The sequence below is a fragment of the Pleurodeles waltl genome, chromosome 9, assembly GCF_031143425.1.
Source record: "Pleurodeles waltl isolate 20211129_DDA chromosome 9, aPleWal1.hap1.20221129, whole genome shotgun sequence".
Lineage (NCBI taxonomy): Eukaryota > Metazoa > Chordata > Amphibia > Caudata > Salamandridae > Pleurodeles > Pleurodeles waltl.
The window spans coordinates 4,411,833-4,549,796 of NC_090448.1; the positions used below are offsets into that span (position 1 = coordinate 4,411,833).

Here is a 137,964-nt window from a genome sequence, read left to right on the forward strand (position 1 = left end):
TATTCAGAGTTACCATTGTGAAGCTACATATAGGTTTTGACCTATATGTAGTGCACACATGTAATGGTGTTCCCGCACTCACAAAGTCTGGGGAAATGGCCCTGAACTATGTGGGGGCACCTTTGCTAGTGCCAGGGTGCCCTCACACTTAGTAACTTTGCACCTAACCTTCAGCAAGTGAAGGTTTGACATATTAGTGAGTTATAAGTTTCTTAAGTGCAGTGAAAATGGCTGTGAAATGACATGTGCTTTATTTCACGCAGGCTGCAGTGGCAGGCCTGTGTAAGAGTTTGCCTGAGCTCCCTATGGGTGGCAAAAGTAATGCTGCAGCCCATATGGATCGCCTGGAACCCCAATGCCCTGGGTACCTAAGTACCATATACTCAGGACTTATAAGGGGGTTCCAGTGTGCCAATCAGAATAGCTAAATGAAGTCATTAGCCTATAGTGACAAATTTAAAAGCAGAGAGAGCATGAGCACTGAGGTTCTGATTAGCAGAGCCTCAGTGACACAGTTACGCACTACACAGGCATACAAATTTAGGCCACAAACTATGAGCACTGGGGTCATGGCTAGCAGGATTCCAGTGAGACAGGCAAAAACATACTTACATACATGTAAAATTGGGGGTAACATGCCAAGAAATATGGTACTTTCCTACACCATTGCAGCCTGTGTGAAATGGTGCATGCAGCCTTTCAATGACATTTACACTGCACCACGTCACTTATAAGTCACCGCTATTTCAGTCCTTCCAACCCTGAACGCTGGATGCAGAGTACCTGTGTTTCAGGACATCCCTGCCCTAGCAGAGGTGCCCCCACGTCATCAGGACCATTTTCCCAGACTTCTTGAGTGCAGGGATGCCATTTTCCGTGTGCACTATACCGAGGTCACTACCTATGTACAGCTTCACAATTGTAACTTTGAATGTGGCCATGTTTGGTATCAATCATGTTGGAATTATACCCCAAGGCTTTTTCAAGCATTGGTTGTATGATTCCATGCACTCTGGGGGCTCATTAGAGGACCCACAGTGCTGCCATTACAGCCTTCTGAGGTTTTCCAGACAGCCCCAGCTGCTGCCGCCTCAGACAGGTTTCTGCCCTCCTGTTACTTGAGCAGTTCAAGCCCAGGAAGGCAGAACGAAGGATTTCCTTTGGGAGAGGGGAGTTACACCCTCTCCCTTTGGAAATAGCTGTTACAGGCATGGGAGGGGTAGACTCCCAGAGCCTCTGGAAATGCTTTGAAGGGCACTGATGGTGCCCTCCTTGCATAATCCAGTCTATACCGCTTCAGGGACCCCCAGCCCCTGCTCTGGCACAAAACTGAAGAAAGGAAAGGGGAGTGACCACTTCCCTGTCCATCACCACCCCAGGGGTGGTACCAGAGCTCCTCCAGAGTGCCTCTGTGAGCATCTGAGAGTCCAGTGCCAGCACGTGACGTCAGAGCCCTCCTCTGGTATGTGCTTACCCGTGTAGCTGACCAATTCGCCTTTCAGGGCTATTTAGGGTCTCTCTCTTGGGTGTTTCTTCAGATTCGGATTTCAAGACTCCAGCAGGAATCCTCTGCATCCTTTACTTCATCTTCTTTCCAAAGAAACTGCATCTGGACCCTCCAGGAACTCTACAACTGCAACAAAGAAGCAAAGACGACTTCTGCAACATTGTATCTTCAGCTCCTGCCACCAACTGCAACTGTTTCCCGGTCGTGCATCCTCTGAGGGCTGCCTGTCTTCAGCCTGCATCAGAAGAAGTGAAGGAATCTCCCTTGAAGTGAAGGAGTCAATTCCCTGCTTCAGCAGTGTAGGAGGCTGGCCTGGCTTATAGTGGGTACCAGCGGTACTTACACCTTGTGCCAGGTCCAGTTATAACTTATTAGTAGATTAGAGGTGTTTCTAGCAGCTTAGGCTGAACTAGGAGACATGCAAAGCTCCTACTATACCACTTATATCACATAGCACAATAACATAAGAAAACACAATACTGTGAGAAAGTGGCCTCTTTCTAGCCTTGTTACCCCCACTTTTAGCCTGTTTGTGAGTATATGTCAGGGTGTTTTCCCTATGTTTTCAGTATGTTTGTTATGTGTCACTGGGACCCTGCTAGCCAGGACCCCAGTGCTCATAAGTTTGTGGCCTATATGTATATGTTCCCTGTGTGATGCCTAACTGTCTCACTGAGGCTCTCCTAACCAGAAACTCAGTGGTTATGCTCTCTCTTCTTCACAAATTGTCACTAACAGGCTAGTGACCAATTTCACCAATTTACATTGGCATACTGGAACACCCTTATAATTCCCTAGTATATGGTACTGAGGTACCCAGGTTATTGGGGTTCCAGGAGGTCCCTATGGACTGCAGCATTTCTTTTGCCACCCATAGGGAGCTCTGACAATTCTTACACAGGCCTGCCACTGCAGCCTGAGTGAAATAATGCCCACATTATTCCACAGCCATTTTACACTGCACTTAAGTAACTCATAAGTCACCTATATGTCTAACCTTCACCTAGTGAAGGTTGGGTGCTAAGTTATTTAGGGCCTCATTCTGACCCTGGCGGACGGCGGAGGCCGTCCGCCAGGGTACCGACGCTGAATGACCGCACCGCGGTCAAAAGACCGCGGCGGCCATTCAGACATTTCCTCTGGCCCGGCGGGCGCTCTCCCAAAGAGCGCCCGCCGGCCCAGAGGAAATGCCCCTGCAACGAGGACGCCGGCTCAGAATTGAGCCGGCGGAGTTGCAGGGGTGCGACGGGTGCAGTTGCACCCGTCGCGTATTTCAGTGTCTGCTTAGCAGACACTGAAATACTTTTCGGGGCCCTCTTACGGGGGCCCCTGCCGTGCCCATGCCATTGGCATGGGCACGGCAGGGGCCCCCAGGGGCCCCGCGGCACCCCCTACCGCCATCCTGTTCCTGGCGGGCGAACCGCCAGGAACAGGATGGCGGTAGGGGGTGTCAGAATCCCCCATAGCGGCGCAGCAAGCTGCGCCGCCATGGGGGATTCTAAGGGCAGCGGTAAACCGGCGGGAGACCGCCGGTTTGCCTCTTCTGACCGCGGCCGAACCGCCGCGGTCAGAATGCCCTGCGGGGCACCGCCGGCCTGTCGGCGGTGCTCCCGCCGACCCTGGCCCCGGCGGTCTTAGACCGCCGGGGTCAGAATGACCCCCTTAGTGTGTGGGCACCCAGGCACTAGCCAAGGTGCCCCCACATCGTTCAGGGCAAATTCCCCGGACTTTGTGAGTACGGGGACACCATTTCACACGTGCACTGTACATAGGTCACTACCTATGTATAGCGTCACAATGGTAACTCTGAACATGGCCATGTAACATGTCTAAGATCATGGAATTGTCATCCCAATGCCATTCTGGCATTGGGGAGACAATTCCATGATCCCCCGAGTCTCTAGCACAGACCCGGGTACTGCCAAACTGCCTTTCCCGGGGTTTCACTGCAGCTGCTGCTGCTGCCAACCCCTCAGACAGGTTTCTGCCCTACTGGGGTCCAGCCAGGCTTGGCCCAGGAAGGCAGAACAAAGGACTTCCTCAGAGAGAGGGTGTTAAACCCTCTCCCTTTGGAAAAAGGTGTCAGGGCTGGGGAGGAGTAGCCTCCCCAGCCTCTGGAAATGCTTTGATGGGCACAGATGGTGCCCATCTCTGCATAAGTCAGTCTACACCGGTTCAGGGATCCCCCAGCCCTGCTCTGGCGCGAAACTGGACAAAGGAAAAGGGAGTGACCACTCCCCTGACCTGCACCTCCCAGGGGAGGTGCCCAGAGCTCCTCCAGTGTGCTCCAGACCTCTGCCATCTTGGAAACAGAGATGTTGCTGGCACACTGGACTGCTCTGAGTGGCCAGTGCCATCAGTTGACGTCAGAGACTCCTTCTGATAGGCTCTTACCTTTCTTACTAGCCTATCCTCCTTCCTAGGTAGCCAAACCTCCTTTTCTGGCTATTTAGGGTCTCTGCTTTGGGGAATTCTTCAGATACCGAATGCAAGAGCTCACCAGAGTTCCTCTGCATCTCCCTCTTCACCTTCTGCCAAAGGATCGACCGCTGACTGCTCAGGACGCCTGCAAAACCGCAACAAAGTAGCAAAGAGGACTACTGCAACCTTGTATCACTTCATCCTGCCGGCTTTCTTGACTGTTTCCTGGTGGTGCATGCTCTGGGGGTAGCCTGCCTCCTTCTTGCACCAGGAGCTCTGAAGAAATCTCCAGTGGGTCGAGGGAATCTTCCCCCTGCAACCGCAGGCAACAAAAGACTGCATCTCCGGTCCTCTGGGTCCCCTCTCAGCACGACAAGCGTGGTCCCTGGAACTCAGCAACTCTGTCCAAGTGACTCCCACAGTCCAGTGACTCTTCAGTCCAAGTTTGGTGGAGGTAAGTCCTTGCCTCCCCATGCTAGACTGCATTGCTGGGTACCGCATGATTTGCAGCTGCTCCGGCTCCTGTGCACTCTTCCAGGATTTCCTTCATGCACAGCCAAGCCTGGGTCCCGACACTCTAACCTGCAGTGCACAACCTTCTGAGTTGTCCTCCGGCGTCGTGGGACTCCCTTTTCTGACTTCGGGTGGACTCCAGTTCACTCCTCTTCCAAGTGCCTGTTCCAGTACTTCAGCGAGTGCTGCCTGCTTCTGTGAGGGCTCCCTGACTTGCTGGGCACCCACTCTCTCTCCTCATCCAAGTGGCGACATCCTGGTCCCTCCTGGGCCACAGCAGCATCCAAAAACCTTAACAGCAACCCTTGCAGCTAGCAAGGCTTGTTTGCGGTCTTACTGCATGGGAACACCACTGCAAGCTTCTTCACGACGTGGGACATCCATCCTCTAATGGGGAAGTTCCTAGTCCTCTTCTTTCTTGCAGAAACCAAAGCTTCTTCCATCCGGTGGCAGCTTCTTTGCACCCTCAGCTGGCATTTCCTGGGCATCTGTCCACTCTCGACATTGTCGCGACTCTTGGACTTGGTCCCCTTGTTTCACAGGTACTCAGGTCTGGAAATCCACTGTTGTTGCTTTGCTGGTGTTGGTCTTCCTTTCAGAAACCCCCTATCACGACTTCTTTGCTCTCTGGGGGTTGTAGGCGCACTTTACACCTACTTTTCAGGGTCTTGGGGTGGGCTATTTTTCTAACCCTCACTGTTTTCTTACAGTCCCAGTGACCCTCTACAAGCTCACATAGGTTTGGGGTCCATTCGTGGTTCGCATTCCACTTTTGGAGTATATGGTTTGTGTTGCCCCTATACCTATGTGCTCCTATTGCAATCTACTGTAACTTTACATTGCTTGCATTACTTCCTTTTGCTATTACTGCATATTTTTGGGTTTGTGTACATATATCTTGTGTATATTTGGCATCCTCATACTGAGGGTACTCACTGAGATACTTTTGGCATATTGTCATAAAAATAAAGTACCTTTATTTTTAGTATATCTGTGTATTTTTTTTTCTTCTGATATTGTGCATATGACACCAGTGGTATAGTAGGAGCTTTGCATATCTCCTAGTTCAGCCTAAGCTGCTCTGCTATAGCTACCTTCTATCAGCCTAAGCTGCTAGAAACACCTCTTCTACACTAATAAGGGATAACTGGACCTGGTACAGAGTGTAAGTACCCCTTGGTACCTACTACAAGCCAGGCCAGCCTCCTACAAATACTCTGAGTTACTAAAATGAAAGGTACTTTATGTTAGTGACAATATGCCAAAAGTATCTCAGAGAGTACCCTCACTTAGAAGGTAAGTAATACACACGTTATATGCACACAAACCCCAAACAGGTAAGTAACAGAAAGAAAAGTAGTGCAAACAATGTAGAATCACAATAGGTTGCAATAGGTGAACATAGGTCTAGGGGCAACACAAACCATATACTCCAAAAGTTGAATGCAAATCATGAATGGACCCCAGATCTATGGGAGCTTGTAGAGGGTCGCTGGAACTGTAAGAAAACAGTCAGGGTGTCCAAGATACCTGTAGGAAAGTACCATCTTGCCTGGCATGTTACCCCCATTTTTCACTGTATATATGTTGTTTTAGTTGTATGTGTCACTGGGACCCTGCCAGCCAGGGCCCCAGTACTCACAAGTGTGCCCTGTATGTGTTACCTGTGTTATGACTAACTGTCTCACTGAGGCTCTGCTAACCAGAACCTCAGTGGTTATGCTCTCTCATTTCTTTCCAAATTGTCACTAACAGGCTAGTGACCAATTTCACCAATTTACATTGGCATACTGGAACACCCTTATAATTCCCTAGTATATGGTACTGAGGTACCCAGGGTATTGGTGTTCCAGGTGATCCCTATGGGCTGCAGCATTTCTTGTGCCACCCATAGGGAGCTCTGACAATTCCTACACAGGCCTGCCACTGCAGACTGAGTGAAATAACGTCCACGTTATTTCACAGCCATTTACCACTGCACTTAAGTAACTTATAAGTCACCTATATGTCTAACCTTTACATGGTAAAGGTTAGGTGCAAAGTTACTTAGTGTGTGGGCACCCTGGCACTAGCCAACTTGTCCCCACATGGTTCAGGGCAAATTCCCCGGACTTTGTGAGTGCGGGGACACCATTACACGCGTGCACTACACATAGGTCACTACCTATGTGTAGCTTCGCAATGGTAACTCCGAACATGGCCATGTAACATGTCTAAGATCATGGAATTGCCCCCTCTATGCCATCCTGGCATTGTTGGCACAATCCCATGATCCCACGGCTCTCTAGCACAGACCCGGGTACTGCCAAACTGCCTTTTCAGGGGTTTCACTGCAGCTGCTGCTGCTGCCAACCCCTCAGACAGGTTTCTGCCCCCCTGGGGTCCAGCCAGGCTTGGCCCAGGATGGCAGAACAAAGGACTTCCTCTGAGAGAGGGTGTTACACCCTCTCCCTTTGGAAAAAGGTGTTAAGGCAGGGGAGGAGTAGCCTCCACCAGCCTCTGGAAATGCTTTCATGGGCATAGATGGTGCCCATTTCTGCGTATGCCAGTCTACACCGGTTCAGGGACCCCTCAGCCCTGCTCTGGCGCGAAACTGGACAAAGGAAATGGGAGTGACCACTCCCCTGACCTGCACCTCCCCTGGGAGGTGCCCAGAGCACCTCCAGTGTGCTCCAGACCTCTGCCATCTTAGAAACAGAGGTGCTGCTGGCACACTGGACTGCTCTGAGTGGCCAGGGCCAGCAGGTGATGTCAGAGACTCCTTCTGATAGGCTCCTTCAGGTGTTGCTAGCCTATCCTCTCTCCTAAGTAGCCAAACCCTCTTTTCTGGCTATTTAGGGTCTCTGCTTTGGGGAATTCCTTAGATAACGAATGCAAGAGCTTATCAGAGTTCCTCTGCATCTCTCTCTTCACCTTCTGCCAAGGAATCGACTGCTGACCGCGCTGGAAGCCTGCAAAACTGCAACAAAGTAGCAAAGACGACTACTGCAACAATGTAACACTGATCCTGCCGCCTTCTCGACTGTTTTCCTGGTGGTGCATGCTGTGGGGGTAGTCTGCCTCCTCTCTGCACTAGAAGCTCCGAAGAAATCTCCCGTGGGTCGACGGAATCGTCCCCCTGCAACCGCAGGCACCAAAGAACTGCATCACCGGTCCTCTGGGTCTCCTCTCAGCATGACGAGCGAGGTCCCTTGAATCCAGCAACTCTGTCCAAGTGACTCCGACTGTCCAGTGACTCTTCAGTCCAAGTTTGGTGGAGGTAAGTCCTTGCCTCCCCACGCCAGACTGCATTGCTGGGAACTGCGTCTTTTGCAGCTACTCCGGCTCCTGTGCACTTTTCCAGGATTTCCTTTGTGCACAGCCAAGCCTGGGTCCACAGCACTCTAACCTGCAATGCACGACCTCCTGAGTTGTCCTCCGGCGGCGTGGGACTCTCTTGTGCAACTTCGGGTGAGCACCATTTCACTGCACTTTGTAGTGCCTGTTCCGGCACTTCTCTGGGTGCTGCTTGCTTCTGAGAGGGCTCTTTGTCTTGCTGGACGCCACTTCTGTCCCCTCACACAATTGGTGACATCCTGGTCCCTCCTGGGCCACAGCAGCATCCAAAAACCCGAACTGCATGATTTGCAGCTAGCAAGACTTGTTTGCGGTCTTTCGGCAGGAAAACACTTTTGCACAACTCTTCACGATGTGGGACATCCATCCTCCAAAGGGAAAGTTTCTAGCCCTTGTCGTTCCTGCAGAATCCTCAGCTTCTACTGCCTAGTAGCAGCTTCTTTGCACCCACAGCTGGCATTTCCTGGGCATCTGCCCACTCTCGACTTGATCGTGACTTTTGGACTTGGTCGTCTTGTTCCACAGGTACTCTAGTCTGGAAATCTATCATTGTTGCATTGCTGGTGTTGGTCTTTCCTGCAGAATTCCCCTATCACGACTTCTGTGCTCTTTGGGGAACTTTAGTGCACTTTGCACTCACTTTTCAGGGTCTTGGGGTGGGCTATTTTTCTAACCCTCACTGTTTTCTTACAGTCCCAGCGACCCTCTACAAGGTCACATAGGTTTGGGGTCCATTCGTGGTTCGCATTCCACTTTTGGAGTATATGGTTTGTGTTGCCCCTATCCCTATGTGTCCCCATTGCATCCTATTGTAACTATACATTGTTTGCACTGTTTTCTAAGACTATACTACATATTTTTGGTATTGTGTACATATATCTTGTATATATTTGCTATCCTCATACTGAGGGTACTCACTGAGATACTTTGGCATATTGTCATAAAAATAAAGTACCTTTATTTTTAGTATATCTGTGTATTGTGTTTTCTTATGATATTGTGCAAGTGACACTAGTGGTACTGTAGGAGCTTCACTCATCTCCTAGTTCAGCCTAAGCTGCTCTGCTAAGCTACCATTATCTATCAGCCTAAGCTGCTAGACACCCAATACACTAATAAGGGATACCTGGGCCTGGTGCAAGGTGTAAGTACCCCTTGGTACTCACTACAAGCCAGTCCAGCCTCCCTCATTGGTTGTGCAGCGGTGGGATAAGTACTTTGCAACTACTTACCACTTTTGTCATTGTACTTTTCATAAGAGAAAAATATACAAAACAACTTCAGTGTATGTACACCTAACCAGAAAGTTTTGCTTTTCTCTTTTCACTTCTTTACTAAGTGCTGAAAAGTACCTCTAAACTTTCGAAAAAGTTCTTAAAAAGTTTTAAACGTTATTTTTTCTGTCTTTCCAAAAGTTCTGAAAAACTTTTTTCTCAATTTTTCTGTTACTTAAATACTTTATAAAATGTCTGGCACAGGCCAAACTGTTGATCTGTCCAAATTTGCTTATCATTACCTTAGCTGGAAATGAGCAAGGAGTCTCTGCATAGAAAGAGGTTTAAGTGTAGGGAAGAATCCCTGTAGAGAACTGTTAGTTAATATGCTTGTTGAACAGGATAAGGCCAGAGGTGGCACTTCTGTTGAGAAAGTAGCTGATGGTTCCCAGTCTGACCCTGGGGCACCCCTAACAAAAGATTTGGAAGGGAAACTTCCTAGCCTGCCCATTAGCAGACAACCTAGCATAGCTGGTACTGATGTAGAGTCACATCATACAGATAGTGTGGTCTCACATCACAGTAAGAGTATTCCTTCTCATCATAGTAGAAGTGCTGTTTCTGTTAGCCAAGCTGTTAGGGTGCCATCTGTTAGGAACAGGTCTCCTTCTGTTCATTCTCACCATACTTCTGTTTCTAGGCATGTCCCACCCACCCACCCTGATGACAGAGTGTTAGAAAGGGAGCTCAATAGATTGAGAGTGGAAGAATCCAGGCTGAAGCTCAAGAAGCAACAGCTGGATTTAGATAGGCAGTCCTTAGAAATAGAAAGAGAAAGACAGAAAATTGGGTTAGACACCCATGGTGGCAGCAGCAGTATTCCCCATAGTCATCCTGCAAGATAGCATGATTCAAGGAATCTGCACAAGATACTTCCCCCTTATAAGGAGGGGGATGACATTAACAAGTGGTTTGCTGCACTTGAGAGGGCCTGTGTTGTACAGGATGTCCCTCAAAGGCAGTGGGCTGCTATCCTATGGCTATCATTTAGTGGAAAGGGTAGGGATAGGCTCCTTACTGTAAAAGAAAGTGATGCCAATAATTTTGCAGTTCTTAAGAATGCATTCCTGGATGGTTATGGTTTAACCACTGAACAGTACAGGATGAAGTTCAGAGAGACCAAAAAGGAGTCTTCACAAGACTGGTTAGATTTTGTTGACCATTCAGTGAAGGCCTTGGAGGGGTGGTTACATGGCAGTAAAGTTACTGATTATGAAAGCCTGCATAACTTAATCCTGAGAGAGCATATTCTTAATAATTGTGTGTCTGATGTGTTGCACCAGTACCTGGTGGACTCTGATCAGACCTCTCCCCAAGAATTGGGAAAGAAGGCAGACAAATGGGTCAGAACAAGGGTGAACAGAAAAGTTCATACGGGGGTGACAAAGATGGCAAGAAGAAGGATGGTAAGTCTTCTGACAAGGGTGGGGACAAATCTAAAAATTAGTCTTCATCAGTGTAGGAGGCTGGACTGGCTTGTAGTGAGTACCAAGGGGTACTTGCACCTTGCACCAGGCCCAGTTATCCCTTATTAGTGTATAGGGTGTCTAGCAGCTTAGGCTGATAGATAATGGTAGCTTAGCAGAGCAGCTTAGGCTGAACTAGGAGACGTGTGAAGCTACTACAGTACCACTTAGTGTCATATGCACAATATCATAAGAAAACACAATACACAGTTATACTAAAAATAAAGGTACTTTATTTTTATGACAATATGCCAAAGTATCTTAGAGTGTACCCTCAGTGAGAGGATAGGAAATATACACAAGATATATATACACAATAGCAAAAATATGCAGTATAGTCTTAGAAAACAGTGCAAACAATGTATAGTTATATACAATAGGATGCAATGGGGAAACATAGGGATAGGGGCAACACAAACCATATACTCCAGAAGTGGAATGCGAACGACGAATGGACCCCAAACCTATGTGACCTTGTAGAGGGTCGCTGGGACTATTAGAAAATAGTGAGAGTTAGGAAAATAACCCTCCCCAAGACCCTGAAAAGTGAGTGCAAAGTGCACTAAAGTTCCCCTAAGGACAAAGTAGTCGTGTTAGAGGAATAATGCAGGAAAGACACAAACCAGCAATGCAACAACTGTGGATTTCCAATCTCGGGTACCTGTGGAACAAGGGGACCAAGTCCAAAAGTCACAAGCAAGTCGGAGATGGGCAGATGCCCAGGAAATGCCAACTGCGGGTGCAAAGAAGCTTCGACTGGACAGAAGAAGCGGAGGTTTCTGCAGGAACGAAAAGGGCTAGAGACTTCCCCTTTGGTGGACGGATCCCGCTCGCCTAGGAAAGTCGTGCAGAAGTGTTTTCCCGCCGGAAGGACGCCAACAAGCCTTGCTACACGCAAATCGTGCGTTTGGAGTTTTTGGACGCTGCTGGGGCCCAGGAGGGACCAGGAGGTCGCAAATTGGACCTGCAGAGAGAGGGGACGTCGAGCAAAACAACGAGCCCTCACTAAAGCAGGTAGCACCCGGAGAAGTGCCAGAAACAGGCACTACAAGGATGCGTGAAACTGTGCTCGCCGAAGTTGCACAAAGGAGTCCCACGTCGCCGGAGACCAACTTAGAAAGTCGTGCAATGCAGGTTAGAGTGCCGTGGAACCAGGCTTGGCTGTGCACGAAGGATTTCCGCCGGAAGTGCACAGGGGCCGGAGTAGCTTGCAAAGTCGCGGTTCCCAGCAATGCAGCCCAGCGAGGTGAGGCAAGGACTTACCTCCACCAAACTTGGGCTGAAGAGTCACTGGACTGTGGGGGTCACTTGGACAGCGTCGCTGGATTCGAGGGACCTCGCTCGTCGTGCTGAGAGGAGACCCAAGGGACCGGTAATGCAGCTTTTTGGTGCCTGCGGTTGCAGGGGGAAGATTCCGTCGACCCACGGGAGATTTCTTCGGAGCTTCTGGTGCAGAGAGGAGGCAGGCTACCCCCACAGCATGCACAAGCAGGAAAACAGTCGAGAAGGCGGCAGGATCAGCGTTACAGAGTTGCAGTAGTCGTCTTTGCTACTATGTTGCAGGTTTGCAGGCTTCCAGCGCGGTCAGCGGTCGTTTCCTTATCAGAAGGTGAAGAGAGAGATGCAGAGGAACTCGGCTGAGCTCATGCATTCGTTATCTAAAGTTTCCCCAGAGACAGAGACCCTAAATAGCCAGAAAATAGGGTTTGGCTACCTAGGAGAGAGGAAAGGCTACTAACACCTGAAGGAGCCTATCAGCAGGAGTCTCTGACGTCACCTGGTGGCACTGGCCACTCAGAGCAGTCCAGTGTGCCAGCAGCACCTCTGTTTCCAAGATGGCAGAGGTCTGGAGCACACTGGAGGAGCTCTGGACACCTCCCAGGGGAGGTGCAGGTCAGGGGAGTGATCACTCCCCTTTCCTTTGTCCAGTTTCGCGCCAGAGCAGGGGCTAAGGGGTCCCTGAACCGGTGTAGACTGGCTTATGCAGAATTGGGCACATCTGTGCCCAACAAAGCATTTCCAGAGGCTGGGGGAGGCTACTCCTCCCCTGCCTTCACACCATTTTCCAAAGGGAGAGGGTGTCACACCCTCTCTCAGAGGAAGTTCTTTGTTCTGCCATCCTGGGCCAGGCCTGGCTGGACCCCAGGAGGGCAGCTGCCTGTCTGAGGGGTTGGCAGCAGCAGCAGCTGCAGTGAAACCCCAGGAAGGGCAGTCTGGCAGTACCAGGGTCTGTGCTACAGACCACTGGGGTCATGGAATTGTACCAACAATGCCAGGATGGCATAGAGGGGGCAATTCCATGATCATAGACATGTTACATGGCCATATTCGGAGTTACCATGGCGAAGCTACATATAGGTAGTGACCTATATGTAGTGCACGCGTGTAATGGTGTCCCCGCACTCACAAAGTTCAGTGAATTGGCTCTGAACAATGTGGGGGCACCTTGGCTAGTGCCAGGGTGCCCTCACACTAAGTAACTTTGCACCTAACCTTTACCAGGTAAAGGTTAGACATATAGGTGACTTATAAGTTACTTAAGTGCAGTGTAAAATGGCTGTGAAATAACGTGGACGTTATTTCACTCAGGCTGCAGTGGCAGGCCTGTGTAAGAATTGTCAGAGCTCCCTATGGGTGGCAAAAGAAATGCTGCAGCCCATAGGAATCTCCTGGAACCCCAATACCCTGGGTACCTCAGTACCATATACTAGGGAATTATAAGGGTGTTCCAGTAAGCCAATGTAAATTGGTAAAAATGGTCACTAGCCTGTCAGTGACAATTTGGAAAGAAATGAGAGAGCATAACCACTGAGGTTCTGGTTAGCAGAGCCTCAGTGAGACAGTTAGGCACCACACAGGGAACATATACATGCACACCTATGAGCACTGGGGCCCTGTGTGACAGGGTCCCAGTGACACATACATATAGGCCACAAACCTATGAGCACTGGGGTCCTGACCAGCAGGATCCCAGTGACACATAACAAACATACTGAAAACATAGTGTTTTCACTATGAGCCCTGAGGCCTGGCTATCAGGATCCCAGTGAGACAGTGAAAACAGTGACAAACACCCTGACATACACTCACAAACAGGCCAAAAGTGGGGGTAACAAGGCTAGAAAGAGGCTACCTTCTCACACAACCCCCCCCCCAAACGAAGGACAATAAGGCTAACCTTGGCCAGTTGAGACTTTATTGTCTAAGTGGTGATAAGTAGAGAGTAGCTCTGCAATAGACTGGTTACTCCCTTTATCATCCACTATATGGTTACTTCCCTGTGGGGATGTAAACCACCCTGTTTGAAGTTTTTTAGCTAAGCAACAATGTGAAGATGTATTTTCAGAGTTTCTATCAGTAAGTTTTAGTTTAGAGCAGTGGGAATTGTCCACTGAACCTATTTGTAGTGATGGAAATGCCAGACAGGGATGCTGTCTCAGAAAAGCCATAGCTGGGCAAAAACTTTGTCCATATGGCTGGAAGAGAGAACAGGGATGCTGTTTCTCTTGAGTTGGAGCAGGGCAGGGATGCTGTCCTATGAGCTCCACACTAGGGCAGGGATGCTGTCCTAAGTGTTGTGAGGCAGTGCAGGGTTTCTGCACTAAAGTTTCTCTGGGAGGGTTGGAGGGATGCTCCATGTTAACTAAAATGGTGCTCTTTTTCTCACCAATGTTAGTTATCCCACAGAGAGGTACTTCCACCTCAGGGAGTACAGTTTTGCCAACTGATGATTCCCTTGGAACAGGTGCCACCCCAGGAGAGGTTTCTCCCACCACAGGAATGGTATCCTGAATGGTAGGGTGGTTAGGGGATACTGTGATACCCTTTTTACCTGTTGATGGAGAGGGTTCCTGAGTTTTCAGGCCTTCTCTCCTTTGCTTTTTCATTTCACTTGAAATGAGAGGGAACAATTCCTCAGGGATGCCCAGCATGGCTGCATGGGCATAAAACTCTACATCAGCCCAACCTGAGGCCTCTAGGTCATTACCTAAGAGACAGTCTACAGGTAAGCTAGGTGATACCACCACCTGCTTAGGGCCAGTAACTCCACCCCAACTAAACTGAATTATAGCTAAGGGAAGAAACTTAGTGGAGTTATGGACATCAATAATCTTATACTGTTGTCCAATGATGTGTTGTTCCGGAGGCACTAGGTTTTCAGTCACCAAAGTGAAACTGGCACCTGTGTCCCTGTAGGCCAAGGCCTCAACACCATTTATTGAAACTGTCTGCCTGTACTTATCCATTGTAAGGGGACAAGCAGCCAGTGTGGCAAGGCCAATGCCACTAGGTGTGACAGGAACTGTCTTGGGACTGATTACATCAGTTTTCACTATGGACCCATAAGTGAACCCAACTACGCCCTTTGCTTGACTGTTGCCAGCAGTCCCACCACTAGTACCACTACTGCTAGGGGCACTAGAGCTTGATGTATTAGTGGTGGTAGGCTCAGGGGGTTTACCTGGACAGGACTTATCCCCTGGCCTATGGCCTCTGTTTTTACACACAAAGCACCAAGGCTTTTTAATGTGTGCAGGTTGGGAAGAAGAGGAAGAATTTGTTTTATCCCCACCCTCTGAAGAGTGTTTAAGATTTGAAGTGGGATCTTTGGTTTTACCCTTATCCCCATGCTTATCTTGAGATTTTTCACCATCTTTCTTCTTATTGGCATCTTTGTCACCCCCTGTATGAACTTTTCTGTTCACCCTTGTTCTGACCCATTTGTCTGCCTTCTTTCCCAATTCTTGGGGAGAGGTCAGATCAGAGTCTACCAGGTACTGGTGCAACAAATCAGACACACAATTATTAAGTATATGCTCTCTCAGGATTGTGTTATACAGGCTTTCATAATCAGTAACTTTACTGCCATGTAACCACCCCTCCAAGGCCTTCACTGAATGGTCAATGAAATCAACCCAGTCTTGTGAAGACTCCTTTTTGGTCTCTCTGAACTTTATCCTGTACTGTTCAGTGGTTAAGCCATAACCATCCAGGAGTGCATTCTTAAGAACTGTAAAATTATTGGCATCATTTTCTTTCACAGTAAGGAGCCTATCCCTACCTTTTCCACTAAATGATAGCCATAGGATAGCAGCCCACTGCCTTTGAGGGACATCCTGTACAACACAGGCCCTCTCAAGTGCAGCAAACCACTTGTTAATGTCATCCCCCTCCTTATAAGGGGGAACTATCTTGTGCAGATTCCTGGAATCATGCTCTTTTGCAGGATGACTATGGGGAATACTGCTGCTGCCACCATGGGTATCTAAACCCAACTTCTGTCTTTCCCTCTCTATTTCTAAAGACTGTCTATCCAAATCCAGCTGTTGCTTCTTGAGCTTCAGTCTGGTTTGTTCCACTCTCAATCTATTGAGCTCCCTTTCTAACAATCTGTCATCAGGGTGGGTGGGAGGGACATTTCTAGATACAGAGGTATGATGGGAATGAACAGAAGGAGACCTGTCCCTTACAGAGGGCACCCTAACAGCTTGGCTACCAGCATAATGTGAGAGCACACCATCAGTATGGTGTGATTCAACCTCTGTACCAACTATGCTAGACTGTCTAGTAATGGGCAGGCTGAGAAGTTTCTTTCCTGAACCTTTTCCTGGGGGAGTCCCTGGATCAGATTGAGAACCATTAGCTACTTTTTCTACAGATTGGGCACTTATGGCCTTATCCTGTACTCTAAGCATATTAATTAACAGTTCTAAGGAAGGATTCTTCCCTACACTCAAACCTCTCTCTATGCAGAGACTCCTTGCTCCTTTCCAGCTAAGGTGATCATATGCAAGTTTGGACAGTTCAACATTTTTTCCTGTGCCAGACATTTTTTAGAGAGAGTTAAAGTGATAGAAAAAGAGAAAAAAAAATTCAGAACTTTTTGGAAAGACAGAAAACACTTTTTAAACTTTTAAGAACTTTTTGAAAGTTTAGAAGTACTTTTCAGCACTTAGAAAAGAGTGAAAAGAGGAAATGCAAAACTTTTTGGCTATGTGTATATACACTGACCTTGTTTTGTATATTTTTCTCTTATGAAAAGTACAATGACAAGAGTGGTAAGTAGTCTCAAGCAGTTATCCCACCACTGCACAACCAATGTAGGAGGCTGGACTGGCTTGTAGTGAGTACCAAGGGGTACTTGCACCTTGCACCAGGCCCAGTTATCCCTTATTAGTGTATAGGGTGTCTAGCAGCTTAGGCTGATAGATAATGGTAGCTTAGCAGAGCAGCTTAGGCTGAACTAGGAGACGTGTGAAGCTACTACAGTACCACTTAGTGTCATATGCACAATATCATAAGAAAACACAATACACAGTTATACTAAAAATAAAGGTACTTTATTTTTATGACAATATGCCAAAGTATCTTAGAGTGTACCCTCAGTGAGAGGATAGGAAATATACACAAGATATATATACACAATAGCAAAAATATGCAGTATAGTCTTAGAAAACAGTGCAAACAATGTATAGTTACAATAGGATGCAATGGGGAAACATAGGGATAGGGGCAACACAAACCATATACTCCAGAAGTGGAATGCGAACCACGAATGGACCCCAAACCTATGTGACCTTGTAGAGGGTCGCTGGGACTATTAGAAAATAGTGAGAGTTAGGAAAATAACCCTCCCCAAGACCCTGAAAAGTGAGTGCAAAGTGCACTAAAGTTCCCCTAAGGACAAAGTAGTCGTGTTAGAGGAATAATGCAGGAAAGACACAAACCAGCAATGCAACAACTGTGGATTTCCAATCTCGGGTACCTGTGGAACAAGGGGACCAAGTCCAAAAGTCACAAGCAAGTCGGAGATGGGCAGATGCCCAGGAAATGCCAACTGCGGGTGCAAAGAAGCTTCGACTGGACAGAAGAAGCGGAGGTTTCTGCAGGAACGAAAAGGGCTAGAGACTTTCCCTTTGGTGGACGGATCCCGCTCGCCTTGGAGAGTCGTGCAGCAGTGTTTTCCCGCCGAAAGGACGCCAACAAGCCTTGCTACACGCAAATCGTGTGTTTGGCGTTTTTGGACGCTGCTGGGGCCCAGGAGGGACCAGGAGGTCGCAAATTGGACCTGCAGAGAGAGGGGACGTCGAGCAAGAAAAAGAGCCCTCACTGAAGCAGTTACCACCCGGAGAAGTGCCAGAAACAGGCACTATGAGGATGCGTGAAACAGTGCTTGCCGAAGTTGCACAAAGGAGTCCCACGTCGCCGGAGACCAAATTAGAAAGTCGTGCAATGCAGGTTAGAGTGCCGTGGACCCAGGCTTGGCTGTGCACGAAGGATTTCCGCCGGAAGTGCACAGGGGCCGGAGTAGCTTGCAAAGTCGCGGTTCCCAGCAATGCAGCCCAACGAGGTGAGGCAAGGACTTACCTCCACCAAACTTGGGCTGAAGAGTCACTGGACTGTGGGGGTCACTTGGACAGCGTCGCTGGATTCGAGGGAGCTCGCTCGTCGTGCTGAGAGGAGACCCAAGGGACCGGTAATGCAGCTTTTTGGTGCCTGCGGTTGCAGGGGGAAGATTCCGTCGACCCACGGGAGATTTCTTCGGAGCTTCTGGTGCAGAGAGGAGGCAGGCTACCCCCACAGCATGCACAAGCAGGAAAACAGTCGAGAAGGCGGCAGGATCAGCGTTACAGAGTTGCAGTAGTCGTCTTTGCTACTATGTTGCAGGTTTGCAGGCTTCCAGCGCGGTCAGCGGTCGTTTCCTTATCAGAAGGTGAAGAGAGAGATGCAGAGGAACTCGGCTGAGCTCATGCATTCGTAATCTAAAGTTTCCCCAGAGACAGAGACCCTAAATAGCCAGAAAAGAGGGTTTGGCTACCTAGGAGAGAGGAAAGGCTACTAACACCTGAAGGAGCCTATCAGCAGGAGTCTCTGACGTCACCTGGTGGCACTGGCCACTCAGAGCAGTCCAGTGTGCCAGCAGCACCTCTGTTTCCAAGATGGCAGAGGTCTGGAGCACACTGGAGGAGCTCTGGACACCTCCCAGGGGAGGTGCAGGTCAGGGGAGTGGTCACTCCCCTTTCCTTTGTCCAGTTTCGCGCCAGAGCAGGGGCTAAGGGGTCCCTGAACCGGTGTAGACTGGCTTATGCAGAATTGGGCACATCTGTGCCCAACAAAGCATTTCCAGAGGCTGGGGGAGGCTACTCCTCCCCTGCCTTCACACCATTTTCCAAAGGGAGAGGGTGTCACACCCTCTCTCAGAGGAAGTTCTTTGTTCTGCCATCCTGGGCCAGGCCTGGCTGGACCCCAGGAGGGCAGCTGCCTGTCTGAGGGGTTGGCAGCAGCAGCAGCTGCAGTGAAACCCCAGGAAGGGCAGTCTGGCAGTACCAGGGTCTGTGCTACAGACCACTGGGGTCATGGAATTGTACCAACAATGCCAGGATGGCATAGAGGGGGCAATTCCATGATCATAGACATGTTACATGGCCATATTCGGAGTTACCATGGCGAAGCTACATATAGGTAGTGACCTATATGTAGTGCACGCGTGTAATGGTGTCCCCGCACTCACAAAGTTCAGTGAATTGGCTCTGAACAATGTGGGGGCACCTTGGCTAGTGCCAGGGTGCCCTCACACTAAGTAAATTGCACCTAACCTTTACCAGGTAAAGGTTAGACATATATGTGACTTATAAGTTACTTAAGTGCAGTGTAAAATGGCTGTGAAATAACGTGGACGTTATTTCACTCAGGCTGCAGTGGCAGGCCTGTGTAAGAATTGTCAGAGCTCCCTATGGGTGGCAAAAGAAATGCTGCAGCCCATAGGGATCTCCTGGAACCCCAATACCCTGGGTACCTCAGTACCATATACTAGGGAATTATAAGGGTGTTCCAGTAAGCCAATGTAAATTGGTAAAAATGGTCACTAGCCTGTCAGTGACAATTTGGAAAGAAATGAGAGAGCATAACCACTGAGGTTCTGGTTAGCAGAGCCTCAGTGAGACAGTTAGGCACCACACAGGGAACATATACATGCACACCTATGAGCACTGGGGCCCTGTGTGACAGGGTCCCAGTGACACATACATATAGGCCACAAACCTATGAGCACTGGGGTCCTGACCAGCAGGATCCCAGTGACACATAACAAACATACTGAAAACATAGTGTTTTCACTATGAGCCCTGAGGCCTGGCTATCAGGATCCCAGTGAGACAGTGAAAACAGTGACAAACACCCTGACATACACTCACAAACAGGCCAAAAGTGGGGGTAAAAAGGCTAGAAAGAGGCTACCTTCTCACAATCAGGCCCACAAAAACACTCTGGTGGGGGTGGTGGGCCCAAATCCTCTTCAAATCATAACAAAGAAAATAAACCATGGTGCTATTTATGTAAAATAAAAGGCCATTGGACAACAGATCCCAGTTGTCCAAAGAAAAGCACCAAGCCTCCTACCACTACAACCCCTGCTGCTACACCTAGTGCCCCTAGTAATAGCAGTGGTGGTGGGAGCAAACCTACTAATAGCCAATCCAAGGGAGTAGCTGGGCTCACTATTGGTAACTTAGTTGGGGTTGGTCTGATTAGGGAGACCACAGAGGTTGTGTTAGTCTCTGAGGGGGCTATTGATTTAGCCACCTTGGTTGCTTGTCCCCTTAACATGGATAAGTACAAGCAACTACCCCTAATAAATGGTGTTGAGGTTCAGGCCTACAGGGACACAGGTGCCAGTGTTACAATGGTAATAGAGAAACTGGTCCACCATGAACAACACCTACTTGATCACCAGTACCAAGTAACCGATGCTCATAACAACACTCTTAGCCACCCCATGGCTGTTGTGAATCTCAACTGGGGGGGTTTACTGGCCCAAAGAAAGTTGTGGTTGCCTCAGATTTACCTGTAGGCTGTCTAATAGGGAATGATTTAGAGACATCAGCTTGGGCAGAAGTGGAGTTGGAGGCTCATGCAGCAATGCTGGGCATTCCAGGGCATATTTTTGCTTTGACCAGGGCTCAGGCCAAAAAGCAAAAAGGACAGGGTGACTTGGATCCTGGAAGAATGGACCAAGTGCTCCAGAAAGCTAGGGTTAGTAAAGGCAAAACACTACCTACTATCCCTTCCTCTACAGTGGATTCTAATTCTGAGGAAGAAGAATTTCCACCCTGTGCAGAACCTACACCTGAGGAGCTGGAAGCAGACACTGCTGAGCTTTTGGGTGAAGGGGGGCCTGCCAGGGAGGAGCTGAGTGTGGCACAGCATACCTGTCCCACACTAGAGGGTCTAAGGCAGGAAGCTGTCAAACAAGCAAATGGGGATGTCAGTGACTCTCACAGAGTTTACTGGGAGGACAACCTCTTGTACACTGAAGCAAGGGATCCAAAACCTGGAGCTGCCAGGAGATTGGTGATTCCTCAGGAGTACAGGAAGTTCCTCCTAACTCTAGCCCACAACATTCCCTTAGCTGGACATTTGGGGCAAATGAAAACTTGGGACAGGCTTGTTCCCTTGTTTCATTGGCCTAGAATGTCAGAGGACACAAAAGAATTTTGTAAGTCCTGTGAAACCTGTCAAGCCAGTGGCAAAACAGGTGGCACTCCAAAGGCACCCCTTATTCCACTGCCTGTGGTTGGGGTTCCCTTTGAAAGGGTAGGGGTTGACATAGTTGGCCCCCTTGACCCTCCTACTGCTTCAGGCAATAGGTTTATCTTGGTGGTAGTCGACCATGCCACCAGATATCCTGAAGCAATTCATCTAAGGACCACTACAGCTCCTGCAGTGGCAAAGGCCCTCCTGGGAATATTTTCCAGGGTGGGCTTCCCAAAAGAGGTGGTATCAGACAGGGGAAGCAATTTCATGTCTGCTTACTTAAAGGCCATGTGGAAGGAGTGTGGTGTTACATACAAGTTCACCACACCCTATCATCCACAAACAAATGGACAGGTGGAGAGATTTAACAAAAATCTCAAAGGTATGATTATGGGACTCCCTGAAAAACCCTGCAGGAGATGGGATATCCTGTTACCTTGCCTCCTTTTTGCTTACAGGGAGGTACCCCAGAAAGGAGTGGGCTTCAGCCCCTTTGAACTCCTATTTGGTCACCCTGTGAGAGGTCCACTAACACTTGTTAAGGAGGGTTGGGAACAACCTTTAAAAGCTCCAAAGCAAGACATAGTGGACTATGTACTTGGCCTAAGATCTAGGATGGGTGAGTACATGAAAAAGGCCAGTAAAAACCTTCAGGACAGCCAAGAGCTCCAGAAGCAATGGTATGACCAGAAGGCTGTTTTGGTTCAGTTCCAACCAGGGCAGAAAGTGTGGGTCTTGGAGCCTGTGGCCCCAAAAGCACTCCAAGATAAATGGAGTGGACCCCACATAATTGTTGAAACGAAGGGTGAAGTCACCTACTTAGTTGACTTAGGCACTGCCAGGAGTCCCCTTAGGGTGTTCCATGTCAATCGCCTGAAACCCTACTATGACAGGGCTGATCTCACCCTGCTCATGGCAACTGATGAGGGACAGGAAGAAGAGAGTGACCCTCTCCCTAATCTCTTCTCTTCCACAGAACAAGATGCTCTAGTGGAAGGGGTAGTACTGGCAGATTGTCTTACTGCTGAGAAGAAAAACCACTGCATAAATCTCCTGGGTCAGTTTTCTGAACTCTTCTCTACTGTGCCAGGTACCACTTCTTGGTGTGAGCACACTATAGATACTGGAGACAGCTTGCCTGTCAAAAGTAAAATCTATAGGCATCCTGACCATGTCAGAGACTGCATAAAGCAAGAGGTACAGAAAATGCTTGAACTGGGAGCGGTTGAGCACTCTGAAAGTCCATGGGCCTCTCCTGTGGTAGTTGTACCAAAACCTCATTCCAAGGATGGAAAGAAGGAAATGCGGTTTTGTGTAGACTACAGAGGTCTCAACCAGGTAACCAAAACTGATGCTCACTCTATACCCAGGGCAGATGAGTTAATAGATACACTGGCATCTGCCAAGTATCTAAGCACTTTTGATTTGACTGCAGGGTATTGGCAGATCAAATTATCAGACGATGCAAAAGCTAAAACTGCATTTTCAACCATTGGAGGCCATTACCAATTCACAGTAATGCCTTTTGGATTGAAAAATGCACCTGCCACTTTTCAAAGGTTGGTGAATACAGTCCTGCAAGGGCTGGAAGCTTTTAGTGCAGCATATCTTGACGATATAGCTGTCTTTAGCTCCAGCTGGGATGATCACCTGGTCCACCTATGGAAAGTTTTGGAGGCCCTGCAAAAGGTAGGCCTCACTATCAAGGCTTCAAAGTGCCAGATAGGGCAGGGGAAGGTGGTTTATCTGGGACACCTGGTAGGTGGAGAACCAGATTGCACCACTTCAGGGGAAAATCCAAACTATTATAGATTGGGTTCCCCCTACTACTCAGACTCAGGTGAGAGCCTTTTTAGGCCTCACTGGGTACTATAGGAGGTTCATAAAGAACTATGGCTCCATTGCAGCCCCTCTTAATGACCTCACATCTAAAAAAATGCCTAAGAAGGTATTATAGACAGCAAACTGTCAGAAAGCTTTTGAGGAGCTGAAGCAGGCCATGTGCTCTGCACCTGTCCTGAAAAGCCCCTGTTACTCCAAAAAATTCATTGTCCAAACTGATTACAACTTAATTCTGAGGGCCAGGATCAACCTGTTGCTTTTATCAGCAGGAGATTGACCCCTAGAGAAAAGCGTTGGTCTGCCATAGAGAGGGAGACCTTTGCTGTGGCCTGGGCACTGAAGAAGTTGAGGCCATACCTGTTTGGCACTCACTTCATTGTTCAGACAGACCACAAACCTCTACTTTGGCTAAAACAAATGAAAGGTAAAAATCCTAAATTGTTGAGGTGGTCCATATCCCTACAGGGAATGGACTATACAGTGGAACATAGACCTGGGAGTACCCACTCCAATGCAGATGGACTCTCCAGATATTTCCACTTAGACAATGAAGACCCATCAGGTAATGACTAGTCTTATTGTCCTTTGTTGGGGGGGGTTGTGTAGGAAAGTACCATCTTGCCTGGCATGTTACCCCCATTTTTCACTGTATATATGTTGTTTTAGTTGTATGTGTCACTGGGACCCTGCCAGCCAGGGCCCCAGTACTCATAAGTGTGCCCTGTATGTGTTACCTGTGTTATGACTAACTGTCTCACTGAGGCTCTGCTAACCAGAACCTCAGTGGTTATGCTCTCTCATTTCTTTCCAAATTGTCACTAACAGGCTAGTGACCAATTTCACCAATTTACATTGGCATACTGGAACACCCTTATAATTCCCTAGTATATGGTACTGAGGTACCCAGGGTATTGGGGTTCCAGGAGATCCCTATGGGCTGCAGCATTTCTTTTGCCACCCATAGGGAGATCTGACAATTCTTACACAGGCCTGCCACTGCAGCCTGAGTGAAATAACGTCCACGTTATTTCACAGCCATTTACCACTGCACTTAAGTAACTTATAAGTCACCTATATGTCTAACCTTTACCTGGTAAAGGTTGGGTGCAAAGTTACTTAGTGTGTGGGCACGCTGGCACTAGCCAAGGTGCCCCCACATGGTTCAGGACAAATTCCCCAGACTTTGTGAGTGCGGGGACACCATTATATGCGTGCACTACACATAGGTAGATTCACAATGGTAACTCCGAATATGGCCATGTAACATGTCTAAGATCATGGAATTGCCCCCTCTATGACATCCTGGCATTGTTGGCACAATCCCATGATCCCACGGGTCTCTAGCACAGACCCGGGTACTGCCAAACTGCCTTTTCAGGGGTTTCACTGCAGCTGCTGCTGCTGCCAACCCCTCAGACAGGTTTCTGCTCCCCTGGGGTCCAGCCAGGCTTGGCCAGGAAGGCAGAACAAAGAACTTCCTCAGAGAGAGGGTGTTACACCCCCTCCCTTTGGAAAAAGGTGTTAATTCAGGGGAGGAGTAGCCTCCCCCAGCCTCTGGAAATGCTTTCATGGGCAAAGATGGTGCCCATTTCTGCATAAGCCAGTCTACACCGGTTCAGGGACCCCTCAGCCCTGCTCTGGCACGAAACTGGACAAAGGAAAGGGGAGGGACCACTCCCCTGACCTGCACCTCCCCTGGGAGGTGCCCAGAGCTCCTCCAGTGTGCTCCAGACCTCTGCCATCTTGGAAACAGAGGTGCTGCTGGCACACTGGACTGCTCTGAGTGGCCAGGGCCAGCAGGTGACGTCAGAGACTCCTTCTGATAGGCTCCTTCAGGTGTTGCTAGCCTATCCTCTCTCCTAAGTAGCCAAACCCTCTTTTCTGGCTATTTAGGGTCTCTGCTTTGGGGAATTCCTTAGATAACGAATGCAAGAGCTCATCAGAGCATCTCTCTCTTCACCTTCTGCCAAGAAATCGACTGCTGGCCGCGCTGGAAGCCTGCAAAACTGCAACAAAGGAGCAAAGACGACTACTGCGACACTGTAACGCTGATCCTGCCGCCTTCTTGACTGTTTTCCTGGTGGTGCATGCTGTGGGGGTAGTCTGGCTCCTCTCTGCACTAGAAGCTCCGAAGAAATCTCCCGTGGGTCGACGGAATCGTCCCCCTGCAACCGCAGGCACCAAAGAACTGCATCACCTGTCCTCTGGGTCTCCTCTCAGCACGACGAGTGAGGTCCCTTGAATCCAGCAACTCTGTCCAAGTGACTCCCACAGTACAGTGACTCTTCAGTCCAAGTTTGGTGGAGGTAAGTCCTTCCCTCCCCACGCCAGACTGCATTGCTGGGAACCGCGTCTTTTGCAGCTACTGCAGCTCCTGTGCACTTTTCCAGGATTTCCTTTGTGCACAGCCAAGCCTGGGTCCACGGCACTCTAACCTGCGTTGCACGACCTCCTGAGTTGTCCTCCGGCGGCGTGGGACTCTCTTGTGCAACTTCGGGTGAGCACTGTTTCACTCCACTTTGTAGTGCTTGTTCTGGCACTTCTCTGGGTGCTGCTTGCTTCTGAGAGGGCTCCTTGTCTTGCTGGACGCCCCCTCTGTTCTCTCACGCAATTGGTGACATTCTGGTCCCTCCTGGGCCACAGCAGCATCCAAAAATCCTAGCCACATGATTTGCAGCTAGCAAGGCTTGTTTTCAATCTTTCGGCAGGAAAACACTTCTGCACAACTCTTCACGACGTGGGACATCCATCCTTCAAAGGAGAAGTTTCTAGCCCTTGTCGTTCCTGCAGAATCCTCAGCTTCTACTGCCAATTAGCAGCTTCTTTGCACCCACAGCTGGCATTTCCTGGGCATCTACACACTCTCGAGTTGATTGTGACTTTTGGACTTGGTCCCCTTGTTCCACAGGTACTCTAGTCTGGAAATCCATCGTTGTTGCATTGCTGGTGTTGGTCTTTCCTGCAGAATTCCCCTATCACGCCCTCTGTGCTCTTTGGGGAACTTTAGTGCACTTTGCTCTCACTTTTCAGGGTCTTGGGGTGGGCTATTTTTCTAACCCTCACTGTTTTCTTACAGTCCCAGCGACCTTCTACAAGGTCACATAGGTTTGGGGTCCATTTGTGGTTCGCATTCCACTTTTGGAGTATATGGTTTGTGTTGCCCCTATCCCTATGTGTGCCCATTGCATCCTATTGTAACTATACATTGCTTGCACTGTTTTCTAAGACTATACTACATATTTTTGGTATTGTGTACATATATCTTGTGTATATTTGCTATCCTCATACTGAGGGTACTCACTGAGATACTTTGGCATATTGTCATAAAAATAAAGTACCTTTATTTTTAGTATACCTGTGTATTGTGTTTTCTTATGATATTGTGCAAGTGACACTAGTGGTACTGTAGGAGCTTCACTAGACTCCTAGTTCAGCCTAAGCTGCTCTGCTAAGCTACCATTATCTATCAGCCTAAGCTGCTAGACACCCTATACACTAATAAGGGATACCTGGGCCTGGTGCAAGGTGTAAGTACCCCTTGGTACTCACTACAAGCCAGTTCAGCCTCCTACAATACCCCACCCCAAGACCCTGAAAAGTAGGAGTAAAGTTCCCCTACTAACCCAAAAGGACACAATAGTTGTGATAGGGGGATTCTGCAAGAACCACAAACACCAGCAAAGCATTGAAGACGGATTCCTTGACCTGAGGACCTGCAAGGCAAGGGGACCAAGTCCAAGAGTCGTGATAGTGTCCAGGGGGGGCAGGAGCCCAGAAAACCTTGGATGAAGGTGCAAAAGGGCTGCCTCCTGGTGGAAGAAACCAAAGATTCTGCAACAACGAAAAGGGCTAGGAACGTTTCCTTTAGAACGAACATGTCCCAAGGTGTGCTGGATGTTGCAGAAGTGTTTCCACGCAGAAATACAGCAAACAAGCCTTGCTAGCTGCAAAGTTCGCATTAGAGGTTTTTTGGTACTGCTGGGGACCAGGAAGGACCAGGATGTCGCCCCTTGGAGGAGGAGACAGAGGGGGCGCTCAGCAACTCAGAGAGCACCTGAAGAAGCAGGCAGCACCCGCAGAAGTACTGGAGCAGGCACTTAGACGATTTGTAAAACCGGAGTCACAAAAGGAGGGTCCCACGATGTCGGAGTATAACTCAAAGGGTTGAGCACTGCAGGACGGAGTGCTGCGGGCCCAGGCTAGGGTGTGCTCAAAGGAATCCTTGGAGAAGTGCATAGAAGCCGGAGCAGCTGTAAATCACGCAGTACACAGGTTTGCAGTCAGCGTGGGGGGGTAAGGACTTACCTCCACCAAACATGGACTGAAGGATCACTGGACTGTGGGGATCACTTAGATCTAGCTTCTGTGTTCCAGGGACCATGCTCGTCAGGATGAGAGGGGACCCAGAGGACCGGTGATGAAGTCTTTTGGTGCCTGCATTAGCAGGGGGAAGATTCCGTCGACCCACAGGAGATTTCTTCTTGGCTTCCAGTGCAGGGTGAAGGCAGACAGCCCTCAGAGCATTCACCACCAGGAAACAGTTGAGAAAGACGGCAGGATGAGGCACTACAATGTTGCTGGTAGTCGTCTTGCTACTTTGTTGCGGTTTTGCAGGCATCCTGGAGCAGTCAGCGGTCGATCCTTGGCAGATGTCAAAGAGGGAAGTGCAGAGGAACTCTGGTGAGCTCTTGCATTCATTATCTGAGGAATACCCGAGAGGAGAGACCCTAAATAGCAAGAAAAGGAGGTTTGGCTACCAAGAAAGGAGGTTTGGCTACCAAGAGAGGTAAGAACCTATCGGAGGGGGTCTCTGACGTCACCTGCTGGCACTGGCCACTCAGAGCAGTCCAGTGTGCCCCCAACACCTCTGAATCCAAGATGGCAGAGGACTGGGACACATTGGAGGAGCTCTGGGCACCTCCCCTGGGAGGTACTGGTCAGGGGAGTGGTCACTCCCCTTTCCTTTGTCCAGTTTCGCGCCAGAGCAGGGCTGGGGGATCCTTGAACCGGTGTAGACTGGCTTATGCAGAGAGGGCACCATCTGTGCCCATCAAAGCATTTCCAGAGGCTGGGGGAGGCTACTCCTCCCCAGCCCTTCACACCTATTTCCAAAGGGAGAGGGTGTAACACCCTCTCTCAGAGGAAATCCTTTGTTCTGCCTTCCTGGGGCCAGGCTGCCCAGGCCCCCAGGAGGGCAGAAACCTGTCTGAGGGCTTGGCAGCAGCAGTAGGTGCAGTGGAGACCCCGGAAAGAAAGTTTGGCAGTACCCAGGCTCGGTGCAAGAGACCCGGGATGCATGGAATTTTCACCCCAATACCAGAATGGTATTGGGGTGATGTAAGGAAATGCCTCCTTGGCATGGTTGCCCCCTGACTTTTTGCCTTTGCTGATGCTATGTTTACAATTGAAAGTGTGCTGAGGCCTGCTAACCAGGCCCCAGCACCAGTGTTCTTTCCCTAACCTGTACTTTTGTATCCACAATTGGCAGACCCTGGCATCCAGATAAGTCCCTTGTAACTGGTACTTCTAGTACCAAGGGCCCTGATGCCAAGGAAGGTCTCTAAGGGCTGCAGCATGTCTTATGCCACCCTGGAGACCTCTCACTCAGCACAGACACACTGCTTGCCAGCTTGTGTGTGCTAGTGAGGACAAAACGAGTAAGTCGACATGGCACTCCCCTCAGGGTGCCATGCCAGCCTCTCACTGCCTATGCAGTATAGGTAAGACACCCCTCTAGCAGGCCTTACAGCCCTAAGGCAGGGTGCACTATACCATAGGTGAGGGTACCAGTGCATGAGCATGGTACCCCTACAGTGTCTAAACAAAACCTTAGACATTGTAAGTGCAGGGTAGCCATAAGAGTATATGGTCTGGGAGTCTGTCAAACACGAACTCCACAGCACCATAATGGCTACACTGAAAACTGGGAAGTTTGGTATCAAACTTCTCAGCACAATAAATGCACACTGATGCCAGTGTACATTTTATTGTAAAATACACCACAGAGGGCACCTTAGAGGTGCCCCCTGAAACTTAACCGACTGTCTGTGTAGGCTGACTAGTTCCAGCAGCCTGCCACACCAGAGACATGTTGCTGGCCCCATGGGGAGAGTGCCTTTGTCACTCTGAGGCCAGTAACAAAGCCTGCACTGGGTGGAGATGCTAACACCTCCCCCAGGCAGGAGCTGTGACACCTGGCGGTGAGCCTCAAAGGCTCACCCCTTTGTCACAGCCCAGCAGGGCACTCCAGCTTAGTGGAGTTGCCCGCCCCCTCCGGCCACGGCCCCCACTTTTGGCGGCAAGGCTGGAGGGAACAAAGAAAGCAACAAGGAGGAGTCACTGGCCAGTCAGGACAGCCCCTAAGGTGTCCTGAGCTGAAGTGACTCTAACTTTTAGAAATCCTCCATCTTGCAGATGGAGGATTCCCCCAATAGGGTTAGGATTGTGACCCCCTCCCCTTGGGAGGAGGCACAAAGAGGGTGTACCCACCCTCAGGGCTAGTAGCCATTGGCTACTAACCCCCCAGACCTAAACACGCCCTTAAATTTAGTATTTAAGGGCTACCCTGAACCCTAGAAAATTAGATTCCTGCAACTACAAGAAGAAGGACTGCCTAGCTGAAAACCCCTGCAGAGGAAGACCAGAAGACGACAACTGCCTTGGCTCCAGAAACTCACCGGCCTGTCTCCTGCCTTCCAAAGATCCTGCTCCAGCGACGCCTTCCAAAGGGACCAGCGACCTCGACATCCTCTGAGGACTGCCCCTGCTTCGAAAAGACAAGAAACTCCAGAGGACAGCGGACCTGCTCCAAGAAAAGCTGCAACTTTGTTTCCAGCAGCTTTAAAGAACCCTGCAAGCTCCCCGCAAGAAGCGTGAGACTTGCAACACTGCACCCGGCGACCCCGACTCGGCTGGTGGCGATCCAACACCTCAGGAGGGACCCCAGGACTACTCTAAGACTGTGAGTACAAAAACCTGTCCCCCCTGAGCCCCCACAGCGCCGCCTGCAGAGGGAAATCCCGAGGCTTCCCCTGACCGCGACTCTTTGAATCCTAAGTCCCGACACCTGGGAGAGACCCTGCACCCGCAGCCCCCAGGACCTGAAGGACCGGACTTTCACTGGAGGAGTGACCCCCAGGAGTCCCTCTCCCTTGATCAAGTGGAGGTTTCCCCGAGGAACCCCCCCCTTGCCTGCCTGCAGCGCTGACGAGATCCCTAGATCTCCCATTGACTTCCATTACAAACCCGACGCTTGTTTCTACACTGCACCCGGCCGCCCCCGCGCTGCTGAGGGTGAAATTTCTGTGTGGGCTTGTGTCCCCCCCGGTGCCCTACAAAACCCCCCTGGTCTGCCCTCCGAAGACGCGGGTACTTACCTGCAAGCAGACCGGAACCGGGGCACCCCCTTCTCTCCATTCTAGCCTATGTGTTTTGGGCACCACTTTGAACTCTGCACCTGACCGGCCCTGAGCTGCTGGTGTGGTGACTTTGGGGTTGCTCTGAACCCCCAACGGTGGGCTACCTTGGACCAAGAACTAAGCCCTGTAAGTGTCTTACTTACCTGGTTAACCTAACAAATACTTACCTCCCCTAGGAACTGTGAAAATTGCACTGTGTCCACTTTTAAAACAGCTATTTGTGAATAACTTGAAAAGTATACATGCAATTTTGATGATTTGAAGTTCCTAAAGTACTTACCTGCAATACCTTTCGAATGAGATATTACATGTAGAATTTGAACCTGTGGTTCTTAAAATAAACTAAGAAAATATATTTTTCTATATAAAAACCTATTGGCTGGATTTGTCTCTGAGTGTGTGTACCTCATTTATTGTCTATGTGTATGTACAACAAATGCTTAACACTACTCCTTGGATAAGCCTACTGCTCGACCACACTACCACAAAATAGAGCATTAGTATTATCTATTTTTACCACTATTTTACCTCTAAGGGGAACCCTTGGACTCTGTGCATGCTATTCCTTACTTTGAAATAGCACATACAGAGCCAACTTCCTACATTGGTGGATCAGCGGTGGGGTACAAGACTTTGCATTTGCTGGACTATTCAGCCAATACCTGATCACACGACAAATTCCAAAATTGTCATTAGAAATTCATTTTTGCAATTTGAAATTTTTCTAAATTCTTAAAAGTCCTGCTAGGGCCTTGTGTGTTAAGTCCCTGTTTAGCATTGTCTTTTAGAGTTTAAAAGTTTGTTAAAAGTTTGAAATTAGATTCTAGAAACAGTTTTAGATTCTTTAAAAAGTCTTCCAACTTTTAGCAAAATAATGTCTGATACAGAGATGAATGTGGTGGAACTCGACACCACACCTTACCTCCATCTTAAGATGAGGGAGCTAAGGTCTCTCTGTAATATCAAAAAAATAACCATTGGCTCCAGACCTACCAAAATTCAGCTCCAGGAGCTCTTGGCAGAGTTTGAAAAAGCCAACCCCTCTGATGATGACATCACAGAGGAAGAAATTAGTGACTTGGAGGCCAATGTCCCTCCTCCAGTCCTAAATAGGGAGAACAGGACCCCTCAAGTCCTGTCTCCAACTGTGTTAGTCAGAAATGGTGAGTCCCTCACAGGAGGGTCCCACATTTCTGAAATCACTGAGGATGCTCTCAGTGAAGATGACCTCCTGTTAGCCAGGATGGCCAAAAGATTGGCTTTAGAGAGACAGCTCCTCGCCATAGAAAGGGAAAGACAAGAGATGGGCCTAGGACCCATCAATGGTGGCAGCAATATAAATAGGGTCAGAGATTCTCCTGACATGTTAAAAATCCCCAAAGGGATTGTGACAAAATTTGAAGATGGTGATGACATCACCAAGTGGTTCACAGCTTTTGAGAGGGCTTGTGTAACCAGAAAAGTGAACAGATCTCACTGGGGTGCTCTCCTTTGGGAAATGTTCACTGGAAAGTGTAGGGATAGACTCCTCACACTCTCTGGAAAAGATGCAGAATCTTATGACCTCATGAAGGGTACCCTGATTGAGGGCTTTGGATTCTCCACTGAGGAGTACAGGATTAGGTTCAGGGGGGCTCAAAAATCCTCGAGCCAGACCTGGGTTGACTTTGTTGACTACTCAGTGAAAACACTAGATGGTTGGATTCAAGGCAGTGGTGTAAGTAATTATGATGGGCTGTACAATTTATTTGTGAAAGAACACCTGTTAAGTAATTGTTTCAATGATAAACTGCATCAGCATCTGGTAGACCTAGGACCAATTTCTCCCCAAGAATTGGGAAAGAAGGCGGACCATTGGGTCAAGACAAGGGTGTCCAAGACTTCAACAGGGGGTGACCAAAAGAAAGGGGTCACAAAGACTCCCCAGGGGAAGGGTGATGAGACAACCAAAACTAAAAATAGTAAAGAGTCTTCTACAGGCCCCCAAAAACCTGCACAGGAGGGTGGGCCCAGAGCCTCTTCACAAAACAATGGGTACAAGGGTAAAAACTTTGATCCCAAAAAGGCCTGGTGTCATAGCTGTAAACAGCATGGACACCAAACTGGAGACAAGGCCTGTCCCAAGAAAGGTTCCACTCCAAACTCCCATCCAGGTAACACTGGTATGGCTAGTCTCCAAGTGGGATCAACAGTGTGCCCAGAGCAAATCAGGGTCCACACTGAAGCTACTCTAGTTTCTGAGGGTGGGGTGGATTTAGCCACACTAGCTGTCTGGCCGCCTAACATGCAAAAATACAGACAGCAACTCTTAATTAATGGGACTAGAATAGAGGGCCTGAGGGATACAGGTGCCAGTGTCACCATGGTGACAGAGAAACTGGTTTCCCCTGGCCAATACCTGACTGGAAAAACTTACACAGTCACCAACGCTGACAATCAGAGAAAAGTACATCCCATGGCAATGGTTACTTTAGAATGGGGAGGGGTCAATGGCCTGAAACAGGTGGTGGTCTCCTCAAATATCCCAGTGGACTGTCTGCTTGGAAATGACCTGGAGTCCTCAGCATGGGCTGAGGTAGAACTAAAAACCCATGCAGCAATGCTGGGTATCCCTGAACTGGTGTGTGTGAAAACAAGAGCACAATGCAAGGCACAGGGTGAACAAGTAGAGCTGGAGTCTGGAAGAATGGCCCAGCCTACCAAGAGAACAGGAAAGTCAGTTGGGAAACCAACTGCAACACAGCAGAAGAAAGGGAACCTCTCTTCTCAGGAAGAAGTTCTGCCCTCTGAGGGAACTGAGCCTTTGGAGCTTGAACCTTATCAGGTTGAGCTCTTAGGCCCAGGGGGACCCTCAAGGGAGGAGCTGTGTAAGGGACAAGAAACCTGTCCCTCTCTTGAAGGCCTTAGGCAGCAAGCTGCTGAAGAGTCCAAAGGCAAGAAAAATGAAACACATAGGGTCTATTGGGAAGATGGACTCCTGTACACTGAGGCCAGAGACCCCAAACCTGGTGCCACTAGGAGAGTGGTAGTGCCTCAGCTGTTCAGGAAGTTCATCCTAACATTGGCCCATGACATTCCCCTTGCTGGACATTTGGGACAAACCAAGACGTGGGAGAGGTTAGTCAACCACTTCTACTGGCCCAATATGTCCAACATGGTTAAGGAGTTTTGCCTCTCCTGCCCCACCTGTCAAGCCAGTGGTAAGACAGGTGGGCACCCAAAGGCCCCCCTCATTCCACTTCCAGTGGTGGGGGTTCCCTTTGAAAGAGTGGGTGTGGACATAGTTGGTCCACTAGAACCTCCCACAGCCTCAGGAAATATGTATATCCTGGTAGTAGTGGATCATGCTACCAGGTATCCTGAAGCTATTCCCCTTAGGTCGACTACTGCCCCTGCAGTAGCCAAGGCCCTCATTGGTATCTTTACCAGAGTGGGTTTCCCTAAGGAGGTGGTGTCTGACAGAGGTACCAACTTCATGTCAGCATACCTAAAGCACATGTGGAATGAGTGTGGAGTGACTTATAAATTCACTACCCCATACCATCCACAAACTAATGGCTTGGTTGAGAGATTCAACAAGACATTAAAAGGCATGATCATGGGGCTCCCAGAAAAACTCAAAAGGAGATGGGATGTCCTCTTGCCATGTCTGCTTTTCGCTTACAGAGAGGTGCCACAGAAGGGAGTAGGATTCTTACCCTTTGAACTTCTGTTTGGTCATCCTGTAAGGGGACCACTTGCCCTTGTTAAAGAAGGCTGGGAGAGACCTCTCCATGAGCCTAAACAGGACATAGTGGACTATGTACTTGGCCTTCGCTCTAGAATGGCAGAGTACATGGAAAAGGCAACCAAAAACCTTGAGGCCAGCCAACAGCTCCAGAAGTTTTGGTATGACCAAAAGGCTGCACTGGTTGAGTTCCAACCAGGGCAGAAAGTCTGGGTTCTGGAGCCTGTGGCTCCCAGGGCACTCCAGGACAAATGGAGTGGCCCTTACCCAGTACTAGAAAGGAAGAGTCAGGTCACCTACTTGGTGGACCTGGGCACAAGCAGGAGCCCCAAGAGGGTGATCCATGTGAACCGCCTTAAGCTCTTCCATGACAGGGCTGATGTGAATCTGTTGATGGTAACAGATGAGGATCAGGAGGCAGAGAGTGAACCTCTCCCTGATCTTCTGTCATCAGACCCAAAAGATGGCACAGTAGATGGAGTGATCTACTCAGACACCCTCTCTGGCCAACAGCAAGCTGATTGTAGGAGAGTCCTACAACAGTTTCCTGAACTCTTCTCCTTAACCCCTGGTCAGACACACCTGTGTACCCATGATGTGGACACAGGAGACAGCATGCCTGTCAAAAACAAAATCTTTAGACAATCTGACCATGTTAAGGAAAGCATCAAGGTGGAAGTCCACAAGATGCTGGAATTGGGAGTAATTGAGCGCTCTGACAGCCCCTGGGCTAGCCCAGTGGTCTTAGTCCCCAAACCTCACACCAAAGACGGAAAGAAAGAGATGAGGTTTTGTGTGGACTACAGAGGGCTCAATTCTGTCACCAAGACAGATGCTCATCCAATTCCAAGAGCTGATGAGCTCATAGATAAATTAGGTGCTGCCAAATTCCTAAGTACCTTTGACTTGACAGCAGGGTACTGGCAAATAAAAATGGCACCTGGAGCAAAAGAGAAAACAGCATTCTCCACACCTGATGGGCATTATCAGTTTACTGTTATGCCCTTTGGTTTAAAGAATGCCCCTGCCACCTTCCAAAGGTTGGTGAATCAAGTCCTTGCTGGCTTGGAGTCCTTTAGCACAGCTTATCTTGATGATATTGCTGTCTTTAGCTCCACCTGGCAGGATCACCTGGTCCACCTGAAGAAGGTTTTGAAGGCTCTGCAATCTGCAGGCCTCTCTATCAAGGCATCCAAATGCCAGATAGGGCAGGGAACTGTGGTTTACTTGGGCCACCTTGTAGGTGGAGGCCAAGTTCAGCCACTCCAACCCAAGATCCAGACTATTCTGAACTGGGTAGCTCCAAAAACCCAGACTCAAGTCAGGGCATTCCTTGGCTTGACTGGGTATTACAGGAGGTTTGTGAAGGGATATGGATCCATTGTGACAGCCCTCACTGAACTCACCTCCAAGAAAATGCCCAAGAAAGTGAACTGGACTGTGGAATGCCAACAGGCCTTTGACACCCTGAAACAAGCAATGTGCTCAGCACCAGTTCTAAAAGCTCCAGATTATTCTAAGCAGTTCATTGTGCAGACTGATGCCTCTGAACATGGGATAGGGGCAGTTTTGTCCCAAACAAATGATGATGGCCTTGACCAGCCTGTTGCTTTCATTAGCAGGAGGTTACTCCCCAGGGAGCAGCGTTGGAGTGCCATTGAGAGGGAGGCCTTTGCTGTGGTTTGGTCCCTGAAGAAGCTGAGACCATACCTCTTTGGGACTCACTTCCTAGTTCAAACTGACCACAGACCTCTCAAATGGCTGATGCAAATGAAAGGTGAAAATCCTAAACTGTTGAGGTGGTCCATCTCCCTACAGGGAATGGACTTTATAGTGGAACACAGACCTGGGACTGCCCATGCCAATGCAGATGGCCTTTCCAGGTTCTTCCACTTAGAAAATGAAGACTCTCTTGGGAAAGGTTAGTCTCATCCTCTTTCGTTTGGGGGGGGGTTGTGTAAGGAAATGCCTCCTTGGCATGGTTGCCCCCTGACTTTTTGCCTTTGCTGATGCTATGTTTACAATTGAAAGTGTGCTGAGGCCTGCTAACCAGGCCCCAGCACCAGTGTTCTTTCCCTAACCTGTACTTTTGTATCCACAATTGGCAGACCCTGGCATCCAGATAAGTCCCTTGTAACTGGTACTTCTAGTACCAAGGGCCCTGATGCCAAGGAAGGTCTCTAAGGGCTGCAGCATGTCTTATGCCACCCTGGAGACCTCTCACTCAGCACAGACACACTGCTTGCCAGCTTGTGTGTGCTAGTGAGGACAAAACGAGTAAGTCGACATGGCACTCCCCTCAGGGTGCCATGCCAGCCTCTCACTGCCTATGCAGTATAGGTAAGACACCCCTCTAGCAGGCCTTACAGCCCTAAGGCAGGGTGCACTATACCATAGGTGAGGGTACCAGTGCATGAGCATGGTACCCCTACAGTGTCTAAACAAAACCTTAGACATTGTAAGTGCAGGGTAGCCATAAGAGTATATGGTCTGGGAGTCTGTCAAACACGAACTCCACAGCACCATAATGGCTACACTGAAAACTGGGAAGTTTGGTATCAAACTTCTCAGCACAATAAATGCACACTGATGCCAGTGTACATTTTATTGTAAAATACACCACAGAGGGCACCTTAGAGGTGCCCCCTGAAACTTAACTGACTGTCTGTGTAGGCTGACTAGTTCCAGCAGCCTGCCACACCAGAGACATGTTGCTGGCCCCATGGGGAGAGTGCCTTTGTCACTCTGAGGCCAGTAACAAAGCCTGCACTGGGTGGAGATGCTAACACCTCCCCCAGGCAGGAGCTGTGACACCTGGCGGTGAGCCTCAAAGGCTCACCCCTTTGTCACAGCCCAGCAGGGCACTCCAGCTTAGTGGAGTTGCCCGCCCCCTCCGGCCACGGCCCCCACTTTTGGCGGCAAGGCTGGAGGGAACAAAGAAAGCAACAAGGAGGAGTCACTGGCCAGTCAGGACAGCCCCTAAGGTGTCCTGAGCTGAAGTGACTCTAACTTTTAGAAATCCTCCATCTTGCAGATGGAGGATTCCCCCAATAGGGTTAGGATTGTGACCCCCTCCCCTTGGGAGGAGGCACAAAGAGGGTGTACCCACCCTCAGGGCTAGTAGCCATTGGCTACTAACCCCCCAGACCTAAACACGCCCTTAAATTTAGTATTTAAGGGCTACCCTGAACCCTAGAAAATTAGATTCCTGCAACTACAAGAAGAAGGACTGCCTAGCTGAAAACCCCTGCAGAGGAAGACCAGAAGACGACAACTGCCTTGGCTCCAGAAACTCACCGGCCTGTCTCCTGCCTTCCAAAGATCCTGCTCCAGCGACGCCTTCCAAAGGGACCAGCGACCTCGACATCCTCTGAGGACTGCCCCTGCTTCGAAAAGACAAGAAACTCCCGAGGACAGCGGACCTGCTCCAAGAAAAGCTGCAACTTTGTTTCCAGCAGCTTTAAAGAACCCTGCAAGCTCCCCGCAAGAAGCGTGAGACTTGCAACACTGCACCCGGCGACCCCGACTCGGCTGGTGGCGATCCAACACCTCAGGAGGGACCCCAGGACTACTCTAAGACTGTGAGTACAAAAACCTGTCCCCCCTGAGCCCCCACAGCGCCGCCTGCAGAGGGAAATCCCGAGGCTTCCCCTGACCGCGACTCTTTGAATCCTAAGTCCCGACACCTGGGAGAGACCCTGCACCCGCAGCCCCCAGGACCTGAAGGACCGGACTTTCACTGGAGGAGTGACCCCCAGGAGTCCCTCTCCCTTGATCAAGTGGAGGTTTCCCCGAGGAACCCCCCCCTTGCCTGCCTGCAGCGCTGACGAGATCCCTAGATCTCCCATTGACTTCCATTACAAACCCGACGCTTGTTTCTACACTGCACCCGGCCGCCCCCGCGCTGCTGAGGGTGAAATTTCTGTGTGGGCTTGTGTCCCCCCCGGTGCCCTACAAAACCCCCCTGGTCTGCCCTCCGAAGACGCGGGTACTTACCTGCAAGCAGACCGGAACCGGGGCACCCCCTTCTATCCATTCTAGCCTATGTGTTTTGGGCACCACTTTGAACTCTGCACCTGACCGGCCCTGAGCTGCTGGTGTGGTGACTTTGGGGTTGCTCTGAACCCCCAACGGTGGGCTACCTTGGACCAAGAACTAAGCCCTGTAAGTGTCTTACTTACCTGGTTAACCTAACAAATACTTACCTCCCCTACGAACTGTGAAAATTGCACTGTGTCCACTTTTAAAACAGCTATTTTGAATAACTTGAAAAGTATACATGCAATTTTGATGATTTGAAGTTCCTAAAGTACTTACCTGCAATACCTTTCGAATGAAATATTACATGTAGAATTTGAACCTGTGGTTCTTAAAATAAACTAAGAAAATATATTTTTCTATATAAAAACCTATTGGCTGGATTTGTCTCTGAGTGTGTGTACCTCATTTATTGTCTATGTGTATGTACAACAAATGCTTAACACTACTCCTTGGATAAGCCTACTGCTCGACCACACTACCACAAAATAGAGCATTAGTATTATCTATTTTTACCACTATTTTACCTCTAAGGGGAACCCTTGGACTCTGTGCATGCTATTCCTTACTTTGAAATAGCACATACAGAGCCAACTTCCTACAGGTGACAATTCCATAATCTTAGACATGTTACATGGCCATGTTCGGAGTTACCATTGGGACGCTATATATATCTATTGACCTATATGTAGTGCACGCGTGTAATGGTGTCCCCGCACTCACAAAATCCGGGGAATTTGCCCTGAACAATGTGGGAGCACCTTGGCTAATGCCAGGGTGCCCAAACACTAAGTAACTTTGGTGGAGGTAAGTCCTTGCCTCTCCACGCCAGACAGTAATCCTGTGTACTGCCCGGGCTTCTGTGCACTTTTGCAAGACTTCCTTTGTGCACAGCTTAGCCCAAGTCCCCAGCACTCGGTCCTGCATTGCCCAACTCACCGAGTTGGATTCTGGTGCCGTGGGACCTTCCTTTGTTGTTCTGAGTCAACCGTTGTCCTCAGATCTTCTAAGTGCCTGTTCAGGTGTTTCTGTGGGTGCTGCCTGCTTCTGCGTGGGCTCTCTGTGTTGCTGAGCACCCCCTCTGTCTCCTCCTCCAATGGGTGACCTCCTGGTCCTTCCTGGGCCCTGGCAGCACCCAAAATCCTCAACAGCGACTCTCGCAGCTAGCAAGGCTTGTTTGTGGTCTTTCTGTGTAGAAACAACTCTGTATCATCCAGCACGCTGTGGAACATCTTCTGAGCAAAGGAGAAGTTGTTGCAGAATCTTTGGTTTCTTCCACCCAGAGGCAGCTCTTTTGCACCTTCATCCGGGGTTTAGTGGGCTCCTGCCCCCCCTGGACACTTGCGTGACTCTTGGACTTGGCCCCCTTCCTTTACAGGTCCTCAGGTCCAGGAATCTGTCTTCAGTGTTTTGCAGTCAGTTGTTGTCCTTGCAGAATCCCCTGTCCAGGCTTTACTGTCTTTCTGGGGTAGTAGGGTAACTTTACTCCTACTTTTCAGGGTCTTGGGGTGGGGTATCTTGGACACCCTTGGTGTTTTCTTACACTCCCAGTGACCCTCTACACACTGCACTAGGCCTGGGGTCCATTCGTGGTTCGCACTCCACTTTTGGAGTATATGGTTTGTGTTGCCCCTGGGCCTATTTCACCGTATTGCATTCTATTGTGTTCTACAGTGTTTGCACTCCTTTTCTAACTGTTACTTACCTGATTTTAGTCTGTGTGTGTATATTTTTTTGTATATTACTTACCTCCTAAGGGAGTATATCCTCTGAGATACTTTTGGCATATTGTCACTAAAATAAAGTACCTTTATTTTTAGTAACTCTGAGTATTGTGTTTTCTTATGATATAGTGCTATATGATATAAGTGGTATAGTAGGAGCTTTGCATGTCTACTAGTTCAGCCTAAGCTGCTTTGCCATAGCTACTTCTATCAGCCTAAGCTGCTAAAAACACCTCTATTCTACTAATAAGGGATAACTGGACCTGGCACAAGGTGTAAGTACCACAAGGTACCCACTATATGCCAGGCCAGCCTCCTACAACTATGTCAGAATGATCCTACTTTCCTACACTTGGAACAATAACATAACATAATATAACATAACATAGCATAAAACATAATAGCATAACATAGCATAACATAGCTAACATAACACACCATAGCATAACATCACATAGCATAACATAGCATAGCAAGCAGAACAATAACACAACATAACGTAACATAACATGATATAACAGAACTTAACATAGTATAACACACAGTAGCATAACATAGCATAGCATACCATAGCATAGCATACCATAGCATAGCGTACCATAACACAGTATAACATTACATAACATAACATAACATAGCATAGTATAGCATAGCATAACATAACATACCATAACATAATATAACATAACATAACATTACATAACATATCATAACATAACATAACATATCATAACATAACATGACATAACATGGCATAACACATAATATCATAACATAACACACCATAACATTACATAACATTACTTAACATAGCATAGTATAGCATAGCATAACATAACATACCATAACATAACATATAACATAACATGACATAACATGGCATAACACATAATAGCATAAAATAACACACCATAACATTACATAACAATGCATAGTATAGAAGAGCATAACATAACATACCATAACATAATATAACATAACATAACATAACATATCATAGCATAACATGACATAACATGGCATAACACATAATAGCATAACAGAACACATCATAACATTACATAACAATACATAGTATAGCAAAGCATAACATAACATACCATAACATAATATAACATAACATAACATATCATAGCATAACATGACATAACATGGCATAACACATAATAGCATAACAGAACACACCATAACATTACATAACATGACATAACATGGCATAACACATAATATCATAACATAACACACCATAACATTACATAACATTACTTAACATAGCATAGTATAGCATAGCATAACATAACATACCATAACATAACATAACATATAACATAACATGACATAACATGGCATAACACATAATAGCATAAAATAACACACCATAACATTACATAAAAATGCATAGTATAGAAGAGCAGAACATAACATACCATAACATAATATAACATAACATAACATATCATAGCATAACATGACATAACATGGCATAACACATAATAGCATAACAGAACACATCATAACATTACATAACAATGCATAGTATAGCAAAGCATAACATAACATACCATAACATAATATAACATAACATAACATATCATAGCATAACATGACATAACATGGCATAACACATAATAGCATAACAGAACACACCATAACATTACATAACATGACATAACATGGCATAACACATAATAGCATGACATAACACACCATAACATTACATAACATTGCATAACAATGCATGGTATAGCAGAGCATAACATAACATTGGGGGGTTCTTGGCCTCTTTTTGTCTCCCCCACCAGTGGTAGTGTTGGTCACCTTTGTTTTGACCGAATGGTCTGCCTTCCTCCTCAGTTCTTGAAGGGAAGTGGATCTATGTCTCCCAGATGTTGAAGTAGCCTATCAGCCCTTTAATGCGTGTGCTGGCCAGGGCACACAGGCAGTGTCTCACTGACAGACTGCATCCGTCAGGGCATATCCCCATTGTCTCACTCGCAGATTCTCTTCCCCCTGGCATAGTCCCACTGAATACCTGGCAGACCCTGTACCCCTGGGCATAACTTTAGGAGGCTGGCCCTCTATGTAATGTGCAAAAATAGGCACACTGTGCAAGGGGTGCAGGCAACCACACATTGGTTTCCAGAGGCAAAGACGAGATCACCAAATGCCCTAATTGTTTAGATAGCTTGGTCGAGCAGTTTGGCTAATCTTGGAGCGGTCCAAAAGCATTGCTTGTACTGACAGTATGAATGATGCATCTCACACATTCGAAGGAATAACTTGAGACCAATTTATAAAAATACTTCCAATTGTTATATACATTTTAAGACCAAGATTGTTAAAATTGGTTATTAACTTTTTAAGATATAAATTTTTTAAGTTTTAATAAATGCAGTCTTTCTGTGCATAATTATGCACTATAGGAATCAATGGGCAGTCACTTTTAAAAAAGCGTATAAAATCGCACAGTTAATTTACCAGGTTCCACTTTTGCAGGTTGGTTGAGGCCGTCGGTGGGCACACTGTGCCAGCTGGAGAGGCTCAGGCAGCTCCCGGTTATGGCAGGAGCAGTGTTGAAAAGTCTCTTGGAGAAGGTGCAGGGCCACTGAGGGGGACCACTTGGAAAAGGGTGGTTCTTGCAGATTTAAAGGTGGTGCCTTCGGGTCACCTTGAGGTGTAGAGGTCGCAAGGGGTGTTGAACCCTGGGGGCACAGCTGGTTCATCATTACAGGGGGGTGGGCGACCGGGTGCTGAGCGAGTTGTTGATCTAGGAGCTGTGCGCAAAGGAGCCCTTTGGAGCTGGAGGTAAGTCTCTTTGAGGGACAATCACAGACTCTGTACCCTTGGCATTGCCCCACTGTCTCACTGACAGACTCTGTGCCCTGGGCATTGCCCCCCTGTCTCACTGACAGACTCTGTGCCCTGGGCATAGCCCCACTGTCTCACTGACAGACTCTGTACCCTGGGCATTGCCCAACTGTCTCACTGACAGACTCTGTACCCTGGGCATCGCCCCACTGTCTCACTGACAGACTCTGTGCCCTGGGCATTGCCCCCCTGTCTCACTGACAGACTCTGTACCCTGGGCATAGCCCCCCTGTCTCACTGACAGACTCTGTACCCTGGGCATTGCCCCCCTGTCTCACTGACATACTCTGTACCCTGGGCATTGCCCCACTGTCTCACTGACAGACTCTGTGCCCTGGGCATAGCCCCCCTGTCTCACTGACAGACTCTGTACCCTGGGGATTGCCCCACTGTCTCATTGACAGACTCTCTATGCTTGGACATTGCCCCGCTGTCTCACTGACAGATTCTGTACCCTGGGCATAGCCCCCCGTCTCACTGACAGACTCTGTACCCTGAGCATTGCCCCACTTTCTCACTGATTGACTCTGTACCCTGTCATAGCACAGCTGTCTCACTGACGGACCCTGCACCCGTGGGTATAGGACCACTGTCTCACTGACAGACTACGTACCCATGGGCATAGCCCCAGTGTCTCATTGACAGACTCTGTGCCCTTGGACAGTGCCCCACTGACTCACTGACAGACCCTGTACCCCTAGGCATGGCCCTACCGACTCACTGACAGACCCTGTACCCCTAGGCATAGCCCTACTGACTCACTGACAGACCCTGTACCCCTGGGCATAGCCCCACTGTCTCACTGACAGACTCTGTACCCTGGGCATAGCCACCCTGTCTCACTGACAGACTCTGTACCCCCGGCATAGCCACACTGTCTCACTGACAGACTCTGTACCCTGGGCATAGCCCCACTGTCTCATTGACAGACTCTGTACCCTGGGCATTGGCCCACTGTCTCATTGACAGACTCTCTACGCTTGGACATTGCCCTGCTGTTTTACTGACAGACTCTGTACCCTGGGCATAGCCCCCCTGTCTCACTGACAGACTCTGTACCCTGGGCATTGCCCCCCTGTCTCACTGACAGACTCTGTACCCTGGGCATAGCCCCCCTGTCTCACTGACAGACTGTACCCTGGGGATTGCCCCACTGTCTCATTCACAGACTCTCTACGCTTGGACATTGCCCCGCTGTCTCACTGACAGACTCTGTACCCTGGGCATTGCCCCCCCTCTCACTGACAGACTCTGTACCCTGGGCATAGCCCTACTGTCTCACTGACAGACTCTGTACCCTGGGCATAGCCCCACTGTCTCACTGACTGACTCTGTACCCTGTCATAGCACAGCTGTCTCACTGACGGACCCTGCACCCGTGGGTATAGGACCACTGTCTCACTGACAGACTACGTACCCATGGGCATAGCCCCACTGTTTTACTGACAGACTCTGTGCCCTTGGACAGTGCCCCACTGACTCACTGACAGACTACGTACCCATGGCCATAGCCCCACTGTTTTACTGACAGACTCTGTGCCCTTGGACAGAGCCCCACTGACTCACTGACAGACCCTGTACCCCTGGGCATAGCCCCACTGACTCACTGACAGACCCTGTACCCTTGGGCATAGCCACACTGTCTCACTGACAGACTCTGTGCCCTGAGCAAAGCCCCACTCTCTTCAGTGACATACTCTGTACCCCTGGGCATAGCTTCCCGGTCTCACTGAAAGACTCTGTACCCTTGGGCATAGCCACACAGTATCATTGACAGGCTCTGTACCCTGGGCATAGCCCACCGTCAAACTGACAGATTCTGTTTTCCTAGGCATAGCCTCACTGACTCACTGACAGACCCTGTACCCTTGGGCATAGCCCCACTGTCTCACTCACAGACTCTGTACCCTGGGCATAGCACGACTGGCTCACTGACAGACTCTGTACCTTTGTGCATAGCCACACTGTCTCACTGACAGACTCTTTACCCCTGGGTATACCCCGCTGTCTCACTGACAGACTCTGTGCCTTTGGGCATAGCCACACTGTGTTACTGACAGACTCTGTACCCCCGGGCATAGCCACACTGTCTCACTGACTGGTGGGCGTAGAGTCTCTGCTGTTTCTCACCTGAAGTTTGCCTGTATCCCTTCAGAATCTATACTGAGTACTTGTGTGTGCAAACATCTTGTTTTGCAATATTCATCATAGTTGGTATTTACGTTCCTTATGTAATATCCTGTTCCTGATGTAACCACCTCTGGGTGATATACGCACTCCCTAAAACTGTATAAATACATAAACTGAATAAATCAAGAAATACTTGCACAAATGGCAAAATTCCAGGTTTGTGCAAACATGTGAGTCAAAGATCTCTTATTACAGCTCAAGCTGGCTCCATTACTCACTGTGCAGTGCCACACTGAGGTGTGAGCGTGAGGGTAGCTTCGCGGACTACAGGAGTACCGGCCACTGTAAGTATAAAAGGGAGTCCCTGGCTCAGACTCACATCCAGGACCCGTCTGGAGAAGGAAGAGTCAGGTGAGTTCAACTCAAGTAGGGACCCTTCTTGCTGGTTTCATTTATCATGTGGAGTTTTCATATAACAAGGTCCACATTCCTAGTCCAGCACAGGGCTTCTCATTCAACATGTGTCATGTGATGATGATCATGTGTTGGGGCCAGATGCTGCTGGACTGTATCAAATAGGTCCATGGAACCAGCAGAGTCTGGGGTCAGTGGAGGAGTCACACATTCACAGGGCAGGAGCAGGTGGGTGAGACGTCCGGTGATGCCTTCATACATTCTGTGCGGATTGGCTGGTTCACTCTCGTGAGCAGGTGCCAATGGGTTGGGGTCTTGAGTTCCTTCCTGATCATAAATAGCTGGCAGTAGTCGCAGGTGGGGGTGGAGAGGTGACCTGGGGGTGGGGGTGCAGGACGAGGAGACTTCCTCTGGGTTTACCTAGGACCCCTCTACAGCATCAGCAGGTGTCAGCAGTGGGTGGTGCAGCTGTGACCACACAAGGTTTGTTTCCATAGCTGAGGGCATCCTTGAGTGTCACCGGTGGAGGAGAGACCTGGAGGTCTCAGCTCTAAGGTTATGACAACTCGAACATACTTTTCATTCACACATCACTGACAAGTCTGAGCTCCTACAGAGAAGGCCCCTTTCTCTAACACTTAAAAAACCACAGATGAAAATCTGTCACCTTAGAAGACACACTCTTCCCAGGCCCCACCAAGAACCTCAGTCCATCTTCACTGCTCTATCACATGGCCGCCTTCTTCTCTCAGAGAACCTCTGCGATCTACCAGAGAATAAGTCGATGGATCCACCCTTCCCAGGAGTACACAGATCACACAGAGGGCCATCCACCCTGATCTATACTGGAGAGCTGTGCTCCCGGGATCAGGAGAGATGTGCAGCTGTAATGTGCAGAAGTAAAACCTCAGGCTCGAGGAAGTATGTGACCATCAGGTGTGTTCAGAGCAGTTTTATCTCCACCTTGTGCATTTGTCTTTTATTACTGCCTAGTGTCCTTGTTTCATTCCGTCTTGTGACCTTGTGTCTTTCCTTCATCTTATGCCCTTGTGGTCTTGTTTTTTACCCCTGCCTAATGTGCCTGTGTCTTAACCCTGCCTGGTTTTCCTCTGTTTTACCTCTGCCTTGTTCCCTTGGGGTCTTGTGTTTTATTCCTGCCTTGTTCCCTTGGGGTCTTGTGTTCTATCCCTGCCTTATTCCCTTCAGGTCTTGTGTTGTATCCCTGCCTTGAGTTTTAACCCTGTCTTGTGTTGTATCCCTGCCTTGAGTTTTATCCAAGCCTTGTGTTGAATCCATGCCTTGTTCCCTTGCCTTCTTGTATTTAGTTCCTGCATTGTTTGCTTGCGTTCTTGCATCTTATCCCTGCCTTGAGTCATTGAATTGTATCCCTGCCTTGTGCCCTTGGGGTCTTGTGTTTTATCCCTGCCTGGTCCCCTTAGGGGTGTTTGCTGTGTCCCTGCCTTGTCCACTTGCCTTCTTGTATTTAGTTCCTGCCTTGTTTGCCTGTATTCCTGTGTCTTATCCCTGCCTTGATTCCTTCTGTTTTGTCCCTGACTTGTGTTTTATCCCTGGCTTGTTCCCTTGGAGTCTTGTGTTTTATCCTTGCCTTGTTCCCTTGGGGTCTTGAGTTTTTATCCTGCCTTGTGTTGTATCCCCATCTTGTGTTATATCACTGCCCTGTGCTTTATCCCTTCCTAGTGTGTCTGTGCCTCAACCCTGCCAATGTGTTCTTCTACTTTAGACCTACCTTGTATTATCCCAGCCTTGTGTTTTATCCCTGCTTTGTTCCTTTGGGGTCATGTGTTTTATCCCTGTCTTGTTCCCTTGGGATCTTGTGTTTTATCCCTGCCTTGTATTTTATCCCTGTCGTGTGTTGTATCCCCGCGTTGTGTTTTATCCCTGCCTTGTGTTGTATTCCTGCCTTGTGTTGAATCATTGTCTTGTGTTATATCCCTGCCTTGTGTTGTATCCCTGCCTTTGTCCCTTGCCTTCTTGTATTTTGTTCCTGCCTTGTTTGCTTGTGTTCTTGTGTCTTATTCCTGCCTTGAGTCCTTCTGTTTTGTCCCTGCCTTGTTCCCTTGGGGTCTTGTGATCTATCCTTGCCTTGTTCCCTTAGGGTCTGGTGTTTTATACCTGCTTTGTGTTAAAACTGTAAACTGTAAACCTCACAATTGTATAGCGCACTACTCACCCGATAGGGTCTCAAGGTGCTGTACGCATACCGCTGTGGAAGACCTCCTGGCTTTTCCCTGTGAGGTGCCCACTCCTGGGCAGCCCCAGGGTGAAGCCTGGCATCCAAGCGCTGTGAGGGCCATTGTGGAGATTAAGCAAGCTATTGCCCAGAGTTACAGAGTGGGACTCATTAATTAGATTAGGCACCGAGGCGAGAATTATCTGGTCCAAGGGAATTGAGCCCAAGACCTGCCGAGGTGGGAATTGAACCCTGGTCCCGGGCCAGATCCCTGCATCAGGGTCTGCCGCTCTAAGGACTGTGCCACACTTATCCCTTCCCTGTTTTACTCCTGCCTTGTGTTGTATCCCTGCCTTGTCCCCTTGCCTTCTTCTATCTAGTTGCTGCATTGTTTGTTTGTGTTCTTGTGTCTTATCCCTGCCTCGAGTCCTTCTGTTTTGTCTTTGACTTGTGTTTGTCCCTTCCCTGTTCTCTTGGGGTCCTCTGTTTATCCCTGCATTGCTCCCTTGGGGTATCGTGTTTATCCCTGCCTTGTTCCCCTGGGGTCTTGTGTTTTATTCCTGCCTTGTGTGCTATCACTGCCTTGTCCCCTTGCATTCTTCTATTTAATTTCTCCCTTGTTTGCTTGTGTTCTTGTGTCTTATCCCTGCCTTGAGTCCTTCTGTTTTGTCCCTGACTTGTGTTTTATCCATGCCTTGTGTTTCATCCCTGCCTTGTTCCGTTAGGGGTCTTGTGTTTATCCCTGCCTTGTTCCCTTGGAATCTTGTGTTCTATCCCTGCCTTGTACCCTTGCATTCTTCTATTTAATTTCTCCCTTGTTTGCTTGTGTTCTTGTGTCTTATCCCTGCCTTGATTCCTTCTGTTTTGTCCCTGACTTGTGTTTTATCCATGCCTTGTGTGTTATCCCTGCCTTGTTCCCTTGGGGTCCTGTGTTTATCCCTGCCTTGTTCCCTTGGAGTCTTGTGTTTTATCCCTGCCTTGTCCCCTTCGGTTCTTGTGTTTTATCCCCATCTTGTATTTTATCACTGCCTTGTTCCCTTGGGGTCTTGTGTTTACCCCTGCCTTGTTCCCTTGGGGTCTTGTGTTTATCCCTGCCTTGTTCCCTTGGAGTCTAGTGTTTTATCCCTGCCTTGTCCCCTTGGGTTCTTGTGTTTTATCCCCGTCTTGTATTTTATCACTGACTTGTTCCCTTGGGGTCTTGTGTTCTATCCCTGCCTTGTTCCCATACCTTCTTCTATTTAGTTCCTCCCTTGTTTGCTTGTGTCCTTGTGTCTTATCCCTGCCTTGAGTCCTTCTGTTTTGTCCCTGACTTGTGTTTTATCCCTGCCTTGTTCCCTTGGTGTCTTGTGTTTTAGCCCTGCCTTGTTCCCTTGGGGTCTTGTGTTTATCCTGCCCTGTTCCCTTGGGGTCTTGTGTTTTATCCCTGCCTTGTGTTGTATCCCTGCCTTGTTACCTTGCCTTCTTGTATTTAGTTCCTGTTTTGCTTGCTTCTGTTCTTGAGTCTTATTACTGCCTTGAGACCTTCTGTTTTGTCCCTGCCTTGTGTTGTATCCCTGCCTTGTTCCCTTGGGGTCTTGTGTTTCATCCTTGCCTTGTTCCCTCAGGGTCTGGTGTTGTATCCCTGCCTAGTGTTGTATCCCTGACTTGTGTTTTACCCCTGCCTTGTGCTTTACCCCTGCTTTGTGTTTTATCCCTGCCTTGTTCCCTTGGGCTCTTGTGTCTTATCCCTGCCTTGTGTTGTATCCCAGCCTTGTCCCCTTGCCTTCTTCTATTTAGTTCCTGCCTTATTTGCTTGTGTTCTTGTGTCTTATACCTGCCTTGAGTCCTTCTGTTTTGTCCCTGACTTGTGTTTTATTCCTGCCTTGTTCCCTTCGGGTCTTGTGTTTATCCCTGCCTTGTTCCCTGTGGTCTTGTGTTTTATCCCTGCCTTGTGTTCTATCCCTGTCTTGTCCCCTTGCATTCTTCTATTTAATTCCTCCCTTGTTTGCTTGTGTTCTTCTGTCTTATCCCTGCCTTGAGTCCTTCTGTTTTGTCCCTGACTTGTGTTTTATCCATGCCTCGTGTTTTAGCCCTGTCTTGTTCCCTTGGGATGTTGTGTTTTGTCCAAGCCTTGTCCCCTTGGGTTCTGGTGTTTTATCCCTGTTTTGTGTTTTATCCCTGCCTTGTCCCCATACCTTCTTCTATTTAGTTCCTCCTTTGTTTGCTTGTATTCTTGTGTCATATCCCTGCCTTGAGTCCTTCTGTTTTGTCCCTTACTTGTGTTTTATTCCTGCCTTGTTCCCTTGGGGTTTTGTGTTTTATCCCTACCCTGTTCCCTTGGTGTCTTGTGTTTTATCCCTGCCTTGCTCCCTTGGGGTCTTGTGTTTATCCCTGTCTTGTGTTGTATCCCTACCTTGTGTTATATCACTGCCTTGTCCCCTTGCATTCTTCTATTTAATTCCTCCCTTGTTTGTTTGTGTTCTTGTGGCCAATCCCTACCTTGAGTCCTTCTGTTGTGTCCCTGACTTGTGTTTCATCCATGCCTTGTTCCCTTGGGGTCTTGTCTTTTATCCCTGCCTTGTGTTGTATCCCTGCCTTGTGTTGTACCCCTGCCTGGTGTTTTATCCCTGCCTTGTTCCCTTGGTGTCTTGTTTTCTATCGCTGCCTTGTTCCCTTGGGTTCTTGTCTTTTATCCCTGCCTTGTGTTGTATCCCTGCCTTGTGTTGTATCCCTGCCTTGTGTTATAACCCTGCCTTGTCCCCTTGCATTCTTCTATTTAATTCCTCCCTTGTTTGTTTGTGTTCTTGTGGCCAATCCCTGCCTTGAGTCCTTCTGTTTTGTCCATGACTTGTGTTTTATCCATGCCTTGTGTTTTATTCCTGCCTTATTCGATTGGGGTTTTGTGTTTTATCCCTGCCTTGTCCCCTTGGTGTCTTGTGTTCTATCCCTGCCTTGTTCCCTTGGGGTCTTGTCTTTTATCCCTGCCTTGTGTTGCATCCCTGCCTTGTGTTGTACCCCTGCCTGGTGTTTTATCCCTGCCTTGTTCCCTTGGTGTCTTGTGTTCTATCACTGCCTTGTTCCCTTGGGTTCTTGTATTTTATCCCTGCCTTGTGTTGTATCCCTGCCTTGTGTTATATCCCTGCCTTGTCCCCTTGCATTCTTCTATTTAATTCCTCCCTTGTTTGTTTGTGTTCTTGTGGCCAATCCGTGCCTTGAGTCCTTCTGTTTTGTCCATGATTTGTGTTTTATTCCTGCCTTATTTGATTGGGATTTTGTGTTTTATCCCTGCCTTGTTCCCTTGGTGTCTTGTGTTCTATCCCTGCCTTGTTCCCTTAGGGTCTTGTCTTTTATCCCTGCCTTGTGTTGTATCCCTGCCTTGTGTTTTATCCCTTGCCTACTTTAATTTAGTTCCTTCTTTGTTTGCTTGTGTTCTTGTGTCCGATCCCTGCCTTAAATCCTTCTGTTTTGTCCCTGCCTTGTGTTGTATCCATGTCTTGTGTTTTATCCCTGCCTTGTTCCCTTAGGGTCTGGTGTTTTACCCCTGCCTTGTGTTGTATCCCTGCCTTGTGTTCTATCCCTGCCTTATCCCCTTGCCTTCTTCTCTTTAGTTCCTGCCTTGTTTGCTCGTGTTCTTGTGTCGTATCCCTGCCTTGAGTCCTTCTGTTTTGTCCCTGACTTGTGTTTTATCAATGTCTTGTGTTTTATCCCTGTTTTGTTCCCTTGAGGTCTTGTGTTTTATCCCTGCCTTGTGTTTTATCCCTGCCTTGTTCCCTTGGTGTCTTGTGTTTTATCCCTGCCTTGTTCCCTTGGGTTCTTGTCTTTTATCCCTGCCTTGTGTTGTATCCCTGCCCTGTGTTGTATCCCTGCCTTGTGTTATACCCGTGCCTTGTCCCCTTGCATTCTTCTATTTAATTCCTCCCTTGTTTGTTTGTGTTCTTTTGGCCAATCCCTGCCTTGAGTCCTTCTGTTTTGTCCATGACTTGTGTTTTATCCATGCCTTGTGTTTTATTCCTGCCTTATTCGATTGGGGTTTTGTGTTTTATCCCTGTCTTGTTCCCTTGGTGTCTTGTGTTCTATCCCTGCCTTGTTCCCTTCGGGTCTTGTCTTTTATACCTGCCTTGTGTTGTATCCCTGCATTGAGTTGTATCCCTGCCTTGTGTTGTATCCCTTGCCTACTTTAATTTAGTTCCTGCCTTGTTTGCTTGTGGTCTTCATTCTTATCCTTGCCTTGAGTCCTTCTGTTCAGTCCCTGCCTGCTGTCATAGTGACCTGAAGCCTGAACCCTGTAAGATGCCCTAGTGGCAGCTCTACTTGTCTCTTGTGTGGTGGGCCTGGAGGGAAAGGGATTATGATATGTATCAGCAGGCGTGTAATTCCATGGGTGCTGCAGGTGCAGTGCCACCGGGCCCCAGAGGCCTGAGGTGCCCACTGAACCCTGATGATTGCTGTATTTCATAGTTCAAACAGCCACCGGGGGGACCTATTTCCTCCTTGCACTATGGCCTGTGACACTCTGGCTACACCATTGCGCCTGTGTGTCAGCCTAAGGCGGGGGTAGACGGGACCTGTGTTTGGGGCTAAAAGCCTGGACGACCCCCCGCCAGTCCTGTTTGTCTGTGCTTCTCGATCCGCACCCACCACAATTGACTGCATCCGATATTCTCAACTTTATTGGGGTTTGAATGAAGTAAGCGGCTATCACTGGATAGCCAAAGGGGTGCTCCTGTCTCTGTGTGTGAGAACAGTACCCGAGTGTGCAGACTGTTGTGTTCATCCCTGGTGTCCTCATGGTCTTGTGTGCACCACCTTTGGCCCACACTTGTCACTCTTTGTGAGCCGCTCTGCCCCCCCCTTCCTAACTGTACCCCTTCTGTTTCTGCTTTGCAGGGTGCTGCTGCGCTGTTTGCTACTGAAAGAATATTCCGGAAGTGGCAAGGATGCTCCGTGTGGTGGTGCTGCTCTCGGTACTGTGCGCCCTCACGTACGGTGAGTTGTGGGCAGAGCCGCTGACAGTAGGGCTGCAGGGAATGCTGCAGCACCCCAAGATACTCATGCTGCAGTTCTGAAGGGGAATGAGCAATAAAGATGCCTGTAACTGTTGTTTTCATCTTGTCACATTTGCTGTGCACCCAGAGACAGAGGGCAAATGTCAGACTGTCTTCTGACAAGCTGCTGCTTATTGTTTTAACATGGAAACTGGTGTTTACTTTTCTTTCTCTGGCCGCAAAGTGAGAGGATTTTGTAAAATGAGATATGGGACTCTCTTGCTGGTATAAAAGGAAAGGGTGTAAGATGTATTTTTTCTAACACACAACAAAATTTAAATACTTATAAATGAAACATATAAATATTTCAAAATATATCAGCAATCAGAAAAGCCCAAATGAAACACTTTTTTGTAATTAAGTGAGATTAAAACAAAGATTTTCATAGGATCAAATCAACACACTTCAATAAGTGGTGTGCAAATGTCAGATATTCACTGACACCCGATGTCCACGCTCTAATTATCCTTTGTGCGCTACATAGTTTTACCATTAAAGCTGCATGCCCTCTCAAAGTTAGTAGCCATTTCAATGGCGAATGTGCTTTGTGTAAATGAATGTGCGCTACCTCGCCATGCTTTAGTAATATATTTGCCACAGTGTGCTCCAAAATGCACCACGGGATACATAGCACACCCTTACCATTTGGCTGCTGTGTGGGCATGGCTCAGTGTGCATGGCTCCTATTGAGTGATGTGGCTCAGTGCACATGCCTCCTACTGAGTGGGCATGGCTCACTTCGCGTGACTCCTACTGAATTGGCGTAGCTCAGTGCACGTGGCTTCTGCTGAGTGGCGTGGCTTAGTGCGTGCCTCCTAATGAGTGGGTGTGGCTCCTGCTGAGTGGACGTGGCTCAGTGTGCATGGCTCATACTGAGAGGCGAGGCTCCTACTGAGTGGAAGTGGCTCATTTGCTGCCCTTGTTCTTTGTGTAATGGTTGGATTTTTCACAAGTCTATACATTCAGCGATGTACCATTGAAGGCAGCACCCCCATCTGAAAACTGTTCCAGCACCACTGGTTGTGGGTGCTTGGGACACTCAGGGGTCAGCGGGCATTCTATTACCCCGCCTCTGGTTGGAGTTAGGCCACAAGGGGCGGGGCTTTACATCTGCTTGTATTGCAGTTTGTAGGTAAGTGTTTTTAAATGTTTGACCCCGTCACACACTCCAAAACCAAAGACATATTCAGCATCAATCCAAGAGCTGGTATTAGTGATTTATTAGTGATATATCCGTGATCAATTGGTTATCCACAGTGAAGGAGGTGATCACAAAGGGGCCTAGAAGAGGAGGAGCCTCGTGTATCGCTCGCATCCTAGTGATCACGACAATTGGGAGGATCGGAAATACCGCTGAGTTAATACTCTCTGCAGCTAAACCAGAGATAATTTGCGTTAATCTCTTTCAATTTTAGTTTCCCATCTGTTTTTGGAATTGCTGCTTGTAGAGTTTATAGCAGCCTAGAGTGTGAGAAAGTAGCCACTTTCTAGCATGGTTACCCCCACTTTTGGCCGGTTTGTGAGTGTATGTCAGTGTGTTTTTACTCTCTCACCGGGATCCTGCTAGCCAGGACCCCAGTGCTCATAGTGAAAACCCTATATGTCAGTGTGTTTTGCCTGCCTCACTGGGATCCTGCTAGCCAGGACCCCAGTGTTCATGGTTTGTGGCCTAATGAGTGTGTTGTCAGTAGTGCTTGACTGTGTCACTGAGGCTCTGCTCATCAGAACCTCAGTGCTTATGCTCTCTCTGCTTTTAAATTTGTCACTATAGGCTAGTGACTTCATTTACCAATTCTAATTGGCACACTGGAACCCCCTTATAAGTCCCTAAAATGTGGTACCTAGGTACCCAGGGCATTGGGTTCCAGGAGATCCTTTTGGGGAGCAGCATTTCTTTTGCCACCCATAAGGAGCGCCGACAAACACTTTAACAGGGCTGCCATTGCAGCCTGTGTGAAATAGTGCACGCACTATTTCACAGCCATTTTCACTGCACGTAAGTAACTTAAAAGTCACCCATAAGTCTAACCTTCATTTAATGAAGGCTAAGTGCAAAGTTACTGAGTGTGAGGGCACCCTTGTGTTGAAGTAAGCCTCAGCAAGGCCTACTAGTGCAAGGGGTTCGCCCTTCTCTGCACAAAGTCCTCAGACCATATAGGAAGAAGTTGGCACAGAAACTGAAATAAAAGACAAAGATTATTAAACCTCATGAGGTGGTAGTACAGTTCAAACAGCACCCTTTGATAATGTTTGAAGTAGCACACTGAACTAAGAGAGCATGCTCATTTTATACCCACACAGGGGCTAAAAGAAGGTGGTACAATTATAGAAGCAAGACTTACATACATGTAAGGTCATATGGAAATGCACAGTCGACAGGTAGGAGGGGCTAACAGTTTCAAGGACTAGTTGACACATTACTGTCTGTTACTGATTACTAACAGCTGCCGATCTTACTGGGCATGTGCGAAAGTGGGAGATGCTAAATATAACTTGTCACTAGACAGATTTTCCTTTCCTCTGTGTCAAATTATATTGCGACACTCCAGAAATCGTATGGTCCGGGAAGATCTCCGCAAATTCGTCAGGTGATATCGCATGGCCTTTCTCCGTAGTCAAAATCTCTCGATGATCGGTCAGCACAGCAGGTTCCACCAAGGTAGGTAGCACTCTCTTGCAGTGAGTACTATGGACCCAATTCTTTCGGTTCGTCACTCGACTGATGTCCTTATCGCAAGGAGCACCTGTTCTGGGCCTCACCACCTTGGTTCCAAGCTGCTTGATCTTTCAAAGGACTTAATCATCACCTGGTCACCAGGTCGGAGTTCAAGGCCTTCACCTGTAGATCTGTCAGGAAGTGCTTCTCGAACCTGTTGATGAATAGAAACCAAATTGTCGGTTAACTGTGCCAAATAATCATTCATCAGGACACAAGATACATCATATACAGAATTTGGCTTAGGAACTCCCCAATGTTCATTGGCCTTCCAAACACCACTTCGTAAGGACTAAGGCCGATTCGAGAGTGTGGCACTGACCTAATAGGCAATAATGCCAACGGTAATGCATCCGGCCAAGTTAACCCCTTAGCTGCTGGGCCTTTTCCCCCCCAGTGCTGAGCCCTTTTTTGGCTATTTGGGGTAGTTCGCGCTTAGGGCTTCATAACTTTTTGTCCACATAAGCTAACCACGCCAAATTTGCGTCCTTTTTTTCCAACATCCTAGGGATTCTAATGGTACCCAGAGTTTGTGGTTTACCCTGGAGGAGACCAAGAAAATAGCCAAAATACAGTGAAAATTTAGTTTTTTCCAAAAAAATGGGAAAAAAGGGCAGCCGAAGAAGGCTTGTGGTTTTTTCCCTGAAAATGCCATCAACAAAGGGTTTCTGGTGCTGAAATCACTATCTTCCCACCTTTCAGGAACGGGCAGACTTGAATCAGAAAACCACATTTTCCAACACAAATTTGGCATTTTACTGGGACATACCCCATTTTTACTATTTTTGGTGCTTTCAACCTCCTTCCAGTTAGTGACAGGAATGGGTGTGAAACCAATGCTGGATCCCGGAAAGCTAAACATTTCTGAAAACTAGACAAAATTCTAAATTCAGCAAGGGGTCATTTGTGTAGATCCTACAAGGTTTTCCTACAGAAAATAACAGCTGAAATAAAAAAATATTGAAATTGAGCTGAAAACAACAGCCATTTTTCTTTATGTTTTACTCTGTAACTTTTTCCTGCGATGTCAGATTTCTGAAAGCAATATACCGTTTTGTCTGCTGGACTCTTCTGGTTGCGGGGATATAAAGGGCTTATAGGTTCATCAAGAACCCTAGGTACCCAGAGCCAATAAATGAGGTGCACCCTGCAGTTGGTTTTCATTCTATACTGGGTATACAGCAATTCATTTGCTGAAATATGAGGAGTGAAAAAGAGGTATCAAGAAAACCTTTGCATTTCCAAAATGGGATCAAGATAAGGTTTTGAGGAGCAGTGGTTATTTGCACATCTTTGAATTCCGAGGTGCCCATACTAGCATGTGAATTGCAGGGCATTTCTCAAATAGACGTCTTTTTTACACACTCTCTTATATTTGGAAGGAAAAAATGTAGAGAAAGATAAGGGGCAATAACACTTGTTTTGCTATTCTATGTTCCCCCAAGTCTCCCGATAAAAATGATACCTCACTTGTGTGGGTAGGCCTAGCGCCCGTGACAGGAAATGCCCCAAAACACAACGTGGACACATCCCATTTTTTCACAAAATACAGAGCTGTTTTTTTGCAAAGTGCCTACCTGTAGATTATGGCCTCTAGCTCAGCCGGCACATAGGGAAACCTACCAAACCTGTACATTTTTGAAAACTAGAGACCTAGGGGAATCCAAGATGGGGTGACTCGCGGGGCTCTGACCAGGTTCTGTTACCCAGAATCCTTTGCAAACCTCAAAAAGTGGCTAAAAAAACAAGTTTTCCTCACATTTCGGTGACAGAAAGTTCTGGAATCTGAGAGGAGCCTCAAATTTCCTTCCACCCAGCGTCCCCCCAAGTCTCCCGATAAAAATGATACCTCACTTGTGTGGGTAGGCCTAGCGCCCGCGACAGGAAATGCCCCAAAACACAACGTGGACACATCACAGAAAACAGAGCTGTTTTTTGCAAAGTGCCTACCTGTAGATTTTGGCCTCTAGCTCAGCCGGCACCTAGGGAAACCTACCAAACCTGTGCATTTCTGAAAACTAGAGACCTAGGGGAATCCAAGGAGGGGTGACTTGCGGGGCTCGGACCAGGTTCTGTTACCCAGAATCCTTTGCAAACCTCAAAAAGTGGCTAAAAAAACAAGTTTTCCTCACATTTCGGTGACAGAAAGTTCTGGAATCTGAGAGGAGCCACAAATTTCCTTCCACCCAGCGTTCCCCCAAGCCTCCCGATAAAAATGATACCTCACTTGTGTGGTTAGGCCTGGTGCCTGCGACAGGAATAGATCACACAACGGTCAATGTTGGTCCTTACGTGAGGCAGCTGTTGACCCTGGGGTGATCCATTCCTGACACAGACACTAGGTGTAGGCACTCAAGTGGGGTAGTGTTTTTATCAGGACAGGTGAGGAGTCACTGGGTGGTAGGAATATTGTGGATCCCAGCATATTCCTGTAGTTTGTGTGACAGAAATGCGAGAAAAATTAGAGTTTTTTTTCAACATTTCAGCTTTGCAGGGTATTCTGGGTAAGAAAACTTTGGGGAAGCCACACAAGTCACACCTCTTTGGACTCCCCCGAATGTCTAGTTTCCAGAAATGTTTGGGTTTAGTGTGTTTCTCTATATGGCCGCCGAATCCAGGACCAAAAACACAGGTGCCTGCCTTACAAAACCAGTTTGTTTTGCCATGGATAATTTTGATGTCTCCACAATATGATTTGGGTGGTGGAATTTGGGGCTGAACTAAATTGGGGAGCTCCCAAGAGAGCACTCTCTCTCTGCTTGCCGCCGCATTCACCTGCTCTCTGGGTTGGCCTAACCCACTATTACCCAGTTGCACAAACAGCTTGCGAAGGGACAGCAGGACTGTCCTCATCACCTCCCTCATAATGTACTGGAAGAGGAGTTATCGAATGGGACTCCTCTGACTGAAAAATCACTCCCAGAGTCTGCGCCATTGTCCTATCCCTCAGATGCTGTCTCAGTATCTGATGTCTCAGTCTCTGATCCTATGTCAGAGCGGTCCTCTATAACCCGAGTGCAGGCAGCAGTCATCCATCAAGATGCCATCTCTGCTATTGGCTAAACTGTTGCTCTAAAACACTAGCCTACGTAGACAGTCACAAAATCGATGGTGTGTGAGATACGTGCAACAGTAGAGGCCACCTTACCTGCGCTTCTTCCCTCAATCAGCACGTACTTTCAAGACACTCAAAAAACACCTTGTCACATACCATTCGTCACAGTCTTTAGCACCTCCTGCGCCCAGTCCAACAATCATTATTGGTGCTCCCACTCCCTCCTCCTCGGATTCCCTCATTACCCCCCAGCAAAAGTGCCCTTCATCTCTCCATAGACTTTGCTAATGTACTCAGCTATTTACATAAAATACAGATTTGCTCTTTGCAGTAGGCATATAAACCTTCTGCGCTTCTTTATGGCACTAAAACTGCCACTAGACAAGTCGGACCCTTTTCCCCCCAGGGAAACCACACACATATTGACAAAAGTGATATATATATGACAGCCAATCACCTGAAACTCAACTCAAGCAAAACCGAAATAATCCTCTTTGGCCCACACAAAAACACCTGGGACCCCTCATGGTGGCCCACCACGCTAGGCCCTGCACCCACCCCCGCCAACCACGCACGCAACCTCAGCATCATCCTAGACTCCTCCCTCTCGATGACCCAACAAATCAACGCTCTCACCTCCTCATGCTTCAACACACTCCGTATACTGAAAAACATTCAAATGGATCCCCACAGAGACCAGAAAAACTGTCACTCACGCACACATCAGCAGCAGGCTTGATTACGGAAACGCCCTCTACGCCGGCACCACTCTAAAACTCAAGCGCAAACTACACGCATCTAGAACTCAGCAGCACGACTCATCCTCGACCTCCGCCGACACGAACACATCTCTCCACACCTCAAATCCCTCCACTGGCTCCCCATTGACAAAAGGATCACCTTCAAGATCCTCATCCTCGCACACAAATCACTCCACAACACAGGCCCTGCCTACCTCAACGAGAGTCACCTTCCACACCCCCACACGAAACGTCCGCTCAGCTGACCTCTCTCTCGCCTCTGTCCCCCGCATCAAACACACCACCACCAGGGGCAGATCCTTCTCCTACCTTGCACCCAAAACCTGGAACGCCCTCACAACCCACCTTCGCAAGACCCAAAACCTACTTCTTTTCAGGAAGGGCCTCAAAACCTGGCTTTTCGAACAGTGAACCTCCCAGCCCCTTTCCCTCCCCCCACCCCCCCCCCAAGCGCCTTGAGACCCTCACAGGTGAGTAGCACACTTTATAAATCTCTTTGGTATATATAGATCTACCTCTATATATATATATCCATGTACATAGATATATCTATCTACATAGATATATAAATATAGATCTATATATAGATCTATTTTTTTTAGTTGTTGTATGGTTTCCTTGGGGGCCAAAATGGCCCCCAGGGAAACCCTACAACATCTAAAAAAAAAATTGCCCCCACAGGGGGTCACCCTGCCCACGGGCGACCCCCTGTCATTTTATTTATTTTTTTGAAAAAAAAACAATCTCCTGGGGGGGGTGCGCGATCGCGCCCCCCCCCCCCCCCCAGGGGGCACCTACCTTTTTTTTTTAATTAATTATGCCCCCGGGGGGGGTGGCCCGTTTTCCGAGGGGGCCGCCCCCCCAAAGTGAAATCCCTGGCGTCTAGTGGTGTTTCCTGGCCCCCGATCGCAGCTGTGCTGCGATCGGGGGCCAGGAAACACTTTGAGAAGGCCTCGTAAGAAAGGGGAGAGTCTCCCCTTTCTTACGAGGCCTTTTGAAAGTGTTTCCTGGCCCCCCGATCGCAGCTGTGCTGCGATCGGAGGGCCAGGAAACCTGAAAGTGTTTCCTGGCCCCCGATCGCAGCACAGCTGCGACCGGGGGCCAGGAAACACTTTCAGGAAGGCCTCGTAAGAAAGGGGAGTGTCTCCCCTTTCTTACGAGGCCTTCCTGAAAGTGTTTCCTGGCCCCCGATCGCAGCGATCGGGGGCCAGGAAACACTTTCAGGAAGGCCTCGTAAGAAAGGGGAGACACTCCCCTTTCTTACGAGGCCTTCCCGAACGTAGGAAAGGCCGTTTTCCCCATCAAAGCAGGAAGCGGCCGCAAGGCTGCTTCCTGCTTTGATGGGGAAAACACCTTTGCAACGTCAGCGCGCCGCGAGGCGCGCTGACGTCACAAAGGGGCGGGTGGGGGGGTGGGGGGAGACACGGAAGCTTCCGTGTCTCCCGGGGGGGGGTTTAAAAAAAAAAAACAAATCCTCGGCTGCGACGCACCCGAGGATTTATTGATACCCTTCCTGGTGTCGGCCACTAGTCGTGACCCGCACCAGGGAGGGTGTGTGGGCGTCGGCCAGTGGCCGACGCCCGCAACGAAGAGGTTAAGGATGTGGAAGCCTGTATCTTTGCTAATATCAGCTTCAAAGTAGCACTATACCTTTCCACCAACCCTGCTGATTGTGGGTGAAAAACCGCATGGAACTTCTGTTTGACCCCTAATCCTTTCAGGACATACTTAATAACTTCCCCAACAAAATGAGGTCCGTTATCATTCCATAAAAGTCTGCAAACACCAAACCTAGGGAAAAATTATTTCAAAAGCACCTTTGCTGTGGTAATGGCAGTATTATCCTTTTTGGGGTATGCCTCTATCCATTTACTGAAGGCACATACCACACCCAAGACATACTTTAAATTGTTGCAGCGTTCAAGCTGAATATAATCCATTTGTAGAACTTCAAAAGGTGCAGTTGGTGTAGCAAACCCTCCCGCAGGAGTACGCATCCCTTTTCCAGGATTGCATTGTAAACAGATCAAACAAGACTGTACTACTCTCTTAGCTGTACTGGAAATGTCTGGATGCTCCCAAACTTGTGTAAGCAACTTTGTTATTGTTGAAGCTCCAACATGTGCCAGCCCATGTGCCATATGAACCATAGGTTGCACAAAAGCTATAGGCAATTTCCATTTATCCATCTGCTTATTCCGCCAACAGCCCTCATCATCCAATTCTCCTTCTTCAGACCATTGCTCAACTTCGTTCACAGAAGCAGATTTCTGCATATCTAATACGTCTTGTCTAGCATTATGCCAACGTTCAGCTTGTGACTTCACTACATACATAGAAGTAGTACTTCACTGCATCGCAGTCTCACATGCTACGCGGTCCGCAAGGGCATTACCTTGCCCTATCTTATCGGTCACTTTCTTGTGTGCACTACATTTCACAATAGCTAGTTTCTTTGGATATGTCAATGCAGTCAAGAGGTTATGCACTAATTCTCCGTGCATTATCTGCATCCCGTGGGATGTGAGAAAGCCTCTCTCCTTCCAAAGCAAACCAATATCATGAGCCACTCCAAAAGCATAGCGGCTGTCTGTATAAATGTTCACACATAAGTCAGTACTAAGCTCACATGCTCGTGTCAAAGCTATTAGTTCAGCTGCTTGAGCTGACTTCTGTGGAATACGAGCTGTCTCCACTACCGTGTGTATTGTGGTCATTGCATATGCAGCGAGGTCGTACCGTCTGGCAACTTCAAAAAAGGCCCATCAACGCACAATTCCCCGTCTGCATCTGGAAGGGGTGTATCTTGTAAATCAATACGACCCTTTGTCTGTTCTTCGGTAAGGAATATACAATCATGTGTTTCTTGTGACTGAGGCTGAGTCACCGGATATGGCAACAAAGTGGCTTGATTTAGTGTTGCACATCTCTTCAGTGTAATGTGAGGAGCCAGCAATGTCAATTCATATCCTGTCAGGCGAGCGCTAGTTAAATGTTGTGTCTTTGTTTGATTTAAAAGAGCATCAACCCGCATGGGGTACTAACACCAACAGCTTATGTGACAAAACTATCCCTTAACTCTGACGTATTGACACAGCTGTTGCAGTAACTGAACGAAAACACCCACGCAACGCTCGAGCGACAGAATCAAGTACTGCTGAAAAATATGCACAGGGATGCTGCTTATCGCCATGTGTCTGTACTAAAACTGACAATGCACATCCATCTTTCTCATGTATGTAAAGTGCAAAAGGCTTCATGTAATCTGGAGTACCTAACACTGGTGCTGAACAAAGGGCTTGTCGTAGCTTCCGGAAAGCAGTCTCACATTCATCTGTCCATGGGAGGGGCATTGGAGTATCTTTAGTCAAAAGTGCTAGCAAAGGTTTGACAATGTGTGAAAACCCTAGTATCCATTGCCTACAAAAGGAAGTAAGACCAGGGAATACACAAACATCTTTCTGAGTAGAGGGTACTGGTGTGTCTAAAATTGCTTGAATACAATCTGATGTAAGTGCACGGCCCTCCTTAGACAAAAGGTGACCTAAATAGTTTACCTTTGGTCTACAATATTGCAATTTCTTTCATGACACTTTATGATGGTGTGAAGCAAGAAAAGAAAGTACGGACATATAGCACTTTTCACATTGCTCAGGGGTATCAGCTGCCAACAAAATATCATCGACATATTGTATGAGAGCCACACCTTCAGGCAAAACAAAAGAATCAAGTTGTTGTTTTAACGCTTGACTATAAATACTTGGAACTCTGCAAAATCTACATGATCGTTTATTCAAAGTAAAACCAAAAAAAGATCGGTTCTCAGGATAAAAAGGGATCGAAAAGAAAGCATTCTTCAAATCTATCACAGAGAACGTAGTTGCTGTCGGGGGAACCAAAGTAAGAAGTGTTGTGATGTCAGATACCACAGGATATTGTGGTATCACAATCCTATTGACTTCTCGTAAATCAATAATGAATCGGTAAATCCTAGTATCAGTATCCTTTTTCAGAATAGGAAGAATCGGACTGTTACAAACATTATACGGAACTTCCTCAACAACTCCAACTGCAATAAGATCATGCACAATTTGTGTGAGTGCTTCTTCACCCTCCTGTGAAATTTTGTACTGAGGCAAACGTGGCAATACAGCTCCCTCCTTGACACTAATATGTACCGGTGGAATAATCATTTGTCCCACATCAGTATCTGAAGTAGCCCACAAAGTACTAGGAAGTGAAGCTAATGCAACATCCTCTTTAACAAGACAAACTCTTTCCATCACAGGATGATTATCATTTAAAATAACATGCACCCCTTCAGGAGAGCATCGTATTGTAGCCCTGAAATACTTGAGCATATCAAGACCCACAATATTGTCTGGTGTATTTGGAGAAAGCAAAAATGGACATGGAGCAATAAATTTATCAACATGGAATGCAAGTGGTTGTGACAATGGGCTAGGGGAAGGTGTTCCATCGAAACCTATCGATGTAATGGTTAAGCCAGACAGGGGAGCCCTTGGAATCAATTGTTTAGACAAGGCGCTACGAGTAGCTCCTGTACCAACCAGAAACTGATCAGTAAAACCCAAAACATGTGCTGTAACATAGGGACCCCTCTGATCTACTGGAACTTCAACTAATTCCTTACCCCATCCTGGGCAATCCTATGCATAAGCAGAATCTTGGAAATCAGGCTGCACATGGTTAGACATCTGGTATTGGTTCCGTCTATCAAAATTGTTAAACCCATCCTGCCCTCGTACATTAGCATCAACCCTAGCATGATCATTCGTGCTTCTTCTAGGCCCTGAATATCCTGAGTGATTTCTCATTTGTCCCCGGCCATGTGAACACTGCTGAACACGTAGTGCTCGACAATGGGCAGCCCAATGCCCAAACTTCTGACAATACGCACACTGATCAACAGACAAATTCGAACAAGTGTAAGAAGAACCATAAGATCCACGTCCACCTCTATCACTACCTCTAAAAGGCGGACCATAAGCTTGAGCCAACATAAGCTTTGTCTTTAATTCTTTAATCTTTTTATCCTCGCTACCTTTTGCTTCTAATTCCTGACGTTCATAATACTGAGCCATAGTCAAAAGAGAAACCGGAGTAGAGGTAGTCCATGAACTTTCACTTGCTTTTAGACAACTAGCTATTCCTGGTAACAGATTTGCGACATATTTATCGACAAACAAATGTCTGCCCGTATCATCTGACAATAACTGGCAGCTAAAATCATGAAATGCTTCTTCAAAGCGTGTAAAGAAATCAGAGACCGATTCATCTGCCTTTTGCTTACAAGACGCTAAAACAGTCCAATCTATCTTTTTAGGGGGAATAATCGTTTTTAACTTAACTAATATGGCTGTGGGAAGATCTAGAATCAACTGATATGGCTTTTTCGCAGGTTCCCTATCCCCGTCCATCTGTTCTAATTCTTTCCATGACGCCCCAAAAACTACACGATCATCAATTTTACAAACAGTTCTCCACATATCTGGCGGTAATATCAATCCGAAAAATAAATCAATGTCAGCCAAAGTCATAGTACAAAAAATAATTGCTCCCTCAACTTCCTCATAAAAGGCGGCTGGATTTTTCCGTGGGTCAGGTAATGCTGTTTTAAGTGCCATCACATCTGCCCTATTCCAAGGAGTATACACCCAATTATGAATAAAACAACCCTTAGCATCAACAGAAGTTTTATCATCACTTGCACCCAATCCTTTAGGAGGAACATACAAAGGCGCAGCCTCCCGCATTGGTTACTCGTGAACTATCATAGTCTTATCTGTTCCGAAGATGGAAGCTTGCACCCCACCAGTCTGAGATGTCCGTGCAACTACGTCCACGGCCCTTTTCTCCTCTTGCTAACAGACTGCAACAACACATAATTTCATAATACACCTGATTGCATCAGCCACTTGGGAGAAAACAAAAAGACCATCACGCATTTGCTTATGATCAGCTGCTACGTCATCGGGCTCTAACTCATCAGAATATTTCCGATATAGTTCAATACCTTCTGTGCCAAATGCCTCAGTAAAATATAGCTTCTCCTTTTCCGTCCACCCTTTCATGTTGTCTAAAAGTTCAGAAGCAGAGACAACGCTACAAATTGTTTTACGAGCAATAGATCTAAGCTCAGATGCAGGGCCAGCAGGCAACATAGAGCGACTGCCTCGTATCTTCTGTTGCTCCGAACCGGAGAGCTTAGCTAACTCATGAGGGGCAGAAGGAATGACATATACGGAGGTGGAGGGCGATCTAGTAACAAAAAAATCATCATGTGGTTTATTAAGGATAGGATAGAGAGGTTGCCTAACGGTGTATTGGCCAGTTACCTGTAATTTACGTTCTTTCTCTTCTAGCTCCTTTAAGTCATTTCTTTCTTTCTTTCTAATTTCCAATGCTTTCACATATACATTCTTCCGCTGCTCTTTCTCAAGCAAGACTTGCTCACGCTTCACTCGTCCACGCACTTCTTTCTCCCACATTCGTACACAGTCAAACATATCTTGCCTAGACTTTCGCTTACACATACATTGTTCCACATACTCAATCTTTCGCAAATCAAATGACCCATGCATAGGCCAACGTAACTCAGGATCCGCACAAGTGTATTTATTCCATAATGTGCTGTACATTATAGAAGAAAGACCATGTTTAACATACATATCTCTATTGGGCGTCCCCTCTCGGGGTGCCGGTTGCAATTCTTCCAGTCTCAAATTGGTACCATTACAAAAGCAACACATCCTGCAAAGTGCGCTAAAAACAGGCATGCCAAAAATAGTGCAGAATATGCAATATTATAATCAAAGTAGCACTTAAGGTGCCGTTCAAATCAACATTTAATTGGAGAAAATTCTCCTTATTACCTGCCTATATAAATTGCAATTTATATATCAATTCAAAGGACACAAATTGACTAGTCACCCAAAACACGAGAGCCACAGTAAGTAGTGCTAAAATTCATTACCAAACGAAGGCATCAAAACCCACAGCAAGTGCCGTAAAACGGCTCTTACCAATTACAGGGTGTCCAGGTTCCAACTGCCAAGTTCTAAAATCGACCAAATGGTCACTGCATGACGAATGAACAAAAAGGATCTCAGTCGAGGACCGGTGCCACCTGGATGGTCAAATCAGAAAGAAGAGAAAAACGCCGTGGTTGCCAAGACTCGGGTCTCCTCAGGCATTGATCGTCCGCAGCAAGATCCCAATCCTTCGTCGCGACCAATCCGTTGGGCGTCCGAGTCGCCGATGAGTCCCTGTTCGGGAGCCAATGTGTTGAAGTAAGCCTCAGCAAGGCCTACTAGTGAAAGGGGTTCGCCCTTCTCTGCATTAAGTCCTCAGACCATATAGGAAGAAGTTGGCACAGAAACTGAAATAAAAGACAAAGTTTATTAAACCTCATGAGGTGGTGCTACAGTTCAAACAGCACCCTTCGGTAATGTTTGAAGTAGCACACTGAACTAAGAGAGCATGCTCCTTTTATACCCAGACGGGGGCTAAAAGAAGGTGGTACAATTATAGAAGCTAGACTTACATACATGTAAGGTCATATGGAAATGCACAGTCGACAGGTAGGAGGGGCTAACAGTTTCAAGGACTAGTTGACACATTACTGTATGTTACTGATTACTAACAGCTGCAGATCTTACTGGGCATATGCGAAAGTGGGAGATGCTAAATATAACTTGTCACTAGACAGATTTTCAAGAGTAGTTAACAGGAAGGTAGGACAGAGCACATGGCAGCATGTGGCAGAGAAAATGGCTGCCATGAATACAAAATGGATTCAGCTAAATGTTAACAATAGTTGCTAAATACAAGATGTCTTCTGCTAATGCTTAATCTAATCGCTATTAAGTTACAACACTTGCACTAGCAAAGGTGCCCCCATGCAGTCCAGGGCCAATTCCCTGGACTTTGTGAGTGCGGGGACACCATTACACGTGTGCACTGCATATAGGTCAATACCTATTTGTAGCTTCACAATGGTAACCCCAAATATGGCCGTGTAAGATGTCTAAGATCATGGAATTGTCCCCCCAGTCAAAATCTGGTATTAGGGAGCCAATTCCAAGCATCCTGGGGGCTCCACCAGGGACTCCCAGTACTGCCAAACCTGCTCTCTGAGGCTTGCACTGCAGCTACAGCTGCTGCCACCTCACAGACAGGGTGCTGCCCTCCTGGGGTCTGGGCAGCCCAGTCCCAGGAAGGCAGAACAAAGCATTTCCTCTAAGAGCAGGGTGTTACACCCTCTCCCTTTGGAAAGAGGTGTTACAGGCTGGGGAAGGGTAGCCTCCCCTAGCCTCTGGAAATGCTTTGAAGGGCACAGATGGTGCCCTCCTTGCATAAACCAGTCTACACCTGTTCAGGGACCCCTCTCCCCTATTCTGGTGGGAAACTGGACAAAGGACAGGTGAGTGACCACTCCCCTGTCCATCACCACTTCAAGGGTGGTGCCCAGAGCTCCTCTAGTGTGTCCCAGTCTTCAGCCATCTTGCTTCGCAAGGTGCGGGGGCACTCTGGAGGGCTCTGAGTGGCCAGTGCCAGCAGGTGACGTCAGAGACCCCTCCTGATAGGTCCATACCTGATAAGGTGGCCAGTCCCCTTCTCAGGGCTATTAAGGGTCTCTCCTGTAGGTTCTCTTCAGATTCTGCTTGCAAGTTTCCTTCAGGAATCTTCTGCAACAACTTCAGACTCTTCTGACCTCAGATCAACCCCAGCCTGCTCCAAGAAATGTAGAGCTGAGGCTCCCAGGCTCCTCCTGGGTCCATCCAGTGCCATTTTGATGAAAAACGCACTTTTGTCGTAGCCAAGGCTTGTTGGTGCCTTCCAACACGAAATCTCATCCGCAGCGATCTTTGTCACTCCACGGGAGATTTCTTCAGTCCTTCTGGTGCAGGATGAAGCCAGGGAGTCCCCAGAGCATGCACATCCATGGAAACTGTTGCAGTTGCTGACTTGCAGCTGAGGTTGCTGAAGAAAAGTGTCGCTTGTAGACACTTTGTTGCAGTTACAGCGTTTCTTGGAGCAGGCTGCAGTTGATCCGAGGTCAGAGGATGCTTACGTTGTTGCAGAGGATTCCTGAAGGAAACTTGCAATCAGAATAAAAAAAATTCTAGCTTAGGCGCCAAGAATTTTCAATTCTATTAAGGACACGGAGCGAGGATTATGCTACCTCTCTCTTTACTGATCCAAAACAGCAGCCAATCAATATACTTATAAATGAAAAACTACACATCCCATGAGGCTTATTAAATGGTCACATGGTCCAAACACCAACTCCAACCCTTGTCCATAAATATCATGACCTAAGATGTCACGTCCTCTTTCTGTGTCAAAGTCAGATTATCTTCATTATACGAAACAAAACTTCTTACAGAGGTGTAGAACCAACGATCCTGGAATACCCATACGGAACACCAACAGAGCTCAACAGGAGCCAAATCTTGTAGAAAAACTCCATGTCAAAAGGAGTTGCGAGAAGAAGTCTTCATCACCATGTACAACAAAAAATTCAGAAAGTCTTCTGATCAGAACCTATAAATATAATAAAAAGGTAGGTAATATCTTGTTGACTTAAAGCAGTCCAAATTACTGAAAATCATTTAATATAAAAAACACGGGTGGGTAACATATACCACCAAAATACAATCAATGTAAGATAAATATTTTGAATAAAAGATACAGGGGGTCATTCCAACCCTGGCGGTCGGTGTTAAAGCGGCGGCCAACCCGCCAACAGGCAGGCGGTCAAAAAAATGGAATTCTGACCCTGGCGGAAACCGCCAACAGAGACCGCCACTTTAACACTCCAACCGCCACGGCGGGACAAACAAACAGCGCGGCGGTCACCGCCAACAGGCGGGAGACAAAGCACCGCCCACCCTATCACAACCCACCAATCTGCCACCTTTTCCGGGGCGGTAGCCCCGCCGATAAAAACACGGCGGAAACAGACATCACGAACGGAAAACGCTCACCTCTACACACTCCACGAGGAATCTGAACAGCATGGAACCCGAACTACACATCCTACCAGCTATTGTCTTCCTGCTCCTCTACCAGGAGCACAAACGCCGGCGCAGAAGACACCGGTGAGTACTGCACCTACGACACAGGGGAGGGGGGAGGCAAAAAATTACGGGCACACACATACGCGACACACCCACCCCCACCCTCACCCACTACAACACACACATCAATGCATAGCAACACATCACAGTTACCCTCCCAAACCCCCCGGAAGAATGCAAAGACAAAAGGAAATTACCATGAAAATTGAATTATATTGTACGACTAAGTAAAAAAATATATCAAACATCTAAAACTCTATATACATATGTAAATTGTCAGGTCCAAATTGGGTTTCAGCCATTGTTCCTGGGCCAATGGGCCTAAACACATGGGCAAAGCCCACACAGGAGACCCGAATCCATTGGAGAGAGCACTGCAGGGGCATCAGATAGCAAAACTACAGGCACCTCAGGGGGAAGGGAAGGGGGGGCACCTCAACCAGATGAGTCCACGACGCCAGATCCACGAGGGGCCTCCATGGCCACTGTGCCATCCTGGGGAGTGCAAAGCCACAGTCTCACAAGTCTCTACAGTGGGTGGATTGCCCACTGTGCCATCCTGGGGAGTGCAAAGCCACAGTCTCACAAGTCTCTACAGTGGGTGGATTGCCCACTGTGCCATCCTGGGGAGTGCAAAGCCACAGTCTCACAAGTCTCTACTGTGGGTGGATTGCTCACTGTGTCATCCTGGGGAGTGCAAAGCCACAGTCTCACAAGTCTCTACAGTGGGAGGATTGCCCACTGTACCATCCTGGGGAGTGCAAAGCCACAGTCTCACAAGTGGATTACAGACTCCACTGGTTCTGGAGGAGGCATGGTGCCCAGAGTGCTTCGTGCAGCCCTGCCCGACACAGATGCGGGCCTGCCCCTTCTGCCAATGGGCCAGCAGTGCGTGACACGGCGGTGCCCAGCGGAGCGGTGCAGAGACGGCGGTGCCCAGCGGAGCGGTGCTTGAGATGAAGGGCCCAGCGGAGCGGTGCTTGAGATGAAGGGCCCAGCGGAGCGGTTCAGAGACGGCGGTGCCCAGCAGAGCGGTGCATGAGATGAAGGGCCCAGCGGAGCGGTGCTTGAGATGAAGGGCCCAGCGGAGCGGTGCAGAGACGGCGGTGCCCAGCGGAGCGGTGCATGAGATGAAGGGCCCAGCGGAGCGGTGCTTGAGATGAAGGGCCCAGCGGAGCGGTGCTTGAGACGGCGGTGCCCAGCGGAGTGGTGCATGAGATGAAGGGCCCAGCGGAGGGGTGCTTGAGATGAAGGGCCCAGCGGAGCGGTGCATGAGATGAAGGGCCCAACGGAGCGGTGCTTGAGATGAAGGGCCCAGCGGAGCGGTGCTTGAGATGAAGGGTCCAGCGGAGCGGTGATTGACTTGAAGGGCCCTGTTCAGCGGTTCTTGAGACGGCGGTGCCCTGTTCAGCGGTGCTTGACTTGAAGGGCCCTGTTCAGTGGTTCTTGAGACGGTGGTGCCCTGTTCAGCGGTGCTTGACTTGAAGGGCCCTGTTCAGCGGTTCTTGAGACAGCGGTGCCCTGTTCAGCGGTGCTTGACTTGAAGCGCCCTGTTCAGCGGTTCTTGAGACGGCGGTGCCCTGTTCAGCGGTGCTTGACTTGAAGGGCCCTGTTCAGCGGTTCTTGACTTGAAGGGCCCTGTTCAGCAGTTCTTGAGACGGCGGTGCCCTGTTCAGCGGTGCTTGACTTGAAGGGCCCTGTTCAGCGGTTCTTGACTTGAAGGGCCCTGTTCAGCGGTGCTTGACTTGAAGGGCCCTGTTCAGCGGTTCTTGACTTGAAGGGCCCTGTTCAGCAGTGCTTGACTTGAAGGGCCCTGTTCAGCGGTTCTTGAGACGGCGGTGCCCTGTTCAGCGGTGCTTGACTTGAAGGGCCCTGTTCAGCGGTGCTTGACTTGAAGGGCCCTGTTCAGCGGTTCTTGACTTGAAGGGCCCTGTTCAGCGGTGCTTGACTTGAAGGGCCCTGTTCAGCGGTTCTTGAGACGGCGGTGCCCTGTTCAGCGGTGCTTGACTTGAAGGGCCCTGTTCAGCGGTTCTTGAGATGGCGGTGCCCTGTTCAGCGGTGCTTGACATGTGTCTCCAGGGCACCAGATCCGGCCATGAAATGGATTTCACTCGCCACCTGACATGTGGCTGCCGGGCCCTTCGTGCACATCTGTCTTCACGCTTGCGGGGCCCTCCTGTGCTGCCGTCCCGGCCCCGTGGGTGTCCTCCTTCACACCTGGAATTGGGCTGGTGGGGCCCTCCTGGGCAGCTCGCCTGCTGCCGGACTTGTCGGGCGTACTGCCCTTGCCACCCTTCCCTGCTCCTCTGTGGCCCTTTCCTCCCTTCTTCGGTGTGCCAGGTGGCACCCCACTTCCTGACGGTGCCAGGGTAGTGCCTTTGGAGCCTGCTGTCTCTGGCCTCTCGTGCCGGGCACTGCCTTTCTTGGTCTTTTTTCCAGAGGGGGGGGGCTGGCTGTCTCTTTACTGCTAGCCGAAGTAGATGGCTTTGAAGGTGGTGGACTCCAAAATCCTTGGACTATTGTCCTTGTGGGTCCAGGGTTTGTGGTGGCTGATGTGCTGATTGGAGACTTATGAGATGGAGGGGGTGGGTCAGGTGATGGAAAGAGGTTAAGTTTGGAAAGGAAAAGCTTTTTAGGAGCAGTGGGAAGGGTAGGTGTAGTGGGTATGGGAGTGGAGGAAGAGGATGTGGTTGTAGGAGAGTCAAGTCTGGTGTCTTTGGGTGCAGGTGCTTGTGCTGGAGGCTGTCGTGAGGTGGATGGCTGTTGGGTGGGTTGCTGCCTGCGTTTGTGTGGTTTGGAAGAGGGGGTGACAGACACACTGGGAGAGGGCACAGGGGACGTGTAAATGGTAGTGGGGGTGGGGACTGCACGTGTGCGGAGTGTTCTGGTGGGTGTGCTGGTGATGGACGTAGTGGCTGATGATGTTGTGCATGCAAGTGTGAGTGGAGACGTCACAGGGAGGGAGGAGGGAGACGAGGAGGAGGGGGACACAGAGGAGGCAGTGGCTGTTGGCATGTCTGCATGTGGATGTTGCTTGTGTGAATGCTTGTGTGATGTGTGGTGCTTATGTCTGGATGAGCTTGCCTTGGGTGTTGAGGTGTGTGCAGGCTGGTCTGTAGGTGTGTCTGGGATAGGCAGAGGTACAGGGGAGTGGGACTGGGTTGAGGGAGTTGGAGGTGGGAGGCAGGAGACAGGGACAATGGCTGCCGTCAGTGCTGAGGCCAGAGCGTTGAACGATCGCTGATGGACAGCCTGACCCGAATGAATGCCCTCCAGGTATGCATTACTCCGGTGCACCTCCCTCTCTACACCCTGGATGGCATTCAAAAGGGTAGACTGCCCAACAATGAGCGTCCTCAGGAGGTCAATGACCTCCTCACTGAGGGCAGCAGGGGTAACTGGGGCAGGGCCTGAGGTGCCTGGGGCGAAGGAGATGCCCACCTTCCTGGGTGAGCGGGCACGGGGCGAAGGCTGAGGGGCTGCTGGGAGGGCGGAGCTGGTGCGCTGGGTGGCGGCTGTACCTGTTGTTGCGGTGGGCACGGATGTTGCCGCCACCACAAGGGAGTTCCCTTCCGAGGACGTGTCTGTGTCACTGGTGTCACCACGTGTCCCGCCTGTGGAGCTCCCCTCGCCCTCCGTCTCACTGGTGTACTCCGAGTCGGTTGCATGGCCCTCCATGGCCATGTGAGATGCAGCTCCCTCGTGCTCCGATTCCACTTCTCCTCCGCCTGATGATGCTAATGCACACATGAACAGAAAGACCACCAAAAAAGGGGGGGGGGAGAAATAAAGACATGTTGAGTGCATGCATTGGCGACACAGTTGGCGGAGAGGACAGACACAGAAGCCCCCTGCACTACGCCGCGCACTTGGGGTACACTACTCAATCCGTGGGACATGGCCTACAAGCCTATGGACGACAAATCCACACATAGGTGACACAGGGCCATGATTAGCTGTACTAGGCAAACTACAGAGGTGGGGGGCGGGGGCATAGGGCCATGCCTAACGGAGGGGCCTAGCCTACGGAAATCGCCCTGGCCTAGGGATACCCACAGCCCTCCTCAGGGGGGTCAATTGACGAGTGCCACCCCTCCTACGTTGGGAGGCCATCCCCAGCAGAGCCTCCGCGGTCTTCCTGCTCCCGCGGCGGATGTCCTCCCACCTCTTGCGGCAGTGGGTGCCCCGTCTGTTGTGGACCCCCAGGGTCCGGACGTCCTTGGCGATGGCACGCCAAATGTCGATTTTCTGATTGGCGCTGACCTATGTGACATGTACAGGGGAGAAAATAAAATATCATCATTTTCTGCATGCTCGATGTGAGTGGCCCCCCATCCCCACCCTTGCCATGTGGCACATGCTCTCATCTGTCGTTTGATGCATGCCTCATTCGCTCCCCTCCCCACCATCGTTCATTCATCCCACTCAACCCAGTCATAGCCCATACAGCATGCTCCCAGTGTACTTACCTGTTGGTCTGGAGGACTGTAGAGTAGCGCATACTGGGGGAGGACCCCATCCACGAGTTTCTCCAATTCTTCAGAAGTGAAGGCAGGGGCCCTTTCCCCAGTCGCAGCAGCCATTGTCTCTTCCAGACCGAGGTCACAGCAGCACTTGCAGTATAGGTCCTCTCCTGTGGATGATCAGGTCTCGAGTGATTAAGTAGATAGAAAATGGCGGTCACGCCCGCGGCGGTGCGTACCACGGCGGTGCGTACCTCGACCGCCGGCGCACATCGTCATTGGCTCCTGAGACCCATAGGGTTCAATGTTAACCAATGCGACTTTGTGCCGCGGTCTTCGACCGCCTACCGCCACGGTGTGCCACGCCAGCGCACTGACCTCACATCCCACTGTCGCACTTCACAGGTCAGGCAGCCGCCATTTCAAGGGCCCACATGGCTTAAATTCTACTGCGTCACACATACCTAGGCCTTGCATCAACACTCATACAAGCCATTCAATGCATTGAGAATCGTGTACTGTGCAAGCTGTGGGAACGTACCTGTGGGTTGATTGACTCTGTGCTCCATGTTGTCCTTCCTAGGCACCCTCTGCTGGGACTTGCGAGGAGATGGAGGAATCTTCCTGTGTACAGACCGCTGGTGGACGTGTCGACAATGGAAGAACGACATGTCATACTAACATACAGGCTTGACAGAGCCACTATACAGGAACTGTGTGCCCAGCTGGAGCCAGACCTGATGTCACCCATCCGCCAACCCACAGGGATTCCCCCTCTAGTGCAGGTTCTGTCAGTACTCCATTTTTTGGCAAGTGGGTCATTCCAAACAACAGTGGCCATTTCGTCAGGGATGTCACAGCCTATGTTTTCAAAGGTGTTGTCCAGAGTGTTGTCTGCCCTGCTGAAATACATGCGGAGCTACATTGTTTTCCCTGAGGTGGGCGATTTGGCTACAGTGAAGGGTGATTTTTATGCGCTTGGACATATTCCCAACATCATTGGTGCAATTGATGGGACACATGTTGCTTTGGTCCCCCCCAGCACGAGTGAACAGGTGTACAGGAACAGAAAAAGTTATCATTCCATGAATGTCCAGGTGGTCTGTTTGGCTGACCAGTACATCTCCCATGTAAATGCCAAGTTCCCTGGGTCAGTGCATGACGCGTACATCCTGCGAAATAGCAGCATCTCTTACGTGATGGAACTACTTCAGAGACACCGTGTGTGGCTAATTGGTGACTCTGGTTACCCCAACCTGTCCTGGCTACTGACCCCAGTGAGGAATCCCAGGACAAAGGCAGAGGAACGGTACAATGAGGCCCATGGGCGTACTAGGAGGGTGATCGAGCGGACCTTCGGCCTCCTGAAGGCCAGGTTCAGGTGCCTCCATATGACAGGTGGACGAAGAGGACGACACAGACAACAGGGACACAGTAATACAGCAGTATTTTCAATGACATACAGGTAAGAATCAACACCGGCTTTTTACATTTACGTAAAGTCTCCTGCCTCTCTACTGTCTGAGTTTCCCCCCAGTGTATGTTAACTGAGTTGTGCCTTTCCCTTCCAATTTCAGAGATGTGGGCCCCACTCCGTGACCTCTGCTTTGTTTCCCCATGGACTACAGCCGTGTGACAGTGGAATGTTGTCATCACAATGTAACTGGACATTTTGGCTCGGTTCTGTGTAATACATTTGTTCAAAAATACAGGCAGACTCCAGATTATTTTTGTGCAATAAGTGTGTTTATTAAAGTGCTCAATTTAGAGTAATGGTTGCAATTTGGTGATGGGTGATGGTGGAGGAATGTCCATGGCAGAGTCCAGATTTTCAGTCTCCCAGGTGCATTGTCCATATGCCTGTGGAAGGTGGAGCAGGGGCAGTTTAAGGTTGGACAGGGTGACAATGTGGGACAGTGGGATGACAATCAGGGGGTATCCTTTGCTGGCGGGGGTCTTGGCATCTTACTCTGTCTTCTTCCTAGATCTCAGGCCCCGCTTGCGGGGTGGTTCTCCTTCTGCAGGGGGGGGGGTTCTGATGGCCTGTTGTTCTTGTGTCGGGGCCTCCTGTCCACTAGCGCCAGCGGAGGTGGTAGCCTGTTCTTGGTCCATGCTAGTGACAGGGGCCCTTTGTGGTGCCACATGGTCCCGCAATGTGCTGACAATCTGATTGAGAGCCACAACGATGGTGCCCATTGCAGAACAGATGTTTCTGAGTTCTTCCATGAACCCCATAAACTGTTCCTCCTGCAGTACCTGGATCTCCTGGAACCTGGCCAGGACCTTCGCCATCGTCTCCTGGGAGTGGTGGTATGCTCCCAGGATGGAGGATAGGGCCTCGTGGAGAGTGGGTTCCCTGGGCATGTCCCCCCCCTGTCGCACAGTAGCCCTCCCAGTTCCCCTGTTTCCCTGGGCCCTGTCCCCTGGACCGTGTGCCCACTACCACTGCCCCCAGGTCCCTGTTGTTGTTGGGGTGGTGGGTTAACCTGGGTGCCCTGTAGTGGTGGACACACTGCTGATTGACGTGTCCTGGAGACAGAGGCAAGGGCCCGCTGGGTGGGTGCTGTGCTGGTGTTCCCAGAGGGGGGTAGGTCTGCTGTGGCCTGTGACTGTCTGTGGGGAACCGACTGTCCCGAGGTCCCCGATGGGCCGGGCTGGTCATCTGGGTCCAGGGAGACAGAGCTGCTGTCATCACTGTGGGCCTCTTCTGGGGGTGGAATGGACATTTCTGGACCCTCCTGGGCGGTGTGGTGGCGTTCGGGTCCTGCAGGGGTATAAGAGTATGTTTATTGCTTTTGTGTGTGCCATAGCGTGCAATGGGTGGGTGCCCATGTACCCCAGTGCTGGCATTCCCTTGTGGGGGCTGTTGTGACAGTGGTTTGGGGGAGGGATGGGTATGTGCAGTGGGCATGCTTAAGTGATGGGTGTCCATGGTTTGTGGTCGCATGCAGGGCTTGGTGTTGGGATGGGTGGGTTGTGATGGTGATACATTAGCAAGGAGGATGTGTGATGGGGGTGGGGGTATGATTTGGCATGCTGGTGGGGGGGGTGAAGTAGTTGAGATTAGACTTACCAGAGTCCATTCCTCCGCCTACTCCTGCGAGGCCCTCAGGATGCAGGATCGCCAAGACCTGTTCCTCCCATGCTGTAAATTCTGGGGGTTGAGGTGGGGGTCTGCCGCCAGTCTTCTGCACCGCGATGTTGTGTCTGGATACCATGGAACGCACCTTCCCCCGTCGGTCGTTCCACCGCTTCCTGATGTCGTCCTGATTTCGTGGATGCTGACTCACAGCGTTGACCCTGTCCACTATTCTTTGCCATAGCTCCATCTTCCTGGCAATGGTCGTGTTCTGCACCTGTGTCCCGAAGAGCTGGGGCTCTACCCGAACTATTTCCTCCACCATGACCCTGAGTTCAGCGTCTGAAAACCTGGGGTGTCTTTGGGGTGCCATGGGGTGGTGTGGATGAGGTGTGAGGTGGTGTTTGTGGTGATGAGTGAGGTGTTTTGTGCGTGGATGTTGTGTGAGTGATGGTGTTATGTGCCTGTGAATGCTCTGTACTAGCTGGTAGTGTCTCTCTCTGGCCTTCTTTCAGAATTATTTGGTCGTAGGGGTTTGTGGGTGATGTGGGTGTGTGTTTTATATTGTATTGGGTGTGTGGGAGTGGTGTGTGTATGTGTATCAGGTGTGTGTATTTTGAATTGTCCAATGTGGTTATGTTTTGTAAGTGTGTGTGTATTTTGAGCGCGGCGGTGTGTACCGCCAATGGAATACCGCGGTTGAAAGACCACCGCATGGATTCGTGGGTCGGAATGGTATGGGCGTATTTCTGTTGGCGTGACGGTGGAGGTTTGGTCATCGCCAGTTTTTCGCTGGCCGTTGGTGTGGCAGACTTTTGTGGATGTCGGGTTTTTGGCGGTTTGCCTGTTGCGGGTCAGAATGACTGTGGCGGTTTCCCGCGGCCGCAGCGGTGTTATGGCGGTCTTCTGACCGGCGGTAAGTGCCTTTTACCGCCGAGGTCAGAATGACCCCCACAATACTTTCCAATGGGAGGGATAATCCTCGCCTCCGTGCCCGCAGGCATACACATTAGGCCACAAGCTATGAGCACTGGGGTCCTGGCTAGCAGGATCCCAGTGAGACAGGCAAAACATACTGACATGTAGATTTTTATCTATGAGTACTGGGGTCCTGGCTAGCAGGATCCCAGTGACACAGTAAAAACACATTGACATACACTCACAAACAGGCCAAAAGTGGGGGTAACCATGCTAGAAAGAGGCTACTTTCTCACAAGGGGCGCTGACCTCTAAGCCATAACTTTAAACACCTCTTGCAGAGTTCCTTGTGTGTCCAGCTTTCAGGCAGGAATACAAATGTCAATGTAACTCTTATGAATAATGTTGCTGCTAAAGAGAGAGGTGGGAGGCGTTTTGTCTAGTGGCAGTTGTGACTCGCCATAAAGTACTGCAGTGTGTTCATATGCCTGCTGCAAAGAACGTGGAAGTGCAGAGCACAGATCTGTATTTTATGTGGTTAGCTCCGTGGGTTACTATACTTGTCACAGAGATTATTTTCTTACTGCAGTTCTTAAAATACAGCCCTAATATAAAATAATGACTGTTACAAACTGTCATCAAAGAGCTGCATACAAACTGCATAAAATGGGTGAGGACATTATGGGCTGATTTAAGAGTCTCTACCACCACCTGAGCGCTGCCATAGTGCCATTTTCTTTAAGCTAAGGCAGCGTTAAAGAGGCTTACTACACACACCATATTTACAAAGTGGTGCAATGCATGTATTGCGCCACTTTGGAAACCCTTGAGCCACATTATGCCTGCGTCAGGCATAATGTATGCAGGGGAGGTGTTTCCCTGTTGTGAGTGTGGGGGGTGACCAAATGGTGCAAGGCAATCTAAGAGATTTCCTTGCATCATTTCTTTCTGCACTTTTAACGCCTGCTCAGAGCAGGCGTTAAGCGGGGGCATGCCATTGAATACAATGGGCCCTATGTACTCTGCAGCAGTGGCACCAAAATGTTGACGTTACTCCTGCAGAATACATCAATAGCGTCAGGAATTCTGATGCTATTGCCCCCTACCCTGGAGTGCTGTATTTGAAATACAGCACATACATTGTGGCGGTAGGGGGGCATTAAGGGGCGCAAGGAAAGTGGTAATGCACTGGGTGCAGTGTCACCCTTCTTAAATCAGCCCCTATGTTTTTTTCCCAGCATCTCATTATCTATTCCTAATGTTGCTAAAAAGGGTTTGTTTGGGTTGATATACATTCTTATTAGTACAGCCGGCCTTTACCAGTGCTTCAAAACAAATATACTGTATGTGAGAGAGGAGCTTTGGAGAGATGAGGGGCACTTTTGCCTGGTGCTAGTGAGGGAGTCCAATGAGGAGGTCATGAGGCAGGGTACAAACAAAGTTTATCACAAAGGGCACCACCAGTGCTACAGCTGGCCCTGCTTGTTGGGGGTAACGGTGGTCTGCCCATTCTTGAACGTTTTCCTGCTGAGCCACCACTTGCCACACTATGCACTGTGGAGAAAGCTCTGGCTCCTCTCTCTCCAGCTGGGGTGCCCCGCTATATGACCCCAGCTTTATCTTACGTTCAGCAACTTCAGTGACTGTGATTCTGTACTTAACCTGCGCCATACTATGTACATTTACTATTTGCTGTTTACTGCATTGTGTGGTGTGCGCACAGAACCACTAAATGCCAAAAAAGAAAGAAACAGCAACATTGGTCCTGCTAAATCCTGTTTTCTGAAAATAAACAACTGTAAAATAAGCAAAGTAAGTGTAATGCAACCTCTTCTTCACTCTCTTGAACAGGGTGCCCCAACATCATCACCCGCTCAGGGTGGGGGGCCCGCAAGGTGACCTGTCTCAAACCGATGAAGACCCCGGTACCTTATGTTATCATTCATCACACAGCTGGAGCAGCCTGTAACACCAAAGCGAAATGTGTGGCACAAGCGAAGGCAGTGCAGAACTTACACATCAACAAGAACAAATGGTGTGACATCGGGTACAGGTGAGATGATGTGGGAACATGATTATAATCTGAAAGTCAAGTGCTCAAAGTACAGAATCAGCTCTACAGATGGTGTCAGCGGATGGATACACGGGACAAAGCTGTCAGTTCAGGTCCACTACCATGGCAGAGGGGACAAGCTTGAAAGTGAGTTACTTACAAAAGAAAAGGAGGTAGCTAAGGACCAATGTACCGCACCACCTGTGAGTTCCACTAAGTCTGCTCACTAGCCATCCACCTCTATGAATTAGCTACCAAATAACCCAAGGTAAAGGCATTTTTTTTTTTACATTAGAGCGGCAACACACAATCACACAGATTCATAAAGTCGATCCAAGAAATTAATTATTGTTTAGATTCTTTATTCATCTTCATACAGGAACAAGAGTGCAGCAAACATGTTTTGCCCAAAATAGAGCTTTACCAGGGCATAGATTTTCTAAAAGATCCATATCACAATAGGTCCTTCAGAATTAGTATGGTAAGCGTAAATGAAGCAACAACCATCCATGGATAACACTCATGAAGTACAAGGACCAAATTATCTCATATATTTGATGGTCGCAAAGTTTTGTGCATGAAATGCATGCAGCAATTTCTTTACTCAATGATTCCCAAAATCGGTAGTCCAAGCTGTGTTTGTCAAAACGTCCGACTGTCCTCCACCGCAGTTCTGCTAACCTAATCACTGAATAAAGAATATATAACATGGGAGGGAGAAAAATACTTTGTTCTGTCGGACCCTGAAGAGGAGAATGTGACAGACTACCTTATATGTAGAGGATCCAAATTACTTCTTACCAGTGTCTGAGTCCGGAAATTCAGTGCAAAGCTGTGAAGAGATTGATAACTAACTCAGTCACTCACTGTCTTACTTATTGTCTTACTTAGGGGGTCGTTATGACCCCGGCGGTCGGTGCAATAGTGGAGGTATAACCGCCAACAGGCTGGCGGTACATACTTCCACGATTATGACATTGGCGGTTTGGCCAAAGCCAAACCGCCAAGTTGACACACCGACCACCACGGCGGTAACAACCACCGGGCTGGAGACTACAGTCTCCAGCCCGGCGACCGTCAATAGGCCACCCTTGGCATTTTTGCCCCGCCCACCGTCATGGTTTCCGTGGTTTCTGTACCACCACAGAAACCATGGCAGTATGCACTATCAGTGCCAGGGAATTTCTTCCCTGGCACTGATAGGGGTCTCCCCCGCCCACCTCCCCTTGACCCCCCCATATACACACATACACGCACATCCATACACACCAATACACACACCAATACACACACACATACACACATTCACCGACGCATGTATACATTCATACACAGTAACAACAACACTCTCGAACATACATCCAGGCACACACGCAATCACACAACACAATATGAATGTACACACACACACAAACTCATGCACAAACGCATTACAGATCTACGCATGCATTCAAACAGTCACACACGCCCCCACACACGCACACAACACCCCCCACCCCCTCTCCTGTCGGAGAACGAGACTTACCTGCTTGCAGGGGTCCTCCGGCAGGAAAGGGGACGCGGCTCTGCTGCCAGCAGCAGCGTCCGCCAGGAAAACACAGCCAGGCCGTATCATGGAACATGATATGATAGGCAGTGTTTTGCTGGCGAGGTGCTGCTACTGGCAGCAGCGCCACCTTACTACCGTCCGCTGCCATGACCGTAGCCAGAGTTCCGCACGGCCTTCTGGCGGAATTCCGGCTACGGTAATGATTTCATGGACGGCCGGTAGCCACGGCGACGGTATGTTGGCTGTAGGAGGCATTTGCCGCCAATGTTGTAATGAAGACATTCCTCTAGTAGTATGTCCTTGGATAGTGAAAGGAAGGGAAACTCCAGATTTTTGGTAAGCTAACAACATGACAATTCTAATCCAAATACACAGGTGGTCACTTTGACCCTGGCGGTCTTTTGACCACCAGGGTAAATGTGGCGGTCCCACCCCCAACAGGCTGCCGGTGCTGACCACCCACAACATCTCCACTCATACCACCATGGCGGTCGGAAACGCCGGACTAGAGATGATCATCTCTGACCCAGCGTTCCACAGAAGACTGCTGGCGGTCTTAGGAGCCACCTTCCACCATGGTTTCCGTGGCGTTAGCACCAACACAAAAACCATGGCAAAAAGGCTACAGGTGACAGGGCTACCCCCCACACAACAAGCACTACACCCCCCGTTCCCCCCTTCAGCCTTCATGGAAGAACGCCAAATTCGCAATAAGGGCCTCATTGTTGAAGTTGTAGGATGAAGGATCTTATTACCAAACTACCTTGTCGTGAAAGTAGTTTAAGAAGGGATCGTGAAAAAGCAGGGCCTCAGTTTCCCGCAACTTGCAGTCTGATGTAATGACTACAAGAAAAAAGAGCTATATTCTGAAATATTTCACACATTTCAAAGAATCAGTGGGCAGAGGCTTAAAATGGGATTCCTGCAAATACCTCAATACCCAAAGCAAATCCCAAGAATGAACTGAAGAATTAACAATAAACCTCTTCAAATGAAATCTTCTGATCAGTCCAGAGCCCAGTGGATCAAACCATGCTGTAGAGGGACCCCTGAAGGCCTTGATTGCTGCCCATTACCTGTGAAAAGTAGGTACAGCCAAACCAAAGAAAAAACCATCCCCAAGGAGCTCCAAAACATTTCCCCCATCACTAGAGACTGAAAGTAAACCCCTCAAAAGTACCATTTACAAAAGAATTGCAATGCCTCTTGTAGATTTTTAGTCTTCTCCCTGAGGAACATCCTAATGCCTCTAGCCAATCCCCAGGGAGAGCTGCTTTAGAGACTTCTCTAGTAGGAGATGAACCATGAGAGGAGATGGCACTGCAGACAAGATCCACAGAGGGAAGATTGACATATGACACAGTAGTTGGAACCAGGGTTTAAGTCTCCAGGTGGCCACCACTACCGCTAGCTGCTCCCTTCTGATTTTGGACAAGCCTCTCCTGATGAGACGAAAGGGAGGGAAGTTGAAGAAGAGGCCTGAGGGCTACCTGAAACTCATTGTGCTTACCCTGCTGACATGACAGAAGGGAGCAGTATCTGGGAAGGAGAGTATCAATCAATCAATCAAAAAAATGTATAAAGCGTGCTACTCACCTGTGAGGGTCTCAAGGCGCTGGGAGGGGCTAAAAGGGGGGGCTGCTGTTTTACTGTTCAAAGAGCCATGTCTTGAGGTGCTTACGGAAAGACATGAGGTCCCGGGTCTTGCGGAGGTTGGTGGGTAGGGAGTTCCAGGTTTTGGGGGTGAGGTAGGAGAAGGACCTACCTCCTGAGGTGGTGAGTTGGATGCGGGGAACAGTGGCGAGGGCGAGGTCGGCGGAGCGGAGGTGGCGGGTGGGAATGTGGAAGTTCACTCTTTCGTTGAGGTAGGCTGGTCCAGTGTTGTGGAGGGATTTGTGTGCGTGGATGAGGACTTTGAAGCTGACCCTTTTGTTGATAGGAAGCCAGTGGAGGGATCTGAGGTGGGCGGAGATGTGTTCATGACATGTAAGGTTCAGGATGAGGCGTGCGGCTGCATTTTGGATCCTCTGGAGTTTCTGCTGAAGCTTGACTGTGGTGCCAGCATAGAGGGTGTTTCCGTAATCTAGCCTGCTGCTGATGAGTGCCTGGGTGACTGTCTTTCTAGTTTCTATGGGTATCAATTTGAAGGTTTTTTGCAGTATGCGGAGGGTGTTGAAGCAGGAGGAGGTGATCGAGTTCATTTGCTGGGTCATGGAGAGAGAAGAATTTAAGATGACGCTGAGGTTGTGTGCGTGGGTGGCGGGTGTTGGAGGTGGTCCTAGGGTGGTGAGCCACCAGGAGTCGTTCCATATTGTTTTGTTGGGGCCGAAGATGATGAGTTTAGTTTGAGGTGGCTTGTTGTCATCCAGTTGGCGGTGTCTAGGAGTCCGGCTTGGAGGTTGGTCTTGGCGGTGGTGGGGTTCCTGGTGAGGGAGATGACGAGCTGGGGGTAGTCTACGTAGGATATGATGGTGATTCCGTGAGGGCGGAGGATATTGGCGAGCGGGGCCATGTAAATGTTGAAGAGGGTGGGGCTGAGGGAGGACCCTTGGGGAACTCCGCAGATGATCTTGGTTGCTGGCGTTTGGAAGCGAGAGAGCATCCTGAAGAGATGCAAACAGATTCAGCCACGGAGGTCGGAACCTATTTTTAATCTCCTGAAGTAACTGAGAGCACAGGGACATGGAGACAGAGGAGGGGAATGTGTGGCTGAGATGGTTCGCACACCCATTCTCCCTCCCAGGCAGATAAATTGCCATCAGAGACTCCTCTGTCAAGACCCTGCCCTGCTCTGCTATGAGGACTGGAGCCACCTTGTGTTTTATACTGGTCCTCAAGACCTGGTTGTCTGTCCTGCTCTGGACTGCTTTGTCCTTGTTGCATGAGACCAATGACAACAGGGCTTTGAAGGCAGCCATCTCCTTCCAGTTTGAAGAGGTCATAAACTCCGCAAATGCCCAAAGACCCTGGTAAGCAGAGCCTCAGTGACACAGTCAAGTACTACTGACAACACATACATTAGGCCACAAACTATGATCACTGGGGTCCTAGCTAGCAGGATCCCAGTGAGACAGGCAAAACACACTGGCATATATGTTTTTATCTATGAGCACTGGGGTCCTAGCTAGCAGGATCCCCGTGACACAGTAACAACACACTGACATACACTCACAAACAGGCCAAAAGTGGGGGTGGCCATGCTAGAAAGAGGCTACTTTCTCACAACCCCCCAAGCCTGTAACACCTATTTCCAAAGGGAGAGGTTGTAACACCCTTCTCCCAAATAAAATCCTTTGTTCTGCATTCTTTGGCTTGAGCTTTTCAAGCAATAGGAGGGCAGAAACATGTCTGTGAAGTGTCAGCAGCTGGGACTTCCTGGAAAAAATCAGAAGGACGAAATGGCAAAACTGGGGGCCACTAAGGAAGCCCCAGAGTGCATGGAATCATACAACCAATGCTTGCAAAAGCCTCGGGGTATGATTCCAACATGTTTGATACCAAATATGCCTATGTTCGGATTTACCATTATGTAACTGAACGTAGGTAGTGACTGTAGGAGGCTGGTCTGGCTTGTAGTGGGTACCAAGGGGTACTTACACTCTGTGCCAGGTCCAGTTATCCCTTATTAGTGTAGAAGAGGTGTTTCTAGCAGCTTAGGCTGATAGAAGGTAGCTATAGCAGAGCAGCTTAGGCTGAACTAGGAGACATGCAAAGCTCCTACTATACCACTGGTGTCATGTGCACAATATCATAAGAAAACACAATACACAGATATACTAAAAATAAAGGTACTTTATTTTTATGACAATATGCCAAAAGTATCTCAGTGAGTACCCTCAGTATGAGGATGCCAAATATACACAAGATATATGTACACAATACCAAAAATATGCAGTAATAGCAAAAGGAGGTAACGCAAGCAGTGTAAAGTTACAATAGATTGCAATAGGAGCACATAGGTATAGGGGCAACACAAACCATATACTCCAAAAGTGGAATGCGAACCACGAATGGACCCTAAACCTATGTGAGCTTCTAGAGAGTCTCTGGGACTGTGAGAAAACAGTGAGGGTTAGAAAAATAGCCCACCCCAAGACCCTGAAAAGTAGGTGTAAAGTGCACCTATATTCCCCAGAGAGCACAGAAGTCGTGATAGGGGAATTCTGCAAGGAAGACCAACACCAGCAATGCAAACAAAGTGGATTTCCAGACCTGAGTACCTGTGAAACAAGGGGACCAAGTCCAAGAGTTGCGACAATGTCGAGAGAGGGCAAATGCCCAGGAAATACCAGCTGAGGGTGCAAAGAAGCTGCAATTGGATGGTAGAAGCTGTGGATTCTGCAAGAACGAAGAGGGCTAGAAACTTCCCCTTTGGAGGATGGATGTCCCACGTCGTGAAGAAGCTTGCAGACATGTTCCCACGCAGAAAGACCGCAAACAAGCCTTGCTAGCTGCAAAGGTCGCGGTTAGGGTTTCTGGGTGCTGCTGTGGCCCAGGAAGGACCATGATGTCGCCACTTGGATGAGGAGACAAAGGGGGCGCCCAGCAAGTCAGGAAGCCCTCACAGAAGCAGGCAGCACCTGCAGAAGTACCAGAACAGGCACTTGGAAGAGGAGTGAACCGGAGTCCACTCGAAGTCAGAAAAGGGAGTCCCACGACGCCGGAGGACAACTCAGAAGGTTGTGCACTGCAGGTTAGAGTGTCAAGACCCAGGATTGGCTGTGCACAAAGGAAATCCTGGAAGAGTGCACAGGAGCCGGAGCAGCAGCAAATCACACGGTACCCAGCAATGCAGTCTAGCGTGGGGAGGCAAGGACTTAAATCCACCAAACTTGGACTGAAGAGTCACTGGACTGTGGGAGTCACTTGGACAGAGTTGCTGAGTTCCAGGGACCACGCTCGTCGTGCTGAGAGGGGACCCAGAGGACCGGTGATGCAGTCTTTTGTTGCCTGCGGTTGCTTCAGAGCTCCTGGTGCAGAGAGGAGGCAGGCTACCCCCAGAGCATGCACCACCAGGAAACAGTCGAGAAGGCGGCAGGATAAGCGATACAAGGTTGCAGTAGTCGTCTTTGCTACTTTGTTGCGGTTTTGCAGGCGTCCTGAGCAGTCAGCGGTCGATCCTTTGGCAGAAGGTGAAGAGAGAAGTGCAGAGGAACTCTGGTGAGCTCTTGCATTCGGTATCTGAAGAATTCCCCAAAGCAGAGACCCTAAATAGCCAGAAAAGGAGGTTTGGCTACCTAGGAAGGAGGATAGGCTAGTCACACAGGTAAGAGCCTATCAGAAGGAGTCTCTGACATCACCTGCTGGCCCTGGCCACTCAGAGCAGTCCAGTGTGCCAGCACACCTCTGAATCCAAAATGGCAGAGGTCTGGGGCACGCTGGAGGAGCTCTGGGCACCTCCCCTGGGAGGTGCAGGTCACAGGAGTGGTTACTCCCCTTTCCTTTGTCCAGTTTCGCGCCAGAGCAGGGCTGGGGGATCCCTGAACCGGTGTAGACTGGCTTATGCAGAGATGGGTACTATCTGTGCCCATCAAAGCTACTCCTCCCCAGCCCTGACACCTATTTCCAAAGGGAGATGGTGTAACACCCTCTCTCTGAGGAAGTCCTTTGTTCTGCCTTCCTGGACCAGGCCTGGCTGGACCCCAGGAGGGCATAAACCTGTCTGAGGGGTTGGCAGCAGCAGCAGCTGCAGTGAAACCCCAGGAAAGGCAGTTTGGCAGTACCCGAGTTCTGTGCTAGAGACCCGGGGATCATGGAATTGTCCCCCCAATGCCAGAATGGCACTGGGGTGACAATTCCATGATCCTAGACATATTACATGGCCATGTTCGGAGTTACCATTGTGACGCTGTAAATAGGTAGTGACCTATTTACAGTGCTCGCGTGTAATGGTGTCCCCGCACTCACAAAGTCCGGTGAATTTGCCCTGAACGATGTGGGAGCACCTTGGCTAGTGCCAGGGTGCCCACACACTAAGTAACTTTGCACCCAACCTTCACCAGGTGAAGGATAGACATATAGGTGACTTATAAGTTACTTAAGTGCAGTGGTAAATGGCTGTGAAATAACGTGGACGTTATTTCACTCAGGCTGCACTGGCAGGCCTGTGTAAGAATTGTGAGATCTCCCTATGGGTGGCAAAAGAAATGCTGCAGCCCATAGGGATCTCCTGGAGCCCCAATACCCTGGGTACCTCAGTGCCATATACTAGGGAATTATAAGGGTGTTCCAGTATGCCAATGTGAATTGGTGAAATTGGTCACTAGCCTGTTAGTGACAATTTAGAAAGCAGAGAGAGCATAACCACTGAGGTTCTGGTTAGCAGAGCCTCAGTGAGACAGTTAGTCATCACACAGGGAACACATACAGGGCACACATATGAGCACTGGGGCCCTGGCTGGCAGGGTCCCAGTGACACATACACTAAAACAACATATATACAATGAAATATGGGGGTAACATGCCAGGCAAGATGGTACTTTGCTACACAACCACCCCAAACGAAGGACAATAAGACTAGCCATGACCTGATGAGTCTTCATTGTCTAAGTGGAAATATTTGGAGAGTCCATCTGCACTGGAGTGGGTACTTCCAGGTCTATGTTCCACTGTATAGTCCATTCCCTGTAGCGATATGGACCACCTCAACAATTTAGGGTTTTCACCTTTCATTTGTTTTAGCCAAAGTAGAGGTTTGTGGTCTGTCTGAACAATGCAGTGAGTGCCAAACAGGTATGGCCTCAACTTCTTCAGTGCCCAGACCACAGCAATGGCCTCCCTCTCTATGGCAGACCAACGCTTTTCTCTAGGGGTCAACCTCCTGCTAATAAAAGGAACAGGTTGATCCTGGCCCTCAGAATTGAGTTGTGATAAGACTGCCCCTACCCCTAATTCAGATGCATCAGTTTGAACAATTAATTTCTTGGAGTAACATGGGCTTTTTTAGGACAGGTGCAGTGCACATGGCCTGTCTCAGCTCCTCAAAAGCTTTCTGACAGCTAGCTGTCCACAATACCTTTTAAGGCATTTTCTTGGAAGTGAGGTCATTAAGTGGGGCTGCTATGGAGCCATAGTTCTTAATGAACCTCTTGTAATACCCAGTGAGGCATAAGAAGGCTCTCACCTGGGTCTGAGTTGTAGGGGAAACCCAATCTATGATAGTTTGGATTTTCCCCTAAAGTGGTGCAATCTGTTCTCCACCTACCAGGTGTCCCAGATAAACCACCTTCCCCTGCCCTATCTGGCACTTTGAAGCCTTGATAGTGAGGCCTGCCTTTTGCAGGGCCTCCAAAACTTTCCATGGGTGGACCAGGTGATCATCCCAGGTGGAGCTAAGGACAGCTATATCATCTAGATATGCTGCACTAAAAGCCTCCAACCCTTGTAGGACTGTATTCACCAACCTCTGAAAAGTGGCAGGTGCATTTTTCAAACCAAAGGGCATTACTGTGAATTGGTAGTGTCCTCCAATAGTTGAAAATGCAGTTTTTGCTTTAGCATCCTCTGATAACTTGATCTGCCAATACCCTGCAGTCAAATCAAAGGTGCTTAGATACTTGGCAGAAGCCAGTGTATCTATGAGCTCATCTGCCCTGGGTATAGGGTGAGCATCAGTTTTAGTTACCTGGTTGAGACCTCTGTAATCTACACAAAACCTCATCTCTCTTTTCCCATCTTTAGAGTGAGGCTTTGGTACAAGCACCACAGGAGAGGCCCATGGGCTTTCAGAATGTTCAACCACTCCCAGTTCAAGCATTTTCTGAACTTCTTGTTTTATGCAGTCCCTGACATGGTCAGGCTGCCTATAGATCTTACTTTTCACAGGCATGCTGTCTCCAGTATCTATAGTGTGCTCACACCAAGAAGTGGTGCCTGGCACAGTAGAAAAGAGTTCAGAAAACTGACCCAGGAGATTTATGCAGTTGTCTTTCTGCTCAGCAGTAAGACAGTCTGCCAACACTACACCTTCTACTAGAGCATCCTCTTCTGTGGAAGAGAAGAGCTCAGGGAGAGGGTCATTCTCTTTTTCCTGTCCTTCATCTGTTGCAATGAGCAGGGTGAGATCTGCCCTGTCATAGTAGGGTTTTAGGCGATTGACATGGAGCACTCTAAGGGGACTCCTGGTAGTGCCCAGGTCAACCAAGTAGGTGACCTCTCCCTTCTTTTCAACAATAAGATGGGGTCCACTCCATTTGTCTTGGGGGTCATTCCGACCCTGGCGGTCATGGACCGCCAGGGCCGGGGACGGAGGAAGCACCGCCAACAGGCTGGCGGTGCTTCAGGGGCAATTCTGACCGCAGCGGTAAAGCCGCGGTCAGAAAAGGTAAACCGGCGGTTTCCCGCCGGTTTTCCCCTGCCCCAGGGAATCCTCCACGGCGGCGCTGCAAGCAGCGCCGCCATGGGGATTCCGACCCCCTTCCCGCCAGCCTGTTCCTGGCAGTTTACACCGCCAGGAAGAGGCTGGCGGGAACGGGTGTCGTGGGGCCCCTGGGGGCCCCTGCAGTGCCCATGCCACTGGCATGGGCACTGCAGGGGCCCCCTAACAGGGCCCCATTAAGGGCAAAGCAGACACTGAAAATCGCGACGGGTGCCACTGCCACCATTCGGAGCCGGCTTCATCGTTGCTGGGGCTTTCCCGCTGGGCGGGCGGGCGGCATTTTGGCGGTTGCCCGCTCGCCCAGCGGGAAAGTCAAAATGACCGCCGCGGTCATTTGACCGCGGTGCGGTCTTTTGGCGGTCTCGCCCGGCGGGCGGCGCCTGCCGTCCACCGGGGTCGGAATGACCCCCTTGGAGTGCTCTTGGGGCCACAGGCTCCAATACCCACACCTTCTGTCCTGGTTAGTACTGAATCAGAACAGCCTTCTGGTCATGCCCTTGCTTTTGGAGCTCTTGGCTGGCCTGAAGGTTTTTACTGGCCTTTTTCATGTACTCAGCCATTCTGAATCTTAGGCCGAGTACATAGTCCACTATGTCTTGCTTAGGAGCTTTTAAAGGTTGTTCCCAACCCTCCTTTACAAGTGTTAGAGGACCTCTTACAGGGTGTCCAAATAGGGGTTCAAAGGGGCCGAAGCCCACTCCTTTCTGGGGTACCTCCCTGTAAGCAAAAAGGAGGCAAGGTAACAGGACATCCCATCTCCTCCTGAGTTTTTCAGGGAGTCCCATTATCATTCCTTTGAGAGTTTTATTAAACCTCTCTACTAGTCCATTTGTTTGTGGATGATAAGGTGTGGTGAATTTGTATGTTACACCACATTTCTTCCACATGGCCTTTAAGTATGCAGACATAAAGTTGCTACCCCTGTCTGATACCACCTCTTTTGGGAAACCCACCCTGGTAAAGATTCCCAGGAGGGCTTTTGCCACTGCAGGTGCTGTAGTGGTCCTTATAGGAATTGCTTCAGGATATCTTGTGGCATGGTCCACTACCACCGAGATAAATATATTGCCTGAAGCAGTAGGAGGGTCAAGGGGGGCAACTATGTCAACCCCTACCCTTTCAAAGGGAACCCCAACCACAGGCAGTGGAATAAGGGGAGCCTTTGGTGTGCCACCAGTCTTGCCACTGGCTTGGCAGGTCACACAGGACTTACAAAAGTCTTTTGTGTCCTCTGACATCCTAGGCCAGTGAAACAGGGGGACAAGCCTTTCCCATGTTTTAATCTGACCCACATGTCCAGCCAAGGGAATGTTGTGTGCCAGAGTTAGGAGGAACTCTGTGTACTGCAGGGGAATGACCAATCTCCTGGCTGCTCCAGGTTTTGGATACCTTGCCTCTGTGTACAAGAGGTTGTCCTCCCAGTAAACTCTATGTGAGTCACTGACATCCCCATTTTGCTGTTTGACAGCTTGCTGTCTTAGACCCTCTAATGTGGGACAGGTTTGCTGTGCCACACTCAGCTCCTCCCTGGCAGGCCCCCCTCCACCCAAAAGCTCAGCAGTGTCTGCTGCCAGCTCCTGTGGTGAAGGTTCTGCTCAGGGGGGGGATTCTTCTTCCTCAGAAGTTGAATCATCTGTAGAGGGAGGGATAGTGGGTAGGGATTTACCCTTACTAACCATAGCTTTAGGGAGCACTTGGTCCATTGTTCCAGGATCCAAGTCACCCTGTCCTTTTTGCTTTTTGGCCTGAGCCCTTGTCAAAGCAAATATATGCCCAGCATTGCTGCATGAGCCTCCAACTCCACTTCTGTCCAAGCTGATGTCTCTAAATTGTTCCCTAGTAGACAGTCTATGCCAGGGTGCCCACACACTAAGTAACTTTGCACTCATCTTTCACCAGGTGAAGGTTAGACATATAGGTGACTTTTAAGTTACTTAAGTGCAGTGGTAAATGGCTGTGAAATAACGTGGACGTTATTTCACTCATGCTGCACTGGCAGGCCTGTGTAAGAATTGTCAGATCTCCCTATTGGTGGCAAAAGACATGCTGCAGCCCATAGGGATCTCCTGGAACCCCAATACCCTGGGTACCTCAGTACCATATACTAGGGAATTATAAGGGTGTTCCAGTATGCCAATGTGAATTGGTGAAATTGGTCACTAGCCTCTTAGTGACAATTTAGAAAGCAAAGAGAGCATAACCACTGAGGTTCTGGTTAGCAGAGCCTCAGTGAGACAGTTAGTCATCACACAGGGAACACATACAGGGCACACTTATGAGCACTGGGGCCCTGGCTGGCAGGGTCCCAGTGACACATACACTAAAACAACATATATACAGTGAAATATGGGGGTAACATGCCAGGCAAGATGGTACTTTCTTACAGTGGCCTATGTCCAGTACATGTGTAAAATGGCGTCCCCGCACTCACAAAGTCTAGGAAAATGGTCCTGGAGGTCATTGGGACACCTCTGCTAGTGTAGGGGTGCCCTCATACACAGGTTCCTTGCACCCTGGCCTCAGGGATGGAGGTCCTGCTATAGGGGTGACTTATAAGTTACATGGTGCAGTGTAAATGGCAGTGAAAGGGTCCTGTCTTTGGCCGATGCAGGTAGTGCCAACTTGTGCATAACAACCCATGAGCTAATGTATGCCAAGTCCCCTGCCCTGTCTTTAGCCCCTGTGGATCGTGCCAACCATGCTTGAGATTCCATGAGCCATCGTGTGCCCCTTACCTGTCCTGACTTAAGCCCCTGCGGATGCTGCCAACCGCGCGTGAGAACCCATGGGCCACTGCGTGCCCCTTACCTGTCCTGACTTTAGCCCCTGCGGATGGTGCCAAACTGTGCATGAGAACCCATGAGCAACTGTGTGCCACTTCCTCCTGTCTTGTCTTTAGCCCCTGCAGATGGTGCCAACCAAGCTTGAGAACCCATGAGCCACCGCCAGCTCTTACCTGTCCTGATGTTAGCCCCTGCGGGTGGTGCCAACCTGTGGGTGACAACCCATGAGCCACTGTGTGCCACTTTCCCTGTCCTGCCTTTTCACACAGGCTGCAATGGCAGTCCTGCAGAAGCCTTTCTGTGGGCTCCCTATGGGTGGCAAAAGAAATGCTGCAGCTCATAGGGATCCACTGGAACCCCAATGCCCCGGGTTCCTAGGTACCATATACTAGTGATTTATAAGGGGGCACCAGTATGCCAATTTTGGGTGGAATACTGTGTCGACAGTAACCAACAGCCAAATTTAAGGGAGAGATCATAACTACTGGGGACCTGGTAAGCAGGATCCCTGTAGACAGTCAAAAACACTGACAAACAGGCCAATAAGGGGGTAACCAAGCTAGAAAGAGGCTATTTTCCTACAGTGCAAACCTGTGGATGAGGACACATAAGCCACCATGTGCCACTGTCCTGTCTTTAGCCCCTGCGGATGGTGCCAACCTGAGAGTCAGAACCCATGAGCCACTGTGTGCACTTCCCCCTGTACTGTCTTTGGCCGATGCAGGTAGTGCCAACATGTGCATAACAACCCATGAGCTAATGTATGCCATGTCCCCTGCACTGTCTTTAGCCCCTGTGGATCGTGCCAACCATGCTTGAGATCCCATGAGCCACTGTGTGCCCCTTACCTGTCCTGACTTAAGCCCCTGCGGATGCTGCCAACTGCGCGTGAGAACTCATGGGCCACTGTGTGCCCCTTACCTGTCCTGACTTTAGCCCCTGCGGATGGTGCCAAACTGTGCATGAGAACCCATGAGCAACTGTGTGCCACTTCCTCCTGTCTTGTCTTTAGCCCCTGCAGATGGTGCCAACCAAGCTTGAGAACCCATGAGCCAACGCCAGCTCTTATCTGTCCTGACTTTAGCCAGCGGATGGTGCCAACCTGTGGGTGACAACCCATGAGCCACCGTGTGCCACTTTCCCTGTCCTGCATGAGCCACCGTGTGCCACTTCCCCTGTCCTATCTTTAGCCCCTGCGGATGGTGCCAACCTGTGGTTGAGAACCCATGAGCCACTGTGTGCCACTTCCCCTGTCCTGTCTTTAGCCCCTGCGGGTGGTGCCAACCATTGTGTGAGAACCGACTAACCACTGTGTGCCACTTCCCCTGTCCTATCTTTAGCCCCTGCGGCTGGTGCCAGCCCGTGCGTTCCAATCCACTAACCACCATGTGCCACATCCCCTACCCTGTCTTTAGCCCCTGCGGGCAGTGCCAGCCATGCTTGAAGGTCCATGGCTTCAAGAGCTTCAGATCTTGAAGAGGGCAGTATGAAGCACACTGACAGCTTCTGCCCAATATACTAGACAGGGAGCTTCGGCCTACTACACCAGACACTGACGCTTGGCTATTAAGTTAACATTTGAGGCTGTAATTGTATCCCTTGGACAGAATCTGTGACAGTACTGACTAAAATGAAGATAATTATCTCATATTTGCTCAAAATATCACATGCTATAGGACCTGGAGTTGTCAAACATATTACTTAACTTGAAAAACATATTAGTAATGTTTCTTTTTAAAAAAACAATGTTATTAATTTTCCTTAAAAAGAGTAACAGTGTTTGGACAAAATGTAAATTGTGCATGATGCATGTGAACTAGACATTCTGGATCTCACCATCCTCCAAGAGTGGGGTGCAGCTGTTGAACCTCTCTGTGCCCAGACAGGCAAAGACTTACAAGGAAATACTTGAGTGAGCTGCAGTAGTATTTGGAGTCTGTGGTTCCAGAGACAAGACCAGTCCTTGTACAATACCAGGGATTAACCCAAGATCCATTGAGTTCCAAAGGCCTTGGTGAACTAATCCGAAACCTACCAGACATTAGCACAGCCCCTGCTCTGACTCCACACAAGTAACCTTAGCTAGAGAGGGGAGATGGGTCTCATTCCTGACCTTCCGGGGGTCGCGCAGCGGCTCAGGCATCGCTTCCACATCCTTGTTGAAAATGCTTCACCCACCAACCATCTCTGAGATCTCAGCCCCCTGCGCCTTGTGCAGCAGGAACCCGTACAGTCTTGGACTTCCAGTTGAGCTGTTGGCTTCACAAGAGAAGACTTTCAAAGCAACAGTTTGATGCCATTTGGTTTCAGTGGCTTCTCTGCTGTAGTCCAACTACCCACCCTTTATAGCAGAGGGGCCCCTTAAACTATTTATGTGCATAATTGTGCAGTCCCCACCCTTCCTCACACTGTGTGGTCCATAAGCTTCACTGGCCAGGAGAAATGTTATTCTGTGCGCACAAGTTTTAATTTCTACTCTCAATTTGCAGCTTCCTGGTTGGTGAAGATGGCAACGTCTACGAAGGCCGCGGATGGAACAAAGTTGGGGCTCACGCACCGAGCATGAACACCAAGTCCATCGGGATCAGCGTGATGGGGAACTTCATGAGTAAGTGGTGCTTTGCAGTCACTAGTCAAGGGGTTCAGTTAAGGCGGGGCGCTTACAGCAAACACCCATAGAAACAGCCGGCATCTGTGCAAGGTGTGCATCAACCCAACACCTGATGTACACCAGAGGGCTCAGCTGACCACACAGGACAGGTAGGTTGTGACTGCCCTCTGGGAGGTCTACCTCCTGCACCAGGAGCAGCTGAAACAGCTGTGTGGCTACCCAGCCACAAGCCTCTCTGAAACCTTTGTGAGGCCTGAGTCACAAGCTTCCTGCAGCACCGCCCTCACACACGAGAAGCACCCCATTATGTAAAGGAAAAATGATATTTGAGAAGAGAGTTTAATTTCACCAGATAGCTCCAGCATTGTGTGCCGCCCACCAGTTACACCACCATGATGCCTGATGAAGGGTAAACAGACAATATAAGGATAATATATTTTGTAGCAGGAGTAGGGTTCTTTAAAAAGCATTACCCAAGGCAAAGCTGCCTACCTGCCCCCAGATGCCCATGAGGCAGCCCTTCACAGCCACCCGTGCCCTGTGTAGGTTCCACAGTGGCACAGAACTTCCAGGACCCTAGGGCCACCCTGAACTGACCTCTGCCATTGAAGTCATACTGAGCTGACTGGTGACCTTGCAGTTAAGGTGATCTGACCCTCTACCCATACCAAACTGACTCATGACCTTACTGAAGAGATATATGACTCTGTACCTATACCCAACTGACCTGTAACTCACAAACACACATGACTGCTTTTCTGAAACAAGCACTAGAAAAGGCAATAGAGCTGGGGCTGGCTACAATCCTTTTTGCTTTGTCAGAGCTTATTTCATCTTGCAAACGTTTATTGTTGGTAAACCTGCAGAGTCCTCTCAATGTAAAAGAACAACAATGGCTAAAAGCAAAAATACCTTTTTTGATCTAAAAAGCACACACTTCTGTAGTAGTCCCTGGCACTCAGTGGAGCTGGGCTGTGTGTGAGGTTGGTCCTGGAGAGACAGCAGAATGCCGTCACTCACAGTGAAGTTGGCCAATGGCTGAAGTGGGCCGACCCTTCTGCCAATAATCTATGCTGTAGTGTTTGCAAGACAAATATGAATGACAGAATAACAGACCAATGATTGAAGAAGGCACCTATTTGTAAAGATATGATATATATACTTTTAGTAAACACAAAAGGTCTTGGATGGCACCAAACCAAAAGAAGAACCGGTGTTGCTGGAATATAATTCATGGTATGTGAAAGCCTCAGAGGTTCCTTTATATTCTGTAGGATTGGGGCGCACATTCCTGTTCTCCACAGAAGGGAACCTCTCTAAGATTGGGACCCTGTAACACTCCTCTTCTCAGCTGTATGAGTACAGCTGAATATACACTTCTGTAAATAAAACTTGAGACTGGTGAAGTAACAGTTCACTTCCACTCTATGAGCACAGCTCCCCTCTGTAGGAGGCTGGCCTGGCTTGTAGTGGGAACCAATGGTACTTACACCTTGTGCCAGGTCCACTTATCCCTTATTAGTAGATTAGTAGTGTTCTAGCAGCTTAGGTTGATAGAGGTAGCGATAGTGGAGCAGCTTAGGCTGAACTGGGAGACATGCAAAGCTCCTACTATACCACTTATATCATATAGGTGCTATATCATAAGAAAAGACAATACTCAGAGTAACTAAAAATAAAGGTACTTTATTTTAGTGACAATGTGCCAAAAATACCTCAGAGGATATATGCCCTTAGGAGGTAAGTAACATACATAAAATATACACCAATAACCAAATCAGGTAAGTAAAACAGTCAGAAAGTAGTGCAAACACTGTAGAATACAATAGGATGCAATAGGCCTAGGGGAACACGAACCATATACTAAGAAAGTGGAATGCGAACCACGAATGGACCCCAGGCCTAGTGTAGTGTGTAGAGGGTCACTGGGAGTGTAAGAAACACTAAGGGAGTAAAGAATACCTGTAGGAAAGTACCATCTTGCCTGCATGTTACCCCCATTTTTTACTGTATGTATGTTTGTTTTTGCCTGTGTCACTGGGATCCTGCTAGCCAGGACCCCAGTGCTCATAAAGTATGCCCTGTATGTGTTCCCTTTGTGGTGCCGAACTGTATCACTGAGGCTCTGCTAACCAGAACCTCAGTGTTTATGCTCTCTCTGCTTTTAAAATTGGCACTGCAGGCTAGTGATTAATTTTACCAATTCTGATTTGGCACACTGGGACACCCTTATAATTCCCCAGTATATGGTACTAAGGTACCCAGGGTATTGGGGTTCCAGGAGATCCCTATGGGATACAGCATTTCTTTTGCCACCCATAGGGAGCTCAGACAATTCTTACACAGGCCTGCCAGTGCAGCCTGAGTGAAATAACGTCCACGTTATCTCACAGCCATTTTACACTGCACTTAAGTAACTTATAAGTCACCTATATGTTTAACCCTCACTTAGTGAAGGTTAGGTGAAGAGTTACTTAGTGTGTGCACACCCTGGCACTAACCAAGGTGCCCCCACATTGTTCAGGGCAATTTCCCCGGACTTTGTGAGTGCGGGGACACCATTACACGTGTGCACTACATATAGGTCAACACCTATATGTAGCGTCACAATGGTAACTCCGAACATGGACATGTAACATGTCTATGATCATGGAATTGTCACCCCAATACCATTCTGGTATTGGGGGGATAATACCATACATCCCCAGGTCTCCAGGATAGAGCCCGGTTACTGCCAAACTAACTTGCCAAGGTTTTCTCTGCAGCTACCGCTGCTGCCAACCCTCAGACAGGTTTCTGCCCCCCTGGGGCCTGGGCAGCCTGGTCCCAGGAAGGCAGAACAAAGGATTTCCTCTGAGAGAGGGTGTTACACCCTCTCCCTTTGGAAATAGGTGTGAAGGGCCTGGGAGGAGTAGCTTCTCCTGGCCTCTGGAAATGCTTTGAAGGGCACAGATGGTGCCCTCCTTGCATAAGCCAATCTGCACTGGTTTAGGGAAACTGCAGTCCCTGCTCTGGCACGAAACTGGACAAAGGAAAGGGGAGTGGCAGAAAAAAACCCAGAGAACTGGTTTGGCAGTACTGGGGGTCCATAGTGGAGCCCCCAGGATGCATGGAATTGCCTTCCCAATACCAGATATGGAATGGGGGACAATTCCATGATCTTAGACATGTTATATGGCAATATTCGGAGTTACCATTGTGAAGCTACATATAGTTATTGACCTATATGTAGTGCACACGTGTAATGGTGTCCCCCCAATCACAAAGTCTGGAAAAATGGCCCTGAACTATATGTTGGCACCTTTGCTAGTGCAAGGGTGCCCTCACACTTAGATACTTTGCACCTAACCTTCAGCAAGTGACGGTTAGACATATTGGTGAATTATAAGTTTCTTAAGTGCAGTGAAAATGGCTGTCAAATGACATGTGCATTATTTCACTCAGGCTGCAATGGCAGTCCTGTGTAAAGGGTTGTCTGGGCTCCCTATGGGTGGCAAACGAAATGCTGCAGCCCATAGGGATCTCCTGGAACCCCAATACCCTGGGTACCTAGGTACCATATACTAGGAAATTATAAGGGTGTTTCAGTATGCCAATTGAGATTGGTAAAAGTGGTCACTAGCCTATAGTGACAAATTTAAAGGCAGAGAGAACATAAGCACTGAGGTTCTGGTTAGCCGAGCCTCAGTGACACAGTTAGTCACTACACAGGTATACACATTCAGGCCACAAACTATGAGCACTGGGGTCCTGAGTAGCAGGATCCCAGTGAGACAGGCAAAAACAAACTTACATACATGTAAAATTGGGGGTAACATGCCAAGAAAGATGATACTTTCCCACACCCTCTGATCACAGGCGCCCTGTCGAGCTTCGCCTGTCCATGTGTGATGAGCTTCTCCAGTCAGGTTTTTTCTTTGAATTCCTGAACTTGTAGTTCTTGCTCCTTTCACTAGACATACCAAGACTACAAGTCCCAGAATTCAAAAAATAGAGAGGGGCTGGAGCAGCTCATCACACAAGGACCTGGCAAACTTGGCAACAATGTTACAAGTTGATTGCATCTCTGGCTTTGACCCTGTGCAGCCTTCCGCTGCCCTTCGGATAGTCCTCCAATATGTATACCACTAATATACTAGGGTTGTGCTGTGAGCTCCACATGGGACGGGGCAGTGCACAAAAGGCCTGGCAGCTTTTGCTGCTGTGGCCCTGGCCTGAATTCAGGCCAAGGCCGTAAGCAGCGAAAGAAAGCTGCTGTTTCAGGTCTCTAGTCCACCGGCCTGCCCAGTGTGTACTGCACACAGGACAGGCCGGTGCACAAGAGGCCTGAACCAGCAGCTTTCACTGCCTATGGCCCTCTCCTGAAGGCTAACCTGGCCTGACCCCTCTCAGTGCTTCTGAGATCTGGCGCATTCAGGACTCCGGGGTCAAGGGAACTCCACCTCCGTGGAATTCTGCAGAGTTTTTATTCAACTTCACTGAATTTTGCTGACTTGGACTTCATGAACTCCACCCAGGCCTATTATATACATACGTACATATAGACATACATACATTCATAGATATGTATATGATCACTTAGAGTGAGATGTGGCTCTCTGACCAACCTGCTCTAAATTACAGGGATCCCAAAATCATGCCCGCCATGTTTCAAATGTAAGTGCATTGTGAGGAAAGCTTGCTCTTGAAGGCACCCAATCAGCGCCTGCCACGTCACACCTCCAATGGCCGCCCAAACAGCACCCTCAAAACAGGGCAGCATTGGCCCACCAGTCTGGTTCACCCAGCCTGAGAGATAAACAGTGGGAATGAGCACCTGCATTTCATTGAAAAAGAAACACAAAACTCAAAGATAGTTCTACCGCTGACTCCTCACAATAGCATGAAGATATATTATTCCATGCTCACACTGTGGGGTAGGACACACTTCAGGCAAAGCTTGGCTGTTGACCACCGGTTGAGTCCCCCTTCCTGGTAGGAGTTAACAAAACTGCACCTGACAGACAATCCCAGGAAGCACACCCTCCCACTCACACACACACACACACACACACACACACACACACACAAAAGGGGCCTGCAACTCATTGTTACTGTTTCTCCCTCACTTCTAGATGACTGTGAGTACTTTGGGCTGTCAATATCCCTCTGCTGAGGCTGGTTACAAAGGATGGCCGGAGATCCCTCTGGGGTTCGCAGAAACCTATAGCCTAAGCTTCAACTTCTACTGAATGCACAACGCACCCGTGGGTTACTAATCGTGGTGGTTCCTGCATGTTAGTTAGTTAGTTAGTTAGCTTTATTTCAGTAAAATAAAATACCATCAAAGCACATGGAAAAAAGACATAAATACATCAAAGTTAAAAGGAAAAGATTATAAAACTTCTAGGTGGTAATAGCAATAGCAACTAATAAATATAACATTTCCACCACATCACAAACCTAATTTAAAAATACAATACATTATGATAAAAAACATTAAGGAATTATGAAAAACAGTATTAAAAGAATAACTACCAGCTACAACATGTCACATATTCTCACTTAGGAGCTAATTCTCATCTCCTCGCCATATTATTGGCTTTCGATTTACAATTGCTAACTCATGACAATAATAGTACTGAGTGACATGCTTATGACTTCAAGGATTTAAGTCTGATGGGCCAAATTACCTCCAAGAACTTTGCCAATGCACATGCCACATTAGCATAAGCATTTGATTTAAAAACCCTAAGAGCTAAAAACCCGCTTCCAAAACCCAAGGATCTGCAGAGTGGCATAAGCCAACGTGCTCTCGGCTTAGAATAGGCGGGGCAGAAAAATCAAATGTGTGCTGTATGTTCAACGACTCCACATCCCATCAGGCATAAATCACTGTCAGTGCCAGAATGAGTTAGTCCATTTGCAAGTAAAAGAGCAAAGGGGTAATGTTCCTAACCTCAATCTAATATAAAGTTCACGTGCTGAAGGAGATGCAATCAAGTCCATAAAGTGCTCAAATTCATAATGACATTTCAAGGATAAAAAACTGTCAGTTAAACTAAGCGAGGGAACCTCTGCTAGTTTTTTCATTTGTACACTCAGCCAATATGTATCTTTCACAAGCTGCACAGCATTTTTTGGAAAATGAGAGGGGTCCAACCAGAAATCGCTCAGCCCAAGTTTAAAAAAGGTTTCTTTAACATAATTGCACCACCTAACTTTCTTTGGGGCTTGCGTACTCATCAGGGCACTAAGCCCAGCTCTATATGGGCCAAAGATGTCCAAGGACCATGTACTGATCCAATGCATCAATGGCCTTAAGGCAGTAATATGCGAAATGGGGTGAAGATTCAAATCCAATTTAATGGGCAGGGTCGGGGAACTTCCCAGTATTTTTAATAGCATTTTCAATAAACACATTTCAACTTTCTCCAGGTCATTCAAATTACAATAACCCCATAACTCTGCACCATATAATACTGCACCCCTTGCTTGGGCTTTGTATGTTTCTATTGGAGGAGTAATTGCAAAGCTGGGAGATTTGGCAACATATCTCAGAATACACCCAGATTTTTGTTTTAAGCTCCTAACAGACGTTGATAAGTGGGCCTGCCATTTATGAGAGTCCTCCAGTCTTATTGCCAGATAATCAAAATCGGTTAATCTTTCTAAAACCTCTCCCTCCGAAAATATCTTCCTTCTTATTTTTTGTTTAGGATCGCCAAACACCATATATTTGGTTTTGGAAGTATTAGTTTCCAGGCCATGGTCTTTGCAGAAGCACGTGAACTTTTCAAGCAGATTAATAAGACCTGAGGCAGTTTGAGATAATAACAAAGTATTGTCTGCAAACAGCAGACAAAGAATCCTCACTCCCTGTATTTTGGGTGCATCACTGACACAATCCATTAAATAAGAGATGCAGGCATTAATAAACAATAGAAAGAGTGTAGGAGCCAGCACACATCCCTGCCTCACTCCTCTGCGTTCTGCAATCTCACCTGTTAGTTCCCCTTGTGTCCTCCATCTGATTCTGGCATAACTCCCTGAATGCAGCTTTTTAATGAGATTTAACATAGGGCCCGGCACTCCAGCTTTGTTCAAGACTTCACAGAATTTCCTGCGGACCTGAGACCTAAAAATGCAACAGTTTCCTGGCCTCCAGGTCCACCACCTTTCATTTGATCGTAAGGAAGCAGAAGGCCTGGTCAACCGTGCTAATCTTCTGTCTAAAGCCAGCCTGTAAATGGCTCAGTACTTGATTATCACCCATCCACACCTTTAGCCTACTCAATACCTGATAACAAAATATTTTTTGTAAGTTATCTAGGAGTCTAATCGGTGTATAATTTCCCAGTACCCCCCTCTGACCTTTTTTGTAAATAGGTACAATGATTGCTCCCTTCCAAGTTTTAGGGTGAATGCCACCTACTAGAATGGCATTTGACACCCTATTAACATAGGGACCCCAGTAAGCAAGATCAGATTTAAACATGTCCGTGGGTATACCATCCAGCCCAGGGTCTTTTCCTGGTTTTTGGGCCCTAATAGAAATCTCGGTTTCCTTAAGGGAGAAGGGGATAAGGCTAGGTATAAGTGGCAACTCCTCAGTGGGTTCATTCTCAAAGACCAAAGGAAAGGCAGGCTCACGACTGTACAACTCTGAGAAGTGGACAATCCAATCTTCAGGGGAGATGTGACAGTCAGGGCTAGAGTTTTCACTGCGCCCATTTCTGGTGACCATGGTCCAAAAGCTATGAGAGTCTTTGTCGCTGGCCGCCAGTACTAACTCCTGCCACACTGTTTCTTCCAATTGATGTTTACTAGTCTTGATTGCGGATGGATATTCACGCATAGCATGGATTATCTCAGTTCTATCTTTTGATTTTATTGCTCTTAAGAGATTGCTCTTGGCGTCTTTACATATCATACCAAACCACCTGTGGTGCGTTTTTTTCCCCAGACATTTAATCACACCCCTCGATCTAATAAATAACTCTCTTATAGCAAGAAAAAGACCCCCATGCAGGTCCATTACCTCATTCGGGGAGCATGGTGAGGTACTAATAGGCAGTTGGTAAGTAAGAACTAGATTGCAGAGTTTTTCCCATAGTTTATTTGAATTTCGAAATGAATCCCATTTTAAGGTGCGCTTGTTAGAAGATACCTCTAAGGAAAGGGAGACGTCATGATGTAGTTGCGCACCTTTTTTCAAGAAAAGCTGCCTATCATATATTACCAAGAGAGGGGCATGATCGCTCTTATAATGATCACCCACCTTAAGGTCTTTAAAAATATGCCATAATCTCACATCAATGAGTACAAGATCGAGAATGCTGCTATAGGACCCTCGAAAATACGTGGATTTCGCCGGGGCATCAGATGGAAAACGACCATTCCCTGGGCGAAGGCCATGAGTTAACATAAGATCTATAACTTGCAGGGCCCTGACATTAGAATTCGGCTGCTTTCTCTGGGACGTGTATGATGGAATGTTCCATATCCTATCCTCTATCTGAGTGATTTCTAAAAAGGCAGAGTTAGGTTACAGGGACACATTAAAGTCACCAGCTATAATAATAAAATGGGTCGAGCAATGGTCTAGCAAAAAAAACATTCAAACTCTGAATGGTTTTAGACGTTTGCTTTGGGTGATCTGGTCCGTTGTAGACATTAATACAAAGTAACGGTAAGTCTTGCTTTGTCTGAATAGACAGGTCATATATATCAGGTGACTCCACATGGACTTCTCTAACTTTACCCACCTCTGATATTCATATCCAAGTGATAAGCCCTCCTGCTGCTCTACCTGCAGAGGACCGCTTGGCTTCCTTACAAAAGGAACTAAATCCCTGTCTATATATATTTGTGGTAGCCCAGGTTTCTTGGAACAAGCATATACTGAATTTGTCTATGTACATCCCCCAATCAACATCGTCTTTTTTGTTTCTGATTCCTGCCACATTCCATGTATAAAATGTGAGGTTAATGACTCATGGACCCTAGAGCTCTCATGAGAGATCACAAAGGAGTTCACTCCAACCTGACTCTGTATGAGTTGTAATTTAGATATAATATTTTTAGATGACAACGTCAAACTCTTCTGAAAGGAAGAATCTAAGATCCAGTCTCTAGCTACATTTATGGTCGTTTTAGAAATGGATGAATTGCTGTCCTTAGAGATTGTCCAAAATGACAGTCAATCAATATCTGATAGTGCACCTGATGGACCTGGTACACATGGGCTAGACCTCTGTTCTGCAGAGTCACATTTCTTAGTTTGAGACTTATCTGGTAAACAACCTCCGGTAAGCTCGTAACTTTGGTTCTGAGTCTTGGCTAATAAGCCACCCCCCACCTTATAGGGTCTAGTGTTTACGGGAGAAGACATTGCATTCTGCATAGGGCTATTCTCAGGTCGGATGCTTTGGAGATGGCGAGCTTCCATAGATATCAATCCCTTTACCAAGCTTGAACTGGCTAAGGTTAACTTAATAAAGTCCCATTGACCTGTCTTTTCGGTAAAGCATTTAGCCAATATTATGTCTGAATAAATAATGGAACCACATTGTCTGGTATGTCCTAACCAATATACAGCCTTATTTATCAGGGATAAATTATCTTCACGTGAATTTGGAAATAAAGGAGGTACCCTGCACATATAAAGTGAATGATTCTCACTAGGGTACGTACAAAATGTTTGAGTAACCGTAAAGTCCCACATCATTTTTACATGTAGTCGTGGACCAGATGAAACTCTAGAATGGTCCTTAGCACACAATGGCCCATTGTGCTTGGCCGGAGAATCTCTTGTGTTGTATAGTGGCCGAACAAAAGCACTAGGACCAGCTGCGTTCACAATGGGTCCTAGTTGCGAAGAGGAGGGGATATTAATAATCAGAGGTTCTTCTTTTTGTGCAGATACAGTGCCCCCTGTCAAACTATTTGCACGCAAGAAGTTTAATACTTCTGTTAATGCTTGCTTTAATTCCCTAACCTCTTCTTGCAGACCCAATATAGGAGAAGCCACCTCCACCTGAGAGGAAACCGTAGGGGGTAGATGTTCTGGAGATCGAAAATTTAAGGCAGGGCCCCCATGATCACTTGTTTGAACTTGTACATCCAATGGAAGAAAGCGATTAGAGCATGGGATGTTATGTACAGTTACAATATCCGGCGTAAAATCGTCTGAGTTTCAGTGTGCCGTGCTCCGTCCCATAGGTTTTGTATTTGGACCATCAGGCTGAGATATAAGGACGGAGGGTCTTCATTTGAGGGGACATTTCCTCTAGAAGGGAGACTTGCAATCAAAAAGGGAACAAGAGTACCAGATTTTAACCTTTTCCGTGGGATCTTCTCTTTTTTTTTCACTATAGATTCAATTTCTTCAATCAGATTATCAGATTATCGATCTCATTAGATACACAATTTGAGAGGTCATATGATGGTTGGTGGAGCTTCAGTAATTTGAGTTGTACTAAGCCCATAACAGGCCTTCCTTTCGCCTTGCGCTGCGGGACGGTGCTCGGGCTCGGCCCCTTCCTCAATGCACGGGGCTCCTGGGACAGGGGGTCCCCTGCTGCTGCTGCCACTCCTTGTTTCCAACTACACACAGACCTGTAATGACTTGGCCATTGAATTTCCCCTGCAAGGGAGAAGCGGCATCCAACAGGGATCCATGTGTCCTGCATGTTAATCACCTCTACTCCTGGACGCCTCCTTCTCTCCGGCAGCTGCTACAGATCAAGGTTATCTCTCGTCCTTCAAAAGCAAAAGGGTTAGAGCACTCACAGACTGACCACCTGCATCTCAGGGAAGGCTAGCCCTCCTCTGTCCAGGTCTAGGGTACTCCCTGAGACTGCCCAAGCAAGGGCCCATCACAGTCCACCTGGTCTCAAACACATGATCCACTCACCTGACCAATCAGAAGCAGTCAACAAGGATGCTGATGCAACTAGGCTGTCTCCAGTGCCCCACAACCACTGCTACAGGGCACCCAAGGAAGTGCAGATACATTCAAATGAGCTGAGGCTTCCACTAGCATCCCAAAGACCATTGATACAGGTGTGCACCCTGAATATCAAATACAGAATATCGAGGGATGCAAATATCGAGGACAGAATACTGAATTCAAAATATTGAAAGGTTAGTTAGTAAGTATAGATTTTCTATACCTAACTCCTCACCAGCGCTTAATTTGCAAATAAAAATGTGGCGGTGAAGTAAGCTCGCCTCTGAAACACTTGGATGCTGCAATTAAATGTGAGAGCATGGAATACTGAGCAGCATAATCCTGAAGCCTCTTTAATTCATTTACAGACACTCCTTGCTCCTTCAGCTCACACTTGCAGCTTTTGCTTTCTCCCTTTATGATGCTTTTTCGTTTTTCTTTACCTCCATATTTTTCATGTGTCTTTTGCTCGTAGTGAATGCTTGAGGCAGAAAAATAAGTGCCAGTGCTCAAAAATAATTGCCAGTACCCTGTCCTGGAAACCACCTTCTCAAATTAAGCACAGCTCCTCATATACGTAGCTTGGTGAAATGTATGTCTTCAAGGTACGTAGATGTGGAGATAGGAATAGAAAATCTACATTTCCCCGTGGCTAGGTGCATTTCCCTGTTTCCACCCTGAACAAGCATAAATTTGAAGATAAATGGTTGCTTGAGGCCGAACTTCAGGGGGCGGAATAATCCCATAAAGAGAACCCTTCTTTAGCCCTACAATGGAAAGTTACGGCTCGGAGGGGAAAACTCAGTGCTATTAATACCAATAGATTAGAGTTTACTTTGCTTCGCCTTAAAAAAACTACATATGACCAGGGTAATAATGTGGGTTCTCAGCTTGCGCAACAACTCAGGGCCAAACAAGAGAAGGAATACATTGGACACCTCAACTGGGAAGCCAGTCCTCCGGCTGTATCTGAGGAAGATAAGGAAAGGACTTGCAATGCGTTCTATAAAAATCTTTACTCCTCTGACCCCACCAATGAAAAAGCGCAGCTGGATTACCTAGCTGGAGTAGACCTTCCTCAAGTTACAGCTGACCACAACAAGACTCTAAGAGGACCAAGAAGGGATGATGAGGTCCAGGCAGCTATCAATGCCCTAAAGTTCTACAAATTGCAGGGCCTGATAGGTTTATGACCCGTTCTATAAAACCTTTAGCTCCAAACTGGTGCCCCATCTCATGGCCCTGTTTAACTACATGACTGTAGCTCACACTATCACCCCCTCGATGGGTGAAGCATTAACATTACTCATCCCGTAACCTGGGAAAGACCCACATTCTTGTAGTTCATATAGGCCCATCGCACTATTAAACCTAGACACCAATCTCTACTCTAAGATCTTAGCCGCTAGATTGGACTATATCACGCTGGAGCACCCGGATCAGTTCGGTTTTTATTAAAGGCAGGCAAACACATGACAACTTATGAATGGTGGTCCACCTGGTCAAAAAAAACTACAAAAAAAACGTATTCCTGCAGTACTTTTGGTTCTGGCCGCAGAAAAGGCATTAACCAGGTGAACTGTCCCTTCCTCTTCCATACGCTCCATTGCTTTGGCTTCTGTGAACAATTCATAGCTACGGTACAGGCCAGCTATGCCACAATGCCAATCTGCAGTAGGGAGTACTGGTCAATGGGGTGGGTTCAGACCGCTTCAGCTTAGAATGCGGGACGAGGAGGGGGTGCCCTCTCTCCCCACCCCTTCTTGCGTTCAGTATTGAACCCCTGACCTGACAACCAAGTGTAGGAGGCTGGCCTGGCTTGTAGTGGGTACCAAGGGGTACTTACACCTTGCACCATGTCCAGGTATCCCTTATTAGTGTAGAGGGGTGTCTAGCAGCTTAGGCTGATAGAAAAGGTAGCTTAGCAGAGCAGCTGAGGCTGAACTAGGAGACGAGTGAAGCTCCTACAGTACCACTAGTGTCACTTGCACAATATCTTAAGAAAACACAATACACAGATATACTAAAAATGAAGGTACTTTATTTTTATGACAATATGCCAAAAGTATCTCAGTGAGTACCCTCAGTATGAGGATAGCAAATATACACAAGATATATGTACACAATACCAAAATATGCAGTAATAGCAATAGAAAACAGTGCAAACAATGTATAGTCACAATAGAATGCACTGGGGGCACATAGGGATAGGGGCAACACAAACCATATACTCTAGAAGTGGAATGCGAACCACGAATGGACCCCAAACCTATGTCACCTTGTAGATGGTCGCTGGGACTGTAAGAAAACAGTGAGGGTTAGAAAAATAGCCCACCCCAAGACCCTGAAAAGTGGGTGCAAAGTGCACCTAAGTTTCCCAGAGAGCACAGAAATCGTGATAGGGGAATTCTGCAAGAAAGACCAACACCAGCAATGCAACAACAATGGATTTCCAGACGAGAGTACCTGTGGAACAAGGGGACCAAGTCCAAGAGTCACGATCAAGTCGGGAGTGGGCAGATGCCCAGGAAATGCCAGCTGTGGGTGCAAAGAAGCTGCCGGGGACCCAGGCTTGGCTGTGCACAAAGGAAATCCTGGAAGAGTGCACAGGAGCCGGAGCATCTGCAAATCACGCGGTACCCAGCAATGCAGTCTAGCGTGGGGAGCCAAGGACTTACCTCCACCAAACTTGGACTGAAGAGTCACTGGACTGTGGGAGTCACTTGGACAGAGTTGCTGAGTTCAAGGGACCTCGCTTGTCGTGCTGAGAGGAGACCCAGAGGACCGGTGATGCAGTTCTTTGGTGCCTGTGGTTGCAGGGGGAAGATTCAGTTGACCCACGGGAGATTTCTTCGGAGCTTCTAGTGCAGAGAGGACGCAGACTACCCCCACAGCATGCACCACCAGGAAAACAGTCGAGAAGGCAGCAGGATCAGCGTTACAAGGTCGCAGTAGTCGTCTTTGTTACTTTGTTGCAGTTTTGCAGGCTTACAGCGCGGTCAGCAGTCGATTCCTTGGCTGAAGGTGAAGAGAGAGATGCAGAGGAACTCTGATGAGCTCTTGCATTCGTTATCTAAAGAGAGAGACCCTAAATAGCCAGAAAAGGAGGTTTGCTTCTCAGGAGAGAGGATAGGCTAGCAACACCTGGAGGAGCCTATCAGAAGGAGTCTCTGACGTCACCTGCTGGCACTGGCCACTCAGAGCAGTCCAGTGTGCCAGCAGCACCTCTGTTTCCAAGATGGCAGAGGTCTGGAGTACACTGGAGGAGCTCTGGGCACCTCCCAGGGGAGGTGCAGGTCAGGGGAGTGGTCACTCCCCTTTCCTTTGTCCAGTTTCGCGCCAGAGCAGGGCTGGGGGATCCCTGAACCGGTGTACACTGGCTTATGCAGAAATGGGCACCATCTGTGCCCATGAAAGCATTTCCAGAGGCTGGGGGAGGCTACTCACCCCCAGCCCTAACACCTTTTTCCAAAGGGAGAGGGTGTAACACCCTCTGTCTGAGGAAGTCCTTTGTTCTGCCTTCCTGGGCCAAGCCTGGCTGGTCCCCAGGAGGGCAGAAACCTGTCTGAGGGGTTGGCAGCAGCAGCAGCTGCAGTGAAACCCCAGGAAAGGTAGTTTGGCAGTACCCGGGTCTGTGCTAGAGACCCATGGGATCATAGGATTGTCTCACCAATGCCAGGATGGCATTGGGGGGGGGGCAATTCCATGATCTTAGACATGTTACATGGCCATATTCGAAGTTACCATTGTGAATCTATACATAGGTAGTGACCTATGTATAGTGCATGTGTGTAATGGTGTCCCCGCACTCACAAAGTTCGGGGAATTTGCCCTGAACAATGTGGGGGCACCTTGGCTAGTGCCAGGGTGCCCACACACTAAGTAACTTAGCACCCAACCTTTACCAGGTAAAGGTTAGACATATAGGTGACTTATAAGTTACTTAAGTGCAGTTGTAAATGGCTGTGAAATAACGTGGATGTTATTTCACTCAGGCTGCAGTGGAAGGCCTGTGTAAGAATTGTCAGAGCTCCCTATGGGTGGCAAAAGAAATGCTGCAGCCCATAGGGATCTCCTGGAACCCCAATACCCTGGATACCTCAGTACCATATACTAGGGAATTATAAGGGTGTTCCAGTATGCCAATGTAAATTGGTGAAATTGGTCACTAGCCTGTTAGTGACAATTTGGAGAGAAATGAGAGAGCATAACCACTGAGGTTCTGGATAGCAGAGCCTCAGTGAGACAGTTAGTCATAACACAGGTAACACATACAGGGCACCCTTATGAGCACTGGGGCCCTGGCTGGCAGGGTCCCAGTGACACATACAACTAAAATCAATACCAGATCAATACTAGAACAATACCTATATGTAGCTTCACAGTGGTAACTCAGAATATGGCCATGTAACGTGTCTCAGATCATGGAATTGTCCCCCCATGCCAAATATGGTATTGTGGTGCCGATCCCATGCATCCCCGGGGCTCCAGCATGGACCCCAGGTACTGCCAGACCAGCTATCTGGGGTTTTCTCTGCAACTCCAGCTGCTGCCAACCCACAGACAGGCTTCTGCCCTCGTGGGGTCTGGGCAGCCCAGTCCCAGGAAGGCAGAACAAAGGATCTCCTCTGAGAGAGGGTGTTACACTCTCTTCCTTTGGAAATAGGTGTTAAGGGCTTGGGAGGAGTAGCATCTCCCAGCCTCTGGAAATGCTTTGAATGGCACAGATGGTGCCCTCCTTGCATAAACCAGTCCACACCGGTTCAGGGAACCCCCAGCCCCTGCTCTGGCGCGAAACTGGACAAAGGAAAGGGGAGTGACCACTCCCCTGTCCATCACCATCCCAGGGGTGGTGCCCAGAGCTCCTCCAGTGTGTCCCAGACCTCTGCCATCTTGAATCCAGAGGTGTGAGGGCACAATGGAGGCCACAGAGTGGCCAGTGCCAGTAGGTGATGTCAGAGACCCCTCCTGATAGATGCTTACCTCACTAGGTGGCCAATCCTCCTCTGAGGGCTATTTAGGGTCTCTCCTGTGGGCTTTTCCTCAGATAACGATTTGCAAGAACTCTCCAGAGTTCCTCTGCATCTCCCTCTTCGACTTCTACCAAGGATCGAATGCTGACTGCTCCAGGACACCTGCAAAACTGCAACAAAGTAGCAAGAAGACTACCAGCGACATTGTAGGGTCTAATCCTGCCAGCTTTCTCGACTGTTTCCTGGTGGTGCATGCTCTGGGGTCTGTCTGCCTTCACCCTGCACTGGAAGCCAAGAAGAAATCTCCCATGGGTTGACGGAAACTTCCCCATGCTCCAGCAGGCACCAAACTTCAGCATCACCGGTACTCTGCGACCCCTCTCATCCTGACGAGCTTGGCCCCTGGAACACAGGTGGTGGACCCAAGTGTCCCAGATTGTCCAGTGGTCAAACTGTCCAAATGTGGAGGAGGTAAGTCCTTGCCTCCTCTCTCCAGACAGTAATCCTGTGTACTGCGAGAACTGCAGCTGCTAGCGCTTCTGTGCACTTTTGCAAGGAATCCTTCATGCACAGCCTAGCCAGGTCCCCAGCACTCCGTCCTGCATTGCTCAACTCGCTGAGTTGACCACCGGCTTCATGGGACCCTCTTTTGTAGTGTTGAGATGACCACCATGCTCAGTTTTCTTGAACCCATGTTCAAGTACTTCTGCGGGTGCTGCCTTCTTGTGCGTTATCTCTCTGTATTGCTGAGGGCCCCCTCTGCCTCTTCTTTCAAGTGGCGACCTCCTGGTCCTTCTTGGGCCTGAGCAGCACCCATTTTCTTCAACCATGACCTTTACAGCTAGCAAGGCTTGTTTTCGGTCTTTCTCCAAAGTAACAACTCTACTTCCTCCAGCACTCCGTGGGACATCTTCTGTGCAAAGGAGAAGTTCCCGGCATCTTCTGTTGTTGCAGAATCTTCAGCTTCTTTCATCCGGAGGCAGCCATTTTGCACTTTCATCCAGGGGTTTGGTGGGCCCCCCAGACACTTTCGTGACTCTTGGACTTGGTCTCCTTTCTTTACAGGTCCTCAGGTCCAGGAATCCGTCTTCAGTGCTTTGCAGTCTGTTGTGGTCTTTGCAGAATCTCCTATCACGACTTTAGTTTGTTTCTGGGGAAGTAGGGTCACTTTACTCCTACTTTCAGGGTCTTGGGGTGGGGTATCTTGGCCACTCTTAGGGGGTCATTACGTCCCTGGCGGCCGGCAGTAAGCTGGCGGTAACACCGCCAACAGGCTGGCAGTGTTCCACCAGCTATTATGACCATGGCACAATAGCCACGGCCATACCGCCGGCCCCTCCAACATACCGCCAGGCTTCCACCTGCCAGTCATAATCCCCAGGGCAGCGGTGCAAGCACCGCTGCCCTGGGGATTATGAGTCCCCGACCGACTGCCATCCTGTCCATGGCGGTAAACACCGCCATGGAAAGACTGGCGGTAAGGGGACTTGGAGTGCCCCTGGGAGCCCCTGCACTGCCCATGCACTTGGCATGGGCAGTGCAGGGGTCCCCAGGCATAGCCCCGTCGCGTATTTCACCGCCCGAATTTCGGGCAGTGAAATGTGCGACGGGTGCTACTGCACCCGCTGCACATCAGCATTGTCGCCGGCTCTATTACGAGCCAGCAGCAATGTTGATGTGACTTTTCCGCTGGGTCAGCGGACGGTAACACTGTTACCGTCCGCTGGCCCAGCGGAAAAGTCATAATAGGGAGCCAGGAATACCGCCGGCAATGGCGGTATTCTGGCTGCCGCAGCCTCGGCGGTCTTTTTGAAAGACCGCCGAGGTTGTAATGAGGCCCTTAGTGTTTTCTTACACTCCCAGCGACCCTCTACACACTACACTAGGCCAGGGGTCCCTAAGTGGTTCGCATTCCACTTTCTTAGTATATGGTTTGTGTTGCCCCTAGGCCTATTGCATCCTATTGTATTCTACAGTGTTTGCACTACTTTTCTAACTGTTTACTTACCTGATTTTGGTTTGTGTGTATATTTTGTGTAGTTTACTTACCTCCTAAGGGAGTATATCCTCTGAGATATTTTGGCACATTGTCACTAAAATAAAGTACCTTTATTTTTAGTAACTCTGAGTATTGTGATTCTTATGATATAGTGCTATATGATATAAGTGGTATAGTAGGAGCTCTGCATATCTCCCAGTTCAACCTAAGCTGTTCTGCTATAGCTACCTCTATCAGCCTAAGCTGCTAGAACACTACTAATCTACTAATAAGGGATAACTGGACCTGGCACAAGGTGTAAGTACCATCAGGTACCCACTATAGGCCAGGCCAGCCTCCCACAGCTACAGAAAGGCTCCTGTGCTTTGGGCCTTACTGACTTTCACCTGCATTATAGAGCTACACAGTTAAGGGTGATTTCTGAGTGGTCTCTAAGCGAATCCGGCAAGCACTGGCTTCAGATGAATAGGGCGGTGATGGGCTATAGTTATGGGATGTCCTGTGGAAACAGAGAGTGGATCGACTCCATGATACGTATCTTAGTACACCCACTTGAATGACTCTTAAGGTGTGGAATGCGGTGAATCGAACATCTGGGTAGGCTACATTACCCTACCCCTTTACAGATTTACACTTTAATCAGGCCTTTCCACCTGCGCTTACAAGGGAACCCTTCGACCTCTGAAGAGAAGGGGGGTATCTCACTGTCTCTGACTTGTTTCATGGGTGGGAATCTCTCACCTTCGATAACTGCCAGCAAGACTTCGCTCTCCCAAGCTCGGAGTGCTACCATTACACACAGTTGAGGCTTTGGGCTCTCCAACCGGATCTACGGGAAGCCGCAGCTAGAGACCCCTCTCCTGCTGGGAAGTTTGTTAGACAGGTGAGGGGCTTTAAGGTTTGTATATCATTTCTATACTCCCTACTTACCACCATGAATTCCCCTAAGCCTAGCCATGTTGTTTTTTTTAAACAATGATTCCGGAAGGGATGTGGAGCAAACTTTGGAGAGATATCCCCAGACTTAATCATTCAATGGGAAAGAAGGAGACACTACAAAATACTTTTAGACCACTGTCTATAGCATACAAAACTGAAACAAATCTTCTGGACCACATGAGATCTCAGTCAGTGAGCCGTGGGTTAGTTGGAGATTGTCATTATATATGGTGGCACTGCCCGATCATTCACCCGTTCGGGGCGAAAATCTTAGGCCAAAGTAAAGAAATTCTGGTTTACTTTTCACAGGTACACCAGTATTTTTCCTGTTGGGATTACGGGATGATTCCCTTAAACATCAAACCTCTAGTTCCTAGGTGATACTGTGGTCGTGCCTTGGGCAGCTGAGCTAAGATGGCTCTGGCCACCTTGTGGAAGAAGCGGGCAGCACCCTCGCTGTGTTAGTGGCATGCAGGCTCTGGCAGGCCGTCACTATGGAGAGGATGGCTGATATTCTGCTAGACAACTTTAAATATTCCGAAAATATTTGGGGCCCCTTAGTACCATTCCTTTTATCAGGCTTGACGCTCTTTGCATGTCCCACTCATACGGGGGTACCCCATCTCTTTGAAATGTAAAGTTAGAGTGTCACAGCGTGTACGCCTATTGTAGAAGGTTCTTTGCCTCGATAAGCTGTGGCATAACGACTTGAGCTGCTGACTTCGGACTTGGGGAACCAGGTTCAAGTCTCAGTGTGGGCTCAGCTTCCTGTGATTCTGGGCAAATCATGTAATCTCCCTCTGCCTACAGTTCAGCACCTTGAGACCCTCATGGATGAGTAGCCACACTCGATGAATCCTTGACTGATTCTCCATCTTGTTTCTGCTTCGCTCAGCTTCCGCGCATCAGGTGCCCCTTCAGCTACTGCACTCATGTGCTTTTGTCCCGGGTCATTGGAGGGGGGTTATCTTGGGCAATGGTATTTTTGTATCTTGATGTCCATGAGACAGGAGTATCCTACCTAGATGCACTGGTTAAGCCATGGATGCTGCGAAATGCCGGAAACTGCGTGTAACATTCGCATTGTTTATGTTTAGCTCTGTGTCCTTTGTTAACATTACTGTCATTACTATGAAAACTGCCCTTAAAACTCATTAACGACAGGATGACAAAAAAGCATGAATGGCTGAGCTGGCCCTGCAGAGTTTAACTCCTTGGTCTTCTGGATGCATGCAGTTGGCTGCAGTGGACTCTAACTGACTGACATATCCTACCTGTTCACTTGTTTAATTTCAGACAGAAACCCAAGCCAGGCCGCCCTGAAGGCCGTGCAGGAACTCATCAAGTGTGGGGTCTCCAAGGGCTACATCCGGAAAAACTACATCATAAAGGGCCATCGTAATGTTTTTGCCACCTCATGCCCTGGAAACAGCTTCTACAACCTCATCACTAAGTGGCCGCAGTTCAATGCCAAAGCCTGAGCTTCTCTGAGGATGTCTGTACTGTTTGTGTTACTCTCAGCTCTGCAGCAACTTCTCTCTCTCGCTCTCTCTCTCTCTTCCGCCCTCCCTGGGCCTCTATGGCTTGTGCTACTTTCATGTATGCAGAAGGTTCAGTGCTTCATTGGTAAAAACATAAGAGCCAGGGCCCTCGTCAAGAGGCCACTACATCTTACACCACTCATTGCCAAAGTGAGTACCAACCCAACAACCAATCATCTCACTCTTACGGTGGAGACGATTCAGGTCCCCAAAGCTATAAGAAAGGCGTGGGTGGCAGGTATCAGTCTTTTCAATGCATATTGAATCAATGAAAATCTGTTATACTCATCCCTACTTTGTCAAACAGTGCCACCGTGTGGCAAATAGTCATAAGTGCAGGTGTTGACAATTAAATACCAGTGCTGATCACCAGAAACCACGGCTCAAAATAAGCACTAGTGAGATCTCTCTCTCTCTCTCTCTCTCTCTCTCTCTCTCTCTCTCTCTCTCTCTCTCTCTCTCTCTCTCTCTCTCTCTCTCTCTCTCTCTCTCTCTCTCTCTCTCTCTCTCTCTCTCTCTCTCTCTCTCTCTCTCTCTCTCTCTCTCTCTCTCTCTCTCTCTCTCTCTCTCTCTCTCTCTCTCTCCAGACCTTTGAAACCAAGCTGTTTAATAACAACTGTTCAAGACTGAAAGCTCCAGCCTCTTACCTACAGCCTCCAATTCTGTCACCGATTTCAAAAATATATGCTGAGCAATAAATGTATCTTATGGTTTTTTTATTTATTTGCTTTACTTTCTTTAAAGCGCGTTCATTGTCAGTCACCTCTTATTTTAATTCCCCATCCGGCCATCTCTGTGCTGTGACACATATTCACATGTTTTACCCATTTAGACACATCCTGTGCGAATGATCTCATGGGACCAAGTAATGAGACCCCAATACTAACAAGGGGGGCTGAAATTACCATGTCTGGGGTTACAAAATCTGGCTGCTAATTGCATCCTTGCGCCATGCAAATACGACTGATGGTGCCATGAATTATGGTTACCCGTGTGGGCCTGGGAACACTGGGGGCCCGATTCACAACACCATACACCCGCAGTCGCAGATTTTCACCTAAGTGCGATACGATTAATCCACATTGCCACCTCTGTGCACTCTTGTACAAAATCCATCTTTGTTTGAAATCATTGCACAGGGTGCAACATGTGTTTTGAGGGGTAAGCCCGCTTCTTCAGGGGTGACATTCCACCTAGGCAGTGGTCCGAGTGCATTAAAACAGTATGGGATCTGTGATGCTGCATGCAATGAGGGTGGGTTCAGTGAGCATTGGGGCGGGGTCAAGGGTCTGGCTAAAAAAATGAAATATTTTGTAAGGTTTTTTTTGGTTTTTCACCATCATGTAGCTAGATATGAAACAACATGCAGTTTAAATGAGAAATTAATTTTAAAAAGTTGTTACTCAAAGGGAAATGCTCAGTGATACATTATGGAACCTCTATCAGTCAATGCCTGCAGAGGCCTGTGTCTGTAACCAGAGAGCCACAGAATTAACTCTTGATTTGGTGCAGTAGAGAATAGCTACTTGTGTATTTTTAGTGCTACGAGGTCACAGCCTGCGACAGAAAGCACTGTGAAGATGTTAGTTATTATTTTAAACTTGCATTACACACAGTATAAGATAGACTGCACAAAATGTGCAAAATGTTAAAGATAAAATGGTGCTTCCACAATATAGATTTTAGGAGCACCCAGAGTGTATGTAAAGGAATTTGTTTTGCATTACTGTCCCTGGAACACCTCCAGGTGTAACGAGTGCAATATAAGTATATAAGCACAGTTAAGAGCACGCTCTTCATAGCTCAGTTGTTAACCCTTTGCACTGTCACTCAAAAAGAATACATCTTTGTCATAACAAAGCTTGGAGTTAAAGCCAGTACTGGATCCCAAGCATCCTTTACATTTGCAAATTAACTGGCAGGGAACATTTGCATTTCCTTCAGGCAGCAGCACCCTGGCAGGAAGGCTTGTTTAGCTGCCTGCCCCGCCCTCGGCTTCACAGCACAGGACACTCCCTGAATGACACTTCAGCTGAAGCATTTAAACTGTCAGAATTAACCGTCCCGGGACGGTTGTCTTTTTACAAAAGTAGGGGCGCGGTGTTTCATAAACAATAAAAGTATGGGCACCTTGTGCCCCTCCGATCCCGCTCACTTCGACCACCGCGTATAGGTAATTACCACCACGTAATTTTCAGATCACGAGTCACTTTTTTAATGATTAGATCAATGGTTGCTCTATTCCGGTATCAGCAATCACGTGACCTGCTTTTAAGTGATCCTATAAAGATGACTGATTATTGATTGATTTCAAATAAAGATGGACTTTGAATAAAACTACACAGAAGTGGCATTGTGGATTAGTTTCAGATCAAGAAATATTTAATGAGACTATCCTATCCACAATCTGTAGAGTTCTCCACAGTGGAGGACTTCATAGCGGGGAACAGTACCCTCCGTGCAAATACATACTTTTCTCACCGCAAAGAAACACATTTTCTCCAGAGCGAAAGCACTTTACCTACACCCCTGGCACAGTTAGTGGTGGTTCATGTCCCTCCCCACCCTGGAAGCAGAGATACTCCAGCTCTGTGCTGAAACAAGTCTCCAACCCTTTCCAGGATGGAAAGTGATCAACGGAGAGATTGTGAGGCCCACAAATGTCCATGTTTGTGGGCGGTCAAAGACCTCCAAGCACACCAAGCCTTGGCAAACCCACGTCCCAACATTTCAGGTGAATTTATGCTTGTGGAGATCTCATATATGTGGTGGACAACTCTGCCCCCGTAAATGAGTCCCTTCGTGAATTCCTGGGCAGCATGTCAGAGGCAAATTTGGTCCTAAACTTACTTTAACAGCCGAATTTACCTTTGTGAAAAGGGTCCAGTGTCCTTTTCTGGTGACACCTATGTTCACTTTCACAACCTGCTCTTAGCTGGTGTTAGATGGGGGCAGGAGGTCTATACAGGCCGGAAGTGGGGTGTCAGAGGGCCTGGTAGCGTGTAGGTTGGCAAAGGGGTGCACTTCGTGTACCCCAGTGCTGTAGGAGGGGGTCGGGTTGGGCTCAGTTTGCACCTCTGCCTTCAGCCCCTACCTGATCCATAGGCTTTACCGGTTGGTAGACCTGAGTCTGGTGTTGATGCATTTGGTAAATCCACCGATCTCTTGTGATCTACCAGAGCGGGGTCCCACCTTATAATCCGCCCTGCAGTGCTTAAGAACCAGTGCTTCTCTTACCCAAGTCAATGAAACTCACTTTAACAACCTGGGAAAGAGGAAGGTCTGAGTTGGCCATGCAGAGTTCTCATCTGTGACCTGCAGGCCACATACAGCTACTTCCTGGCTCATTATAAGCAGTATAGCACTTATAAACTATGAGTGGAAGAATAAAGGTGAAGCAGTCTCCATGTCTCGCTGTGTGAGGAGAAACCCAACACCCCTTGGTCCCTTCCTGGCTTTATTAATTATAGGAGAGGCCTTTCTACCTCCTTCCAGACTTCACCGATCCCAAGGAACAATTGAATCAAGTTAAACCCTATCCCCGGCCCATGGCTCCTGGGTCCTTCTCTGCGCTTCCCGCTTCCTTCTAGAGACACAGGATGATCCGGCTCAGCGAAGTCTGAGGCGCCAGATGCAATATATATTAATTACTGTGCCTTTCCTGGTGCTGCCCCCTGACCTTGTTCTTCCAGGTGAAGAGCGGGTGATGTTGGCACCTGGATGGGTTGGTGAAGCCAGGTGCCTTCTCTTTCCAGGGAGTGAGGGACTGCCGGCTTCCTGCTGGACTGGTGGGACCTGGTTATTAAGCTTTCTCCTCCCTCCTCTAGAATGTGGTGGGGGAAGCTCACTCCACCCAGCAGCAAGGTTCAAACAGACAGAGGAGTATTGCTTGACTTTTTCAGGACTTTAAAGTTACAGAGCACAATTGTGACATCAGAAGCTGCCCGAGCTGCGTGTAATGAAGCAAGGATTTTAGCCTCCTTGTTATGTGAGTTGGGATTTCAAATCCTAAAAAAGAAAAAGAGAAAACCCTGTTGTTCTGGGGTTGGCTCTTTCTTTCATCTTTGTGGCTTGGCGTTCTAAGGGGCCACAAAGCTGTTGGAAGACAGAGTAAGGCAGGCTCCCCTGATGGACTGCGGGGTTCCAACTCTTCATCGCTGGGGTTACATGGGAGGCAAAGGGCTGGAGCACCAAGGGATCAGGGAATATGGGGTCACAGGACTGTGATGATGACATAATATGGGTTCAAATCAGTGGCTAAACAAAGGCCCCCACAGCCCTGGCCTCACAGCTCCATGTTCTTTTAGCAAACTAGGCCTGCCGTTGTGCACTTTAGCCCAGTTACATTTCATTCAGCGTTGCTTTGTTTTTCTGGCATTAGCCACATTTGCTGTGTTGTTTTATTTCCTCTATCTGTTTGTTCTTTCACTTAGGAAAGCATCACATTGTTAGCACTGCATTCATTTCCCTTTGTGCTTTCTTCAAGGCTGCAGTGTAGAAGGCTGGCCTGGCTTATAGTGGGTACCTGATGGTACTTACACCTTGTGCCAGGTCCAGTTATCCCTTATTAGTAGATTAGTAGTGTTCTAGCAGCTTAGGCTGATAGAAGGTAGCTATAGCAGAGCAGCTTAGGCTGAACTAGGAGACATGCAAAGCTCCTACTATACCACTTATATCATATAGCACTATATAATAAGAATCATAATACTCAGAGTTACTAAAAATAAAGGTACTTTATTTTAGTGACAATGTGCCAAAAATATCTCAGAGGATATACCCCCTTAGGAGGTAAGTAACATACACAAAATATACACAACTAAACAAATCAGGTGAGTAAAACAGCCCGAACGTAGTGCAAACACTGTAGAATACAATAGGATGCAATAGGCTCAGGGGCAACACAAACCATATACAAAGAAAGTGGAATGCGAACCACAAATGGACCCCTAGGCTACTGTAGTGTGTAGAGGGTCACTGGGAGTGTAAGAAAACACTAATGGTGTAAATAAGACCCCACCCTAAGACCCTGGAAAGTAGGAGTAAAGTACTACTATTTCCCCAGAAACACACTAGAGTTGTGATAAAGGATTTTGTAAGGACCACAACAGACTGCAAAGCACTGAAGACGGATTCCTGGACCTGAAGACCTGCAAAGGAAGGGGACCAAGTCCAAGAGTCGCTAAAGTGTCCGGGGGGGCAGGAGCCCACTAAACCCCGGATGAAGATGCAAAATGGCTGCCTCTGGTTGGAAGAAGCTGCAGGATTTGCAACAACAGAAGGAGGTAGGAAGTTCTTCTTCGTGCAGATAATGTCCCACGGTGTACTGGAGGACGCAAAGTTATTTTGTTGGCAAAATACTGCAAACAAGTCTTGCTAGCTGCAAGAGTCACAGTTGGAGAAAAAGGGCACTGCCCGGGCCCAGGAAGGACCAGGATGTTGCCACTTGGGGGAGGAGACAGAGGGGGCCCTCAGCAACACAGAGTGTTGACCAGGGTTCAAGAAGTCTGAAAACAGCGGTCGACTCAAAACTGCAAAGGTGGGTCCCACGACACCGGAGATCAATTCAGGGAGCTGCAGAACACGCGGTGCACAGGATTAGTGTCTGGGGAGGGGAGGCAAGGACTTACCTCCTCCAAATTCAGACAGTTGGACCACTGGACAATCTGGGTCACTTGGGTCCACCACCTGTGTTCCAGGGGCCATGCTAGTCAGGATGAGAGGGGACCCAGAGTACCGGTGAAGGTTAAGTTTGGTGCCTGCGTTAGCAGGGGGAAGATTCCGTCGACCCACAGGAGATTTCTTTCTGGCTTCCAGTGCAGGGTGAAGGCAGACAGCCCTCAGAGCATGCACCACCAGGAAACAGTCGAGAAAGCCGGCAGGATTAGGTGCTACAATGTCGCTGGTAGTCTTCTGGCTACTTTGTTGCAGTTTTGCAGGCGTCCTGGAGCAGTCAGCGGTCGATCCTTGGCAGAAGTCGAAGAGAGAAGTGCAGAGGAACCCTGATGAATTCTTGCAAGTTGTAATCTGAGGAAAAGACCACTGGACAGACCCTAAATAGCCCTCAGGGGAGGATTGGCTACCTAGTCAGGTATGCACCTATCAGGAGAGGTCTCTGACGTCACCTATTGGCACTGGCCACTCAGAGGCCTCCATTGTGCCCCCACACCTCTGGATCCAAGATGGCAGAGGTCTGAGACACACTGGAGGAGCTGTGGGCACCACCCCTGGGGTGGCGTTGGACAGGGGAGTGGTCACTCCCCTTTCCTTTGTCCAGTTTCGCGCCAGAGCTGGGACTGGGGGTTCCCTAAACTGGTGTAGACTGGCTTATGCAAGGAGGGCACCATCTGTGCCCTTCACAGCATTTCCAGAGGCTGGGAGAGGCTACCCCCCCCCCCAGCCTTTATCACCTATTTCCAAATAGAGGAAATTCTTTGTTCTGCCTTCCTGGGACTGGGCTGCTGAGACCACAGGTGGCCAAAACCGTGTCTGTGGGGTGGCAGCAGCTGTAGCTGCAAAGAAAACCCCAGAGAGCTGGTTTGGCAGTACCCGGGGTCCATAGTGGAGCCCTCAGGATGCATGGAATTGGCTCCCCAGTACCAGATTTGGAATGGGGGGACAATGCCATGATCTTAGACATGTTACATGGCCATATTCGGAGTTACTATTGTGAAGCTACATATAGGTATTGACCTATATGTAGTGCACGCATGTAATGGCGTCCCCACACTCACAAAGTCTGGGGAAATGGCCCTGAACTATGTGGGGGCACCTTTGCTAGTGCAAGGGTGCCCTCACACTTAGGGGGTCATTCTAAGTCTGGCGGGCGGCAGAGGCCGCCCGCCAGACTTCCCCCCTCCAGAATACCGCACCGCGGTCGGAAGACCGCTGCGGCTATTCTGTGTTTTACACTGGGCTGGCGGGCGACCTCCAAAAGGCCGCCCACCAGCCCAGTGTAAAACTACCTTCCCACGAGGACGCCGGCTCAAAATTGAGCCGGCGGAGTTGGAAGGTGCAACGGGTGCAGTTGCACCCGTCGCGAATTTCAGTGTCTGCAAAGCAGACACTGAAATTCTTTTTGGGGCCCTCTTACGGGGGCCCCTGCAGTGCCCATGCCATTGGCATGGGCACTGCAGGGGCCCCCAGGGGCCCCGCGACACCCCATACCGCCATCCTGTTCCTGGCGGGAGAACCGCCAGGAACAGGATGGCAGTATGGGGTGTCAGAATCCCCATGGCGGCGTAGCGAGCTGCGCCGCCATGGAGGATTCTTTTGGGCAGCGGAAAACCGGCGGGAGACCGCCGGTTTTCCTCTTCTGACCGCGGCCAAACGGCCGCGGTCAGAATGCCCTGCGGGGCACCGCCAGCCTGTTGGCGGTGCTCCCGCCGACCCTGGCCCCGGCGGTTCCTTACCGCCGGGGTCAGAATCAGGCCCTTAGTAACTTTGCACCTAACCTTCAGCAAGTGAAGGTTAGACATATAGGTGACTTATAAGTTACTTAGGTGCAGTGGAAATGGCTGTGAAATAACATGTGCGTTATTTCACTCAGGCTGCAATGGCAGTCCTGTGTAAAGGTTTGCCTGAGCTCCCTATGGGTGGCAAAAGAAATGCTGCAGCCCACAGGGATCTCCTGGAACCCCAATACCCTGGGTACCTCAGTACCATATACTAGGGAATTATAAGGGTGTTCCAGTAAGCCAATGTAAATTGGTAAAAATGGTCACTAGCATAGAGCGACAAATTTAAAGGCAGAGAGAGCATGAACACTGAGGTTCTAATTAGCAGAGCCTCAGTGACACCGTTAGGCACTACACAGGTATACACATTCAGGCCACAAACTATGAGCACTGGGGTCCTGGCTAGCAGGATCCCAGTGAGACAGGCAAAAACATACTGACATATATGTAAAATTGGGGGTAACATGGCAAGAAAGATAGTAGTTTCCTACATGCAGTCAGATAGGGTTGCAGGCAAAAGTGGTACGCTGTGTCTCCAACATTCACAGAAACATACATATCCTTAAGTGGGGATCTTTTCTTAGAACACCAGTTGTTTTATTATAAAAACACTTCTCTGTCCCATACACGATAAAGGGAGATTCCAGCCAGATGACCACGACTGTATGCTGACCGCTGAACGTCTTCTCTACAGCTGCTTGCTTAGACTGCCGAACCCCTGGCCTATATGGGGACAGTGTCTTTTTAGACAACATGTTCCTTGTTCATGAATGAGGGATGATGTTTTCCCAGGGGGGAACCTGAAGGGCGGAATAGGGCTTACCACGCTTTGCTCTAACATAGCATTGGTAGGAAACAAATATTTTATTCTTAGTGACAGTACGGTGGGACTGTTTTGACTTTCACTCTCCTTGTCACAATTTTGCTTCCAGTGTGTTTTATCCTCCTAGTTATTGCAATACATGCCATGTTATCTAAGATGCAATTACTTCAATAAACCTTATTAAACTATATTCTGCTTCTGTTTGTCTTTACCTGTGAGACACTAATGTAACTGAGAGAAAGGGATGAGATCTGATCGACCACGATTCCCCTGAAAGAGTCCTCTCTGTCATGCTCCCAGTTGCCACAATCATCCCCGCTCTCTGGTGGAGATGAGGCACTGCTAGTTGGCCGAAAACCCGGATTAGGCCAACAGATGTCACCTGGTGTGTGATTCTACTCAGTACCCCACAATTCAAGTGATTCTGCCCGCCCAAATCCAGTAGTCTCATTAGGATAATGAGAACCTACTCAACAGGTCACAGTAAAGGAGAGGAGGGGATTAGTCACAGTAGGAAAGTGGACTGGCCGCAGTAAGGGAAAGGATTAGTCACATTACGAGAGGGGATTTGGTCACCGTAAGGAAGGGGATTGGTCATATTAAGGGAGGGGACTGGTCACAGTAAGGGAGAGGATTTGTCACAGTAAGGGAGGGGATTGGTCACAGTAAGGGAGGTGATTGGTCGCTCTAAGGAGGGGATTGGTCATATTAAGGGATGGTATTTGTCACAGTAAGGGAGAGGATTGGTCGCAGTAAGAAAGTGGACAGGCTGCAGTACGGGAAAGGATTAGTCACAGTAAGAGAGGGGATTAGGTCACCGTAAGGATGGGGATTGGTCATATTAAGGGAGGGGACTGGTCACAGTAAGGGAGAGGATTGGTCACAGTAAGGGAGGGTATTGGTCGCAGTAAGAGAGGGGATTTGGTCACCATAAGGAAGGGGTTTGGTTTGGTCATATTAGGGGAGGGGGCTGGTCAGAGTACGGGAGAGGATTGGTCACAGTAAGGGAGAGGAATGGCCACCGAAATTGAGGAAATTGGTCATAGTAAGGGAGAGGATTGGCCACAGTAAGAGAGGGGATTTGGTCACCGTAAGGAAGGGGATTGGTCATATTAATGGAGAGGCCTGGTCAAAGTAAGAGAGGATTGGTCACAGAAATTGAGGGAATTGGTCACAGTAAGGGAGGGGATTGGTCGCACTAAGGAGGGGATGTGTCACAGTAAGGGAGGGGATTGGTCACAGTAAGGGAGGGGATTGGTCGCACTAAGGAGGGGATGTGTCAAAGTAAGGGAGGGGAATGGTTATAATAAGAGAGAGGAATGGTTACAGGAAGGGAGGGGATTGGTCGCACTGAGGAGGGGATGTGTCACAGTAAGAGAGGGGATTGGTCACAGTAAGGGAAAGGATTGGTTGCACTGAGGAGGGGATGTGTCACAGTAAGAAAGGGGACTGGTCTCACTAAGGAAGGGATGTGTCACAGTAAGGGAGGGGATTGTTCACAGTAAGGGAGGGGATGTGTCACAGTAAGGGAGGGGATTGGTAATAGTAAGAGAGAGGGAAGGTCACAGTGAGGGAGGGGATTGGTCACAGTAAGGGAGGGGATGTGTCACAGTAAGGGAGGGGATTGGTCACAGTAAGGGAGGGGATTGGTCGCACAATGGAGGGGATGTGTCAAAGTAAGGGAGGGAATTGGTTATAGTAAGAGAGAGGAATGGTTACAGTAAGGGAGGGGATTGGTCTCACTAAGGAGAGGATGTGTCACAGTAAGGGAGGGGAATGGTTATAATAAGAGAGAGGAATGGTTACAGTAAGGGAGGGGATTGGTCGCACTGAGGAGGGGATGTGTCACAGTAAGGGAGGGGATGGGTCGCACTAAGGAGAGGATTGGTCGCACTAAGGAAGGGATGTGTCACAGTAAGGGAGGGGATTGGTCGCACTGAGGAGGGGATGTGTCACAGTAAGGGAGGGGATTGGTCACAGTAAGGGAGGGGATTGGTTGCACTGAGGAGGGGATGTGTCACAGTAAGGGAGGGGACTGGTCTCACTAAGGAAGGGATGTGTCACAGTAAGGGAGGGGATTGGTCACAGTAAGGGAGGGGATTGGTCGCACTAAGGAGGGGATGTGTCACAGTAAGGCAGAGGATTGGTCGCAGTAAGGGAGGGGATTGGTCACAGTAAGGAGGGGATGTGTCACAGTAAGGGAGGGGATTGGTTATAGTAAGAGAGAGCGATGGTCACAGTAAGGGAGGGGATTGGTCACAGTAAGGGAGGGGACTGGTTGCACTGAGGAGGGGATGTATCACAGTAAGGGAGGGGATTGGTTATAGTAAGAGAGAAGAATGGTTACAGTAAGGGAGGGGATTGGTCGCACTAAGGAGGGGATGTGTCACAGTAAGGGAAGGGAATGGTTATAATAAGAGAGAGGAATGGTTACAGTAAGGGAGGGGAATGGTTATAATAAGAGAGAGGAAAGGTTACAGTAAGGGAGGGGATTGGTCGCACTGAGGAGGGGATGTGTCACAGTAAGGGAGGGGATTGGTCGCACTAAGGAGAGGATCGGTCGCACTAAGGAAGGAATGTGTCACAGTAAGGGAGGGGATTGGTTGCACTAAGGAGGGGATGTGTCACAGTAAGGCAGAGGATTGGTCGCAGTAAGGGAGGGGATTGGTCACAATAAGGAGGGGATGTGTCACAGTAACGGAGGGGATTGGTTATAGTAAGGGAGGGGAATGGTTATAATACGAGAGAGGAATGGTTACAGTAAGGGAGGGGATTGTTCGCACTGAGGAGGGGATGTGTCACAGTAGGGCAGAGGATTGGTCGCAGTAAGGGAGGGGATTGGTCACAGTAAGGAGGGGATGTGTCACAGTAAGGGAGGGGATTGGTTATAGTAAGAGAGAGGGATGGTCACAGTAAGGGAGGGGACTGGTCGGACTGAGGGGGGGATGTATCACAGTAAGGGAGGGGATTGGTTATAGTAAGAGAGAAGAATGGTTACAGTAAGGGAGGGGATTGGTCGCACTAAGGAGGGTATGTGTCACAGTAAGGGAGGGGAATGGTTTTAATACAAGAGAGGAATGGTTACAGTAAGGGAGGGGATTGGTCGCACTGAGGAGGGGATGTGTCACAGTAAGGGAGGGGATTGGTCGCACTAAGGAGAGGATTGGTCGCACTAAGGAAGGGATGTGTCACAGTAAGGGAGGGGATTGGTCGCACTAAGGAAGGGATGTGTCACAGTAAGGGAGGGGATTGGTTGCACTGAGGAGGGGATGTGTCACAGTAAGGGAGGGGACTGGTCTCACTAAGGAAGGGATGTGTCACAGTAAGGGAGGGGATTGGTCACAGTAAGGGAGGGGATTGGTCGCACTAAGGAGGGGATGTGTCAAAGTAAGGAAGGGAATTGGTTATAGTAAGAGAGAAGAATGGTTACAGTAAAGGAGGGGATTGGTCGCACTAAGGAGGGGATGTGTCACAGTAAGGGAAGGGAATGGTTATAATAAGAGAGAGGAATGGTTACAGTAAGGGAGGGGAATGGTTATAATAAGAGAGAGGAAAGGTTACAGTAAGGGAGGGGATTGGTCGCACTGAGGAGGGGATGTGTCACAGTAAGGGAGGGGATTGGTCACACTAAGGAGAGGATCGGTCGCACTAAGGAAGGAATGTGTCACAGTAAGGGAGGGGATTGGTTGCACTAAGGAGGGGATGTGTCACAGTAAGGCAGAGGATTGGTCGCAGTAAGGGAGGGGATTGGTCACAATAAGGAGGGGATGTGTCACAGTAACGGAGGGGATTGGTTATAGTAAGAGAGAGGAATGGTCACAGTAAGGGAGGGGATTGGTCACAGTAAGGGAGGGGACTGGTCGCACTAAGGAGGGGATGTGTTACAGTAAGGGAGGGGATTGGCTGTAATAAGAGAGAGGAATGGTTACAGTAAGGGAGGGGATTGGTTGCACTGAGGAGGGGATGTGTCACAGTAAGGGAGGGGATGGTCACAGTAAGGGAGGGGATTGGTCACACTAAGGAGGGCATTGGTCCCACTAAGGAAGGGATTTGTCACAGTAAGGGAGGGGATTGATTATAGAAAGAGAGAGGAATGGTAACAGTAAGGGAGGGGAATGGTCGCACTAAGGAGAGGATTGGTCACAGTAATTGAGGGAATTGGTCACAGTAAGGGAGGGGATTGGTCGCACTAAGGAAGGTATGTGTCACAGTAAGGGAGGGGATTGGTCGCAATAAGGGAAAGGATTGGTTATAGTAAGAGAGAGGATTGGTCACAGTAAGGGAGGGGATCGGTCGCAGTAAGGGAGAGGATTGGTTATAGTAAGAGAGAGGAATGGTCACAGTAAGGGAGGGGATTGGTCGCAGTAAGGGAGAGGATTGGTCATAGTAAGAGAGAGGATTGGTTACAGTAAGGGAGGGGATTGGTCACAGTAAGGGAGGGGATTGGTTGCACTAAGGAGGGGATGTGTCACAGTAAGGGAGGGGACTGGTCGCAGTAAGGGAGGGGATTGGTTATAGTAAGAGAGAGGAATGGTTACAGTATGGGAGAGGATTGGTCACAGTAAGGGTGGGGATTGGTCACAGAAATTGAGGAAACTGGTCACAGTAAGGAAGGGGATTGGTCACACTGAGGAGGGGATGTGTCACAGTAAGGGAGGGTATTGGTCGCACTAAGGAAGGGATGTGTCACAGTAAGGGAGGGGATTGGTCACAGTAAGGGAGGGGATTGGTCGCACTAAGGAAGGGATGTGTCGCAGTAAGGGAGGGGATTGGTCGCAATAAGGCTGGGATGTGTCACAGTAAGCGAGGGGATTGGTCGCACTAATGGAGGGATGTGTCACAGTAAGGGAGGGGATATGTCACAGTAAGGGAGGGGATTAGTCACACTAAGGAAGGGATGTGTCACAGTAAGGGGGGGGTTGGTCACAGTAATGGAGGGGATTGGTCACACTAAGGAGGGGATGTGTGACAGTAAGGGAGGTGAGTGGTTGCAGTAAGGGATGGGATTGGTCGCACTAAGGAGGGGATGTGTCACTGTAAGGGAGGGGAATGGTTATAATAAGAGAGAGGAATGGTTACAGTAAGGGAGGGGATTGGTCGCACTGAGGAGGGGATGTGTCACAGTAAGGGAGGGGATTGGTCGCACTAAGGAGAGGATTGGTCGCACTAAGGAAGGGATGTGTCACAGTAAGGGAGGGGATTGGTAGCACTAAGGAAGGGATGTGTCACAGTAAGGGAGGGGATTGGTTGCACTGAGGAGGGGATGTGTCACAGTAAGGGAGGGGACTGGTCTCACTAAGGAAGGGATGTGTCACAGTAAGGGAGGGGATTGGTCACAGTAAGGGAGGGGATTGGTCGCCCTGAGGAGGGGATGTGTCAAAGTAAGGGAGGGAATTGGTTATAGTAAGAGAGAAGAATGGTTACAGTAAGGGAGGGGATTGGTCGCACTAAGGAGGGGATGTGTCACAGTAAGGGAGGGGAATGGTTATAATAAGAGAGAGGAATGGTTACAGTAAGGGGGGATTGGTCGCACTGAGGAGGGGATGGGTCACAGTAAGGGAGGGGATTGGTCGCACTAAGGAGAGGATTGGTCGCACTAAGGAAGGGATGTCACAGTAAGGGAGAGGATTGGTCGCACTAAGGAAGGGATGTGTCACAGTAAGGGAGGGGATTGGTTGCACTAAGGAGGGGATGTGTCACAGTGAGGCAGAGGATTGGTCGCAGTAAGGGAGGGGATTGGTCGCACTAAGAAGAGGATTGGTTAAAGTAAGAGAGAGGAATGGTTACAGTAAGGGAGGGGATTGGTCACAGTAATTGAGGGAATTGGTCATAGTAAGGGAGGGGATTGGTCGCACTAAGGAAGGGATGTGTCGCAGTAAGGGAGGGCATTGGTCGCAATACGGGAAAGGTTGGTTATAGTAAGAGAGAGGATTGGTCACAGTAAGGGAGGGGATTGGTCGCAGTAAGGGAGAGGATTCGTTATAGTAAGAGAGAGGAATGGTCACAGTAAGGGAGGGGATTGGTCGCAGTAAGGGAGAGGACTGTGTCATAGTAAGAGAGAGGATTGGTTACAGTAAGGGAGGGGATTGGTCACAGTAAGGGAGGGGATTGGTTGCACTAAGGAGGGGATGTGTCACAGTAAGGGAGGGGACTGGTTGCAGTAAGGGAGAGGATTGGTTATAGTAAGAGAGAGGAATGGTTACAGTATGGGAGAGGATTGGTCACAGTAAGGGTGGGGATTGGTCACAGAAATTGAGGGAACTGGTCACAGTAAGGGAGGGGATTGGTCACACTGAGGAGGGGATGTGTCACAGTAAGGGAGGGGATTGGTCGCACTAAGGAAGGGATGTGTCACAGTAAGGGAGGGGATTCGTCACAGTAAGGGAGGGGATTGGTCGCACTTAGGAAGGGATGTGTCACAGTAAGGGAGGGGATTGGTCAAGTAAAGGAGGGGATTGGTCGCACTAAGGAGGGGATGTGTCACAGTAAGTGAGGGGATTGGTCGCAGTAAGGGAGGGGATTGGTCGCAATAAGGAGGGGATGTGTCACAGTAAGGGAGGGGATTGGTTGCACTAAGGGAGGGATGTGTCACAGTAAGGGAGGGGATATGTCACAGTAAGGGAGGGGATTAGTCACACTAAGGAAGGGATGTGTCACAGTAAGGGAGGGGGTTGGTCACAGTAATGGAGGGGATTTGTCACACTAAGGAGGGGATGTGTGACAGTAAGGGAGGTGAGTGGTCGCAGTAAGGGACGGGATTGGTCCCAGTAAGGGTGAGGATTGGTCGCAGTAAGGGAGAGGATTGGTCACAGTAAGCGAGGGGATTGGTCACAGTAAGGGAGGGGATTGGTTGCACTAAGGAGGGGATGTGTCACAGTAAGGGAGGGGACTGGTCGCAGTAAGGGAGGGGATTGGTTGCACTAAGGAGGGGATGTGTCACAGTAAGGGAGGGGACTGGTCGCAGTAAGGGAGAGGATTGGTTACAGTAAGGGAGGGGACTGGTCGCAGTAAGGGAGGGGACTGGTCGCAGTAAGGGAGAGGATTGGTTATAGTAAGAGGGAGGAATGGTTACAGTATGGGAGAGGATTGGTCACAGTAAGGTTGGGGATTGGTCACAGAAATTGAGGGAACTGGTCACAGTAAGGGAGGGGATTGGTCACACTGAGGAGGGGATGTGTCACAGTAAGGGAGGGGATTGGTCGCAGTAATGGAGGGGATTGGTCGCACTAAGGAAGGGATGTGTCACAGTAAGGGAGGGGATTGGTCAAGTAAAGGAGGAGATTGGTCGCACTAAGGAGGGGATGTGTCACAGTAAGGGAGGGGATTGGTCCCAGTAAGGGAGGCGATTGGTCGCAATAAGGAGGGGATGTGTCACAGCAAGGGAGGGGATTGGTCGTACTAAGGGAGGGATGTGTCACAGTAAGGGAGGGGATATGTCACAGTAAGGGAGGGGATTGGTTACAGTAAGGGAGGGGATTGGTCAAAGTAAGGGAGGGGATTGGTTGCACTAAGGAGGGGATGTGTCACAGTAAGGGAGGGGACTGGTCGCAGTAAGGGAGAGGATTGGTTACAGTAAGGGAGGGGACTGGTCGCAGTAAGGGAGGGGACTGGTCGCAGTAAGGGAGAGGATTGGTTATAGTAAGAGAGAGGAATGGTTACAGTATGGGAGAGGATTGGTCACAGTAAGGTTGGGGATTGGTCACAGAAATTGAGGGAACTGGTCACAGTAAGGGAGGGGATTGGTCACACTGAGGAGGGGATGTGTCACAGTAAGGGAGGGGATTGGTCGCAGTAATGGAGGGGATTGGTCGCACTAAGGAAGGGATGTGTCACAGTAAGGGAGGGGATTGGTCAAGTAAAGGAGGGGATTGGTCGCACTAAGGAGGGGATGTGTCACAGTAAGGGAGGGGATTGGTCCCAGTAAGGGAGGGGATTGGTCGCAATAAGGAGGTGATGTGTCACAGTAAGGGAGGGGATTGGTCGTACTAAGGGAGGGATGTGTCACAGTAAGGGAGGGGATTAGTCACACTAAGGAAGGGATGTGTCACAGTAAGGGGGGGTTGGTCACAGTAATGGAGGGGATTTGTCACACTAAGGAGGAGATGTGTGACAGTAAGGGAGGTGAGTGGTCGCAGTAAGGGACGGGATTGGTCCCAGTAAGGGTGAGGATTGGTCGCAGTAAGGGAGAGGATTGGTCACAGTAAGGGAGGGGATTGGTCGCACTAAGGAGGTGATGTGTCACAGTAAGGGAGAGGACTGGTCGCAGTAAGGGATGGGATTGGTCACACTAAGGAGGGGATGTGTCACAGTAAGGGAGAGGATTGGTCGCAGTAAGGGAGGGGATTGGTCGCACTAAGGAGGTGATGTGTCACAGTAAGGGAGGGGATTGGTCACAGTAAGGGAGGGGACTGGTCACAGTAAGGGAGGGGATTGGTTGCACTAAGGAGGGAATGTGTCACAGTAAGGGAGGGGATTGGTTGCACTAAGGAGGGAATGTGTCACAGTAAGGGAGGGGATTGGTCGCAGTAAGGGAGGGGATTGGTCGCACTAAGGAGGGAATGTGTCACAGTAAGGGAGGGGATTGGTCGCAGTAAGGGAGGGGATTGGTCACACAAAGGAGGGAATGTGTCACAGTAAGGGAGGGGATTGGTCGCACTAAGGAGGGGATGTGTCACAGTAAGGGAGGGGAGTGGTCGCAGTAAGGGAGGGGATGTGTCACAGTAAGGGAGACGATTGGTCGGGGGAAGGGAGGAGATTGGACGCACTAAGGAGGGGATGTCTCACAGTAAGGGAGAGGATTGGTCGCAGTAAGGGAGGGGATTGGTCGCACTAAAGAGGGGATGTGTCACAGTAAGGGAGGGGATTGGTCACAGTAAGGGAGGGGATGTGTCACAGTAAGAGAGTGGAGTGGTCGCAGTAAGGGAGGGGATTGGTCGCAGCAAGGGAGGGGATTGGTCGCATTAAGGGTAGAGGATTGGTCACAGTAAGAGAGGGGATTGGTCGCACTAAGGAGAGGATGTGTCACAGTAAGGGAGGGGATTGGTCGCAGTAAGGGATGGGATTGGTCACACTAAGGAGGGGATGTGTCACAGTAAGGGAGAGGATTGGTCGCAGTAAGAGAGGGGATTGGTCGCACTAAGGAGGTGATGTGTCACAGTAAGGGAGGGGATTGGTCACAGTAAGGGAGGGGATTGGTCGCACTAAGGAGGGAATGTGTCACAGTAAGGGAGGGGATTGGTCACAGTAAGGGAGGCGATTGGTTGCACTAGGGAGGGAATGTGTCACAGTAAGGGAGGGGATGGGTCGCAGTAAGGCAGGGGATTGGTCACACTAAGGAGGGGATGTGTCACAGTAAGGGAGAGGATTGATCGCAGTAAGGGAGGGGATTGGTCGCACTAAGGAGGGGATGTGTCACAGTAAGGGAGGGGATTGGTCACAGTAAGGGAGGAGATTGGTCTCAGTAAGGGAGGTGATTGGTCACCCTAAGGAGGGAACGTGTCACAGTAAGGGAGGGGATTGGTCGCAGTAAGGGAGGGGATTGGTCGCACCAAGGAGGGAATATGACACAGTAAGGGAGGGGATTGGTCGCAGTAAGGGAGAGGATTGGTCACAGTAAGGGAGGGGATTGGCTGCACTAAGGAGGGGATGTGTCACAGTAAGGGAGAGGATTAGTCACAGTAAGGGAGGGGACTGGTCGCACTAAGGAGGGGATGTGTCACAGTAAGGGAGAGGATTGGTCGCACTAAGGAGGGGATGTGTCACAGTAAGGGAGAGGATTGGTCGCAATAAGGGAGGGGATTGGTCGCACTAAGGAGGGGATGTGTCACAGTAAGGGAGAGGATTGGTCACAGTAAGGGATGGGATTGATCGCACTAAGGAGGGGATGGTCGCAGTAAGGGAGGGGATTGGTCATATTAAGGGAGGGGAATGGTTACAGTAAGGGATGGGATTGGTCACACTAAGGAGGGGATGTGTCACAGTAAGGGAGAGGATTGGTCGCAGTAAGAGAGGGGATTGGTCGCACTAAGGAGGTGATGTGTCACAGTAAGGGAGGGGATTGGTCACAGTAAGGGAGGGGATTGGTCGCACTAAGGAGGGAATGTGTCACAGTAAGGGAGGGGATTGGTCACAGTAAGGGAGGCGATTGGTTGCACTAGGGAGGGAATGTGTCACAGTAAGGGAGGGGATTGGTCGCAGTAAGGCAGGGGATTGGTCAAACTAAGGAGGGGATGTGTCACAGTAAGGGAGAGGATTGATCGCAGTAAGGGAGGGGATTGGTCGCACTAAGGAGGGGATGTGTCACAGTAAGGGAGGGGATTGGTCACTGTAGGAGGCTGGACTGGCTTGTAGTGAGTACCAAGGGGTACTTGCACCTTGCACCAGGCCCAGTTATCCCTTATTAGTGTATAGGGTGTCTAGCAGCTTAGGCTGATAGATAATGGTAGCTTAGCAGAGCAGCTTAGGCTGAACTAGGAGACGTGTGAAGCTACTACAGTACCACCTAGTGTCATATGCACAATATCATAAGAAAACACAATACACAGTTATACTAAAAATAAAGGTACTTTATTTTTATGACAATATGCCAAAGTATCTTAGAGTGTACCCTCAGTGAGAGGATAGGAAATATACACAAGATATATATACACAATAGCAAAAATATGCAGTATAGTCTTAGAAAACAGTGTAAACAATGTATAGTTACAATAGGATGCAATGGGGAAACATAGGGATAGGGGCAACACAAACCATATACTCCAAAAGTGGAATGTGAACCACGAATGGACCCCAAACCTATGTGACCTTGTAGAGGGTCGCTGGGACTATTAGAAAATAGTGAGAGTTAGAAAAATAACCCTCCCCAAGACCCTGAAAAGTGAGTGCAAAGTGCACTAAAGTTTCCCTAAGGACAAAGAAGTCGTGTTAGAGGGATAATGCAGGAAAGACACAAACCAGCAATGCAACAACTGTGGATTTCCAATCTAGGGTACCTGTGGAACAAGGGGACCAAGTCCAAAAGTCACAAGCAAGTCGGAGATGGGCAGATGCCCAGGAAATGCCAGCTGCGGGTGCAAAGAAGCTTCTACTGGATAGAAGAAGCTGAGGTTTCTGCAGGAACGAAAAGGGCTAGAGACTTCCCCTTTGGTGGACGGATTCCTCTCGCCTAGGAGAGTCGTGCAGAAGTGTTTCCCGCCGAAAGGACGCCAACAAGCCTTTCTAGACGCAAATCGTGCGTTTGGCGACGCTGCTGGGGCCCAGGAGGGACCAGGAGATCGCAAATTGGACCTGAAGAGAGAGGGGACGTCGCGCAAGACAAAGAGCCCTCACTGAAGCAGGTAGCACCCGGAGAAGTGCCAGAAACAGGCACTACGAGGATGCATGAAACGGTGCTCGCCGAAGTTGCACAAAGGAGTCCCACGTCGCCGGAGACCAACTTAGAAAGTCGTGCAATGCAGGTTAGAGTGCCGTGGACCCAGGCTTGGCTGTGCACAAAGGATTTCCGCCGGAAGTGCACAGGGGCCAGAGTAGCTGCAAAGTCGTGGTTCCCAGCAATGCAGCCCAGCGAGGTGAGGCAAGGACTTACCTCCACCAAACTTGGGCTGAAGAGTCACTGGACTGTGGGGGTCACTTGGACAGAGTCGCTGGATTCGAGGGACCTCGCTCGTCGTGCTGAGAGGAGACCCAAGGGACCGGTAATGCAGCTTTTTGGTGCCTGCGGTTGCAGGGGGAAGATTCCGTCGACCCACAGGAGATTTCTTCGGAGCTTCTGGTGCAGAGAGGAGGCAGGCTACCCCCACAGCATGCACAAGCAGGAAAACAGTCGAGAAGGCGGCAGGATCAGCGTTACAGAGTTGCAGTAGTCGTCTTTGCTACTATGTTGCAGGTTTGCAGGCTTCCAGCGCGGTCAGCAGTCGTTTCCTTATCAGAAGGTGAAGAGAGAGATGCAGAGGAACTCGGATGAGCTCTTGCATTCGTTATCTAAAGTTTCCCCAGAGACAGAGACCCTAAATAGCCAGAAAAGAGGGTTTGGCTACCTAGGAGAGAGGATAGGCTACTTACACCTGAAGGAGCCTATCAGCAGGAGTCTCTGACGTCACCTGGTGGCACTGGCCACTCAGAGCAGTCCAGTGTGCCAGCAGCACCTCTGTTTCCAAGATGGCAGAGGTCTGGAGCACACTGGAGGAGCTCTGGACACCTCCCAGGGAAGGTGCAGGTCAGGGGAGTGGTCACTCCCCTTTCCTTTGTCCAGTTTCGCGCCAGAGCAGGGGCTAAGGGGTCCCTGAACCGGTGTAGACTGGCTTATGCAGAATTGGGCACATCTGTGCCCAAGAAAGCATTTCCAGAGGCTGGGGGAGGCTACTCCTCCCCTGCCTTCACACCATTTTCCAAAGGGAGAGGGTGTCACACCCTCTCTCAGAGGAAGTTCTTTGTTCTGCCATCCTGGGCCAGGCCTGGCTGGACCCCAGGAGGGCAGATGCCTGTCTGAGGGGTTGGCAGCAGCAGCAGCTGCAGTGAAACCCCAGGAAGGGCAGTTTGGCAGTACCAGGGTCTGTGCTACAGACCACTGGGATCATGGGATTGTGCCAACTATGCCAGGATGGCATAGAGGGGACAATTCCATGATCATAGACATGTTACATGGCCATATTCGGAGTTACCATTGTGAAGCTACATATAGGTAGTGACCTATATGTAGTGCACGCGTGTAATGGTGTCCCCGCACTCACAAAGTTCAGGGAATGGGCTCTGAACTATGTGGGGGCACCTTGGCTAGTGCCAGGGTGCCCTCACACTAAGTAACTTTGCACCTAACCTTTACCAGGTAAAGGTTAGACATATAGGTGACTTATAAGTTACTTAAGTGCAGTGTAAAATGGCTGTGAAATAACGTGGACGTTATTTCACTCAGGCTGCAGTGGCAGGCCTGTGTAAGAATTGTCAGAGCTCCCTATGGGTGGCAAAAGAAATGCTGCAGCCCATAGGGATCTCCTGGAACCCCAATACCCTGGGTACCTCAGTACCATATACTAGGGAATTATAAGGGTGTTCCAGTAAGCCAATGTAAATTGGTAAAAATGGTCACTAGCCTGTTAGTGACAATTTGAAAGTAATGAGAGAGCATAACCACTGAGGTTCTGGTTAGCAGAGCCTCAGTGAGACAGTTAGGCACCACACAGGGAACATATACATGCACACCTATGAGCACTGGGGCCCTGTGTGACAGGGTCCCAGTGACACATACTTATAGGCCACAAACCTATGAGCACTGGGGTCCTGACTAGCAGGGTCCCAGTGACACATAACAAACATACTGAAAACAGAGGGGGTCATTCTGACCTCGGCTGTAAAAGGCGCCTACCGCCGGTCAGAAATCCTCCATAATAACGCCGCGGTCGCGGAAACCCGCCACGGTCATTCTGACCCGCAGCAGCCAAACCTCCGAAAATCCGACAGCCACAACAGACCGCCAGACCAGCGGTCGGCGGAAAAGTGGAGGTGACAAAACCTCCACCGTCACGCCAACAGAAATACGCCCATGCCATTACGACCCACGAATCCACGCGGCGGTCTTTCAAACGCGGTTTTCCATTGGCGGGACACCCCGCCGCGGTCAGAATACACACAAACGAACAAAACTCAGCCACATTGGCCGATTTGAATTCCACACACCTGATACACATACACACACCACTCCCACACACACAATACAATATAAAACACACACCCACATCACCCACAAACCCCTACGACCAAAAATTCAGAAAGAAGGCCAGAGCGAGACACCACCATCCACAAACTAACAGCCACAGCCACTCAACACCATCACCCACACAATATCCACACACAAAACAACACACACCACCACACTCAACACACTTAACTACACATACTCCACCCCACACATCATACACACCACCCCATGGCACCCCAAAGACACCCCCGCTTCTCAGACGAAGAACTCAGGGTCATGGTGGAGGAAATCGTTCGGGTAGAGCCCCAGCTGTTCGGCACACAGATCCAATACACCAGCATTGCCCGGAGGACGGAGCTATGGCAGAGGATTGTCGACAGGGTCAACGCTGTGGGACAGCACCCCAGAAATCGGGAAGACATCAGGAAGCGATGGAACGACCTACGGGGGAAGGTGCGTTCCATGGTATCCAGGCACAACATCGCCGTGCAGAAGACTGGCGGAGGACCCCCACCTCAACCCCCACAATTTACAACATGGGAGGAGGAAGTCTTGAACATCCTGCATCCTGACGGCCTCGCAGGAGTCGGCGGAGGAATGGATACTGGTAAGTTGAAGCTTCAATACTGCTTCCCCCCCACCTGCATGCCAAATCATACCCCAACCCTCACCCCTATCCTCGAACCCCACCCCCACCCCCATCCTCACCACA

General features: G+C 48.9%; 1 protein-coding gene across 2 annotated transcripts; it reads left to right on the forward strand.

Annotated features, from left to right (window-relative positions):
- The first annotated feature begins 45,068 nt into the window (after positions 1 to 45,068).
- Positions 45,069 to 116,001, forward strand: LOC138258813 (peptidoglycan recognition protein 1-like). 2 transcript variants are annotated; one of them, XM_069206061.1, is made up of 5 exons: positions 45,069 to 45,208; positions 52,269 to 52,367; positions 79,376 to 79,577; positions 94,776 to 94,894; positions 115,038 to 116,001. In XM_069206061.1, exons 2-5 carry the CDS (start codon positions 52,319 to 52,321, stop codon positions 115,220 to 115,222), a joined length of 555 nt encoding a protein of 184 aa, XP_069062162.1. In that variant the 5' UTR covers positions 45,069 to 45,208; positions 52,269 to 52,318; the 3' UTR covers positions 115,223 to 116,001. The 2 variants fall into 2 exon arrangements, with proteins under 2 accessions (XP_069062162.1, XP_069062163.1); XM_069206062.1 differs by having other exon boundaries at positions 45,123 to 45,141.
- The last annotated feature ends 21,963 nt before the right edge of the window (positions 116,002 to 137,964 follow it).

Coding starts and splice junctions, on each gene's coding strand:
- LOC138258813 (XM_069206061.1), top strand. CDS start 52,319: ATGCTCCGTGTGGTGGTGCTGCTCTCGGTACTGTGCGCCCTCACGTAC. Junction 79,578..94,775: donor TGGTGTGACATCGGGTACAG/GTGAGATGATGT, acceptor CTCAATTTGCAG/CTTCCTGGTTGGTGAAGATG. Junction 94,895..115,037: donor CGTGATGGGGAACTTCATGA/GTAAGTGGTGCT, acceptor GTTTAATTTCAG/ACAGAAACCCAAGCCAGGCC.